Source organism: Centroberyx affinis, unplaced genomic scaffold (genome assembly GCF_046629955.1).
Source record: "Centroberyx affinis isolate AG114_WGS23_722 - 3 ecotype Tasmania unplaced genomic scaffold, CSIRO-AGI_Caff_v1 ptg000106l_1, whole genome shotgun sequence".
In the NCBI taxonomy this organism is placed as follows: Eukaryota; Metazoa; Chordata; class Actinopteri; order Beryciformes; family Berycidae; genus Centroberyx; species Centroberyx affinis.
This window is the reverse complement of record NW_027278808.1, coordinates 1-116,741: the sequence shown is the minus strand read 5'-3', so window position 1 is coordinate 116,741 and position 116,741 is coordinate 1. Positions and strand designations below refer to the sequence as shown.

The 116,741-nt window shown below is 40.3% G+C and overlaps 7 protein-coding genes across 11 annotated transcripts; 5 read left to right on the top strand and 2 right to left on the bottom strand.

Moving 5' to 3' along the window:
• Positions 1–602: 602 nt before the first annotated feature.
• tmem38a (transmembrane protein 38A) lies at positions 603–12,078 on the bottom strand. Its single transcript, XM_071524503.1, has 6 exons — positions 11,534–12,078; positions 6,495–6,651; positions 4,928–5,112; positions 3,946–4,033; positions 2,637–2,754; positions 603–1,348 (listed from the first exon to the last, which is right to left on the bottom strand). Exons 1-6 carry the CDS (start codon positions 11,655–11,657, stop codon positions 1,145–1,147), a joined length of 876 nt encoding a protein of 291 aa, XP_071380604.1. The 5' UTR covers positions 11,658–12,078; the 3' UTR covers positions 603–1,144.
• Positions 12,079–14,420: 2,342 nt separating this feature from the next.
• On the top strand, positions 14,421–17,652 carry smim7 (small integral membrane protein 7). Its single transcript, XM_071524426.1, has 5 exons — positions 14,421–14,505; positions 14,734–14,775; positions 14,946–14,998; positions 15,139–15,229; positions 16,614–17,652. The coding sequence occupies exons 1-5, from the start codon at positions 14,480–14,482 to the stop codon at positions 16,627–16,629; spliced, it is 228 nt and encodes a 75-aa protein (XP_071380527.1). The 5' UTR covers positions 14,421–14,479; the 3' UTR covers positions 16,630–17,652.
• A 919-nt stretch (positions 17,653–18,571) lies between these two features.
• On the top strand, positions 18,572–22,101 carry LOC139648415 (mediator of RNA polymerase II transcription subunit 26-like). 2 transcript variants are annotated; one of them, XM_071524540.1, is made up of 3 exons: positions 18,572–18,874; positions 20,161–20,235; positions 20,344–22,101. In XM_071524540.1, the coding sequence occupies exons 1-3, from the start codon at positions 18,803–18,805 to the stop codon at positions 21,973–21,975; spliced, it is 1,779 nt and encodes a 592-aa protein (XP_071380641.1). In that variant the 5' UTR covers positions 18,572–18,802; the 3' UTR covers positions 21,976–22,101. The 2 variants fall into 2 exon arrangements, with proteins under 2 accessions (XP_071380641.1, XP_071380635.1); XM_071524534.1 differs by having other exon boundaries at positions 20,158–20,235.
• Positions 22,102–27,130: 5,029 nt separating this feature from the next.
• On the top strand, positions 27,131–44,835 carry slc35e1 (solute carrier family 35 member E1). Its single transcript, XM_071524364.1, has 6 exons — positions 27,131–27,458; positions 28,884–28,954; positions 33,513–33,650; positions 36,149–36,274; positions 37,599–37,844; positions 39,645–44,835. Exons 1-6 carry the CDS (start codon positions 27,131–27,133, stop codon positions 39,846–39,848), a joined length of 1,113 nt encoding a protein of 370 aa, XP_071380465.1. The 3' UTR covers positions 39,849–44,835.
• A 3,481-nt stretch (positions 44,836–48,316) lies between these two features.
• LOC139648296 (prostaglandin E2 receptor EP4 subtype-like) lies at positions 48,317–50,419 on the bottom strand. The gene is made up of 2 exons (XM_071524375.1): positions 49,631–50,419; positions 48,317–48,652 (listed from the first exon to the last, which is right to left on the bottom strand). Exons 1-2 carry the CDS (start codon positions 50,417–50,419, stop codon positions 48,317–48,319), a joined length of 1,125 nt encoding a protein of 374 aa, XP_071380476.1.
• Positions 50,420–83,501: 33,082 nt separating this feature from the next.
• On the top strand, positions 83,502–106,620 carry LOC139648401 (FYN-binding protein 1). 2 transcript variants are annotated; one of them, XM_071524514.1, is made up of 16 exons: positions 83,502–83,627; positions 87,708–88,416; positions 89,417–89,600; positions 91,090–91,145; positions 91,552–91,589; positions 91,768–91,799; positions 92,137–92,281; positions 93,361–93,520; positions 95,052–95,214; positions 96,551–96,570; positions 98,473–98,533; positions 98,754–98,796; positions 99,799–99,961; positions 104,718–104,751; positions 105,692–105,729; positions 106,128–106,620. In XM_071524514.1, the coding sequence occupies exons 1-16, from the start codon at positions 83,625–83,627 to the stop codon at positions 106,154–106,156; spliced, it is 1,878 nt and encodes a 625-aa protein (XP_071380615.1). In that variant the 5' UTR covers positions 83,502–83,624; the 3' UTR covers positions 106,157–106,620. The 2 variants fall into 2 exon arrangements, with proteins under 2 accessions (XP_071380615.1, XP_071380623.1); XM_071524522.1 differs by lacking the exon at positions 96,551–96,570 and adding an exon at positions 96,448–96,452.
• Positions 106,621–107,648: 1,028 nt separating this feature from the next.
• pex11g (peroxisomal biogenesis factor 11 gamma) lies at positions 107,649–115,704 on the top strand. Of its 3 annotated transcripts, XM_071524568.1 has the most exons (6): positions 107,649–107,942; positions 109,246–109,446; positions 110,660–110,838; positions 112,062–112,130; positions 113,408–113,428; positions 113,770–115,704. In XM_071524568.1, exons 1-6 carry the CDS (start codon positions 107,880–107,882, stop codon positions 114,026–114,028), a joined length of 792 nt encoding a protein of 263 aa, XP_071380669.1. In that variant the 5' UTR covers positions 107,649–107,879; the 3' UTR covers positions 114,029–115,704. The 3 variants fall into 3 exon arrangements, with proteins under 3 accessions (XP_071380669.1, XP_071380660.1, XP_071380652.1); XM_071524559.1 differs by lacking the exon at positions 113,408–113,428; XM_071524551.1 differs by lacking the exon at positions 113,408–113,428 and having other exon boundaries at positions 112,062–112,144; positions 113,763–115,704.
• The last annotated feature ends 1,037 nt before the right edge of the window (positions 115,705–116,741 follow it).

Here is a 116,741-nt window from a genome sequence, read left to right as displayed (position 1 = left end):
GAACTTTGGTAGTACCTTGGGTTGTGTCTCTTCCTCCATGATAAAACCCCCAAATCAGTGATTCTGTGATCTGTTGCTCCAGTAAAGGAGACTGGGGAATTGTGTTTTTTTTTTTATCTCTCCATTCACTGCCATTGTATGGAGGAACAGTCTGAAAATCACACTTCTAGCACATAAAGGAACTCTGACAAAGCAGATTCTGATTCTATATAAAGAAAATTTGTCATATTGCTGAATTGTTTTTAAGTGAGTTGCTTTCTTTATTTCTTATAGTCTTATTTCTCTTATTTATTTTCTTTATTCAATCTTTCAGTTTGAACAAGTGTAACAGCAGTTTGGAGGAAACTTATGCAGATGCAGAGACAATAATAAGTTTACCAATAATTGTAAATAGGCGGAAAAAATTGAGAGACTCGTTTTTTATATATTGGCAGAATCTGCTTTGTCAAGTACTAAAACTTTCAAACTCAGAAAGCTACGATTTCAGCGAGGACACATCAGATGTGACGAGCTGAAAGTAGTGCAGCATTGCTGGAAATAGAAAGTAGAAGTTAATGTGGCATAACAAGAGGAATTTGAAAGTAAAGCCACCAGGACGCCTCTGTTCTCATGACTTTATTACAAGACATGAAGTTGTCTTCTTCAATCTCAGTGTAAAAAGCAGCAATGTTTCTTCACATATAATGCTTTATTCACATTTGAATTTCTGATTAAGAGTCAGACTGTGTTTGCATTTTCCAATTTCTTTTGGCACTGAACTAAGGTTCGATGGACTGACAGAAACCAAAAACCACTGATACTCGGTAATGGAAGCAGTAATTCAGAACGAAGGCCATCCTAAACCAATCGTGTGTCTCCTACAGCGCGGATCTCCACATACTGCTGCACACAGATGCGGATCTTCACGGATGAAAAACAAACACATAAATAAATAGGTCAAACTGTCCTGGCGGGGTTGATGTCTGAGGTGTGAAATGTGAGCTGTGGTATTTACAGAGTCCTCGTCCTATGTCAAATGCAGAAAGCACCGTTTTGCTCGAATAGAAAGGGCCTCATTTGGTTTAACATCAAACTGCCCCTTTCCCCAGCAAGGAATGGGAAAGCCCGTCATGTGGAAGCCATGAGGGGGAGGTCGATGCAGTCTCTACTCGGCTTTCTTGGACTTCCTCTTGCGAGTGCCTTCGCTCAGCTCCTCCTTGGTTTTGAGCGGTGAAGACGGGGCGGCGCCCGCGGCGGCGTGGTGATCCTCCTCGCCGCCGCCCAGAGCGGACCCGAACAGCAGGTGGCAGACCCAGGACTCGACGAGGGCGAAGGGAGAGCCGTGAGAGTGGCGGGCGGTCATCACCACCTGGAGGAGGGGAAGACACAGGCGGTTAGAGGGGTTAAAGGTGTTTTACCAGAAGAGTCTGTCAGGACCGGCTTTATTCCAGCCTGGTGTCAACAAATTTCATGAAACCAGCACCATGTCTTGAAATGCAAATAAGAAACTCTGTGCAGGGAAAGTGAGAGAAATGTGTTTCCCAGCAGGAGAGGATCAGGTGGAGGAGACACGACTAGAAAGCAGTTTGACAGAAGTAAGGGTGTGGAGGTCGGTTCCATTCATCATTCAGAGGTTCAACTCATTCATGAAGTGATGAATCTGGGTATAATTTGTGTATATAGGGCAAATCTATAGTGTCTCAGTTACTCAATTACTGGAGATGGGAAGCTCTTCTCTGTTGCAGCCATACATTCTGTTTAAGTCTGTTTAAGAATTAAATTTATTTAAAAAAAAATACTGATTACATTTATTACTGATGAGGCAAGGTGGCCTCAGTGGTGAGAGAGATCATCCTATACGTTGAAGTTCGCAGATTTGACTCTCTGTAATAACTAGTGTGTGTCCACCAAGCAAGACACTGGATGTGTCACTGCAAGTCATTCTGGATGGGGACATCTAGGCTTGGGCCATTCAATATTATCAAGTAACACTTTACAATAAGGGTCACTAAGTTAAAGGTTAGTTAATGCTTAATACGGGTTAGTTAATGCTTAATAAGCATTAACTAACCCTTAATTAACATTTAACTAATGTGTAATTTACTAATGGTGTTCATGTTAACTAAGGTATTAATTTATACATTATCTAATAGTTTATAAAGATGACTATTAAATAATGTATAAATTAATACCTTAGTTAACATGAACAACATTAGTAAATGATTACCAGACACATTAGTTAACTGTTAATTAAGGGTTAGTTAATGCTTATTGAGCATTAACTAACCCTTAACTTAGTGGCCCTTATTGTAAAGTGTTACCATTATGGAGTATCACAATATTTTACCGCAGTATAAAAAAAAGTCTTTTTAATTCAAGTGGGTTCCCTTTTCCCTTTTTTTTAAGATAACATTTCTAGGCTGTTATTATTATTATTATAGCAATATGGAAATTTGATGCAATTTGGAAGAAATAAAATAACCCCCCAAAAAACTCTGATACCATGATAATATCCCATATCCCGATATTTTGGCGGGACAGTATCACAATATTACATTTTTGATCAGCTAAATGTCTCAAATGTAAATGTACATCAAGACCCTTTGACCCACACTGCCACCCAGCAGCCGGCAGGTCATCATGGGTGCTGCGCTCACCTTGCAGGTGGCCATGAACAGGGTGAAGACCAGGATCAGGGTGCTCTTGGACACCGGCAGCCAGTGAGCCTCCTGCAGGGTGAAGAGGATCGCTCCGTACAGGCTGGCTTTGGTCGGGCTGCAGAGAACAAAACAGTCAGCAAAACAAAGCAGGGAGTAAAATCAGAGTAAACCCACATCAACTCAGATTACCGCCTTTTTATTTAGCGAATACAGTTTATCACCTTTTTACGGACATAAATCTTTATGACATAAATTCACAGTATGCATCCTTGTAAATACGATGAAGCTCTGAAGATTTGTATCTGCAAATCAGAACCTTGTTCTTTGTGGGTTTTTTATTTTTTTTAATTTTTTTGCATGAATGGATTTTCAAGCCTTCTATTGCAGACTCCAGCGCTAACATTTAACAAGCCTGCTGGGTGTTTCAAATAACTTGTGTCAAATTTCATGCATCTGTACTCTTGTAATCACGTTCACCTTTAAGTCCTCTTCTTCACTGTGTCTGCACTACTTGTCTTACTGTCCCGGTGTTTTGCCGAATTCAATCAATGTTTTATCAGACTCAGTAGAAGTAGCATTTTCTTGATACGATTGGTCTGAAATTTATCTGTCAATATTTCTGAGGGACGGAACTCGTTGGTGTTTTTAAATGCGGAAAAATGCCAAACTCTGCCAAACTATATTCACACTGTCGAGCCAAAATGGCACAAAAATATATGCTGATAAAACCATTTGGTTCATAGAGAAATAAAGTTGCGAGGTGGGGATGCAGAATTCGGCATAACACCGGGACAATCGGGGTATTTCAAACTAGGGTTCAGTCAAAGCAGGGTATTTGAGAGCAGATGCCAGTACTGATATTTTTGTACTGAAGCTGCTGATGGACGATATTTAATGCGGATATTCAATATCTTTAAATGTGACCACCGTGTCAAAAAATTGTCTCATTTAAAAAAATAAAAAGGGGTTTCTACCAGAATTGTATTTTTGCAGGGTGGAAAAGCCTCTGAAACAGCATTCAGAGCATCATGGGACACTAAAACTCTCCACTGAAACCAGACTGATGAAATTCTTTTAGTGTCAGCAGCTCTTTAAGGCAGAGTGAGATACTACAGTCTCCTTGAAACCAGACTGCAGGTTTTGGTTACACACAAATCTAAAAACTCCCACATGCTTGTCATGCTTGCAGTGACGAGTGTGTTCACCCATCAGCAGCCGGGAGCTGAAAACACACACACACACACACATACACACACACACACACACACACACACACACATACACACACATACACACACACACTTACAATGACATGTTGAGGACCTCGTTGGTCTCGGGCCTCCACACTCCGCGCAGCAGCTGCTCAAAATTGGAAATAAGAGCCACTCCAGAGCCTGGGAGGGTAAAAATAGAAAGTGGAAAAAATTGAGGACAAAAAGTCAGTGTCTCGCCTCACTGCTCCTATCTGGCTCCTGCCTTTCTCCCCCCTGTTCAACAACATGGACGCCTGCAGGCCGGGAGGCAGAGGGAAGATCATTTTCATTTTCTTTAAATCATTTCTTTGGCATTTCAGCTTCAGAAACATTTGGGGTAAGACTTAAGTCACTTTCAGGGACACACACCAGACTTAAGACCAGTTGATTGGGGACGGCTTGTGCAATTGGGGACAAAAGCCGTGTCCCCAATTGGTAAAAAGCTGATTTTTGGGTCAGTGGTTAAGGTTAGGGTAAGGGTTAGGTTTAGGCAAGTAGTGGTTATGGTTATGGTTAGGGTAAGTCTCCAGGAAATGAATGTAAGTCTATGTAAATACCCCAAAAGTGACTTAAGTAAGTGTGTGTGTGTGTGTGTGTGTGTGTGTGTGTGTGGTGTGTGTGTGTGTATGTGTGTGTGTTGGGTAGGTGGGTGTGATTAGTTATCCTGTAATTGTATGTTTTTAATTGTGCACTTTATTGTTCCTTATACTGTCTTTTATGTTTACCTGCTACAGATGGAAACTAGCTAAATCTGGTACAACACATCATCTCTCATTACTTTTGAGACTTATGTTCTGTTGTGCATTGTCTCTGTCTAAATAAACTTAATAATAATAATAACACAATATTTTAGGCTACCTCAGGTGACCTTACACACCAGGAGCACCAACAATCTGACACTTATCTCCAGGTGTTATTTAGTCTGTCAGGATCTTCATAAGCTGACAGAGGGTCATATAATTCAAGAAATCCCGACATTAACATCATAATAATTTCAGATTTTTGTCCGAATATGATCGATGCCGAGACACGGACCTTTGACGTATCCGACGATGACCATGATGAAGAAGCCGTGGTGGTAGGCGTGGTGGGCGTGGTGGACGCCGGCGGCGATCTTACGGGCGCGGACGACCTCCTTCAGGGCGACCAACACCAGCTTGACGGGCAGGAACGCCACGCACTTATAGAAGAGGTTGAGCGGGCAGTAAAACAGCAGGTACCTGAGATCGGGTTTGAGACAGAGAGACACATGGTGGTTGAAAAATCCTGTTTCATGTTGTCATTACTGTGATGGAGAAACAGTTTCTCTCAACTCTGATCCATGCAATGCAACTTGGCCAAATTTTCCATTAGCAATGTACAGTCTTGTCAATCTTTGTATCAGGAAGAGGGAAGGAAATGAACTGTTTCGTCTACTGGCCACAATGACAGGAGAATTCATGTAACTCAACAGTCACTTAAACTAATTTACCGGCCAAATTAAAAGCAGAAAGGGGACGTTCTAAAAGGCTTAATGTGAAAACGGCTTAACGAGGCAAAAAATATTTAACGTTGACAAAACATTTCGACTTTTTACCCAGGTATACAGCAACATGAGAACTAGCAGTGGTGAAAAGAATTTCTTTTTCTTTTCACCACTGCTAGTTCTCATTTACATTTTTTTTTGTGAATATAGTGAAAAATGCTCAAAAAAGAGGGCTTAACATGGCTTGATGAAATTAAAAACTCAGAAAAGTTAACCATGAATTAGAACTTCACTAGAGCCCCAAAAAAATGTCTAGAAAAAATGAGACATTTTTCAAACATCATCAATCATCATCATCATCGTCTGAATTGAGGGGCTTGATGTGGCTAAATGACCTAAAATCAAAATAGAAAAATTCATCTTTAATTCAGGCATCAGGGGGATACAAGGAGATACTGTGGTGACAATTTCAAGTTAAAGGTAAATCAGTAACATGGTAAAACTATGACAAGATCCCCAATTGAAAATGAATGGAAATGATTAAGCTTAATGTGGTTTAAGCAGTGATTCTCAACCTTTTTCATATCAAGAACCCCTAATTTAGTCCACATTGGGGCCACAGACCCCCATTTGAGAGTATTTCTATTGTTAGATATGATTTTGTCCAGAATTCCATGACTATCTGTATTGTAGGTAGAGCGATAACAGTGAAACGATGATTAAAATAGATTCTTATACCTTCTCTAGTTGTGTTAACTTCTGAAATAAATGAAATAATGCTAAAAATTTAACAATTCATCAATTTGCTGGGGACCCCCAGGAACCCCCTCAAGGACCACTGGTGGTCCCCGGACCCCACGTTGAGAACCACTGGTTTAATGTAATAATCTTAATTACCTAAAACTGATACAGAAAAGTCTGAAATAAATAAGGGAGGCTTCTTATCCTAATTATTCACTACCATCCAAAGGAAAACACTGGGTTGAAACCAGAATACTAATGATGTGGTAAATTGCCCTAAAACCATTAAATATGACTTCAAGCTTAATGTGATGCTTTGATGGCCAGGTTCCTCCCAGCACCAAACCGTCCGGCCAACTCTTCCATTAGCCGTGTCGGACTGAAACTTCATCTCACCAGACAGCGGAGGCCAGCAGGATGTGGCTGTTGTGTTGGAAGTAGTCGAGCGGGCTGCTGCCCAGCATCACGTCTGCCAGGATGTAGCTGCCGAAGCAGTAGAGCATGGCACAGAGCCAGGAGGCCACGGGACTCCTGCGAGAGACCTCCACCGCCCCTGCACCACACACACACACACACACACACACACACACACACACACACACACCTGTCAGGATCGTACTGTGACACACTGTGAAGCAAAGTATCAAGGGTGGAAGTAACTAATTGCATGTTCCACTTGTTCAAACTGAGAGGTTTAATAAACATAAAGAAAGAGATTCACTTAAAGAGTAACTAAACCCCAAAACCACTTTTTTCAGCTGAAAACTGCTTTATTTGGGTATTTAGTAGTGTTGTTGGTGGATTCAAGTTCAAATCCTGACATTTTAGTGCAAAGTATTTAGATTTTACATATTGTGTTATAAATATGCATAGCGTCTGCCCTCTACTGGTTGAAACCCGGCTACTATCAAGGGTGGAAGTAACTAATTACACGTTCCACTTGTTCAAACTGAGAGGTTTAATTAAGATAAAGAAAGAGATTCACTTAACCACAACTCAGCAGCATGACTAGTTTTTTTAATATATTGTCAGAATCTGCTTTGTCGGCGTTCCTTTATTACTAGAAGTGTGATCAAAGATGCTCTATACACACAAGATGACGCATTACAAGCTGTGCAAATGGTATGAAATGGTACACTTCCTGTCCTAAGTGGGCGTGGTCGCCTCCCCCCCCTCATCCCCAATATGTATTTATATTTTCTTTTGCTAACATTAGATATTTACACAGCTAACAGCCTTATTTAGCATTACGAAAAGCTAGGGCGTTCGCGAACGTTAGTTGACGTTAGCTTAAAATTTTAACACAGTTTGGGTAACGTTATCTCGCAAGATAACCAGATCTCAGATCCCAGATCTCGCGAGAGTGTGTTGCTGAGACAGATACAGGTCTCGAATAAAGTTAATTTTCTCCTGATTTGTCCGTCTGAAAAATGCCATTTTAGTGTCAGAATTTTCGGAAGATATGCGGCTTGTGAAAAATGGGTCCAGTATTTACTTCGGTGACTATGGGGCGAAAGAATCGGTCATAATCTGTGCTCACGTTCACTTCTCCCATTGGAGTGAATAGACTCAGGACCTGCCGCTAGTCTCCAAAAGGGGCGGGGCAGAGGAGAAACCCATGTGACACAGATACAGGAAATGACTCGCAGTTGTGACAGTTGCACCGTCTCGTTTCTAAACCGTCTCTGGTGTGATTTTCAGACTGTTCCTCCATACAATGGCAGTGAATGGAGAGAAAAAAAAACACAATTCTCCAGTCTCCTCTACCGGAGCAACAGATCACAGAATCACTAATTTTGGGGTTTTATCATGGAGGAAGAGACACAACCCAAGACTCTACCAAAGTTCAACATTAAGTAAATTTTGCTGAAGTATTGCACTTAGCTACATTTTAAATCACATCCATTACAGAGTGCAGATGTTGTAGTTTCTCCATCAGCAACAGAAACAGAGAGACAATCATAAACTGACAAAGTGTGGATCCATTCACAGTGAGAAGAGGAATCTGACTTTACTTTTGTTTCTGCACTTTATTTTGTCATTTCTAATGTTTCCAGTGAAAAGAATCCAGTCTGAACTCTGTCCTCTCTCCTTTTAGAATCACATGGAAAAGATCACAGCTGACAACGTTCTCTGTTCTGAAGAGGAACTCAGGAACTTGAACTCTGAGGACATTTTAAATCAGACACTTTTTACTTTTACTTCAGTACATTTTTACACCAGTACTTCTACTTTTACTTCAGTAAAATATCAGCAATGTAACAGTACTTCTACTTGAGAGGGACATCTAGTACTCTTTCCACCGCTGCAAAGTATTTGAAAATAAAAATATCGTGACATATGAACACAGAAAATAGGAATTTATTGCAGTGTGAATATTTAGGTAGGATAGGGGCGTTGGTGATGTGTATATATGTATGTGAGTGTGTGTGTGTGTGTGTTAGAGGGTGTTAGGCGATACTGGGATTTTACTAAATATCAGATATCAGCCAGTCAGTCCACTGTCAGTATGGAGGTTCCTCCTGACCACAGCTTCAGAAAAACAGTCTGTTAAACCAGCAACTAGTTTTTATTTCCTTTACACATTTATTAATTGAATTATATTTAGATTAATTCTTCATTTAAAGGCAGTATTGTATCCCAGAGTTTCTCTACCATTGAATAGGTGTGGTGGGTCACTCTGCCTTAAAGAGCTGCTGACTCTAAAATCCCCATCAGTCTGGTTTCAGTGGAGAGTTTTAGTGTCCCATGATGGTCTGAATGCTGTTTCAGAGGCTTTTCCACCCTCATGAATAGAAAACTCTGAGTCCAATTTAAAAATAGTGAATATCAGTTAAAAAAAAAGCTAGCTTCGATGTAAAAATACTGCTGCCGGCCTTCAAAAGCCCATATCAGCCGAGCCTGCTGTGTGTGCACATGCTTTGTTTAATCTTCTCCAGGCCCGGCCGAACATTTCAGCACACACCCTGATAATACAGCGTGTTATCATAACTCCATATTGACTCAGCATTTCTGCACTCATTTATGAACTGACAATTCGCCAGCTCAACAAACGGCCGGCTCAACAGCTTATCCTCTGTTTATTCAATATAAATAACATTTATTGCGGGGGTTACAGAACTGAGCGGACTTGCCAACGTTACTACGAACTTTACATCGAGGCTGTTGTTGGTGACATAAATCTAGATGTGAGAGTGACTGTAAAGATCTCCAACAACAGGTGGGTATCAGTGTTGCGGAGCGATTAGCGCGCGGTTTAAAAGAGCAATCCGATCCCGAGAAATGCCGCCCTATAAATACACGCCGCTCCATCGCTTCTCCTGCCTTGCAACTGTCGGGCCTGACTTAACCTCTGACCCCCCCCCCCCCCCCCCCGGCTCCTCCCACTGCCCCTTCTCAATGTCGACCCCCCAAAACTCATTCATGTGCTCTCCCACCATGTGGTGTGTGAACTAGGAAACTCCAGTCAGGTGTGTGTAAGGAATGGTGAATACGAGTTTCTCTTGCAGGACGAATGTTAGCGGCACAAGCTTAGTTTGACCGCCTGTACTCAGATATGAAGCCTTCAAACTATTTTCAGGCTACAATAAAAGTCATGAAGTCCGAAGTTTATGAAGTTGAAGTTTAGTAGCCACAACACATAGTTGCAATTAGAATGATTTCAATGCCTGAACCCTATGAAATTAAGGCTTTTTACGCCCCACATGAACGCCTCGGACTGTATTTTTTGTTTAAATACCAAGACAAGTACTTTATGTCTGTATGCATCCATGTGCATTTAATACAAAATACAATAACCCATGTAGAATCAAAGTGTGGTGAGATGAATGCTGGTCAGCCCCAACCTCTAAAGTTCCCACAGCTACAATTACATGAAGAGTTTTGAGTACCAGCACACTGTAACCTATTATGTTTTGATCCCTTCAAATGTTTGGGATACTAATGACTATATTTGTACATAGTTAAAGGAATAGTTCACCCCAAAATGAAAATCCAGTCATTATCTACTCACTTCCATATCAGTGGAAACTCCATTGAAGTTGGTGGGACCATCATCAGCCTTCTAACAAACTAACATCTTCTTCTAACATCTTTTTAACAGCTTAAAAAAAACATAAAATGTTCATCGAATTTCTCCAAACTAAGAAAGTGTTTTGTAGCCAAACGATTGTATTGTGGATCCAAAAGTCCAATACTTACTTCATTATCTCCTATATTTACCTCACTGACACTGGAGTTTTGCACCACAACGCAATCGTTTGGCTACAAAACACTTGGATCATGCTGCATGAGCTGTTTGGAGAAATCTGAGGGACATTTTCTGCTTTTTTTGTATCAGTAAAACGATGCCTCTGTTAACTTCAATAGTTTGCTATGAGCCTGAGCTGGAACTACAGGGCGAACTCATTGTGTGTTTGGTGGTCGTACAAACTTCAACGCAGTTTCCACTGACAACGAAGTGAGTAGATAATGACTGAATGTTCAATTTGGGATGAACTATTCCTTTAAGATGAAGTAATTGCGTTATTCAGGATATATATAGGATGTACACACTGAGGACTTTTAAAGGTCCGGACAGTCACAGTAACACAAGGCCATGCTTGCTCAACAGCTTATCCCATGCTAATTCAATGTAAATAACATAGTCCACCGAGCCGCAGTCTTTCATTCTCCTCTACAAGTGTCTGGTCAGAGGGGCTTCGGAGGCCCACTGACATCTATTTCAGGACCTGCTATTTATTACCTAAGCTGCTGGTATGCACAGGCTCTCTATCAGGTTTCTTACTCGCCCAGCTCTGTTGGTCAAAAGAGTTAAATCTTGGAAAATGTCAGGCATTAAACAAAGCTGAGTGCTTTAATCTGCTCCTGGCTGCTTCCCACTGATTTCCATAATGAAAATGAGGTCAGGTTGCTGCAAGAACAGACTTTCCCTTTTCAAAAAGAGCTGTAGTGACCCTGTAATACATTTTAAAAGGTTACTATACACATATCTGCAACAGCAAGTCTCTATAGGAATATTATAGGAATGTATAGTGATGCCATAAATACCATAAAGTAAAATAAGGTCACTATAAACTCACTATTGAGTACCACAGGCACACTGTGAGGCCCTTCAGGAATATTATATGAACACCGAAGTGACTTTTCATTTGGGTCATCACTACTAAGTTCTTATGGTTTAAAAAATGAACATTTAATTCTCTATTTTAGAAATATGTAGCTGCCAGATAGATAGATTTTAATTGCTGTGTTTTATGTATTAATTTATATTAACACATAGTGGGCCTAGTGAGTGTGAGGTAGTAGGCTATAATGCATTTAGAATACAGTCCCCATGACTTTACCTGCCAAATAACACACAGTATAGACAATAAGCCTCGTTGTCAAGTAATAAATCACATTATTAACCAGCAGAAGCCGGGGAAGCCACTCACCTGGCTCATACTTGAGGTAGAGTATGGACACGATGTAATACGCAAGATCAAACACTGGAAACATTCCCATTTTGGAGAAAACTTGGGCAACATCGCCCAAATTGAGAACCGCCAGCACGTCCATGTTGGATGTTTGATACCTGCGAGTTCCTATACTGCATGTATTTTATTCCAACTGCGCAGTTAGAATTGGAAAGCCCCCCCCCTGGTCCGGCGACTCTCCACCAAGCCCCCCAGTTCTGGACAGTAAAAGAGCCTGTGACACTCAAGCCTTCCTATTAATACTCCTCATCATCATCTGCTGTCTTCCCCCTCCGTGCCAACTGCTGTGTGCAGGAGGAGGTTTTGCATGCTGCAGCACAGAGGAGGAAAGGCTTTTGTCCTCAGATCAGCATCGTAAGAAGATGCGAGAAGCTTGTTATTATCCGAAGAAACCAAACACACCACGTGTGTCCATGTTTTTACGCACGGAGATCTGTTCCGCCTCTAATAAAGCATCCTAACATCCCAATAAAGCGTCTTAACATCATGCATGCCGCCGAGCTTCCTCGCGACCAAAATAATCGAGTCTAATAATCCTACATGCACTAATGAATCCATGTGTTGCCTAATAAGGCTATTTGGCGATCCAGGGTATTTTCCTCCAGATGATGTAAGAACGGCATCGTTAAAGGCGCAGTAATAACAGAATTACACCGCAACCAGGTTTTATTTATTTCTGTATTTTTGCTTTTACGTCTTGAAAAGAACAACTGTAAATTAAATGAAATCAAAATAAAATAAAATAGAAAAAAAGGATATTTTTTTACTTGTTTCATTGATTTTGTTAATAAAATATGATTTTAGTAGATTTACAATAGAAAAACACATTTCTTCAGCATCAGTGGATTGGACAATTGGCTGTGACCTAATTTTTATACAAATTCTTAAAAATGTGTTGTTTTTAAATCATAAGAATGATCCATCCATTGTCAAATAAGAAATAATTCAGGCATATACACATAATTTGCATAAATATATTCTAAATATAACAAATGTTTAATAATATAGCCTAGCAAAAAATATATATATATATAGTTAAACTAATTATGTAGGTCTATATCTGGTTTTTGACAGATTCTACTTATGTACTGTATTTTGGATGCAAAACAAAGTGAAGACTCTGTGTCACTTCAACTCCCAAGATCCACTTCACCACCCTCCAAAAGGAATGAACCATGGGAAATGTAGGCAGGGTCAATGACACCAATATTACTTTGTCCCAGCCTTCATGGAAATTTCTACAATATGTCCATAGTCCTGTTCTCCTGATTCAGCAATAAAATCACCAGTAGGCTACTATCAGTTTTAAAGCGGTGATCTGTGTGAGATCAAACAGTGTGTCAATCAAACAGTGTGGGCGGAGCTTGGATTTCCTGTTGATGCAGTTTGAGTTTCTCTTTTCTTTGTCTGTTCAGTTAATATAGAACCTCCTTGGTTCAGCCATGGTGGCTATCGCTGCTCATGCTAACTACCCAGTTCTTCTTCTTCTGTTTAGTCCAAAACGTAAAACGCATCACTTCCTGTTGCGCCAAAGGATTTTTCCCAGGAAAGAGCTACCAGACACCGGCTGTTTAGAACAGACAGTGGAAAAGCTTTCATCCCCTGGCTATAGGTTGAATGTTGTAGCCTATTACAGCAACCAGCAATAAAGTGTAGCAAAAGGTATATTTATTTATATGAAAATATTGCATATTATGACTTCCAATTAATTTGGGGTTGATTTCCCCTTTAACTTTGTCTAATAGTAGCTGTTGAAGAAAAGCTGTTGACTTTAATATGATGAATAGCTACTTATATTTTGTGGCCTCTGTGGCAGCCAGACAGTCATTTCTATTGACAGTTCACTTAAATATGAAACATCCTTTGAGGAAGATTTCTATACAGGGAGGTAGAACCTGGGCAGGATTCAACTATTGTTATAAATTCATGTATATCTTGTCTTGCTGCGCATATTTAGCCTACACTATAGCTTACAGTGTGTACACCCTGTTCTTTCTTTGGACTCAAGGACTAGGCTATATCTTATACTCTGTGCACTGTATACGGTTGAATGACAATAAATCTGCTTGACTTGACTTATATAGCCTAAAGTAGACAGTAACACAAAATGTCACCAGAATGGCTAGACATCAGATACCCTACAATCTTTTTTATATTATGTTACCACAAAATGTGCTTGTGTTTCAGGTCCAGGTTTATATTACGTAAACGTGCTTGGAAAGAGTTTAGAAACTACCTTAGACCCAGTGCGTGCTGTTCTCCTGTATGGCCAGAGCGTCGCGCCAAACACCGTTCAAAAATCCGACAATTACTTGTTTCCTTGCTTACCGGTAAAAGTACATAAGTGGCAGAATATGACTTAAGGACCTTTATGAATTAGTAGGGTCTAATTGTAAATTCGGTAGATAGATAATCCACAAAGCGGCAATTAATTTCAATAAAATCTCAACTTTTCTAATTCCTTCACACAGCTCGCTACCACCAGCCACTGTGTAATGTAATTTTGGTGGAAGAAGATTCTGGGAAAACTGGCGAAGCAATCGTAAAAGCTGAAATTTTATTAAAATACGAGCAACTTGGTGTATTGGGTGTACGCCGAATTGAAAAGTGTTGTCTAAAAGTTCGTGAAAGGTTTTTACAATGTCCTTGGATGTGTGTACTTTTGCCGCTAAACAGAAGCACATTAAAATATCAGATTTTGTAATGTAGTCTGGATGCAAAGTGGTTATAAATGACAATGCTTGCGCGGCGCGCCCCCTTCAGTATGATCCATGGTATGATCTTCTGTGAAAGGAGGTCCAGTTCTTCCGGTTATTCCAAGATACCAAACTCCTATTGGTTAGATTCCCCGGTTGCGTATGTGAATGCGGAAGTAAGGTGTTTGTGTGATGTGATGTGGACAAAATGATCGGAGATCTTTTGATATTCGGGTAAGTTGTTCGTTTTGTGACATACAGTCACATACCGAGACATTAAAATGAATTGATACTTTCTGTGTGTGTGTTAGTGACCACAGTGTTGTGAGTCTGATAACTTACCAGCTAGCTAAATAACTAGCTAGCTCCGTGCTAATGCCAGCTCACCAGCTAGCTTAGCAGGTAAGACTAACCTGTCAACAGACAGTCCTTTCCCCGGATTTACCTCTCTTTGTTTTGCAGGACCTTACTTGTGAATGCAGGAGCTGTACTGAATTTCAAGCTGTGAGTATTATAATCATAATGATAAACTTTGTCATTATAACACTTTTCAGATAAGAACTACAAAGTGCTCTGCAGATAGCAAAACAAAAGGGAAATGAGATGAACACTCATCATTTCAGTGTGATGCTCAGATATGAATCAACAGGAGGTTAACTGTAGATGTTTTGCAGCAAAAGGAAGGAGTCGCAAGGATTTGGAGATGAGTCCAGAGGACCGACAACAGGTGTGTGTGTGTGTGTGTGTGTGTGTGTGTGTGAGAGAGAGAGAGAGAGAATGAAAAATAAAGTAAGAATTAGTGAGTGACAGATGCCTGTACCTTCTCCACAGACTGCATTGCCAAGTTAAATCATCTTTGTCTTTTAGGGGACAACATCAGAGAGTTCCTGCTCAGCCTGCGGTACTTCCGGATCTTCATTGCGTTGTGGAACATCTTCATGATGTTCTGCATGATCTTGTGAGTAACACCAGGCCTGCTGCATTAAGGCTTGTGATGCTGCTGTGGGAAATGGATGTAATGGATAAATGTGATGGTGAATACACTTGGTCCTGTGTTTGTATGGGAGAGAATGTCACATCAGACTGCATGCTGGGATTTGTCAGTTTAATGTTTCCTTCATCAGCGGCGTGCACGGCTCATAGTACACAACTTAAAGGAGAAAATCCCCTCTGATCCTCTCACTCTGTTTAATATCTTCAGCCTGTGATGTTCAACACATTCCAGGAGTTATTTAGTGATGAAGTGTTTTGAACCCACTTCCCCTCAACCTGCCTCGTCTACTTCTACTGCAATTAGTAATTTCCTACATTTCCCAGAATGCCTTTTGACAGCCTCCAGAGAAGGGGCGATACCTTGTTGCTTTCAATCAAAGGTGGCTGTACGGGCGGATAAATATAGCAAGCTGACAAATTAGTTGGAGATAATTGGGGCGTGTTCCTCAAACCTCAACCGGTCTCTCTGCTGCATTGCATTCTGGTCTCTCTCCTGCTCCTGTGGGTGGAGAAATTGGTCTCTCTCCTCTTCTACGATGCATTTCTCCCTGTATGATTGTTGAACGTCTCTCGGTGCAAAATGGCAGCTTCAGAAAGAAGCCCTCGCTCTTTGATTCTAATCTTTACCGCTGATGTTTTACACCCTGAAACATTTTCTCATATCAAACTCCATTGTGGCTACACTGGAAATATCTTAAGGTACTTTAGGGTGGATTTTTTTTTTTTTTCCATGGGCTCACTCCTTATTTTGGCGCACGTTCAACCCACCAAGCAGCACGTCATTTCAACAAAATTGCAAGTATGCAGACTGGCTCGTTCTGCTCACCACTAGGCCTGAACAATTAATCAAAATTTTATCGAAATCGCAATATGGCCTACTGCAATTTTCAAATCACAGGAGGCGCAATATTTGTTAAAGGCCAAATGTGTGTCAAAATACCATTTTAAATTGAATATTGTGGTGCTGCAGAGATGTCCTGGCCTACACATCATATTCTACAGACTTAAGAAAACATCTTTGGTCTGGTATAGATATAGATTTGGTTTGGTATAGATCCCCGCAAAAATCAAACCATAATCATTTTAATACGTTTTTCAATGAAAATGAGAATAATGATGTAACAATTATCATTCCCTCTAATATCGCAAATCATATCGCAATTGCAACATCAGTCAAAATAATCGCAATTAGATATTTTTTCAAAATCGTTCAGCCCTACTCACCACGACTTCCCTCAGTGTCTTTCTGCGTGTTCTCTCCCATACAAAATAGAGAAAAGAGAAGAGAAGTATACTGTGTGTATCGGGGCTTCTGCTTGAAATTAATACGGTGTGTTTAATCTTCACAGATTGTTCGGTTCCTGATGGCCGGACAGACGCTTTTCAAGATGGACGCTCTCAACCTCGCTCTCGATCGGCCTTTGCTTTCCTTTAGCTCCTTTTTTAACTGTAACTCTGTTCGGTTCCTCTGCCGCCCGCCGCAGCACCTCACCTGCTCCCGACTGTTTAGAACTTTTTGAATCAATATATTTATTTTGTCTTACGTGTTCGTGAGACAGACTCGTAGAATTTGTTACATTTTGACTTCTTTGTTGTGTTTAAGCTGTAAATATTCCGTCATCCCTGCCTCCGCTGGATGTGTGTCGTCCTGTTCCCTTCTGGTTCTGTTTAGAACATGAACGGTTTCTTCACTACGTCAGTTCGCTTCCTGAAGAGATGCCGGGGGTTTGGAAGAGAAGTCAAATGCTGGTAAATGTTTGTCTGTGGCTTGTCAGTTGTCCAGTCTACCAGCCGCTCAGGCAGGTCACCAGCTTCATGTAAAGCTCCTGTTCTGTCTAAAAAAAAAACCCTGACATACTGCTAAAATAATCCAAGTGGCTGGTGAAGTCTGTGATTTCCTGCCCAGAAGGAAAACTTTACATTTTGAATATTCGTTTTTTTGTTTTTCTGTTTTTTCCTGTTTCTTGCAGTTAGCTGTTGCTTCCAGTAACAAATAACGACAATGCTAACATGCCATTTTTGGAAAAGCAAAGGACAAATGTGTTTTAAAATTTTTGCCAAAATGTGAAGTGAGTCTGATGCAGAAAGGCAACCTACTACAATTTAAATTGTTTAAGGATCCCTTCAAGTCATATGCAGCTCATTTAATCTCATCAGTTCCCATTGCTGTCAGACTTTTTCTGCATACAGGAAGGCTTTTACTGGAACTCATCAATGTCTTGTGGCTCTCATAAGAAGATTTGGGCTTACTTTTTCAACATCAACTACCACACACCATGTAAATCTGCATTTAAAATGAAATAACATCCAGGATATTGACCTTTATGTCTGGAACCATAATGTATATCTTTTATCCAGTTTTATAATAAAGGTTTACTCTGAAAACAAGCGCAACATTTTATTATTCAATGAACATAAGAGTTGATTATTTCCACGATCTGAACCATTTGGTGATCAATATACTATGGATTATAATTTAAATGGGCCTCCTGTCTGTCTCTGAACAGATCTCCACTTTAATTTCCATATAGGCAACACAGGATTTAGAGGCTTTGAAATTCTAGAGATAATGTCATCTCACCCACTGATTTTCTCCTCTGTTTAAGTACAAAAGTGTGAAGGATGACAGTTTCACACCTCAGTTAACAGGTGAAGTGATCAACTGTGAAACAATACAAGCAGAAAACAAATCAGAAAGTCTTTATAACTTAATTCTTGAGGAAGCTGCAGACCAAACACGGATTCCAGACTCCATGTAGCTGCTAATATGTATTTTGCAGCAGACTTCACATGCATCAAATCGTTCAATTGTTCAAATAATCATAAAATTTGCTGACAGTTTTTCTTGGAGCATTGTCAAACTGGCAGCTCAAAACTTGTTAAGATACCATTCACTTACAATTTGAAATTGTTTCTTTTTCACAGAACAAATAAACATCCATGCATCACATTACACAAAGCACAATGGGAAGAAAAACTTGACACAAAAGAAAAAAACTACCAGAGGTACATATGATATAACTATATATAATTAAATTATAGTTAGACAAACAGAAACATTATGACTTTTTTTCATCTAGATGTCACCAAAAAGACAATTTGAAGAAAACTGTTTTGCCTTGGACAAAATCTAAGATTCACAATATATATATTTTTTGCTTTCACAACACCCACCATGCCCCTGACAATCGCGTGCACAAGGGTGCTTCGTGGTCGCGCACGGAGGAGGAAACGCCGCTACGTAAAATTTCCCATCATGCCTTTTCCGAGCGCTTCAGAAAAGCCCGATGCGAAGGCCGGAGAGGAGGCTACCAACGGCGGGTAGCCGATCCCAAAGAGGATTTTCTGTTTACGACATTTGAATCGCCAAATACGTGTCGGCGGCGTCGAGAACAAAGAAATAAGCATCATAAAACATGATGCCCATCCTCATAGAACATCTGCTGTTAGGCCTGTGAGTGTCGGCAGGTTTCCCACCGCCGCCTCTTCGGGGGATTCTCCTGTCTGAGTCCGTCTAGACCCGCGACACCGCCAGGCAATGACAGCGGCTACCGCGACTCCGCAGCTAATGAGAGACCGGCTGCTCCAGGCCATCGACGGCCAAAGCAATGTGAGTAACCGTTAGCCTGCTACTCAAGGATAACCGGGAGGCTGGAAATAAGGCCGTGCTGACCCCAAGTCACCCCAGAAGGCTGACAAAGTGGCGGCAACAAGTGAATAAATATCATTTGCTAGCTGGTTAGCTCGCCAGTACAGTAGCTCTAGTTAGCATAAGTCATGTCAGACACTCCAGAATCTGGCTAACTAGCTTACTGTTGGCTAATTAGGTGGCTAAATTAGCTTATTTGCTGATGTTGAGATGTACAGTGCTGTGGGACTGGAGGCTAGCTAACGTGATCCAGCAGACAAGAAGTCAAAAGCTAAAGATTGTTAGATTTCAATGAAATGTTGGTTACAGCTAACTTCAGGTTGCTGACAGATTGCTGTCAAACTTTTGTCAGATGCTCTCCAGTTTGCTGCACCTTGGGTGTTATAGACAATCTTTGAAAACTGCTCTGCCAGTACAAACTCAAGCTTTATTAACTGGGGACGTTATTTGCCAACGTGAGTAAATGGTTAAACAAAGCAACAGACTGTCGAGCTGTGCTCACATTCCTAGCAAGCAAGCTAGCTAGTTGATGAGTTGGCTTCTAGCTGGACATCTTATGTGTCATGTTGGCCTTCAAGCCTTCAAGAAGAAAACCATCTCAGTCTCCAGTGTAGAGAAAGCTACAAGATACAGACCAAACTGAACACATGGTATTCACATCTCCTTTCTTTAGGGTTTAAGTCAGTAATGGTCTCATCCTGATGTAATACTCAGTATATTGAATGTTTTGTACAATCCTGTATGCTGTACTGGGTGAGAGATGATTGATGGGATACGCTTTTTCTCCTGTCACACTTGTAACGCAGAATCTAATTTAGTCTGCTTGAGGGTTAAAAGAGCACATTTGCATGTAATCTCAGTTCGTCATATTGAGCCTGAAACCAGCAGCGGAACAGTGCTTGTTGATGTACAGGTGCACATTTGAAAGTTCATTCAAATTATGCTTTAGCCCTTCTAGAAATCTCTCTCTTTTTCACTCTGGTGACAGAATTTGTGCGTCATAAGTCTGTAAGAATCAGAATGAAGATGTAGGTGGTCTCAGGCACAAACCATGTAAATGACACATCCTGCATTTGAATCCGGCCCCCTCTCTCCCTACTTTGATCTGTCCAATAAAGGCAAAAATGTAAAAAAAAAAAAAAAATACATGTAGAAATCACAAAATAGTTGTAGTCTCATTAGTATCTGGACAAAGACCTGAAAGGCCTCAGTAATTCTATGCATAACACCATGTGTCTTTTCAGCAGATATGCAACATGGTGGCAGTTATGGAGGTGATCTCTTTTTTGGAGAAATATCCTATCACCAAAGAGACGCTGGAGGTAAGTTATGCTACGAGTTACGTGCACTCGAAATATAATAAACTGTATCTCAGCTTTTCAAAAGTCAAGTCACGGCCGCTCTTAAACCCCTCCCTTATCTCCGTAAAGGAAACCCGTCTTGGCAAGCTGATCAATGACGTACGGAAGAAGACGAAGAACGAGGACCTTGCCAAGCGGGCCAAGAAGCTCCTGCGAAACTGGCAGAAGTTGATCGAGCCGGGGCAGAGTGAGGTTTTGTCCAAGGGGCTCACCGGCACATCAGGGTCTTCCAACGGCGGCGCTCATCCCTGCAGAGCCGACATCTCCGCTCCAGCTGCCACCACACCATCAGGTAAAACGGTTCCAGAGTTGAAGAGCAGAAATGACTTCAACAACTGCTACTCCCCCAGGGTGGAGAAAACGGGCAACCGAAAACGCAAAGGCGACCAGAAGGAAGGACAGCACTTGCCAGCTAAGATATCCAAAATGACTCCCTATGATAAAACGCAAAATTCCACACGGCCGCCAACAAATGGAATCGGCGGCGGCCCTGACGCTGTCACGGACGCGTTGGACTCTCGTGTGCATCAGCCTCCAGACAGGGAGGTTTCTGAGCATCCGGACAATGACAGGCTCAATAAAATCCCCGTCAACGCTGTAAAACCTCACCCAAGTTCCCCGGGATACAGCAAACCCCCTAGCACTTCTTCGTTGCTAAAAACATCGGTGTTGCAGCAGCATGCCAGACTGGAGCAGGCCGCCTCCGGAGGGCAGTATCAACCCAGAAGCCCCCGCTGCTCCTCGCACAGTCCTCGGACTCCAAAGCAGGAAGCGGCGGTTGTCAAACAAGCTGCGCCAAAAGCGTCGAGTGTCGCGAGCCCGGCCAGGAGCCCTCGGCCCGTGGACGGCTCCGGGCTGGGGCCGCCTCCTTTGCCTTGCCCACAGCCTTTAAATGTTTGTGTTCAGGGTTTGCACACCGCCGGCTCCTGGTCTGCAGATTTGGACTCTCAGAGCAGCTGGTTATCCAAGCCTGCCAACACTTCTCTACACAACTCAAACGCCGCCTCCTCCTTCAGCGAGGGGGTTAGTTTGGAAGATGACGGCGGCGTTAGCAATACAGGGAAAAAGAAAAGACAGAAATACAGGCCTAAGGACTATGTGGTAAATTTAGACGGACAGACCGTAGAGGACAGCACTAAACCGGTTAGGTTAAAAGACAGGAGATTGACCTTTGACCCGGTAACGGGGCAGATCAAACCCTCCTTCCACAAGGAGCCGTGCCAGGAGGGGGGGGATGTCAGGCCGGGCCGCGCACCAGAACAACAACGGACAGAACCGCCGAAGCAGACCCCCCCGGTCGCTCCCAGCCCCTTCCAGCAGACGAACTGGAAGGAGCTGTCGAGGAACGAGATCATCCAGTCTTACCTGAGCCAGCAGAGCAACGTGCTGACGTCGTCGGGGGCGCACACCTCCGGGGCGCACTTCTTCATGAGCGAGTACTTGAAACAGGAGGATCACCATATCAAAGAGGCGAGGAAAATGCACGTGCTGGCGGCAAATCCCCCCGCCGCGGACTTACCGGGCGTTAGCAGAGAGGTCACCAAGGACGACCTCGAGCGGTTACACACAAAGCACTGGCCCGGCGTTAACGGCTGCTACGACACCAAGGACAAGTGGTTTGATTGGACAGAGTGCATATCCTTAGACCCGCACGGGGACGAGAGCAAGCTGAACATACTGCCGTACGTCTGTCTGGACTGAGAACCGAGGTCCGGTTTCAAATTCGGAAGGCACAAGTCGCCCTCCACCTTGCATTTCTCCACGAGAGCGAGGCAGTTCATCAAAGCCCACTCTGCTGCTTTGCACAGTTGGTGAAAACGGCCTGAATCGACGTGCTGCCTGCTTAGGAAGGGGGGGAGGGGGGAGGGGGGAGGGGGGTGGGAGGGTTCAATGATCAGTGTTTGATGGGAGGAAAACTTAGCTGTACCATCACTGAATTTCTGGAACATTCTGCGAGGGGTGCGTGAAGGGAAAAGGCTATGCATAATCTGCCAGTTCAAGAGTTGGTGTCGGATAACTGTATGGAACGAGTTTACAGGAAGAGCACTGGCTCAGATACACGTCATTCTGGATTTGTATGGGAGAGAACATCACATCAAACTGTACGCTGGAATTTGGTATTTTACACTGCCTTGGTTATCAGTAAACACAGGCCTCATAAACTTCTCTGATTCGTCAGAGTCCGCTCACATACATCCAGTCCACCAAGCAGCATTTGTTAAATACGATTTCAACATTTAAAGGGGCATTAAGTAATCTGATGACTTTTATCGACTTCTATCAGCCATCAAGGAATTGCAGCAACACGGACAGATCTCCAGTGGCCTGTGATTGACACAAGACTAAGTCACATGTTTAACAATAGAATGATTAAGCTAGCAAAAGTGCAGTATCTACTTTCTCTGGGTTTTAAAAGTCAAAGGTAGGGTAGGGTTTAGATTTCATACCAACAAAAATGAAACCATTAAATACTAAACTATTCACTTCAGTATCAATATTACTTTTGTCAGCACAGGAGAAACTGAAGTCATTTTTTTTCAGTATCACTACTTGCACACTTACTGCTCTTTGCCTTTACAGGGTAGAATTATAGGCAAAATATCACCATGCAAAATACTGGGATAATGATGCTGCTTTGTCGTTTGCTTTTTAGCCTTCGTAGCTGAAATGAACGCTCGCTTCGAGCAACTGTCCTCCATTGTTGGAACAGTTGAAAATGCCAGTATGTTGGGGGGGGTTGGGAGTGCCTTGAAACTCCAGTGCGTGGGGAGTTTTTGTTTCAAAGTACAGGTCACCAAGTGAGTTTTGAAAGCCAGAGATCTCAGCACCTGGTGAAGTAATCATTGAGTCATTAGTATTGAACAAGAACCCTATCAACCCCCTCCGCAGATATATTATGGTCATTTTGTGCTATGAGGCAGTAGAAATCTTACTTATTGCTCCTTTAAAACCACTGTTCCCACTGTTCACTACCGCTTCTGCCCAGTGATGTTTGGTAGAAGGAATAACTGGCAAATCAGTTTTAAAAAGCTTGAATGTTATTGAAATCAGCACTGCATTGAATGCCGAAACGAGGAGCGGACCCTAAAGATTCAGGAAAATGTTCAGTGAGGTTTGGATGTTTGCCGGTGGGTAAAGTGACATTAAACTGCCAAATCTCACCGTGCGGTTTGAGGTGAGACTCTCTCACATGCAGAGACAGAAAGGCTTGTATCAGGCTGGAACAACACAAGCTGGCGATGATGAAGAGCTGCGGCTATCATGTATGAATTTATTTATCTTGACTTTGCATATTCTCTTCATTTTTGCGATTTTTACATACATGTTCAGACGACACTCAATCATTTCTGTCTGTTCCATTTCTTCAGCCTGTCATTTCTTCAGATTTGGTTCGAGGATACACACCAACCTATCTTACACAGGGAAACTGTCTCCAAAATGACACATTTTGATAATGTGAACTAACTGTTTTTGTTTTTTATTTTATACTTGCCTTTTCCTTTTCCTGTGTATTTAGGTTGTAAAATATGAATTGAAATGGCAAAGCAGATTATGCTACAACCTTGCATCTTTTTGTACTGTGAGGAAAAAAACTGAAAAATAAATTAACATGCTGGAAAATGTACTTAATACCATTCCTTTAGATATTGTTTGCCTTATGGAAACCTGTGTTTTCCCTAAAAACAGAGCCTTAGTGAATGTACAGAAATTAGCCTTTTGTGTTCAGGTGAATGCAGAAGAGAACATATTTGCTACTTAGTCCTTTTAAGTGGACATGTTGATATGTGTTAATAAAAAAATGCCGAAATTGTGATTGTTTTGTCTGCTTTCACTTTACATATGAATCCTCACACACGTCGGCTTGCTGCCTCTTTACATTTCCTCACGACAGATGAATTCCCTCTGCAGGATCTGTGCTTTTGGGCCGAACTCCTCTACATGCATGTGATGCTCAGCTGGATTAGTTTTCTTTTTTTATTCCCAATATATTCAGACTTCTTGGACACACTATTCCGGCTCTAATTAGTTTAGCTTGTAGCTTGTGTCTAGTCTTTTCAAACAAATGTTTTTCCTGCAGAAAGTCAGCTGATATGAAATCCTACGTATTTGAGAAGTTAAGAAAATTATTTCACATCAAAGCAGGGCTGGCTGTTATGGTTGAAATCAGTATCATGATAATCAAAAGGATTTTATTCAATATCTATATATATATATAATAATAAACTTTATTTATATAGCACCTTTCAAAACAATTGTTACAAAGTGATTTACAATAAATAAAAGCATGGAATAAAAACACTAGAAAAAAAACAAAGAATAGAAAGTAAACACAAATACATAAAATGAAATGAAAATCATTATAAAACATGGCTACAGCAACAAGATCAATGGAATAAAAGTAGAGCTAAGAGGATATGTTTCACCTATGCAAAATTACCTGTTAAATATCAAATTAATGTTCATCCCATTGAACTGAATGGTAATGTTAGGTGTGAACAAAACTGAAATTTTCAAATAATATTCCTTAAAATGTTTCATACCTCATTTTGTCAGAGTTTTTAGGCAAGGCAGCTTTATTTGTATAGCACATTTCATACACTGAGGCAAATCAAAGTGCTTTACAGAGTAATAAAAAATACAGTAAAGGTAAAAAAATGTACAATTAAAAAGTGCAAAAGTACAGATAAGTGATCCACAAGATAAAAGACTTAAAAAGTAAACTAGTGCAGTTCAAATGAAATGAAATCGAAAGATAAAAGAAAAGACAGTGCAAGAGGATTAGAAAAGTGAAAAGTGCATTAAAATCACATGTTAAAGAAAATAAAAAAGATATAAATAAATAAATATAACAGTGCAGAAGAGTGTTGCTGATGAGTGTTGTTGTTTTAAATAAAATTAGCTTCTTATCATCAGTTAAAACCGCAGCATTGTGCATCACGATATCCCAAAATCACCATATCATTACTATATGATTCCACTGAAAGACGATGAAAAATAATATTGAATAATCGCCCGGCCCTAAATCACAGATTGTGTAGGATTTGGCCAAAGTGTCTGAAATCAGCCGCTGTGCTGCCAGGTTTCCTGCTTGTCACTGAATTTGTGGAATATCGTCGAATTGTGAGCGGTGGATTTCAGACGAGGACGGTCAGGGAATATCAGGGAATCTTCACAGGAATATTTGAATGTATTTTCCAGCTTGTTCCACACATTTCACATAGAGAGTGTTGGGCTGAAAACCAACATTAACAATCCAAGAAAGAAAGAAAAGCTTTTAGCTCATAGGAGCGCTCCGACTTAGTTATGGAAAGTCGTGGAAAAGTCATGGGATTTTAAATCAGTGCCACAGTGGGAATCCTGAACTACTTTATCTCCATCTTTATCACATCACTGATTTGTAGCTGACCCACGCATATATGCAAATATACTGGGGAACAACAATTTTTTTATACATAATGGTAAAATTTGCATACTGTAGTGGAGAGCTGACCCACCCTGTTATTTGTGAACATGAGTTTACCCCTTTTTAGACTATAACAAAATTGTAAAACATACATTTAATAGTGCACATTATACTAAATATCAGACTGATACAAGTAAAATACAAATAGGATTCTAAGGGGGGAAATTTAAGCATAAATTAATGATTTTCGGAAAACGTAATTGTTTTTTATTAATGTAAATGGCCGACTGGAGGTTTACCGACTTTTTTATTTACCACTACATCGCTCAATGTATTAAATTAAATGTAGTTGTGATTAATATAGTTGTTGTTAATGGGCTGTTTATTAAAACCAGGATGTGACGACTGGAGTGCTGTAGCTGGATAGCGGAAGTGACGTACACCTGTTCTCCACGTCTCACTTTTTACAGCTGCGTCACGTTTGCTGGAGTTAGCTATAACGAGACCGGAAGTGGTTTGATACAGCCTTCAAAATAAAAGCGTAAAATTTGTTACTTGAAGAAAAATAAATGCCATCTATTAGGGTGTAAAGAGGAACAAGACTCGTGTTAGAATGCTCAGGTAATTTCCTGCAGGTTCTTCTTTAAATGCATTATTAGTTTTCACTTCTAACCTTGTATTCAGTGTTTTACAATAGCTACAACTACATTCAAATATGGACAGTGGAGTTTTAAGGTTATTATTCCTTTTGTCATTTGAGGCATAATTAAAAAAAGCAACTACCAACTATTTCACATATAAAGGAAAAGAAGGGAAATGCATTTGCTCCATTTTATTTATTTGCTTCTCAAAACTTCATTCAACCTTATATTTCCCTCCACTTTCATCTGTGAAGTACATAACATAACATTCCTTGTACTTCTTCATATGATGAAGCCAGATTGGGCCAGACATTTGGTTTGTGTTTACATCCAGACTATAGACCTTAAAAAAAGAGACAAAGATCCAGAATCTAGTTTCTGGCAGAGTATGGCCATTATAAATACAGTGAACATTCCTTCCTTTTTTTATTTTCTTTTTTTTAATAACAATAACACACTAAGTATTTTTCAGCTGTAATTTTCTGTTTTGTTACGCTGTTGATTGTAGATTATATATTTTTTTACAAAGTAGTTTCAACCACATTTTTCTGTGTGTCTTGAGGATAGCTGTGCTGTATTTAACTTCTCCCAATGTGAAGCAACTGGTAGCTTGTAAAACTAGACTTTCAAAGTAACTTCTTCAGGAGTGAATACTGAATGCATCATTCAATTTTGAAATACACATCCATACATGTTTTATTTTGAAAGTTATTACAGGAGGTTGTAAGTTTCATTGTAGCTAGCTTGACAGTTGCCACTTCAGCAGCGCTGCCCAGTGCCACCGCACACCGCCGGTGACTCGGAGCTGAAGATGGCTGCGGTGGACCGTCCCCCAGTCAGGGAAGGGATCCGGATCTTTTTCCTGTGTGTGTGCTGGTACACCGTCAGCTCGGGAGGCAACATCGTCAATAAAATAATCCTCAATGGATTCCCGTATCCGGTCACGGTCTCTCTTTTTCATATATTCTCAATCGTCGTCTTCCTCCCTCCGTTGTTGCGGGCATGGGGAGTCCCCAAAACAGAACTGCCCAGCAGATACTACCGCTGGTACATCCTCCCCTTAGCGTTCGGAAAATACTTTGCATCTGTATCGGCTCACTTCAGTATATGGAAAGTACCTGTTTCATATGCACACACCGGTAAGTAACGTGGGTTTGGGTTCATTTGAGTACAATTTGAGGCCAGCTGGAGCGCGTGAACCGGGGTAACTGATAGCTAATGTGTCTGTAATGCGCCAGCTGATGTTAGCTAGCTCGGCTAACGTTAACTAGCTAGCTTAGTTTTCCTGGTGAACTGCGTGTCAGCCACTATTTAATCTGATGGCATGTGCACATCGTAAACAGAGACATGCTTTGATGTGACTAATTCCCCTGGCGTGGACTTCAGTTAGCCTCCAGCTGGACAGCTTGTGACTCTTTTTAAGGATGAATTATAGTAACCGTTAGCTAGCTGCTAGCTTAACTAAGGCTAATGTTATGTCAGGGGGAGGGTCCGTGTCCCTAAACTTGTCCTTTAATGCTGCGGTTCCAAAACTTTTTCACGCTAAAGATTCAAAATAGATACACAGTACGGAGCCTCGTTTAATTTCCCCCAAGGAACCTCATGTGAGAAGATACTGGTTGCTGGATAGTAACGTTACTTGTTAAAGAATTTCATAACTTAATGCACGCAGTGGGTACAGGGAAACCTGTGAACAAAGTAGCCATCGTTCACATGTTGGGACCCCCTCAAGGCCCCCTGGTGGTCCCTGGACCCCAGTTTGGGAACCACTGCTAATGGTGCAAGCTGTCACATCAGTAAAACCATAACACATTAAAATCCTTACTAGACAAAACTTTGCGGCTTGTCCTCCTGTATGACAGGTTTTATCATCTTTTTTCACTAATTGCTATTTAACCTAAAGCCAGTCTGAGAATTTGAGCTTTGACTCATTGACTTGCTTTATAAGACATGAGAATGCCACTGTCAAGTAATGCTGTTGCATTGTTGCTGACACACACCCCGAGAAAAAAACCCAGTGGCATGCTGCTCAGCATTAAAGTGACGCAGTGCTTTACAGGTGTGTGTCGACCTGAGTGTTTGACAAGGGTGTGTGTCTGTCTCTGACGTGGATTACAACTGATTATTCCTTTATTCTATTTAAGCAGGAAGTTTCATTGAGATCAGACAATCAGCAAACAAAGACACATCAGAGGAAATGGTCATAGTCAACGTTAAGAAAATCACAGTTTAATTCCAATTTTTTCTAAAGAAACTGGATTCTAATTTTAAAGACTTTTGCAAATCGTTCCATTTATAAGGCGCACAGTATCGAAAACCATTTTTGCCACGCTCCGTGTTTACATGTGGAATATCTAAGTTTATGTAATCCTGAGACTTGGTTCCACAGTCCACTGGATTTAAACTTAAAACTACGGTTTCAGCTTCATTTTATACTTGGAACAAATTCAATCCCTTCACCCCTGCCCTCTGCTGTTCCTTGCCCATGGCATGCAGTCAAGAAAACAAACAGACTGTTGTACATTTCAAGCTGACGTTGTCCCTTTTCACCTCTCGTTCCACAGTCAAAGCCACAATGCCGATATGGGTTGTGCTGTTATCGAGAATTATCATGAGGGAGAAGCAAACGACGAAGGTGAGTAAGCTCAACGCAGCGAATAAGGCAGAAGACCTGCTGTGGTTTACCTGTTAGTGTTTGAGGCTGAGCGGCGGGGATGTGGCATAACGTGAGCCTGTGCTGCGTCTCGTGTTACTGCCGTCTGCAGGGCTTTTTGTTCTAAGGTGACCAGGTTCCCCTAGGGGAGGGCGATGGGCAGGGCAGGAAACTAGCTTTTATTTCCGCTGGCCGGCTACAATGGCTGGGAAACCCCCAAATTCACTTGCCTCTTCCAATATTTTACCAGCCAACTAGGTTTTTTGTTCATTTGTTCTGGTTCGAAGTAGGGATGCCGCGATCGATCGGCCAGCAATCGGAATCGGCCGATATTCAGTATAAATATGAGATCGGAGAATTACGATAATGCTTTATAGTCGCCGATTGCAAAAACCGATCGATGACGCAAAACACATGAGCCATTTCTCAGTGGACTTGGTGTCGTTGTCACATGCTAACTCACCTCAAAACACGTCGGCGGTGTGGATGTTAATTAAAAACCCAAATCTTCATGGACAACCAGTAACATCGCAGTCCGTCACGCCCGCTACTTCCCCTCATTTAATTCTCTGCTTATTTAATGCATCAATTCATCGCATGCCATGTGAACTGGACGACGGTCCAGACCCTAACAGCGGAGAGGCAACTGAGAAGTCTCATTTCTCTCTCTCTCTTAAGAACATTCACTCGTACAAAAACAAAGACTGAAACGGATATATATCTTCGGAGGGTGTCTCCATTTATTAAACTCGACTCAACAACACAGGCAAGTGGCAACAGTCTGAGTCTTGTGCTTCGGTTATCTCACTAAATCATGCTGCACTACCTAGAACGCACATGGTTTTGTTTACATAATGATCAAGTAAATATTGAGGTGGAAAAAAAGAAAATGTGGATACTTTTTAACCAGGACTCAATTTGATGGATGAAATGTATGTAGAATGGAAACTGTTAGACCTATAATACTGCTATACCAGCTGCTATAACAAAACAAAACAAATATCGGTATGGCCGATATGGCTCATAGACGATCAGCAGCAAAAAACGTTATCGGGGAATCTCTAGTTCGAAGCGCATTTTGCCATTCGCAGTGCATAGGGGAACTACGGTATGTGCGCTTTCAGCCACGTATAGCCCTGAGAGGGAAATCCAGTGTGCGCTCGTATACCAGGCAGTACGGTAGTCAAGTCAAACGAGCATCAGCTACCTGGAGGCTGCTGGCTGAACATCCACAGACCAGGAAGTATCTGCTGATTTTCTAACTGTCCTGGATAATTCAACGCAGGAATTACATATTTAGTTAGCCGATTCTCGTAGTTCCAACAATGCTGCTCCACCGCATCGCTTTGGGGTCAGCAGGTGGAGTTTTTAAAGTCAGCGTAGTTTCACTCACTCCAATAAACTCCTAGATAGTGTTAGTGTAATTGTTGGAATAGAAAAACACTCCACCTGTTAGCTGATTGACTGCCAATGTATCTCGTAGTGTAGGGAAATTCAGCAACCACAGCCAAAATGTGGCTGGCATTTATGCTGTGTTCCCTTCAAAGTTGGAAGTCGGAAAGTCACAGTTTTTAGGAATTGTTCGTTCCAGCAGTAGCAGCTCGGAAAAACCCAGGGGAGAAACATTAACAACTGCAATATTTTCTTTACCCGACGTAAAATCCTGTTCCCCATGCAGCAGCCAATGTCATGTCAATGATATTTTGCTCTAAAACGCTAGCGACTGTAACTGCAACTTTACATTTATATGTTTAATCATTTACCACACAGGCGTTTTGATAGATTTATGGTTATTCTGAAGTGTATTTTGAGGATTATAAACATGTTAAGAGTAATGCTGTGTAGCGTTTACAGTATATGCCGCCGTGTTGATGTTATGTCCGATAACTTTCTGGGAAAAGTGCTTGTTTCCTACTTGTAATTCCAACTTGTCCAGAATTTACATGAAACTGTTTCCACACACAAAAAGATGCCAGATGTCATAGATGCAAAAGTAATTTGAATTGCTAGAAGAAGAGAATCCATACAAGTGTGCTCTTCCTTTGCATTTTCCCTCGTTGGAAGTAGGGTTTTTCCGACATTCCGACATCTCTGGGTCACAGCATAATTTCCCGTCCTGGTGGGGCGACATTTTGAAGCCGAGGTTGGCTGAACATCGATCAGAAGCATATCTACTCTAACATCAACCCCAACTCTAACATCAGCCTGTCATGTTTAGTTAACAGTCTAGAGTTTACTGAGCAGCCGCGCTCGGCCAAGAGAGAGAGGAGAGAAGTTAGTCTGTTAGTGACGTGTCACTGTCTGTGTAGAGATCCTGTGTGAGGAGCAGCAGACAGAGAAATGTTGTCAGAAATCTATTGGAATATCTGATCGAATAACTAAATATGAAATGAACAGGGAATTTATCAGAAGGAGTAAGAAGTAAGTCAAGTTCATGTTTACTGCACTTTAGACTCAAATTGGTGCGCGCACATAGTCCAGAATTTACATGAAACTGTTTCCACACACAAAAAGATGCCAGATGTCATAAATGCAAAAGTAATGATTTGAATTGCTACACGAAGAGAATGCATACAAGTGTGCTCTACCCTCTTTTAATGTTTTTGCTAGTCTACAATTGCAGAAAGCCTTAGGACACCTGAAATGGGACAGAAATCTAGGACTATGCTAAAATAGGCAGGACTCCTCTTAAATGTGAGAGAATACAACCAGCCAGACAAAAGTATATTAGGTTGGTAAAGTAGTGCAAGTGTTTGTTGACTTTTGGGAGGCACCAGCCTGTATCAGCCGCTGGACGAAAGTCATTTTTTTTATCCTGCCTGTGTTGAACAAGTTACAATTACAATTTCCCATTCGGCAGACGCTTTTATCCAAAGCAACGTACACATGAGATTTTTATACAACACAAGCAAGGATCTATTTAGGAGAGAACAACAAGAGTAAGTCATAAAGCTAAGATCTGGTCCAACAGGACATAGGTGCTACGAGGCAGGTAAAGATTTTTTCTTGGATTACACAATCCATCAGGTGAGAAGTTGTTCACTAAAGATCTGGGTCTTTAGCCTGTTGTGGCCTGGAGCTGCTCAGCTTCCTCGTCTTACATCCTGTTAAGACTGTTTAATCATCAACCAACAAGTCGGCCCACAGGGATCTGCTTTAACTTTTCTACACTTGAAGAGAGTCTCATTCCAAAATGGGATATCTGCCATTTGAAAAACATGACATCTACTCTGATAAATTCATTTTATCAAAGTAGGTGGCTGGCATGAAAGTAAAACTCATTACTGCATATTATTAAAATTATTAACTATCTTAATCCCTTTACTTACAAAATGGTAACTTTTTGGCGAATGCAATCATTTCTGTTTTAAATATCAAGCAATAAACATCAGGTAACTGTTTTTCTTTCCAAAAGAGACAAATAAAAGCTTTCACTTTAACTGTGGCTGCACTCCACTGAGCCAAGCTTTACTGCACTTTTCTTATCCTGTAGTTGAAGAGACAGTTTCAAGACCTAATTTAGATGACTAATGACTTTTTGTTTCACATTGTTGTAAAAAGGAGGATGTAGTAATGGATGTGGTTTTTCTCCATGTACAAGAAATGCTCAACTGTAAAAACTCTCACTCTGTTGCCTCACTGGCATTGAGCCTAACCAAATATGCTTTGCTCACACCTCTATCTAAACAAGGCCAACACATTTTCTGGCTAAATCCACTGGTTCTTAACCTGTTTTTCTTCAGGCCTTAGCTCAAGTCTGATACCCCCCTTCTTGTTGTATTTTTATTTTATTACTGACTTCCATAACCTTCCATCAGTGCAATCAGTCACGTTTCCAACAGAGATCCATGTCCATATTCTACAAATAAGAGACCTATTTCTTAAATAAAAGAGACCTGTTCACTACATTTCTACTTTTAAATTTGATCTATACTACTTTGGGGTCTTTCCCCTCCTTCCACCATCTGCTGCCAGAAACTCTGAAAGCTTTAGCTCCGTTTGCTCCGGTTTGCTCTGGAAGAACAGAACCTCTTCCTGTTTTGTGCCGTAAAGCGATCCAGCAGATTTCCCTCCAGATCCACCAGGTGGAGAAACAATGGAGGATGCAGAGTAGAGACTGATGGAGGCTGACAGGCTGACCACTGATGGTCTCCTTTGTTTACAGAAATTATACATATGTCTCGAAATTAACATGGTATTAATTTATTGATGTTGAAATGACACATGTTGCACCTTAATTACTGGACTTGAGGTGGCACCAAAAAAATAGTGGATTGCAACAGGCGGCTCATTTTGTCCTGGGCTCATTTTAATATAATTACTTTGCCTCTGACATCCTCTGAGCGTCCTCACGGCGGTCCAGGACCACAGGTTGGAAGCTGCCTAAAGCAAGAAATTGGTATTCTGGTGCTTTGCTGCACCGGTGTGTGCACTAGATTTAAACTGCTTAACTTGGAGACGTTATTTGTCTTGTGGCTGCTGCTCCTGCTGCTCCTGCTGCTGACTTTGTCCTACTTTCCCTCTGCGCTCCTTGCTGTAGGTGTACATATCTCTCATCCCCATCATCGGAGGCGTGCTGCTGGCCACGGTGACCGAGCTGTCCTTCGACGTCCTGGGCCTGATCAGCGCTCTGGCCGCCACGCTCTGCTTCTCTCTGCAGAACATCTTCTCCAAAAAGGTAAGCACCGGTACGAGTCACATGATCTCAACACCAAAGATCTGTGTGGTAACTGTATGAGGGGCTGCTTATTGGTTTAATGTGTGGAATATGGCATTAACACTGCCAAGGTTAAGGGTGCAATTCCCACTGAGGCCATTGATCCTAAAAAACAGGGTTCCTACGCAGGTCTGGAAAGTCTGGAAAAGTATTAAAAATGAAGTTGATCATTTCCAGGTCTTGAATAGTTTGGGAATTTGAAAAAATGTCTGGAAAAGTATGGAAAATGTTGCGGTTCAGGTCCGATACACACATAATTCTAGCTTTTATGTTGTTGTAGAGCCACTTTGAGTCCACAGTTTTTGTTGATGTGCAGAATAATGTTCAGATAGAGGGACGCTCTTATTACCCAGCCGCTGTCAGCATGCATTATATCAAATACTGACCAAAATCAAATCCAGTCAAGAACATAGGGTCTGGGGAAAAATATGGAATTTTAAAATGGAAACCGTGTAGGAACCCTGCCAATCATCTCACATATTCTGATATTTGTCGCTGTGAAGAACAATCTTTATCTATACAGTGATGTGACCTAGTTAGCAGGGGCAAGATGTCTATCTGCGTAAATCATATTGAACACCAGACAAAATCTTCAAAACAAATCAAGGTCTGGAAAAAGTATGGAATTTTTTAATTGAAAATCTGTAGGAACCCTGGTAGAATTTGGCATTAACACTGCCAAGGTTAAAGGGTGCGATTCCCACTGAGGCCATTGATCCTAAAAAAGGTATTCACTTATGTTATTATAAGGCATTTTAGATAAAAGCATCCATGTGAAACTTAATTTAATATGGATATTACCTGTGAGAAACAGTAGGATCGCGCCTGATGGGAAGCTTTAGTGGGACTCGGCTCCAGACATGTTTCAAATGCACCTCGTCTGTTCCCATGGTAACATACCTGTACTGTTAATGGGTTTGTGTTGCGACCCCTGTCCTACTTTTCACTGATTATGAGATGCTTCCCTCCACTCCACTAATGTTTGTGCTGGGGATTTTTTTTTTTTTTGCTCTGAAATTAGTTTATTTGTGCAGCGAAAAAGCATGTGGGTGAAGTGGTGAAGCACGGGGATGAAATACAAATCTATAAAGAAGAGAAACCTGATCTGAAATTGACGTCCCAATTTGTGGGATTGTTTATGAAAACGCAAGAGAAGAAATTACTGATGTTATGAAGCGAGTTGGACTCTGTCATCTGTATATTATCTCCATTATATTTTCTGACACTGAGTTTAAAGTATCTCGTCTCAGAAAATGTCTCTCCTTTAAGATACAATCCTAAATTTATTCGACCATTCAAATTGTATATTCGTTGTATACGTGTATTTTCGCTCATGGTCTTTGAAGAATTTGACTTGTAGATGAAAAATACGTTTTGGAACTTTGTAATCCACCATAACTCAGGTGTATTATTACAGGTGTATTTTATAAACGCTTACAAATCTAAACACAGCCTCAAAATACCTGTAAAACTCATGTTTTACTGCCAGTCCATGTGTAGTAGAGGCCAGACAATATGTTTTGGAGTGGAAGAAATATCTTGAGTGTATTTAATCACCGTGTACACAAAGCCAAGTGGCGCTCTGGTATTTCAACAGAGGGCGCCACACTCTGTAATCAGAGAATGGGGCTTTAAGGGGCCTTGAAGTGACTTTTTAGGTTCATAGAGATGGATTGTTGCTATTTTTAAAGAGGCAGGGTGTAATGAAGCTGTGTACTCTGTCTCCAAAATTAACTTTTTGGCTCATCTGCCAAGAGCTGGCAAATTAAAAACAATTAACCTGCCAAGATTTTTACCTCTCAAAATAATCACTGTCTCGAATCAGGTTCTGTGCGTTCATTTAAAACTTGCTCACTCACTTGTACAATGCATCGAGTTTGTAATTCAGTCAGTAAGAGCAACAGAATACAAATTACAAGAGAGCATTTTTAAGTATTAACCATTCAAGTAAGAACATTTAATTTTGATATTAATCTTTAAAGTAATGTCAGGCTAGTTATCCATCCAGACCGCGGAGAAAGAGAAGGTCAGTAAGAGCAACAGAATACAAATTACAAGAGAGCATTTTTAAGTATTAACCATTCAAGTAAGAGCATTTCATTTTGATATTAATCTTCAAGTGATGTCAGGCTAGTTATCCATCCAGACCGCAGAGAAAGAAAAGGTTAGATGCCACCGCTTTGTGTAGATCCAGCATAACAGGCAGCCAATCAGAAGCCTGTTTGATACAGAACCATTGTTTTGCGTTGATTTGATTGGCTCACGTTTGGAGGGCGTGTTCGGTGGCCAGTGGGGACAAAGTTTGAAAACAGGCAAAGACCCAAGGACTGTTTTTGTCATAAAAAGTTAGCGGCCAGTGTGGCGAGCGGCCCTCATATTGATTTATCCACCGAAGACAAATGTTACCTGCATTTGGCGGTTGGCAGGTGTTAATTCCGGACCCTGCTTGTTCTTTAAAGGTGTTGCGGGACACGCGGGTTCACCACCTGAGGCTGCTCAACATCCTGGGCTTCAACGCTGTGATCTTCATGGTGCCCACCTGGGTTCTGGTGGATCTGTCGGTGTTTCTGGTGGACGGAGACCTGGTGAGTAGCAGGAAGAGAGATTTTTAAGGGAGCCAGACATTGGTGCAAACTGTTCATCATCAGGCTGTAAACAACCAATCACGCCAATTCACGCTTCCTTGTTTCCCCAGTGATGTGATTTTGTTTCATGAAAAATAGTTCCACCTGAAAAGTGCAAAATGGATGAGATGTTGTTTCCAGGCATGCAGAGCTTCCAAGTTCTCCAGAAACTTTTAGTTGAAACACTACAGGAGTAAGCAATGCTTGGACAATGGTTAAGCTCTGCAGTAAATTTATTCTGTGATTTATTCTGAGTTTTATTCTGTTTATTTTCTATTAATGACACGTAATTATTGCTTGCTAAAATAGATATAAATAATAAGACATTGTCAAAAAATCGAATTACGATTATCTGTCAGATTATTGTAATTGTGATTTAAACTGCGATTCATATCATGTCATACATTTTTTTAGAACTTTAAAATTGTCTAAAGAAAAGTAATTTTGTTTAAAAAAAAATAGATGTCAGTGTGCAGAATTTACTGAGTTTGAGTCTGATGAAAGGTTTTTACCAATGTTGTATTTGATTCATGGACCAAAGATTACCTGCAGCTCTAAAACACCTTGTTCAGAAATCCATTTTGGACGCTCCTCTCTCTCTTAAGCAATTAACTGCAGCCTCTGCAATTTGGAAATGGCAGAAGTTCATATTGCGATTTCAGTTTTTTAAATTTAGATTAATTGTTCAGCTCCACAAAGCAGTGAAAAACACATGATGTGCCTGTTCAAAGTAGGGCTGAACAATTAATCGAAATTGTATCGAAATCGCAATATGGCCTACTGCAATTTTCAAATCGCAGGAGGCGCAATATTTGTTAAAGGCCAAATGTGTGTCAAAATACCATTTTAAATTAAATATTGTGGTGCTGCAGAGATGTCCTGGCCTACACATCATATTCTACAGACTTAAGAAAACATCTTTGTTTGGTACAGATCCCCGCAAAAATCACACCATAATCATTTTAATACGTTTTTCAATGAAAATGATAATAATAATGTAAAAATGATCATTCCCTCTAATATCGCAAATCATATCGCAATTGCAATATCAGTCAAAATAATCGCAATTAGATATTTTTTCAAAATCGTTCAGCCCTACTTCAAAGCACTACATAGATGCAATCGGAGCTTCTGGCCCCGCCCACAGTCTGTCAGAATAGAGCGACACATCGACCAAGTTGTTCGCAGTGTGAATGTAGGATTTAGCAGACAAACTTTCCCGCCACGTTCAATATTTCTTGTGGCTGGTGGTGAACGTTTCCTCACTGTGTGTCCTTGCTGCCAGTCGGACGTGTCTAGCTGGAGCGGCACCTTCCTCCTGCTGCTGGTCAGCGGCTTCTGCAACTTCGCTCAGAACGTCATCGCCTTCAGCGTGCTCAACCTGGTCAGCCCGCTCAGCTACGCCGTGGCCAACGCCACCAAGAGGATCATGGTCATCAGCATCTCGCTGCTGATGCTGCGCAACCCCGTCACCTCCACCAACGTCCTGGGCATGATGACGGCCATCGTCGGGGTCTTCCTCTACAACAAGGTGAGTTATCCTGACCTGCTGGGTGTGAGGAGGGCAGGGAGGGAGGGAGGGAGGGATGGAGGGAGGAGTACAGGAGGGAAGGGCAGACAAAGATGGAGAATTTAGATGGAGAGAAGGGGAAATGTTGGAGGTGGAAGGTAAAAGAGATGAATGAAGAGCAAGGTTCCTACACAGGTCTGGAAAGTCTGGAAAAGTATTAAAAATGAATTTGATCATTTCCAGGTCTTGAATAGTTTGGGAATTTGAAAAAATGTCTGGAAAAGTATGGAAAATGTTGCGGTTCATGTCCGATACACACATAATTCTAGCTTTTATGTTGTTGTAGACCCAATTTGAGTCCACAGTTTTTGTTGATGTGAAGAATAATGTTCAGATAGAGGGACGCTCTTATTACCCAGCCGCTGTCAGCATGCATTATATCAAATACCCACCAAAATCAAATCCAGTCAAGAACATAGGGTCTGGGAAAAATATGGAATTTTAAAATGGAAACCGTGTAGGAACCCTGCCAATCATCTCACATATTCTGATATTTGTCACTGTGAAGAACAATCTTCATCTATACAGTGATATGACCTAGTTAGCAGGGGCAAGATGTCTATCTGCGTAAATCATATTGAACACCAGACAAAATCTTCAAAACAAATCAAGGTCTGGAAAAAGTATGGAATTTTTTTAATTGAAAATGTGTAGGAACCCTGGCAGAGAGACTTGTTCCTTTTAGCGGGAAACTCATCTTTTCAACGCTGCCCCTCGTTAGGGTTCATAGTTCAGGGTCGGTCAGAAGGATTCAGTGTCTTGCTTCACAACAGGTCTACAGGCCAGACAACGATAGACATGGAGGACTGAATTTGGGATGCTCAGGTTACAGGACAGTCTCCAAACACTAGGTCACCCTGCAGTTTATTCTATTAAATCAGACCGTTGTGGCCATCCATGTGTGTGTGTGTGTGTGTGTGTGTGTGTAAGGATGCACTCAGACTGTTCTGTTGTGCTGCCTCCCACATTTTGTGCTGATACTTTTAAAAAAAGCATGTCATGCAATATGCACTTTGTTTCCATAGCGACCAGCTGCCACTATCAGCAAATGGTACTGATGTCCAGTTGTCACACACTCCACAGCACAGCCACTGTGCCCCGTACTGAGTCTTTATGATCTCTGTCACAACTATGAACAACTTCTACTAGGACTTTCTTCATTTTAGGCCTGCAACTAACGATTATTTTCATCGTCGATTCATCTGTTGTTTATTTTCTCGATTAATCGATTAGTTGTTTGGTCTATAAAATATCAGAAAATGGTGAAAAATGTGGATCAGTGTTTCCCAAAGCCCAAGATGACGTCCTCAAATGTCTTGTTTTGTCCACAACCCAAAGATATTCAGTTTACTGTCATAGAGGAGTAAAGAAACCAGAAAATATTCACATTTAAGAAGCTGGAATCAGAGAATTTTGACTTACTGTTATTAAAAAATTACTCAAACCGATTAATCGATTATCAAAATAGTTGGCGATTAATTTAATAGTTGACAACTAATCGATTAATTGTTGCAGCTCTAGTCCATTTTGTTTCCCTTCATCCGGTTTCCTTGTTGTAAAGCTGCCTATGTACTGTGAAAGTTGAACTTTTCTCAGCTTTATAAAGCGATTCACTCCTTCATGCCTAAACAAAACACGGCTTCTCTCCATTGACTTTCGTGTAAAATAAGCGCTGGCGGTTTGAAAACCGTGAACCCACCCTAACGTGTTCAACTTCCACGCTGTCTTCTAAACGCATCCGCCCCTCTCCTCTGCCCACAGGCCAAGTACGACGCCAACAAGGAGAAGAAGCTGCTGCCCAGCACCAAGCAGGACCTGGTCTCCTTCGACGGCCCGGGGCTGGAGAAGCTCCAGGCCAACGGCTCAGTGCCTTTCTCCCACAACAACGTGCTGACCGACCACTTCCAGTACAGCCGGCAGGCCTACACGACGAACTACAACGCCAACCACCAGTATGTGGTCTAGGAGTCTCCGCCCACGCACCCCCCCCTCCCCTCCCCCCCTCCCCACCCGGGGGACCTGTCAGACATTACTGTATGTGGCCTCCCTCCCGGCAGCGGGTCTTTAGAGCCACGCTCCAAACCAGAGACTGAAGGCAAGTGCTGTTTGTTAAGGAGGGGAATGATGAGTCAGTCGTGAAAGAGCCGGTGTCTTCTCCCACGCCCCGCCTCCGCTAAACGTCGCTTTCTAACAGCTCTGCCGCATATCATTGTTTATTTATTACTTTGGTACTGACTGTATGGGACGGTCTGAGCCAAAACAAAACGTGCATCAGCCGTTTTCAGGCATCACGGTGATGGATTAAGCCATGTAATCTAAACGCAGCTATTGTCACATTTATGATGGGGGGGGGGATTTGGGGGGATTGAATGAAATGGCGTGCACCTTACCGTCTGGAAACGTCTGACTCACTTTTGTTTTCACAGCCAGCCAGAACTCTTTGGGGGTATTTTGTTTACGTTCAGAGGAAAGGATGTCAGCTGTAATTATTTACTGCGAGCGCTCACGTGTGGAGAGAGGAGTCGAGAGCAGTTCATTTTCTAATCAACAAAGCTTAGAGGGAAGCCTTGATATTTGGATTTTACTGAACACATATCAGTTTTAGGTAAGTCATATTTCTTCAATAGGCACTTGTCACAGTGTAGGGAGCAAGGTTGTACATTTATCCTCCACCTTTCCTGAAAACGGCTTGTTTAAATTGTTGCAATGTTGTCAAATGGGTAGCGCTAGTCACAAGCTAATGTGTTAGCAAATTGCTAACAATGCTGAAAGATTGCCGTTTCAGGCAGTCTTTAACATAACAGAAAAAAGGTCAACTTGGGAATTTGTTGTGTTGGTAAATTTGTTCTGGTGGCTTTTAAATTTGTTGATTCCATCAAATTTGTGTTATTCTAAATTTATTGATTTTTGACAGCTTTTTTTCAAAGTTTATGGAGGAATCTGAATACGAATTTAACTGCTAAAAATTCACTGCAACTCGTGAAATTTCTGCGTTCACTTGCCAATGTGGCCGCTCAAAACTTGATTTACCACCCTGATGCTGGTGCAGAAAGTTTCTCCATAAAGTGCCTGGTGAAGAAAAATGACACCAAAATTCAAAACGTCAGATCCGTTGGCGTTCATCGCGTCCCTCAAGAGGCCGCCGCTTGCATCTGATAAACTTACCGCTCTTACTGATTGGGGAAAGTATCCATTATATCAATTGACTGAATTTTCAGTCAGACTTGTTATCAGCGAGTGTCTTTAACTGCCGCATTCATGAAAATGCTTTTTAGAAACACTAACACAGGAAGGCTCCATGTGTTCGAGCCAAGGCAGTGAGACTCCTTCTGTTATCCAGAACAGTCAGTGACCTGCAGAAACCTCTGACTCTGAAGCTTTGAGCAAGGAAACAAAGAAAAGTTTGTTTTCTTTTACTATCATGGAGTCTAAATGTAAAAAAAAATGAAGTTCACCAAAATAAAGCAGAAACAACATCCTTGTAATATGCAACCGGACATCTGCATAGTGTAAGGACGCTCTTTGTTCCATTTCTTGTGGAGTCTAACAATGGAAAATGTGTGTGACAGTGAAGGGGAGAGATGTTAAAATGGATTAAGTTATGAGTTTGGAGTTGGAGTATTAACTTAAACAATTCTTAGATTTTTTTTTTGGCAATAATTGTCAGACTATTTCATGACTAACTGGTCTGCACAGCTTCAGCCTCCAGGACAGAGGGGGATATTCCTCCTGTCAGGTGACCTCAGGCCGTTACAGTGAGCCACAGCTGCTCCGCCGTCGACTCGACCCGCGACACGCCTGCACATCATGAAACGACTGAATTAGTTATGCAGATTACTGTGACTGTCTTTCACGTGGCTTTGTTCAGTCCTGGTGTTCAACTTAAAGTCTAGAGACGCGGTAAGGTTTGCGTTATTGTAACATTGGTATCAACTGGCATGTATGAAATCAGTGGTACGGTTTGTGCAATTAAAGATTCAATTGTAATTTCAGGAGGACTAGAGGCTTGATTATAATTGATTATAATGTTAACAAAATTGGTAATCATAAGAGTTACCACAGACTGCTGTATTGATCTCTTCCCTGTCCAAAATGTATTAATAACAAGCCTGTTACACTGCTTGAAGAATTACTATGATGCAAACTCAGCATCTCCATATCACACTGCAGCAATATCAAGTTCAATTCAGGTTTCAAACTACATTTTGTGCTATCTGTGTTTATATAAAATTGTTTTAACACGTTTCGTTTGTGTGATCCAAACTTACCTTTCTGGCTCACCTGCCAAGAGCTGATAAAGTAAAAAAATAATTAGCGGCCAAGAACGACAAATACACAGTTTTCATAGAAATATTTAATTTCACCCTGCCCGTTTTCACTGCTGTTTCATGCGAAACATTCAAGAGACGACAGCAGATTTTAGATGTTTAGATTCAAACTTACTAACTCCTACACTGTATATCGAGATTGTAATTTGACATGAAGTGCAATAGAATTCAACTTAATATATCAAAAACTGTATATTATCAAGGCATTCAAATGTCATCTCCACAGGTTAGTGTGGTGGGTGAACCTTATTGTTTTATCCAACAGAGACAATTTTTACTGACACTCGGCAGATGTTAATTTTGGGTCTGTTAGACATTTGAGAAGGTGTGGGTGAGCGAGAGAGAGGAGAGAGCGGTTATCCTCTACAAATTAGGCTTTTTATAGTCTACTAAATTATGTTCGCCTAGTCTGTCTGGCAAATTCAAACACTGTCATGGTGTTTGGTTCTGGAGACTCGCACCACAATAATCCAGTAAGGTGTCTGGTGTCGCTATGGGCCCGGCTTCTCAGAAAACCAAGAAAAACACGCACATCCAAACGATAAGTGCTGGATCAAAGAAAATATACAACAAAAAAACCCACACACAAAGATGCTCCTGTATGAAAATTTTTATAAAGGCGTAGTTTTCATCTGACTGAGGAAGAGCTGTAGAAGCATCTGGGATCTTCTGTTTACTCCGTTCTGAGGAAGTCAAACCTGCTCTGCTGTTCTCCGGCTGTAAGCAGGGAGGGAAACGACCAGCAGCCAGATCTGAAACTGTGGCTGCTCAGTCAGTCCACACTACCAGGCAGTTTGCCAGGTAACCAAACAGTAAGATCCTATTCCAAAAATGTAATTGGCTGGTAAAATTCTGCAAGCAGGTGGTGCGTTTTGCAGCCTGGCTTGAGGACATTTTATGAAATGAGCATCATTTCCTGACCTGGATGCATGCACGAAAAAAGGTTTTTCTTTAACCATGACCCAAAACCACAACCCTAACCTTAACCAAATTGTTTTACTTGCCTAAACTTAACTGTTAGCCGAATTTCACAACTGCAGAGTGATGTGATAAGAAACGGCAATCTGGTTTTCAGAGGTAACAGACCTCAGAATGCGTTCATTGGCCAATCAGAATTGAGTATTCATCCGTGTAAAAATGTCACATAAACCTCGTCGTGATATTCACATTATTCGTGACCACAACATGTAATCTGCGTGGGGCTGGGCGATAGGGTTGAAATCAATATCATGATAATCATAAGGATTTTTCTCGATATCAATATATATCACGATATGGTGCATGTATGCAAAATCACGTTAAATAGTCAAATGAATGTTCATCTCATTGAACTGAATGGTGATGTTAGGTGTGATGTCAAACTAAACAGAAATATTCAAATAATATTCCTACCATAACCTCATTTTATCAGAGTTTTTAAGTAAAGTTTGCTTGTCATCATCAATTCAGACAGCAGAAATGTGTGTCACGATATCAAAATATCTTCATATCATCACAATATGATTCCACTGAAAGACGATAAACGATAATATTGAATTATCACCCAGCCCTAAATCTGCGTTTCACAGTTCATGCTCATTTCACAAAATTTTGTGAGATTGTGTTGTAATTTTGGGACACAGCAGCAGCTGCCGGTGGCCTGAAGTTGATTTGCTCCCTGATAGCAGCGATTTCAGCTGCTGGTCCTGAACTGAAAGGATTTTTAATTTTTTTTATTTTATTGTATTCGGATTGGGATTATTTGGATGAATTTGATGATAATTTGGACAAATGATTTGGATAAATTTGGTTGTCAGGAATGCCAGATAGCCTGGCACCATTGTAATTGTCTTTCTTTGCTTTTCTTTGATTTTTTTGTTAACATATCTGGTCGATCTTATACGGCTGTGGAATTTCATCAAGAGAAATTTCAACTGTATTGTTTTATGAATGAACCTGGTCTTATGCAGGGAGATATTTTTTGACCTATATAAGGCTTTAATAGTACAAGGAAGTCACATTTTAGTTTGATTTATCACACTGGCCAGTACCGCCATTAGTATCTTTTTTCTTTTTTGTTCTTTTTTTTTTTTTTTTTTTTTTTCTTCCTGTCTGTCTGTTGTTCATGTCCTTCCTCATGTTGCCAAATGAAAAAAGAAGAGTTTAATCTTCCTGTCGCTAGTGCAACACAGGATGGAGGCCTTGTTTGCGGTAGCAGAGAGATGAAATCTGACACGAGTTGCATTTTTGTTTTCGATATCATGCTGGGTATTTGGTTTGTGTACAGTAAGCTAACTGGCTGCACTCTGAATTTAGAAACTCTCAAGTCTTGACAGATTTGGGATGTTGGCTTTCAGCTGTAAAGCCCTTGAATGGAAATACTGGAATGTAAATGTTGACGAGTGGGAAGGGGAGGGGGGGGGGTTACTTTGTAAAAGTTGTACAAATTCAATTATTTTGTGTGTGTTAAAAGGATCTTGAGAGACAGAATTTTTACTGAACCAATGTTTATAGATTTTTATTTATGGTGTCAAGGTACAAAAACGTTGTACAGAGGTGCAGCCATGCACAGTCTTGTCTGCTTATGTTTAGTAAACGCTATTTTTAAATGTCGGGAAAGAATAAATGCATTGTGGAATACTGAATATGTTGAGCTGCTTTTGTTTTGATGCTTCTAAAAAAAAAAGAAAACCATCTAAGAATAGACTAAGTAAAGGTTGTTTTGATTAGGCAATAATTAGAGGCAGATGGGATATTGGGAAATTTCACAAGCAAGTATTTTTAATCTCACTATTATTGTCCTAAGGGTAAAAAGTCTTCCACAGGGTTCCCACAGGCCTTGAAAATCCTTGAAAGTTTGTGGATTTGAGAAAAATTAAGTAAGGCCTTTTTAAAAGTTCTTGAAAATGAGCAATTGGCCTTTTAAATGAAAATATTGCACCCAAATTCATAATTCCTCACGCTGTCCTGGGATCAGTTCACATCAGTTCACATCTTGAGGAAAACCCTTCGATGGAGATCTGTGTTGATATAGCCGGAGTTTTAAAGTTCTCGACTTGACAAGATTTTGAGTCCTCACCAAACAATACCTTGAAAATCATTAAAAAGTCTTTTGAATTTGATGTACAAGTGAGTGTGGGATCCTGCTAACATCTTTTAGTGTTTAAGAAGATTTGATCAGGGATTAATGAACATGCAGCCTGTGAGGTTCACATTCAACTAGCAAGAAAAGTTTTGCTCATTTCTGTGTGGCTGCTACCATGTGTTCCAGTTTCAGCTGGATCTGCCCTCGAGGTGAAAATCCATCTGGATATCACATACAAAAAAAAAACAAACGGTAATTATCCTGCCTGGGGCTTTTCTTATCGGCTTCAGGTGTGGATCTTGTGAAATGCTGGGAACATTGTTTACTCAACTTGTTCAGTAACTACACGTCTTAAAAACTTGACTTTGGCAGTCGACCCGCCTTCTTCCACAACTACAGGTCTATTTTTTTTTTTTTTTTATTTTTTTTTTTTTATTTACCCCTCCACCACCCCCCACCCCCCCTTTGGAGGACATATAGCACTTTGTTTTTACATTATTTTTGATTTTACAGCAATTCTTTATACATATTTTGAGATGAGGTACATTTTGACATGATCTATAGATACACACATACATCTGCACATGCACAATCACACATAATCCCATATACGTATACATATATATATCTGTATGTACATATACACACATATTGCATGGCAGGGAAAAAAATACATCACCATTCACACATATCCAACTATCTACATACATACAAAGCATACTGGTCCTCTTAGTCACCAGCCCAACTCCCAGTCATATATAGTTAGGAACATAGCTCATATCCATCCTTCCCCAATTCTCTACTCTCTAATACTGTCCCACCTTTCATGAATAATTAGTCGTTCTGGGCTTACTTGGGTCATACATTCTTCCATCCTGCTGTAATGTTTGATATAGTTTCTGAATCTCTCCAAACACATTTCTTCTACGCCTCTACATGTAACAACTATAGGTCTTAACTTCAGTGCCTTTAGTTTCAGGAGAGCTTGGCTCCTGAGAACGGAGCAGCTGGGCATTTTGAAACGAACGGCCATTTTGAAGAGTCGCAGATAAGTTCCTGGACACTTCATCATGTTTGTTTTATAAGGAGTGTTTACATGGAGCAGAAACTTATCCTTAGTCAATAATTTATCCTCTCTCTCTAGTCCTCATCAACAGACACTTGCATTGCGAGATTCAGTTTCTAAACCCAAATAGCGCATCTTTCTTTGACCCTTTTTAAAGAAGAAATTCAAACAGTCAACTGCAGAGAGCCTGAGGTGAATTTAGATGAGAGCATCCAGGAAATGAGCTTCACAAACTGGAATAAGAGAAATTCCTGTAGATGGTGCTCAGTCACTGTCACTTCTCTACTTTGTGATGGGAGTATGGGAAGTAGAAATGTCCTGGTGAGACCCAAAAAAACTGTTTATTGGCTCGCTTTCACAGGCTGCTGGCAGGATTACATATTCCTCTCCAACACAAACAGGACCGGACCTGCTCAGTGTTTCAGTGGGAAACCAAAGACTGCTGATACTGAACTCTCAGGGGAAAAAAGGTACAGAGTTGTACCCTTTGTTGCTGGGGCTGTACCCTTTTCTTCTGACTTTTACCATAACCAAAGCAGGCATAAAAGACTTGGAATTTATTTATTTCAGCGTAAAACTCACCTGCACATCTCAAGGTGGAACAAGTACTACGAAACACACGCGGGTAGAGTCATTTAACATTTATTATTCATTTGAAAGAGATCCATCTTTACAGTCCAGAATTCTTGAATTCATAAAGTCTAAAGAGGGAGCGTGAGGTGGAGCTGCTCTCTCAGTGGAAAAAAAAAAATGTCTAAGCATTATTGGTTCATCAGAACTGTAGTTGAGACCACTTTAGTTAAGTTCAAATCAATCCCAAGCCAAATCCAGTTGAGTTCAAGTCAAGAACTGGGTCCATAGAGGGTTGAGACCAAGTCTGAACCAAAACCAGAGCAAATCAAGTCCTATTCAAGACCAAAATAGGCAATAAACAGTGTACATGTCTTTCCAAATGTAAAAATAAAGCTTAAGGAGTTTCTTAAGGGTAAACAGAGATGTAGATTTATCTTCAGGAGCTCTGGACTAAACCATTCAACAGCTGACCACTGTGTACAAGTTTGAGGAGGATTACATTCTACACACAGGTTGAAATCCCTTAAATAGTTTGTAGTGCTGACTGAGGAGAAAATAAATAAAGATTGACCAGATGAACGTATCTTAGGTGTGAAAAAGTCCAGTCAACATCCAGTAGCGGCCGAGACCAAGACGAGTCCAAGACGTCTTAAAAGAGTTCTGGAGACAGTGACCATGACCGACTCGAGAACATCGAAACATCATCTTTTGAATATGATTAACTCTTAACTCTTGGACAGTTTCTTCACTGGGAGAGTGTTGCACCTCGTCCTTCATCAGTCCAATTTCATTAAAAGTAGCACCTCTCCCTCTGGTTGCTTTAGCACAACTGTTTTCATAAAGTCAAACTGTGCTTCCTCACTGCGAGCAACACCATCAACAAGTCACCAGAAGTCCATTCATTTCCTATAGATCTGAGCAACCAGAGAGACTCGGCCAATGTGTGGACAGTCAACAGGCTCATTGGCTGAGAAAAGCCGTCAATAGCCATTCAGATTTCCATGCTTCCTTGTTCCCCTACTGGTGTGATTTCGTTCCATGAACAATATTTCTGTCTGACAAGTGCAAAATGGACGAGAAGTTGATTCCAGCCAGTCAAAGCTTCCCAGTTCTCTACAACTTTTATTTGAGAGCCCACAGGAATAAACGCCTCAAAAACGATACTTGAGTTGCAGCCATCATTGGGGTCAGTAACGGTCAAAATAATTGAATTGGAAGTCACATAGCTTATTTTTCTTGGTCAAAACTCAGTAGCTCCAGCAGACCTAGAAGACACAGATGCAGTCGGAGCCTCTGGTCCCGCCCACAGTCGGTCAGAAGAGAACGACTCATCGGCCGAGTTGCTCTCAGCGAGACCTTGGTGGCGTCGCGCAGGTCGGACATGTCTTCGGTCCTCAGCGCTTTACGTCTGGCGGAGGCTCTCTGCGTCGTAGGGGGTGAATTTGACGGTGGCAGGCAGCTGAGTGATGATGCTGGAGTTGCACAGCAGCTGGCCGAACACATGGTCGTCCCTCATGATGTCAGGATACAGCAGGTTCCTGTGAGGCGTGGGAGGGGAGTTCCTTTTGCGACTACTGCCGAATCTCTTGGACAAACTCAGTAGCCGCCGAAACAGAGACCTTCTGAGGAGGATGTAGATCCACGGGTCCAGGATGGGGTTGACGGAGGCTATCCGGATGGCTGCCAGATCGGCTTTGTAGTCGTTCTCCCGCATCATCTGGTTGGCAAACACACGCACCTTTAAACAGAAAAACAAGTTACAGCTGGGTCTCTACAGGTCAAAGAGTTTTAAGTCACATTTTGTTGTGCCATCCTCTTCAAATATACAGGATTTGTTTTTTGGTTTTTTGTTTGTTTTTGTCATGTATCTATATTGATATGTATTCTATTTTCCAAATCAAATCAGATCAAGGGGTTTCGTTCCAAAATGTCCCTTATGAAAAATAACTATAGTAATCCTATGATAAACCTAGAAGTAGACTATAAATGTCACAGCAAAACTATAAGTTCCTATAGCAATCTTATAGAGATACCATATTAGATTTTTTTTTTTTTTTAAAGTCACTTTTGAGCACCACAGACACATTTAGGAATATTTTTTATATTTTGTAAATAAATATAATGTAATATAAATGTTAATTAAGATAGAATACAATGACTTCAACAGAACTTCCTCATTCAATTTCCAGAGTGAGTTTTAGCTTCATGCTTTTTTTTTCTTCTTCTTTTCTTTACTGCTGTTTGATATTTCTGACGGTTTGAAACAGAATTAATTGACTACATATCGTTAATTTAACGATTAATTATATAGTCTAATGTTTAAATGCACACCTGTGACCACACAACAGTTCATTTAAACATTAATATAATATATAAATACACCTCTAACCACATAAGTTAATTTAGATATTTCAGATATAATATAATGACATTAGGTGACCACTGTCCTTAGCAAGCACTGGTGTTTGTTTAGCTACTGTTCAACAATTATATTGCTAGGCGGAAAAATAATTTAATCATAGCCTAGGCTAATTGATGACAAAATAAAAGCTCTCGTTTGAAGTTGAACATTTGTGTTCTTTTTGTTCCATGGTGTCGCTGCTGTTTTAAGCCAGCTGAGTGCTTTACTTTGATTTTCAGAACAGTTGAGAGGGTTTTAGACAACAACTGTAAACCAGTCACTGCTTCATTAAAACACCATGTGTACTTGACTCACCACTAACGGAGCGGAGCAGGCCAGCACCACCGAGGAGGTCATCACCAGCACCGCGATCATCTGCGTCTCCGCGGCCGAGGACAGCGCCCTCCACCGCTCTCGGACGCTGGCTCTGGTGACGGGCCGCTGCACGGTGCGCTGCCGCATCACCAGCAGCGTGCCGCACACCGCCAGGTTCAGCACGATGCTGCCCAGGATCAGCAGCAGGCTGACGGCGCCGTACAAGAAGGAGTAGGCGGCGGCCAGCGGCTCCTGCGTCCTCCAGTCGATGAAGCACCAGGTGAGAGACGGCTGCAGCTCGCTGTGCGCCATGCCCAGCATCGGCAGGCAGCAGAACAGAATGTGGCTGATGTAAATACCGAACAGGAACTTCTGCGCAAACCGCCGGTCCACCCCCCACCTCTGGTAGGTGTACGGACAGCAGATCGCCAGGTATCTCTCGGCGGACATGGCGCATATGATGCTCAGTCCCGTGACGCCGAAGAACAGCAGCAGAAACGAGAGGAACTCGCACAGGTGTTCGTCCTCCAGCACGTGCTGGTCCAGGTAGTTGGCGATAGTGAGCGGACTGGCGAGGCAAGTCCCGAGCAGGTCCGTGACCGCCAGGCCGCGCACCAGCGTGTAGAAGGCGGACGATTTGCGCTCCTGCCTCGATATTGAAAGAACGACTATTGCGATTAAATTTCCAACAGCGCCACCGGCAAACATAAAAATCGGTAGAGCGATTGCCTTCATCGTCCGCGTGTCGTTGATGGGAACAGATCCGTGCGTAAAGTTCGCGGTTTCCATCGCAAATACATCCACTGTCCGCTGTTTGTCACTGCGATATCTCCTTTGGTCTGTTGCGGACTTCAAAGTCTATTCCCTTTTGAATTTCCTGACAAAAGTAGGGAAACAAGAAAGGCATCTTCACTGACAGAGATTCATCTCTTCTGCTTTCCAGCAATCTGGCCGTTACGCACAGCTGTGCTCCCCGCAGTGTCTCGTAATATAGTGTGTGTCTGTCAGGATGGATGGATGCTCTGAGCGGAGGAGGAAGGAGGAACGAGAGGGTTTTTTTTAAATTTCCCCTTCGTGTCTCATCAGCAAGTGTTGGCGTCACCAAACACTTGCGTAATCTTTGTGCCCGCCGCTGTCAGGGAGGTCAGTTTTTACGAGGCCGATGAGAAAAGATAGATCAGACACACACACACACACACACACACACACACACACACACACATATACACGCAGAGGCAGACACGAGAGGCTTCAGTTGACCTTTTTTTATCCAAATGAAAGTGAGTCATATTTGCATGAAAATTTCCTCCTAAGCATCTTTCTGACAACAAACATTTTGATTCTATTTTAGTTTGATCAACTCAACTCACACTTTTTTATCCATGTATATACCAATATATATATACAGTATATAGTCTATATGAATTATATAAATGTTTAAAAATAAAATTATATAAGACACCGGCTGCAAACGAATTGGGGGAAATGTAAACCTGACGGATAGGAGTAAATGGCACCAGTGTTCAACTTTAATTTGACTCTTTAGATTTTAGTTTTGACCAGCTGCCTCAGATCAGCTCTTATCATCTCAAAATAATTGTCACTGAAAAATCAGCTCTTATTATCACTGTAAAATGTGCTGTGTGGAAGGAGATACAGATCACTAAATCAGAAAGTAACTACTGATACAGTATACTGCTGCTGTCATGTGAAAACCTCGTAACTCTACTTTTGGTGATTTTCATGTTGTAACTTCAGTTGAAGGAGTCCATGTTCCTCTCAGGTTGAGGGTAATTCTGCGCAACTTGGTGAAACCCTTTAATTCCCACATGATAAACTACTAAAGTCATGGTGATCAGGCTAATAACAAAGCTGTTTTTTGTTTTTAGCTAATGAAAAGTTGACATTTTGGAGATACAAGGTTTTCACCCAGCAGCAGCAGTGTGCCAGAACACCAGCAGCTGGAAAACATCTGTCTCTGCTCAGCTGTGCAGAAACTGATATCAAACCAGAGTCAGAGATCTGTTTTCAGATCTGGAGACAGTTTGTACAATTTATGGAGAACAAACCACTGAAAACAGTTCTGTGTACCTGATGACCTGATGATTAAATTCTACATACAGTATAGCCCACTGTTACACCTCTTTTATCAATTTTTATTATGTACTTTGACGACTTGAAAAGGTTTCTAAAGTCTTGACTTGAGATCTTGTGTTTGTGTAAATGACTCAGATTGAAAGTGATGAGATTTGTTCCAGCAGACGACTGAATTTAAATTCTGTTTTCTGAATTTGTATGGAATGATTGAATTTATTGAAGTTGAAACTGATTATAGAAATCAAACTCACGATGCTCTTGCCAAGTTTTTATCCTATTAAAACCATATTGCATTGAAAAGTCCTAGATATTTAGTTTTCTTTAAGATATTAAATTGATACTGGACTCTTGATTTGTTCTGACTTGACTTAGTAATCTACACTTAGACTTGGGACTTGACTTGAGACTTGTGCCAGAAGACTTGAGACTGACTTGGGACTCGAGCAGAGTTGACTTGGTCACACCTCTGTTAAATGATCGAACACAACACAGTCAGTGACGCGCCTCTGCAGGCTGTGTTGTTGTGGTCGGTATTTTCCCAGTGATCCGCAGCAGAGTGCAGAGCTCCGTCCCAAACAGAGATGACTGTAAATGGTTGTGAGGAACAGGAGCGGCTGATGGACGGAGAGAACACACTCAGCGCACTTAGCCGGCTCCGACTCTCTACCCGTCCCACATTCATTACAGCATGACTAATGTTTATAGTGAGCGGCAGCAGCGAGGGTCTCTGTCTGCAGGCAGCCTTAAAAGACAAAGCACAACACCTCAGTGAGAGGTAAACCACTGCTGCAGGCAGAGGGGAGATGGCAGATCCTATAAACATCAACAAACCACTTAAGTGATGCCGAGGCTCTGTAACTCCAACCCCGACCGGGTCGTTCTTCAGCTCAGAACTGAAGGTTCACAGTGAATCACGGCATGTACAAGTTGTTCCTGCCTGTTTTATTGTCTCTTCTTGAATGTCGTAAAGGTAATTCTCTTGTTGCAGATGCACTTAAACTGTTTCATCACAGTCTCTGATCTCTGTACTGGGCTGGAACTGTAAAGGAAAGATATTTTTGGCATGTGGTTGGTACTGTCTGAAGTTGCAAAACCGCACCTTGTCATAATTTGCCCCTAAAAGGTCAATATACAGTAGACCATCACCTTATCCTTAACCTTAAATGATCATTTTGATGATTTTGGACCTATATATTATTAGTCTCTTCCATCCCTGTAGTTCTTGGACCCACAGACAATATTGTCTCCAGTCAGCTGGCAGTTGAAGCAGTGAGCTCTGCTGCCTCTTGAGTCCAAACTGTTCGTCAAAATATCTCCAAAAAAGCCATTTGTGTCTCCACAGGGAGTCGAGAGGAAACAGAAAAGTTACAAATTACATAAATTAAAATCAGCTCTGATTTCACGACAATTACGCTCACTTTCACTAATCAGGAAATCACAGAACTATTTCACTATATCGCTGTGGGGTGAAAGGCGGAAAGGTGGAGAGAAATACGCCGGTCAGTCTCCAGATCGTTTTCACAGACTGGATTTTTTGGAGATATTTTGATAAACAGTTTGGACTCATTGTTGCAGCAAGAGGCAGCAGAGCTACAGGGGTGGAAGAGACAAATTACATGCAGGTCAAAAGTCACCAAACCTATCCTGTAACCTTACCAGAAACCATGCCCCCAAATGGACATAAAAAGGGATTCATTTTTTGTGATTCTTTATGGAAAATAATCATATAATAATGACTTGGCTGAGTTTATTGTTTATTTGTGATGCAGTGCCCGTTCGTGCCGCTGCTGCACAGAGCGCTGTTTGCTTGTTTATTCAAAGTTTATTAATATTGAACGTGTCGCGTGTCCAAATCGCACCAAATCTGACACTGCACTTCCTTGGATCCCCAGCAGTACACCCGCCAAGTGTGAAGTCAATCGGACGAACGGTTCTCAAGATATGCGACGGACACACACACACACACACACACACACACACAGACGGAGATTCCTTCCTTTATAGTATGATTTTTGGAAAATAATCAAATAATAATGACTTGGCTGAGTTTATTGTTTATTTATTTGAGAAACATAAACTGGCAAAAGATAGAAGGAAGAGAAGAAAATGGCCCAAAAGGGAGAAAACTCTGAACCCAGAAGAGAGGAAGAGCAGGGAAGATGAAGCTCCAGAGAGCTGAGAGAGAGTGAAGGAGCTGTGAAAGGAGGGAAACAGGAAGTGAGTCAGGAGGACTTCCCGGGTCTCCAGCAGCACCAGGGAGCCCAAGGTCAGCTCTCAACACCAGAGGGTCAGGAGTTATATCACCAGACATCAGTGACTCACAGCTATCAGAGTCCCAAGGGGAGTATATTGTCCCTGTCAAGTGAAAGCCTTGTATCTCCTTTTCAGGAACTAAGAAGCAGCATTTTTTAACTTGATGACAGGCATTTTTCAGTGTGTCAGGTTGATTTTTAAAAGGTTTCATAAAGCCCAGGCTGGTAGAATTTTCTCAGCCCACAGAAAGCCATGTCAGCTTTCAAATGAAGCCAAAACATCAAAATCACCAAAATTGGAGTAACAGGGTTTTCACATGAAAACAACGATCAGAAGAAACAAATTAAGAAGTTAAGTTAGACTGAAGCTCAGTGAAAAAGACAAGAGGTAAGAGAGGAGGAAGCTAATATATAAGTGAATATTATGAAGCCTAGCATTCTGCTACTGACTGAAAAAATACAATCTACCAATACTAAGTTATCTAGGTTAGCTAGTTAGCTAGCTGACATTAAAGTTCAAACTAGCCATACTAGCCTATAGCTATCTAGGTAAGCTAGTTAGCTAGCTGCTGACCTTCAACATCATGATGTCATGGTCAGGAATGAATGAATTTTTTATATTTTTTTTAATAAATATTTTAAATTTTTATTCATATTTTGACCAGAGTTTTTTCTTTGTTTTTCAAGTTTGCCAGTCAACTCTGAAAAACTGTGGTTCTTTGGCTCCGCCCACTGAGGTTTAACTCAACCAATCAGATTATTCCTCCAGAGTAGTTTTGTTTGAAAAGGCCAGATTTAAAGTATTGGATGATGTTTTCTCTTAAGTTTTTAAATCAATAATGCCAATTCATCATTGACCATTTGGCCTCATAATTACCATGTTTACTTTACTCCTCGATGTTAATACATCTCTTTGTACCACAGCACAGTGTGCAGTTTGGATTTACCAGTTTACTTTCACATGAAGACTTCTCTGCTGTGGGGGTTCATGCAATTTTACAATTTTATGCAATACAATCTCTTTCTGGAGAAACGGGAACGGTCCTGAGCGCTGCTGTACCTGTTGGGAAACCAGTAATAATAAAACGTTTTCTTAAGAATCACTCCCTATCTTCTGTAGAACCTGAAGTTTCATCACTCACAGAAATGTTCTCCTTGTCTCTCCCATATCTCCTTCCTCTCCTGGCTCTAATCTAAATCTCCTGTCCGGGAAAAAAAAAAAATCCTTTCTGATTTTTAAGCAGCTCGTATTTCTTTACCTGCTACTTCTCTACCAGCCACGGACATCCAGGGGTCAGAGGGATATTTTGTTCCATCTACTGTCTGGTTGCTGTGACCTCTGACCCTTAACTTCCATACTATCAGTTGCTTATAATGTTGGTGATCGAGGAATTGAAGCTTAGTCTACTCACTGTACATCTCTCTGGAGCATCTGCTAAATTCTAAAATAAAGTTATCTAATGACGTTCATACGTGTGATGAAGGCAAGAAACTGTAAAGTGACGTATTCATTGTTTCCCTTACTGGCAGACTGTGACCTGAACATGACCATGACCAGGCTTATTTTACTAAGTGTCGGTGGATGAGAGCATCAGGAAAATCCCTGAACAGTGAATGTAATGTAGGTCGCCCGTTCTTGCATGTTAAGATAATGTGTGTGTGTGTGTTTACAGACATATTTCACAGCAATTATTCACATAAGTCACATTCCTGCACTTACAGGAAGTTGTGGACGTTGAAGTGACGCACTTCATGGTACAGATGTACGTCCAAGAGGAGGGAGGAGGGAACTTCCCGCACCTCATCCCCCTGCTTTCTACTAATCCATTCATTTCCCAGCGATCACTACCTTCACTTTTTAAATATTTAGCCGGAGTTCATGTGATTAATGTGGTGATCTGCAAGTTTCTGTGTTTTGTTTTGTTATTTAGTCTCCATCTTTGTTTTGCTCAGCCTAATTTCTGTGGTGTTTCTGCACTGCACTTCCCAGAGATCACCTGTCAATCAAACAGTGTGGGCGGAGCTTGGATTTTCTGTCGATGCAGTTTGAGTTTCTCTTTTTTCTCTGTCTGTTCAGCCATGGTGGCTATCGCTGCTCATGCTAACTACCCAGCTCTTCTTCTTCTATTTATTCCAAACAAACCGGAAACCGCTTTCGTGAACTGGATATAGGTTGGATGGCTGTTGTGTTAGAGCAGAGAGAGAGGAGCAGAACAGACATTTATTGATATGAAAATGTCACAAATTATTATTTTAATAGGAATTCAGATGTAAGTGCGGTATATCTCTTCTGCTGATACTGTTTCAATATTTCATTGTTGTTGCTTCTCAGCTGAATCGAAGCAGTCTGACCCAGAGTTTAGAGAAACCCATCAACAGGAAGTCAGTTGGTGTGAAAGGGGCATAAGTGACATTTTGGGTCGAAAATTAGTTTGAGAATTAATTATATGTCATTGGAAAGTTCTTGTTGAGCTCTATCTGGTGGTCAAAAGAGCACAGCTGTATCCATAAAGACGACTGAAATAAAGGGGAAAATCCCAAAAACCCAAGGTTCAATTTGGTAAAAAAAAAAAAAAAAAAAAAGGGTGCAACTGCATAGAATATCAATTTTCTGAATTTTAATCTCTGTATGAGTATGAATGTTTCTTATGTTATGTTTTGACTAAAGAAGATGCAGTCAATCAGTTTTCAATCAGTTTTCAATAATTGCTATCAAATTAGGAAACAGTCATTTTCACTCTAAACCCTTGATAGGTTCGATCCCAGCAGCCATGTGAGCTGTTGAAGTGTCACTGAGCAAGGCACCTGCTCACTCACTGTAGGTGGATCTGGACAACAGTGTCAATGTTAAATGTCTAAAAACATAAATAAACATAAATACATATTGTTATTTTGTTCTTCTTCTGCAGAGAACACTTGGCTCTAACATTTGTCAGACGGAGAGTTTGCTTGCAGTGTTTGGAAGCTCACTGAGGATTATTATAAATATAATAAAAGAATAAATTGAGTGACATGACTTATGAAAACATGTACTGTTAGTGAAGTAACACAGCATCCTATTTGCTCTGTATGAGTTTGTTACTGTACTATGAATGTAAACTGTTCACTGTTTAAAACTCCAGAACATTAAATAAACTCTTCCTCTGTGTTTGTAAATCATAGCAGCGGCTTTGTTCAGCAGAAGGTTCATTTATATTTCAACTGTTTGGCTGAAGCTTCGATCCGGAGCCTCACAGTGAGCGAGGAGGCGGAGCTCAGAGTCTCGGCTGTTACGGGAATTGAACCTGCGACCTTCTGGTGACGAGAACCCAAACAGAAGAGCGAGGGCCCAAACTAAACACAGACCTCAGAATGATCCTAATGGATACTTATTGTTTGAAAATGTGACAAAAAACATCATTAAAGTAACACGGGTTGAGTAAAATAGCTTCTTATGGTTTTTTTTATATTATCAAGATTGTTAATAGCCTACTTAACTTAAAACTTAAAACTTGACCATGTTGTATGGATATTACACACCTCTGGACTAAATCCTTGGACTCAATCCTGCACAGACTCCATTTAATGCACAGAACTAGAATCATTTATAGTTTATATTTATTATATTACCTTTCTTATTACCTTTCCTGTATTATTTTTATTACCTTTCCTGTGCTTCCTTGGCATTGTTCCACCAGTTGCTGCTGTGGCACCCGAATTTCCCCCAGGGGATCAATAAAGTGCAATCTTATCTTATCTTATCTTATTAGGTGCCATTTACATGGGCAATAAGTCAGAGTTTTACTGCCATAGCAAAAAAATTACCATAATATATCTGATCATTACCGGTGACTCCACGATTTCTTCACCAGCTGCTGAACATTCTGGCAAAACTCACTTTCTGTCCTGTACTTTTGTTTGGGAACAAAAGCTCAAGACTGCTGTCGCAACACATTTCAGCTCCAGAAGTTAAGACAGCCTCGTTCTCAAGCCAAAAAAGCAAATGCCAAAGCATCATTATTATTATTCCAGTATTTCTACACGGCAGCTCTTCAGCAGACGTTTCTGTTGGATCTCTGCTCTGATTGGCTAGCTTCCTGCTCTCCATTGTGAAAATGTGACTTCATTGTTTCTGCCAGTTACAGGCCACTGTAGTTCAATTCTGTATTCTGTATCTATTCTGTATATACACCATACTGTTTACTATATATATTGTATAAATCTCGCATTTCATATCCACTGTTCATACTGTTTATACTGTTTATACTGTTCATACCGTTATTTATCTTAGCACACTCATACTATACTGTTCATGCTGTTATTTATCTGTTATTTATCTTAGCACACTCATACTACCCCTTACAGTTTATTCTATTTATATACTTAGCGTATTCATACCACTCTGTTCATACTGTTCATTCTTTTAATACTATTCATACTGTATATACACCATACTGCATATACGATATATATTATTAGATACATCTTACATATTCATATATCTTGCATGCTCATATCCACTGTTCATACTGTTAATACTGTTCATACTGTATATATCTTATATAGCACATTCATACTACCCTTACAGCTTATTCTATGTATATATTATACATATGCACATTACATTGCACTGAACTTTTACTGCTTCTTTTGCACTTCTGGTTAGATGCTAAACTGCATTTCGTTGTTTTAGTACTTGTACTCTGTGCATTGACAATAAAGTTGAATCTAATCTAATCTAAAATAATCTAATCAAAGGGACGATGGGTGACACTTTATTTGGATTGTCTAATGTTGATGCTCAACTATCTGTGAGGTGACAAAAAGTAGATGTTCAACAAAGTGTCACCTGCCTGTTTGGTGAATCTCCACAGACTGTGACTCTAAACCCTGAACTACACAACATGCGTAACATTTGTCTATCTGAACTTGTTGCGGCACTTTAAACTGCTACACCAGGTCTGTTCTTGTTCCATCCATAAACATAATTATCTAGTTTTGCTTATTTTTCCGTTTTATTTGTACGTCGAAGAACATTCCTGTACCTTATAGGAGTAATTGTGTCACTTTTTTGAGAGTGTAGGTGCACTGCAGCCAAACAGAAGCTTCTCAGCTCATCTCCAACATTTATTTAAGTGACACTGGTTTATGTATCCTCTATTTACTTTACTGACACGGTGATGAATGAGTATAATAAGCACAAACTTGGCATGTTGGCCCACAAACAGAACAGAAACGCACCCAGTGTGGCTGAGCCATTAGCCTAACGCTAACCCTATTACTAAACTTAACCCCAACCGCAAGATTAACCCGAGCCCACTGAATATATATAAACTACTTTTCACACAGTTATGAATCTCACTTGCAACTCAGTAGGCTGTTTAGAGACACATTGTGGTCACTTGATTGGAAGTTGAGTATCAACACTGCACTATCCAAATAACCAGACTGGACGATGCTGTTGAACTGAATGAAACTTTTGCAAACCCAGAAAATTTTACACTTCTACCAGTTTGTGGGGAAAGTTCGACCTGCGGCCTCCTGGTCTGCACAGTGTGATCTCTCCCATATAAGGCCGTGTTTCTGTTTGCGAGGACACAGTAATTTGGCGTCCGGCCACACTGTACACACCTTGCTGTTTTCATGATCGGTTTGACGTGTGAATCTGGAAATCCTTCACAGTTTGTTCCAGCTGTGGGAAGACTTTGTTCATGTCCATACAAACCGACTTGCTGGGATAAACAGCTTGTGTTTTAATCACAATCACAATCAGCAGCTACAATAAACGTGTACGAATCTGGAACTGGTGCAGAGACAGATCAACAACAAACTCAGTGACACAGAACATCCTGACAGATAGCAGGACAGCAGGAACTCAAACACAGTGCAGAGGAACACCGCAAGACATATTATGATCAGCAAACTATAGAAATCACTCTACAAATACACATCCAGCATCCAAAACCAGTTAGCAAAGCAAATATGATTTAAAGGTCTGTTGAACTTTGGTAGAATCTTGGGTTGTGTCTCTTCCTCCATGATAAAACTCCAAAATCAGTGATTCTGTGATCTGTTGCTCCGGTAGAGGAGACTGGAGAATTGTGTTGTTTTTTTTCTCTCTCCATTCACTGCCATTGTCTGGAGGAACAGTCTGAAAATCACTTCTAGCACATAAAGGAAAGCCGACAAAGCAGATTCTGACAATATATATAAAAAACTAGTCATGCTGCTGAATTGCAGATGGAATGAAGAAAATAATACGTTTATCACTTTAATGTCAAAAGGCAGTTTTAAATCATGAATGTCTTATTTTAAAGATAAAAATGTTGCGTCTAAAGTCTAGATTTCCTCACTGTCGGGTGAAAACCATGTATCTCCAAAACAGAATAAATAAAAACTGCCTCGTTTTCCGCTTGACCACAATGCATTTTTTCAGTTTATCCAACAGGCTTTGAAAAGGTTTCATAAGACCAAAGGGTCGTGTAACTTTCCCAACCCGCAGAGGAGCGTGTAATCCTTTAATTTAAGTGAAAACATGAAGATACTTAAGAGGTTTTCACACGTCAGCAGCAGATTTGCTTCCTGCGTTATTTTTTTTCGACAGCGGATGTGGGAAACACTTGACCGCACTCGTCACAGCGATCTGGCCGAGTCGTCTTCAGAGCCGCCTGCTATCCATCTGCGGTCATGTTCAGGTCAGATCCTGCTGGGAAGGAATTAAATAATGTGTCACTTTACGGATACAGATATGAACATCATTACTTAACACATTTTAGGCTTTTATCTGACGCTCCAGAGTGAACGCAACAGTAGAATGAGCTTCAATTCCTCGATGAGCAACATTACACAGCGGTGTGAACAGGTCAACTTTGCTCGAGTCCCAAGTCGGTCTCAAGGCTTGAGGCACAAGTCTCAAGTCAAGTCTCAAGTCTAAATGTAGAACAGCAAGTCAAGTCAGAACAAATCAAGAGTCCAGTATCAATTTAATATCTTAAAGAAAACTAAATATCTGGGACTTTTCAATGCAATATGGTTTTAATAGGATAAAAACTTGGTAAGAGCATCATGAGTTTGATTTCTATAATCAGTTTCAACTTCAATAAATTCAATCATTCCATACACATTCAGAAAACAGAATTTAATCTCATCACTTTCAATCTAAGTCATTTACACAAACACAAGATCTCAAGTCAAGAAAGAGAAACCTAGAAACCTTTTCAAGTCATCAAAGTACAAGTCAGAGTCAAGTCCCAAGTCACCAGAACCCAAGTCAAGTCAAGTCTCAAGTCTTCTCTTCATGCATCAAGTCAAGTCCCAAGCAATTAAAACTGTGACTCGACTCTGACTTCAGCCCAAGTCATGTGACTCGAGTCCCCACCTCTGCTCCACAGCGTTCCTTCACAGGTCTGGAAAGACTGGAGATATATGGAAAAAGAATTTGGTAGCTTCCAGGTCTTGATCAATATGGAAATCAAATCAAGAAATAAAGATCTGGAAAAAGTCTGGAATTTTGAAATTGAAACGCTGCACAAGCCCTTATCACATGAAACTTAATTTTAAGGAGGTGAAGGGTCAAAGGTCACAGCAGCCTGACAGTAGATGGAGCTAAATATTCCTGTGAGCCTTGATTGATCATGTTTGATAGAGAAGGAGGAGAAGACACAGAAAGGGTTTTTTAAACGTAATAAACAGGAGCATATTAGGGAAAATAGGCTAAGAATAGAAAAATAAACTCATTAAATTCCTGCATCACCAACATTACAAGTAACAAACTGGAAGGAGTGCAAAGCTCAGAGCGATAAGAAGCAACAGCTGAGGAGGAAAGATAGAAGGGATTTTTATAAGTTAGAAGTTCAAGACAGAAGCAGAGGAGGGAGGGAGATATGTGAGAAAGTGTGTGTGTGTGTGTGTGTGTGTGTGTGGAGGCGGGGGATGGGGGGGGTCTGACGTATCTCATGAAGAAGATGAGTTTTCAGTGTCACTGTTGGGAAATGTGACTTACCGATATCTGACACTTATTAAAAAGAAAACTTGAAACCCCCTCAGTTCCAGAAATGATGCCTTTAATCCTCGGGGTCTTTTCCAGTGTTTGGTGTTTTCCTGCAGATCGACCAACAAAGCGGATTAGCGTCTGGTATTTCATGTCCTCAGGTTACTAACTTCTCCACGGCTGACCTAAATATTCTGGGTTTTCCGCATTATTATAACTCTGACAGAATCCGTCTCATTTAGAGGAGACTTTGCAGGAAAGCTTCGGCTAATCTGAAATAAAACTCTCTTCCTGCTTCTGGGGGGGGGTTTAAACAAATTTGCTTCGCTTCCCTGAGAAAAATGTGTTTCGGCATGCAGAGGAGCCTCTCTCTCTCCCCTCCGCTCACCCAGATATTAGTCATCGTCTTGTGATCAGGCTTCCCGGGTCATAAATATTTATTCAGGAAAGTGCTGTGCGGGCGTTTTAATGCTTCCCACCAGGCGGGAGACAGGGGCCCAAACTGAACCTTCACAGGTTCGCCGCCCAAAAAACAAGACAGTGCATCTCCATTAACAGCCATGCAGCCTGTCTAACTGTCCCGGACCGAGACACTGGACTAAACAAAACTACAGTTGGATAAAAGCTTTGACTAAATGTGATATTATTTTAAAGGAGAAACCCCCCTCACATCCTCTGCCACTGTTAGAACTCATCACTCTTTTGTTCAATGCATTTCTGGACTTATTTAGTGATTTTTTTTTGTGAACCCACTTTCCCTCAACCTGCTTCGTCTACTTCTACTGCAGTTAGTGATTTACTACGTTTCCCAGAATGCCTCTCAACAAACCCCAAAGAAGGAGCCTGAACTTGTTCCATTCAGCTGTGGGTTGTGCGTGACCTGAGTAAAGATGTTGATATTGGATATTCGCTGGATTTTTCACCTTCAATAAATCATAAGGCAAATAAGTTAAAACACTGAATAGCCTACATTTGTGATTATTGGAAGGAATTGGAGGAAGAACAATTTATCACAATGTTTGAGAAAATATTTTCTGGGAAATTAGCTATTTCAATTTGTTCACTGTATACATAAAAAAATATTTTCTCAAATATTCAAACCGGTGGTTGTAAATGTTTTTTTTTCCTTTAAAGGTCCATATTCTCCTCTTTCCAGTGTTTTATTTTCTCTGTTGAGGTCCATTCAAAGCTGTGTGTGTGGTGTCATGTACCAAAAACACTCTCAATCCATTTTTAAACGTTCATTTTCCAGCATCTCTCTGAGCCTCACCAATAACAGGCTGTTTCTGTCACTGTGTCTTTAAGGCTCATTAATATTAATGACCCCTCTGTTCCGATTGGCTAACCGTTTCAAGAGTGAAACGTGAGACACCGCGGCCCGGCGGCTACAGGTAGAGAAAACTCTCCGGTAATAAACAATGACAACTGTTCAACCGCTTTGAAAAAAACACTTTGTTAGTCTATTATTTCTTACAAAAATGATAATGAGCGAACCTTTGTGACATCACAAAGTTACGGAAGTCCAAACGGCTCGTTTAGAGGCTCGCTTTTCTAATATGGATTGTGTGGATTTAGTTGCCGACTGTGCGTTTTGATACTTTCGCCATGTTTAGATAGACCATCCAACTCCTTTATTATCACAGAGGAGAGGGGAGTCCTGCTTTACACCATATGGGACCTTTAATGGCGGTCTACATGATGGAACAGTTAACAAGACTAAAATCCATGTGTGTGCTTGTTTGAGAAACATATCTTAAGATTTCTGCTCCAACAGCATGATGTATTTTTACTGTTATTGCCATTATTACATCGATATTTTAAATTTCCTCCTTTTTAATTTATTAAAGTGGTAATCTGTCACCTGTCAATCAAACAGTGTGGGCGGAGCTTAGATTTTTTGTTGATGCAGTTTTGAGTTTCTTCTTTTCTCTGCCTGTTCAGCCATGGTGGCTATCGCTGCTCGTGCTGACTACCCAGTTCTTCTTCTTCTGTTGATTCCAAACAAACCGGAAACGTAAAACGCATCAGACAATAGACAATGTAAAAGCTTCATGGACTGGAGACAGGTTGGATCTCTGTTGTGTTAGAGCAGGCAGAGAGAGAGAGCGTTAAAATGAACATGTAAATATTGAGGATTATCAGTGTAACAGTCTCGGTTCTTTATTGTTTTGTTCCTCTGTGTCTTTATTTGGAGCTGCGGTTCCTTATCGCCTCATCGCTCCCTGCCGGAAGTTTGCCCCCAAGCTCTCTGCAGTTTCCTTTCCTTCCCACACACACACACACACACACCCACACACACACTCCTCTTACTACTGTTCTCTCTCTGTCATATGCTAAACTATGGAAATGCTTTAGTCAACTACTTTTATATTCAAGATTAAAGATTAAAACCTTTATAGGCCACTAAAGTGAGTGGAAAATTGTATTTGTTTCTGCCTTGGTGCCCGACTCATTAAAAATGACGCACTACCAATCCATCATGAGAGCTGGAGTGGCACTTTAAAATAAAACTGCACATAAATTATATTTATAATTGCAGAATATAATCATAAGTGCAGTGCAAAGTGTTTCAGATCAGTGCTACATGATGGAAGAAATCTAGGGGTTTGAATACTTTATGGGGCAACTGTATAGTTAATGCCATGATATAAAATGTAATGTTATTTTCTGCTGTTTGTCTGATGATTATATTGTAGGAAAAGTTTATCTGTGCTTATAATTGCTCTACAGTCTGCTTGTATTTTAAATTTAATGTTATTTTCTGCTGTTTCTGATGATTATATTGTAGGAAAAGTTTATAATCTCTATTTTTTTGTAGAATTTACAGTCTATAATCTGCGTGTAATGCATCAAAATGCTCTTCAAGTAAAGTGCTACCTAAAGATATATTATGGTGAGGTGTGTTTGGATGAATAATCTTTCAAAGCGGCACTTTGCAGCGCTGGTCCTGGATCTTCTCAGCGGTCAGGCAGCTGCATGGTTTTGGCAGCATTTAGCAGTTATTTTAGGGAAATATCACCCTTAAGCACATGTAAGTTCATGTATTTCCTTGAGTGAAATACATGAACTCACACTCTCCACTTCACAGGGAAAGCACCATGCTGCCTAACATGTGCTAACCTTCCTATCAGAGCCACTCCAGCCCTCTGCATGTTCCCATGTCTCCGGCCTCCCGGCGGATGCTAATATATCACCAGTGAGTCCTTAGCTTGACCTTTGATGAGTCTCGTGCGGCTGTGAGTCGAGTCAGGCAGCTCCATGGTTTTGGCAGCCAGTCACATTTAAACCGGCGGTTATTTCAGGGTACCATTGAGTACCATTCTTTCCCAGGAACAAAAATGACCCTTCACCTTTAAGTCTCACCTTGACGCTGACCAAGACTAAGGGGGGACCTCCTCCACCAATCAGACAACTCTTCTGAAATTTACGTTTTTATCTAGTTTTATCTACAAGCCACATCAGACTGCAGACCAGGATCTCCCTCACACACACAGACTCACACAAATTAAAATAAGAATATTTATTTTTATCTGGACCAGAAGACTGAGTTCTATTGAACTGATGTTGGACAATTAGTCACATTAGATAATTAAATACATTTTGTATCATGTCACCAAAAGGATCAGGAATTGCTTTCTCCCTTCTCTTTTTAGTTCTGTAGGAAACCCCCACCTTTCTGGATAGAGCCATAAAAGTCGTAAATCCATAAATTATTTTCATTCTGGGTTTAGTCCTCTTCTCTACTTTGTATTTCCTAATGTCTCCAATGAGTTTTTAGAATAGTGTCAATTATATACTAAATTGGTTAATCATATATGCTTAAGTGTTTTAATTATCCTCCCAATAGTTGGACCCAGTTATCCCCGTGGGACCACACTGCTATCTAAGGTCTGATTATATTTACCCATTCTTGGCCCCCACATCGATAATTATGTGCTATTTCATTGTTTCTGTTTATTTTAAAGTTATTTTAAGAATGAGTTGTTGATCCAGAGAAGCTCCAGTCAACTCTCTCAGCTGACCACTGACCAGCCTGCCGAAGCCTCCTGCTCCATCCTGCCTGGAGTCCGGTCCACAGCGGAAAGCCGCAAGGTCGTAAAGGACATCCACCCGAAAGAGCGTCTTTTTCAAAAGACCCGCTCCGGCCTCCCGGCGGATGTTAATATTTCACCAGTGAGTCTTCAGCTTGACCTTTGACTCTGAGGAGTCTCGTGCGGCTGTGAGTCGAGCCGAGGAGAGGAGAGGAGAGCGCTCACAGTCCAGGAACCTTCCCCACAGGTGAGATGGATGAAACATTTTCTCCTGCGGTTTACAGACAGGAAACTACTCACAATTTGCTCTGTTTTACTAAGCGTGTGTGTGTGTGTGGTGTCATGTTCCTGACCAGGCCTCGTCAGGCGGTGCTTCATGATGCAGACGGAGCGAGAGGCGTCGCCTACAGCCGGGAGCCGTCCCGCCCCGGGTCCGGGTCCTGTCCCAGCCCCAGCCCTAGCCCCAGCCCCTGGTCCGGGTCAGGCCACCGTCAGGACCTGGCTGTCCTCCAGCAGAAGAGGTATGAGAGCCGGGCTGCTGCTGACTCTCAGAAAGAAAAGGTACAGAGTTTTGAACCTTTTGACCCTCGGTGCTCATGAAATCCTTTCAGAAATTATTGGATAAACTAAAATGCACAGTGGTCAAGACAAAACTCCTGTACCTTTTTTTCTGGCATTGTTGAGTCAGTTACTTTTAAATTCTATTGCAGCTATAGTTGCCTTATAAAAAACTGTTATCAGTAATGTAATCCAAGGAAACAGATTACTTTCAGTGAATAGGTATAAAGTTACAGATGAGAAAAAGTGAAAGGTCAGTGAAAAGTAACTATAAGGTTTTATCTGAACCTTATAATAGTTCTTATTCTTTCTTTGTTTAATCAAAATTGAGTTATTCATGATCTTTTCGGTTATGAAACATTTAATAAGATAGAAAGCACATAACCAGCCAGTTGGTATATTGTCAAATATTTGATGCTCAGTATCAGTAGTGAGAACTTTAGAATCCCAAAGTCACCAATTTATACTGTTCAGGAAATTTGTTTCAGGTTTGCATATAAACACAATTTTTCTTCTGCACCACATTTTATTTTAAGATGTAGCACAGCTGCCAGTCTTCTGAGTTTCTTTTACTTTAAATCTTTTCCCATAAGTTTTTCCTCTCATCTTTCACTAGTATCTGTAGTCAGGATACATTTGATCTTTGGTAATGTAATAGAATACAGTTAAAAAAAAATTGTATTTTGAGTATGTTATGACATTATAAGCATTCTGTTATGGCTCAAATGGATTGGTTTGATACTGTCAGTATGAAGAAGAATCCCTTTCCAAAACAATGCATGTCCATCTTGTAATAAATAGAAATAATTACCTGGAGTCCATTGTTCACTATTTCTAATATAGAGGAAAAGTTCTGCCATTTTGTCAACCAAGGACTTAAGCTGCCTGCTGTCCTTTAAAGAGAACCACAGCTTGTTTTAGTTTTGTGCTTTTATTTTGTAAGAGTAGGCATCACTTTTTCAAAACTCTTCTTCTATGGTGTGTTTCTAAACACTTGTGGTAAAATATTTCCTCTGCTGGGATCGGGGGTGAGCAGGTTGTTTTCAGGTCCGACCGTCAGACTGTTTAGTTCTGGTTCCTCCGTCTCCCACTGCTGAACACCGGCCAGCTTTTCTGACCTCGAAACACTTTGTTGATGTTCGCTGGTTTGATTATACAGCAGAGTCTTGCTGGAAAACCCTTAAGACACGTCCAGCCTCCTACGCTTTCATGCACAGAGGACTGATGTCTGTTTATATGTGTCGGATCTGCAGAAGAGCTCGCATCGCTCCAGAACCAACATCTCTTCTGGTATTTCCATTTTGCAAATTCAGTTGTTTTGTGAACAGAGTGACAGATAATCTGAGAAGCCGTCAAAATGTAAATCTTGCATAATCCTATTTACTAGCTTCTTTGACGTGTTAACCATTAGCCACCAAGACCAATGGTCTTTTATAGGAATTTGATTACTTTGGATGAGTCTGAATTCCAATTCTGTGCCTATAAAAACACCAGCAAGCCTGCAGTAGTCACGCTTTCAAGATAAAATAGGGGAAAGGATTGTCGAAGCTAATCTAATAAAGCTGTCCAGAATCTGTGTTCTCACCTTAGCTTGTTTAGTTAGTTTTGCAGTGATAAAAGACAAGAGCAGTGATAAAACATAGAATGAGGAGAGAGCAAATACAGATTTGTTCAAGTGGGATAAAAACCCCAAGGGGCGAATAAAAACTCACCTGAAAACAAACAGAAACAAACCGTCAACCAGGAAACAGATACTGTACAGGATAAACCCAGATACTCTAGACCAGGAGATTTCATTCCATACAAATACATTCATTTAACCCACATGTGAATTCAAAGCACATGTGCTTTTTGGACACATGTTGTTTTTTCATATGTGAACATGAGAAATTTCCCCTGTAACAAGACACTTTAACCTGTGAACTGTCTCTCTGCATGCAAAATTAAGTGAAAAAGTGAAAAAAAAAAAAGATTTGAAATTTTCACATTTGAAGTAAAAACTGGATATAGAGTACAGACGTGGAAAACAAATTCACATATGAAAACCAACATGAGGGTTTTCACATGTGACTTTTATGTTTGAGTTATGAAGTAAACTACTGCTAACTAAGCTACACATCAGCAGTTAGTATCACACTGATGTGAGTTACCTGAACAAAAACGCAGAAACTGATGTTTTTTCTGAAAATGTAAATGATTTTATTTTTATGTCAGTGGTTGCTTGCCTCAGGATGACCCTCCTTTTTATTGACAATATGTTGCAATGAAAAATAGCATAAATGTGTGTTGTGTGTTGAACCAAATAGCGGATGAAAGTCATGAAACTGTTACACAACCACAGTGATGCTGTTAAAGAGACAACCTTTGTCACAACACACACACACACACACATTTCCATAAACGCTAATTGTCAATTCCATTCCAGGAAGTGGGATGAAACATTGACTAGGGATCAGGCAAATGCTGGCTCAGCAATACACACACACACACACACATAAAACACATACTCTTACAAACACACCCATACTCACATGTCCATGTACACTCACACACCAACACACAAACACACATCAACACACAAACATACATCACATATACACACACACAAACATACACACAAAGATACACAAGTGCGCCCACACACATACCAATCCACATAAAACACACACACAGGCATACAAAGACACACACATTCAAGCACAAACACATACAAACACAAATGTACTTTACTCACATTAACACACACAAACACAAGACACATACACACACACGCACACACACACACACACACACACAGCAGTCCTCGCTGGCTGTGGGTCATAGTTGACCCTTCGTTGCGGCTCATTGGCCCTCTGTTCTGTTCTTGTTTCCCAGGAGCCGCCTCCGCCGCCGCCAAGACCCCCGGTGACACCGCCGCCCGTTTCCATGGAGACGGGGTTCGGTACAAGGCCAAGCTCATCGGCGTGGACCCGGTGCCCGACGCCCAGGGAGACAAGATGTGTTTGGACTCCATGATGAAACTCAAGGTATCCTGCCGGGAGGGGAAACGTCCAGAGTGACCTCACTGCCAAAACAAACCCCCTCCTCCTCCTCTGATGTTCTCATCTCCTTCAAACAGTCAGTTCTATCAGAGGGAATATTAAAAAATAACATTTCTGTCTGTTATCAAATGACATGTGAGATTATAATTTGTCATCGATGGTTGTTATGACTTGGAATTCTCTAGGATTAATTTCCAGAGGCTGAGACAACATGCAGAGTCCCACACTCAACCCATGATGCGAAATCCCCAAAAGTGTAGCATTCTAAACATTATTAATATTATGGATCCTACTTAGGAAAATAACAGCTTTATATGTAAGGGATAATGCCAGACGAGGTGTCCATTATCAGGAATTAATGGACGACGGGGAGGCCTGCCTGCGCGGAGTCCATTAATTCCTGATTACTGTATGTCCATAATCAGGAGGGCCTCGAAGGGCATTATCCTGCTCATACCATGGTCACTTGCCAAAGAAAAAAAATTAAGACCATTAATATATATTTTCATGCGTTTTGTAATCAAAATCTAAAGTTTTTCATAAGCCATAACTCAGTTTCCCTGGTAACACCTGAGGGTTTGACTAATACCTGGAACAATCATTACCGTCCCATAAGGTTCTTATGCAATGGAAACGTTGTTCACTACTCCAGTAAATAGGACGAACCTTAGATAGACTTGGCAGCAGGAGATATTTCTAGTCCGCTCAGCTCATAGAACCCTTTGGCTCAGCTATGAGCCAGAAAGCTAACGTTATGCTAGCAACATTCAAAGTCAATAACAAACAGTAAATATAATTTGACAGTATGTTTAACAACAAGACTAGCTAGCTATCCAGCCATGTCATTGTCCCCAAATCAATATCAAGAGTTTCACGAACATACAAATTGTAAACGGAGGCTTTGACTGCGTCCCTGTTGCTATGGTTACTCATTTTAGATACAGGCTGATGCTACGTAGCCAGCGCATTAATTTAGAACGGTGAACAGATAGTTTCACTGGAACTACTTAGTAGGTGTCCATTATCAGGAATTAATGGACACCCTGCAGCCAATCAGAATTGAGTATTCACCCAGACCATGGTATAATGGAAAATAACAGCTGTAAAATTAAAGAATTTGGTTCCACAATGACAAGCCACTATTTGAAAAAGTTACACTTACAAAATGATTGATGCTGCAGCACAAAATCAAAACAAACATTTTGCTTTATAAAGGATTGTAGGTAATTTAAAGCTAAGTGTATTGTTAGCCCCGCCCTCCCCCTCCCCAGCACCTGTCAGTCTTGATGATGTCATCTCTCCTGAGGCTGAGGTCACCGGCAGCGTAAAACCTCCACAGCCGATCTGACGCCGATGTTCATCGTGTTTCTGAACGTTTAGCTTCGCTCTTCTTTCTCTTCTTCCTGCTTTCCTCCATTGTTGTTGTTGCTGTGACTTACCTAGCCTCATCTTGATAGACACACCTCACCGCTGGCCCCGCCCACAAGACACTCCTACAGGACTCCCTACAGCCCAACATGCCCCAACATCATTGAAAAGCCAATTAGGCAAACAGGAGATTTAGGCCTGAACACACAGACTGATAATGTAGAACAGATCCTCTTTATTTAGTGGTTTCTTAATGCAGAAAAGTTGCTTATTGCATCCTTAAGTCCTTTGTGGACAAAATGATCGGTTTTACCCTCTGGATCCTTGATATTTTAGAAATATTTAACTATAGTCTTATTTAAGAAAATATTGAGGAATTGCACTTAAGTGCCTTCTTAAGAACTTCCTAAAATTTCCTCTTATGTCATTTCTTAAGATCTATCTTAAGAACACACTGGTGAATCCGGCCCCTGGTTAATTGATGATTTGGTTTGTCGCTTTTCTTATATAGAGAAACATGAAGCAGAGTGGTTTGGTGGTTAGAGAGACCGTCTGTAAAGTCCAGTTTGATCCCCTGTGACAAAAAAACATGCTGACTTTGTTTTCGTCCGGCAAATCTTTTTCCCAGTATGTCCCTTCAGGGCTTCCATACAACAAGAAACCGCAATGGACCGCAATGGTTTCACTTGACCTCCTATTACTGGAGACTGCAATGTGTGTGTGTGTGTGTGTGTGTGTGTGTGTGTGTGTGTGTGCATGCTCTCTAAGGGTCTGGAGGCAGCAGGCAGAAGTCAGGGGAAACACAAGCAGAGAGTGTGGCTGAAAGTTTCCTCCAGCGGCCTGAAGATCGTGGACGAGAGGAGGGGTGAGTCTCTCTCTCCCTCTCTCTCTCTCTCTCTCTCTCTCTCTCTCCTCTCTCTCTCTCTCTCTCTCTCTCTCTCTCTCTCTCTCTCTCTCTCTCTCTCACATGTCACACAGCATTGGAGAATTCCATAGAAGTAGATTTCACTTCCTGGGTTAATCAGTAACAGTTCGGTCACCTGGTTTTGACTTGATTATCTGTGATAAAAACATGCTGGAGGGGCTCACCTATGCTCAGAATGAGAGTTTCTTTACATGTTCATTACAGTAACTGAGGCAAGCAGAGAAAGAATCATGCTGGGGTCAATTTGACCCAAAACATGACAGGAGGGTTAGAGTCAAAAGATACACGTAAAATTACTGATTTAAAAATTAACTCAAGTACACAAAAAGCTACTCAGTTACAGTAATATGAGTAAATGTAAATTGTTGCTTCCATCCTTCACTGTAACCAATGTAACAGAAAGAGAGATTCCCTGTTTGTTAATCTGTGAAGCCCAGATGAGACGAGACACAACATGCTGACCATTTGTTCCCATTTTCCTCCTCTGGGAAGTTTCGCTCCCGCAGAGGATTTTAGAAGATATTCTGATGATATTCTGTAGTATTTCCACCAGAGTGTACACAGTATTACTACAGTACAACCTGCTGCTGGTTTGGCTGTGCCCGGGTCAGAAATGAACAGCGGGCTCGGGCCAAAAATGACTTTGAAAGTTTAGAAAAAGCCAGAGAAACTAATAATGAGGGCGATTTTTTTATCAGAGAACATCTGAGTTCGCAGTAGAAAATGTTGGCACCAGGCAGCCAGCGGGAGGAGAAAATGCCAAGCAAAACAAACCACTGAGTCAGCAAAAAACAGAACAACCAATATGGTAAAAGAAACAATGGAGGAAGATGCACTGATTGGGACAGAGAGTCTCGAAGGCCTGCCACCAGTTTCCAGCAATTAAAATAAAACTTAGTGGTACAAATTAGGCGTTTTTTTTTTTTTTTTTTGCCAATATGCAGTGCAAATGGATTATTTCATAGTCCAGAAAAATTGCTCTCGAAAATAACCAAAATGCCCCTAAGAATCAGATCAAGCGCGAAAAGAAAAGTTAATTGTGTCCCGTTCATTTCATACTGTCGTCTATTCTGAAAGTCACTGTGGCAACCAACCAAGCAGCCATGTTGAAGTCCTATTCCAGTCTCTATAGCAGGTGAATTTCGGGACATGCCAGCCGCTGTGGTTTTCCGGTGGACAGAAACAGTCGGTTACCACACTGATGTCAGACAGCTGAAAATACTAACTGTTTGCGTTCCTCTGATTTATGTAATCTTCCAAAAATATGACATTTGACATTTGACATTTGAAGGAGAGCAGAGTTTGTGCAAAACAGACCTGGAGCGCTGCCATAAAACTGCTCTCAGTTTCTTACAACGTTTTCTTTGGCCTTCGGTTTCTATTTTTCTGTTTTTTCATCTTTTTCTGATGAGAGAAAAAAGGTTGATCCCACTTTTATATTGCCTCTTTAAAGGTGGCAGTTACTTGCATAGTTGGATTAAAAACTTCAGTAACTCCAATTTTGGTGTTTTTCTTCCTTCAGTTTAAAGGTTACTTGGTCCTTGGTATGTTGAACAAGTGCCATGACTCTTGACATCATGAAAACCACTGAAAACATATTCTGCAATTTCAAAAACACAGAGGCCTTAATTAGAAAAACAGAGCTCTGTTTTCATTCCCTGAAACGCAGGATTTGTGGCGTCCACTACGAGATTTTCTTCCAGCAGCACAGCAGCGATAAGCTATTAAGCATAAAAAAAAATTCAACTGTCAATAATGACGCTTGCACAGTGGTTTTATACAGTTGTGGTTCTTTATGGGTTTTTGGGGGGCCATATAGGTTTTGGTTCCACATCTGTCCCTGTGTTGGTCCAGTTTCTGGTTCAAGCTCAGGTTGCAGTGACACCTAGAAGGAAACGCAAACCTCCACCAACACTGAACGATTCTCCAACTTGCTGTTAAACCCAAACAAATCATTCCTGTCACTTCAAATTAAAGAGTAACTGAGACCTAAGACCAAACCAAAATCTGTGTAAAGCTGGTTAGAGTTAGAGTTGAAATGTCCATCTGCTATTGGCTGATCTTTGGTGCCAGGTAATGTCACCACCTTTAGAGTACAACAGGTGGTGACATCACCTGCCACCAAAGATCAGCCAATAGCAGATGGACATTTCAGTAGCATGTAAACTCTCTTTGTAGATAAGCCTGTCAGATAAACTCCAGTGATGTAATGTGATGTTTCCCGGTCAGGCTGTGCAGCACGAGCATGAGAGCAGCAGCATCAGCTCACTGAGGAAAGACGAGTCTGATCCCCGAGCGCTGAGCTACATCCACCTGCACCAAGGCAGCTACCGCCTCTTCTACATCAAGATGGCCAACCTGGTAACAACAGATAGATAGATAGATAGATAGATAGATAGATAGATACCTTTATTGTCACTGTACGAGTACAATGAAATGTCGTTTGGAGCAAGCCTATAGATGCCTAATTAAGGATAAAAACTATAAGAAAATATAAACACTATAGAGTATAAGATACAAATATATAAAATAGATAAGAACGAAATAATACTGTATATGCACAGAATAAAAGAGTGAAATGTCCGGTACTGGGAGCAAGTGGAGCCAGTAATGCAGCATAGTTGGAGAGATATTGCATAGAACAGATTATTGCACTTGAAGGGGGGTAGCATTGGTGAGTTAAGGGGGGGGGGTGGGTGGGTTGAAATAAATAATAATAATAATAAATAATAATAATAATAATAAATAGAGGAACAGTCACAGCGATTGATAAATAATTCCCTTATTGCACTTGAAGAGAGATAGGATGACTAGTAAACAGTCACAGTGGTTGAGATATAATACAGTCAGTGTCAGTAGAAACGGTTGCACATAGATCACCATGTGTAAGTGTGTGTAATGTAGCTGAGGTCTAGATTCAGTTACAGTGGTGGTGCTGTTATATCTGAGATAAACCCGAGAAAACAATCAATCAATCAATTAGTCAACCAAAACTTCATTTATAGAGCAGTGTATAAGTGAATGCAATTCAAAGAGCTTTCCAGTGCAGCAGATAAGACAGGATATGGACAGGTTACAGCAATAGAGACCAATGTACAGAACAGTTAGAGGTAAAACAAAAGAATAAAATACAATTAAACTACAACAATACAATACAATTACAAACATTCCACACCTCGTTAAAAGCCAGAGCAAAAACAAGGTAGGTTTTGAGCTGGCGTTTAAAAATATTAATATTATCCACCTTCCTCAGATCCTCTGGGAGGCTGATAGGGCCACAGCTACCAAATGCTGCCTCTCCAAAGGTTTTTAGTCCTAGATGAAGACAAGGCAAGGCAACAAGGCAACGGTTAACATGTCGTCCCCCACGAATGATGCAGCTCCCTCGCGGCTAATCACAAATCTGTCACCTTGACCTGTAATTGAGGGAAGAAACTAAATATAAACCGTTAGAAGGCTGTTGTTGTACCTGGCAGCAGACAGGGGTGAATGTGTGTTTAAATGAAATGATTGTGAATGGAGGCGATGTGTATGCAGTGTGAGTTTTGCTCTCTGTCGGACAGGCGGATCCGGTCCTGGACGACATCAAGGAAGCCTGCCAAAGTCTAGACCAGGAGACGATACAGGAAACCACAGAGGAACCAGCACAGGTACCAGTCATTATCTTTCTCACTGTCTTTTGTTTTTTTGTTTTTTTTTATCAAGGCCTTCTTTTTCCATCACATTTCCTGTTTTTGATTTCCAGAACACCGGCTTACTGCTTCTGGATGAGAGTTCAGCCCCTCTGCCAACGGTAAGGAGAGAGAGAGAAGAGAAGAGAAGAGAAGAGAGGAGAAGAGAAGAGAAGAGAAGAGAGGAGAGGAGAATAAATAAACAGTAGAGAAGAGAAGAGGGAAAGCACAGAGGAAAGGCATGAGAAATCCTTTCAGCTTGGTCCAGCCAAAGATTCCCAGCAAACATTGTGACACTGAATAGATGTTGACACAATGACCTGCACCAACATAAAAACCCATGGAAATACAGCGGAGAAATGAAAGTGGAGACAATGTTAGTCATCGTCTGCAGCTGCTGTCTGCATCGTTTGGTGAAATCAGAACCTAAATATCTATCTGATATCAGTTCAAAACAGTTTCCAAAGCTGTTTTAATATACATTTTTAATAATAATAACACTAATAATAAAAAACATTATTTGTATAGCACCTTTCTTAACAGTGTTACACAAAAGTGCTTCACAAAGCAAGTACAAAATACAACAGTAAAATAGAACTAGAATACATTTCCTGAAGAAAATACGTGGGCTTGCTGTAGAGTACCGGTTGCTAGGGTATTTCTTGGTGGTTGCTAGGGTGTACTATATGGTTGCTAGGGTGTTTCTAGGTGGTTGCTAGGGTGTACTAAGAGGTTGCTAGGGCGCTTCTACATGGTTGCTAGGGTGTTTCAACTTGGATGTTAGGGAGTTCTAGGTGGTTGCTAGGATGTTCTAGGTGGTTGTCTCTGAAGTCTCGGAATCTCACCGGTGTCCATTTGTCGTTTCCAGACTCCAGGTGATCTGGATCTGTTCAGTCCGCGGCTGAGCTGCTCATCAGGACCAACAACACCGGTAATATTCACACTGTTAGTGGAGGCTTCTGTTGATATTCTCAGAGTGGGAATCAAACCTCTAACCCTGGCAGTGTTAGCGCCAGTGGTGGAAGAAGTACTGAGATCTTTTATTTAAGTAAAAGTAGCAATACAACAATGTAAAGATACTCCATTATAAGTAAAAGTCCTGCATTCAAAATCTTACTTAAGTAAAAGTACATAAGTATTGGCAGCAAAATGTACTTAGAGTATCAAAGTAAACATCATTATGCAAACTGTCCCCATTTAGAGAGTTATATTTTTCATAAATTATTGGAATATTAATACTGATTTATTGACATACATGTACATGTAAGCAGCATTTTAAAGTTGTCAACGTGAAGCTGATCTTAACAATTTAGCTATACTTTTGGGTAGTCTAATCTATAACAATGCTATTTTATAGTTATTTTATAAAGATGATCAAATGTTGTAAATATAAAATATTGATCTGAAAAGTAACTAGTAACTATAGCTGTGAAATAAATGTAATGGAGTAAAAAGTACAATATTTCCCTCTAAAATGTAGTGGAGTATAAGTACAAAGTAGGATAAAATGGAAATACTCAAGTAAAGTACAAGTACCTCAAAATTGTACTTAAGTACAGTACTTGAGTAAATGTACTTAGTTACTTTCCACCACTGGTTAGTGCCTCGCTCTACCTGATGAGTTACACAGGATCACCAATCAGTTGATATTTCTGATTGTGTTGTATACAACCCAAGTCATGGTGGACAGTTTCGTCCCCAGGAAAATTGTGATATTACCAATAGATCAATATTCTTTACTGATGAATGTTTTGATTAAAAAATATATTGGCAATTAGTAGCCATGATCATGAATCAGTGAAAAAAACAAGTCATTGCCATTTATATTTTTATTTATTGACTAGAGTCCCTTCTTTACCATTCAACTTTGCCAGTCAGCTAACTTGTGCTTTCGTAAAACTGAGGTTCTTTGGCTCCACCCACTGAGTTTCAACTCAACCAATCAGATTATTTCTGCCTCTGAGCATCAGTTTGTGTAGCTGAAACTCCTGCTTGTGATGTAGGTGATCTAGGATTTGTTTATTTGACTGTTTCACTCATTGTAGGTCGCTCCCTGGGTACTAGGTGTCAGATAAATACATACTACTATACTTAAGGTTATAAAAATAGGTGATGAGTCAACAGAGGTAGTTTTACAATTTGTTATCTGACTTAAAGTAGAATTATTCAAGGGAAGATTTTTTATTGTACAAGTTTGACCCATGCCCTTGTCTTTAAACCACTTACTAGTTAAAAAAAGACAAAAAAAAAAAGCTGAAGTGTTTTTCCGTTGCTGTGTCTGCAGGCGTCACCCAGCGATGAGCTGATGGAAATCTTCTCCATCCGACTGGAGGAGCCGCTGATGAGCAGCCAGACAGCTGAACCCAGTCAGCCACCAGGTCAGTCCGCACAGAGGAGCAGAGAGTAACATATCCTGCTTCAATAGAGGTTCTGTTATTTGGCTCATATTTTACTTTAGTATAAGTAAAAGTCTACTTAAAGCTCTGTGTAACTCTGGTAGTATCTTGGGTTGTGTCTCTTCCTCCATGATAAAACCCCCCAAATCAGTGATTCTGTGATCTGTTGCTCAGGTAGAGGAGACTGGAGAATTGTGTTTTTTTTTCTCTCTCCATTCACTGCCATTGTATGGAGGAAAAGTCTGAAAATCACTTCTAGCACATAAAGGAACGCCGACAAAGCAGATTCTGACAATATATAAAAAAAACTAAACTGCTAAATTGTTTTTAAGTAAATCACTTTCTTTCTTTTTATCTTTTTATTGAAATCTTTTTATTGAGATTTTCAACAAAAGTTCCCAGGGTTGGGCAGGCATATTCCACATTGTTACAAAATATACATCAATGTAGTATCATATAAAAATAAAAAGTGATAATAGTGACAGCAATAAAGTGAGACGTCCCTACCCCCCCACCCTCCCACCCTCTTGATTAGTAAATCACTTTCTTTATGTTTATTAAACCTTTCAGTTTGAGTGGAACACTGAAATCCAGGCGGAGGAAACTTATGCTGATGGAACAAAGAAAATAAAACGTTTACCAATAATTGTAAATAGGTGAAAAAAAGTAGGAGACAGGACTTTGATAAAGCAGATTCTGCCAATATATAAACTAGAAATAACTGCCTCCCGGTTGTGTGCCTCCGCCAATAAACTTTGTTTTATCATTGCAAGGACAGTCTTTATTTATTGAACATATATAATTAATGTGATTATCAGGTCAACTTAAAGGATTTTGGTGTCTGCAAAAGTAAGTGGCAGCACTTCCACCGTTTTTGTAGAATGACCCAAGATCGTTTTCTCAGCTACAGTGGTAAGCAAAACATTATGATGTCACAGTGAAGTTGACCTTTGAACTTTTGGATATAAAATGCCATCATTTTATCCTATTAGACATTTGTGTGAAAACGATAAAAACGAGTCTCTCACTTTTTTTCACCTATTTACAATTACAAATGGGACGAAGTGGTCAGACTTGACACTGACACTGACCTCTGACCTCTGACCTCTCTGTGGAGGGGGGAAGAGAAAAGAGAATTTCCCTATGGGGGATCAATAACGCTTCATATTATTGTACACATAACTATATTCCCATGATGACACTCACTGGATAAGAACCAAGTCTCCATCAAGCTTCAACATTATTTACGTTCATGACGTGAGTCTTATGTTCCCTGTGATGTATACTATGTTCCCATGGTAACGCTGGCCAAGAACCAAATTTTTAATCAGGTTTTAACATTATAAGTGGGAGGAATGCGCAGTGTTTACTGGGCATCAACATCGGAAGAAATAATCTCACAGTTTATCTCTGTCTCTTATAACACGCGCTCCGTTCCCACGTTGGAAGATTCACTTTTCCCAACCTCAGGGAAGAGCAAGCCTGCCACTGCTGCTAGAAATAGATGGAAAAATAAAAAAACAAAAAGATAAAATGTTGATGTCTGGAGCTACAAGAAGAAACAGAGAAGTAGGAATTTACATTTTTGCATTCTAAACATTTTGGTGATGAGAGCCGGAAGGACGCTGTATAAGGAAACATGGCCGCTGGATGCAAATCAGCTGCTGTGGGACTGAGGAGAGTCCGACCGGTCAACACAGCCTCAGAAAATACTGTGAAATGAGAATCTGAAACGCAGATTATGTGTTGTGGACACAAATTATGTGAAGATTATGTTCTCCACCAGGAAAGGATTACATGACGACAACAACAACAAATAAACAAACAAATAAAACAATTCAGTTAAAGCTGGGGTTAAGGTTAGGCAACTAAGACAATTGGATTAAAGACTAAATAAGAAAAACTTTGGCTGAAGATTAAAATTTCACCCGGGGAAGAAAACTTGTGCAGGATTCCCACACTCACTTGGATATCAGAGTCTCGTTTGGTCAAATTCAAGGACTCAGAATCAGTAAGTTTCAGGGGAAGACATGACATTTGACAAAATGAGGCATCATAGAGGCTTTAGTTTGTACTAATCATCTTGTCAAGTTAAGAAATCCTGGTGAGAGTCTTCATTTTCAATCTGCTGCTAGGATGGAGAGCGGTCCACAGGTAAACTTTTTATGAAAAAAATGAAATAAAATAAAAAATACTTTCAAGGCCATCCATTCATTTTCAAAAACTTTCAAAGCCTTATTTTTTTTTTCAAATCCACAAAATTTCAAAGATTTTCAAGGCCCATGGGAACCCTGCCTGTGGTTCTCAGTGGGGTCTGGGGCCCCCTAGTGGCCACTGAGGGGGCTCCAGGGGTCCCCACTGAAATGAGGAATATATGCATAGATTTCCCTATAATTTACATACAGGGATTGTTTATCAGGTTATCAGAGGAGGCATACAGGCTGAAAACTATCAGTATTTCACAAGAAGAAAATTATAATTGTATATATGTTGTTATATAAATATGTTGTTTCCTATCCCATAAATCATCTCCCCCAATTTTTCTTTCATTTAGCAAGGGTGAAAACCTAAAAATTTGAATGGGTTAGGGTTAGTGAAGCATCTGTCATCTGCCTCTGCACTCTATTTCAGAATCAGAGTCAGAATCAGTTTTACTGGCCCAGTTAGTTTGCACATAAATTGAATTAGTGTGGGTGGTTTGCTCCTGTAGGTCACATTCAGCATGAAAACAACACACAATTAAGACAAAGAGAACTAGAATAAAACATTAGAAGAAGAAGTTAGGGAATAAGTCTCTTAATGAGGCAGCACATAATTCAATTCAATTCACTTTGCACTCATCAGACAGACACACACATTGCTAAGAACAGCATATATAATACCACCACAAAGGGCACAGTGTAAAGAAATAATGAGTATAAGTGGTATATCAAATCGTATTTTTGTTTTACTGCTTACTCTCTACATGTGTCCATAGCCAGGTCATTTATTGCACATTCCTATGCACTTTTTACTATGGTTCATGTGTTGTAATATTCTTGGAAGTGAAAATAAAATATTACGAAACAAATACAAAAGAAAATTTAAATGTAAGAAATGTAAGAAACAGGATTCTTATCTGTACAGTAAGAACATGTTTCTCTGTTGGAACTGGACTGATTGAACTGGTGGGGAGCTGTGGGAGACAGTATAGAGAGATTAATAATAAAACTAATACTAATAAGCAGGAATATATAGAGAATATTGCAGTGGGTTCCAGAGTTTAAACAGGTATTAATATGTAATTATGCAGCCAGAACAGAGGACTCACTTTACCTCTCTTCTGATTTCTGTAGGATCTCCACATCAAGCCCTGCCTCCCCTTCAGATCCTCTCCTGTTTCCCCGGGCAGCCAGCAGGGGGCTCTCCATACTCCCCTCCTCCCAGCATGCCGTGGGGCCAGCAGGGGCCTGTGGGGGGCGTCCAGTGGGCGGGTCCGGCCCTGGCGCCCTGGCCCCCCCGGCCGAGCGGCCCGGCGGCGTGGGCCCCGGCCCCGGCCCCGGCGGGCGGCGGGCGGTTTCCGGCGTACGGTGTGAACCCTCAGCCTGGGGTCATGTGGGGTCAGATCCCAGCAGGACGTCCCACTGGAGCCCCCGCTGTCACATGCCCCGCCCCTTTAAACGCCCCCTACGCCCCCTCTGGAGGGACAGGAGCGCTGCAGCCCGTGTCCCCCACCACGGACCATCAGCCCTCACTGATATGAACTGGGCGGACTGGGAAATGGCTGCTGTGGTTTGGTTGGTGGATAAAAGTGAAGACGGCTTGATGCCTTTGCTGTGTTTTTGTTTTATTGTGCTGATATGAATCTCTGAATGGGCACAGTTCTGTTTTTTGGGGTCAAAGGGGATTTTTTTTCATGCTTATGCTTGTATTTTCGTTTTCCTTTCTGCACATGAATCAAAATCATTTACAGCAACTTCTTAAAGTCATGATGAGGCCAAATCTAATTCAGCTGCTCTGTGTTTTTTTTGTTTTTTTTCTAGGAATATCAACGTCTAACATGTTTACAAATCCAAGTTTGCACTCTTTCATTTACAAAGTCTGATTTTGTGAAACTACTCAGGTAAACTGGAAAATTAAAACACTGAAACAAGTTGTTCAGTGAGTTATTAAGTGTCCAGCAGCAAACCAGTTTTCATTGAAACATTTTTCCTCCATTTTGTTGTCTGCGTGTTGAAGATCTACAGATATATTTAAAATTTTAAACTAGAATACTGATACTGTAGTTCTGATCCAAAATGAAAACTTCACTGATCTTGTTTCTCATAATAAGAACAGATTGCTTGGTATTGTTTTGTCGATGTTCAGCAATATTAACATTAACGTCAGCACTTGATCCAAATAAATAGTCATGGATTCCTTCAAAGCCTCTGGCTCTTTTATAAATTCACATCCTCATTTCTTCTGCATACGCAATTCTGACTTCCTTGACTTGAAATGACTTTGGTTTACTTCACAGAGAGAAAATGAGAGAAAATGAGAAGGATGACACATTGCATCAGTGAGACAAAGAAACCCCAAACTGCCTTTCTTTACTTTTCTTTACATTTCCTTTCTTTACTTTTCTTGAAATGACATCACTTTGTTTTGCTTCCTTTGCTTGGAATGGTTTTGCTTTGCTTTGCTTTACTTTACTTTACTTTACAGGGCTTAGATTTACACTGACTTACTTTACTTGAAATTACTTCACTTTTCTTCCTTTGCTTGAAATTATTTTGCTTTGCTTCACTTTGCTGTACTCACACATATAAATGATAAAACACAGAAAGAACAAAGAAAATGAAAAAAAATGTGTGCCATTGAAACAAAGAAACCCCAAGTTACATTGCCTTTACTATACAGTTCTCGCTATTAAACAAACTGAAACAGTTCAACAGGATCTGGCATCTCCTTCTCCAATACATTGATAACTCAAACTGATCAGTTGTACAATATTGATGGCCCCCTTCGGTGTGACAAGATGTAAAGTCCCGGGAAGGTGGGAGGGAGGTGGGTTAAGGGGATAGTTGTATACATGTCTTTGTTTTTATTTTGTTTTTTCTTTTCTCTTCTTTTCTCTGTATTTTACGACTGCTTCCTCAATAACAAAGATTTAAACACATTGCCTTTTACTTTTCTTGAAATGACATGGCTTTGCTTTGCTTTACTTCACGTTGCTGTACTCACACATATAAATGATAAAACACAGAGAGAAAATGAAAAAAAAAAAAAAAAAAAAAACACAAATTGCGCCACTGAGACAAAGAAACCCCAAGTTACTTTGCTTCACTTTATTTGAGATGACATCACTTTGCTTCCCTTTGCTTTACTCACACATATAAATGATAAAACACAGAGAGAACAAAGAAAATAATAATAAAAAAAATATATAAGGTGAGACGAATGGCCTTAAAAGAAAGAAAAGAACAAAATAAAATGAAGAAGCCAAAAAGTAGGACAGTGATGTCGTTCATGTCGTGACGCTGGAGTCCCTCTGCTGCCCATACTGAACCGCCCAGCATTTCCTCATCTGCAGTTAAGTTTAGTTAGACTGCAGGGCAAGCAGCTGGATGTACAGGAGCATCAGCCAGGTGGGACACTGACTCAGACACTGCTGGACATGGAGCGCTTCGGATTCAGCTGAACAGTCACCCTCTCTAAGGCAAATATGGTAAGAAATCTGACATGAATTCTTGTTTTTTTTTGTGTTTTTTTCCCCCCACAAATATTCAACCGTTGGAGCGTTCAGTTGCTCCATGCCACCTCTCACACTCTGGCTCTTGTTTCACACATGTATCCTCTCTTTACAGCATTGTCTCGCCTGTGTTATCAGCTCATTTCCTTCTGACAGTCAAGGTGTCTATGAATAACCTCGCTGAGATGTGAGGCTCTTCTGCTGCTTTTTTTTTTTTTTGTCTTACTCTGGGGTTTACCGCTCAGTCTGCTTCCCTCGTGAGACAAATAACTCTGAAAACTGCTCTTAAACCTGACAGACATTAGGTTAGTATATTAGGTTTCAGATACAAACATTTGTGGTGTATGTAAATCGATGTAAAAATACCAAAACCTGCTCTCCTGGTTGGTGTTGGAGTGTTTGGTCATGGTTGAACTCCACAGTAAAACTCGTCATGTTTGCAGTAAAAGGGAACTCGGCTCTTATTAACTGTTGAAAGATGTGCTGCCTGATGAAAGGAAGCATTATATCACACTGTTATCACTAGTTAATCATTGACATACTCCATGATACTAACAGTGTGTTCATTATCCCGGCTGTGTTTCAGTGTTTCAGTATCTATCTACCTTCTCCATCTCCTTCTCCAGAGTTAACTGACATTCATTACTCTCTACTTAAAATACACATGGCTTCTAAAAATGTTACTGTTTTATTGCCAAAGGTCTTAAAAGGTCTTAATTTGGGGATTTGAAGATCAGTATCAATAACTGCTGTTTTTAAACTGAAGGCGCCAATAGCCGATATTTTGTGGCAAAACTCAATAACATTTATTTTGATAATTTTCAGAAAATTCCAAGTATTCAGTGTTTTTTTTCCCAGAGTTTTCTTCTCATCAGGGTGGAAATCATGGGACACTAAAACTCTCCACTGAAACCAGACTGATGAAATTCTTTGAGTGTCAGCAGCTCTTTAAGGCAGTGTGACCCACCACACCTGTTCAATGGTAGAGAAACTCTGGGAGACATTACTGCCTTTAAATGAAGAATCGATTTAGAAAAAAAAACATAACTATAGAATTAAATGGAAAATAAGCAAAGAAAATCAAATGTCATGTCAGGTTTTCCAGTCTGTTTTCAGAGATGGATGATATCTGATATGTAATAAAAAGTATATATCGGCCTGATTTTTTTTACTTTTAGAATATTCCAGAATGAGTTTTAATTTCATACCAGCAAGCATTTTAAAGAACAAGTGCCATATTTTTCAAATAATTAAGTAATATCTCATTCTGTGTCTGTAAATATGTAATTCTGATGACAGAGTTTGATCTTCAGCCCACCTGCTGAGAGACCGTTTAAACATCTGAGAGTGTGACAAATGTCAAAGGAGGCAACACACACACACATACACACACACACACACACACACACACACACACACACACGCACACACGGTTCCACTTTCAGTCAGCGAGCGGCTGCAGAACAAAGGCAGTGTGTGTGTGTGTGTGTGTGTGTGTGTGTGTGTTGTGGTGTAGACCCGAGCTTTTTGACTGTTTCCTTTGTTTCTCATGTTACTGTATGAGAAACTAGCGCTATAGCAGAGCTTGCAGCTTATTGGTGCAAAGTTGACGGTGAGGGTCGTTGCCGTGGCAACGGGTGCAGGATGCTGGTGAGGTGCTGAGGAGTGTGGTCGCACTGCGCTTCCTGCTCAGCATCACTGCCTCGCTTTGGCTTCACAAAGGTTACAGCTTCAGGTGTTCAGATGGTTTCACTATCAATATGTTTCTGTTTTCGTCAGTAACAGAGTCAAACACGCTTCATTCACACTGTGTAATACAAGCCTCCACAGGTTTGTTCTTATTTTGACCGAGAGTTCCTTCTTTGCCAATCCAGTTTGCCAGTTAGCTAACTTAAATAAATGTGTGAAAAGCTGAGGTTCTTTGGCTCCGCCCACTGAGGTTTAACTCCAATCAGATTATTTCTGCTTCCAGAGCAGCTCGGCCTCATGGTATAACTTTTGGCACATTCACACCACATTATTTAAACCCTCATCCTACCAACATATTTCTAACATAACCATAACATAACAAGGACTACCGACTGGGGGTCCCTGGGGACCCCAAGAATAAACTACTGTAAGAAACAACCATCATAGCAAAATGTTAACTTATTTCTTCTCAAAACATTATTAGTTATGTAATTAATGGCATCTGAAAAAACCCCAAAACATATTATTATTATTTTAGGAAAGTTACAGTTAAAAAAGATGTAAAGTTAAATTATGTATTGTATGTCTGTCTCCTTCACAATGACTGACAGAGTGCCCCTACCCCGCCCTGATAGTGTGTGATACTTTAAATTAGGACCCATGGCAAACATGAACTCAATAAATAGTTCCATCTATTAAAACTACATAGGCGGAATTGGGTGCTTTTGACTGAGGTCCCCCAGGACCCCAATACATTGGTATTTTTAAAAAGCACTAATTAAACCAGAAACAGAAAACAAGTATATGAAGTCATTAGGAACAAATTGATTGACAAATTCATGAAAAATTGGAATGATAGAATAAAGCACCTGTGAGATATGACAAAAAGTATAGCTCTATATAGAGGTAGGATGAGGGTTAAAGCGGTTTATTCAAATTCCTCCCTTAGTTCAATTACCTCTGGTTTGAACTCTGGTGGCATCAAATAACAGCATCCAGAGTCTCAGTCCTTTAGGAGTGAGAACATAACCCAACCGACTACAGGAAACCACCCCAAAACACACGGGATTATGGGTAGAAGGAGACGGATGTTGACATCTGACATTCAGCAGTTCTTCATGCTTGGAAAACCGAGCAGAACAAAATGAAGCGAAGGGCCAACTGAGAGTCAAGAAGAGGTGAAATGCCTCCTCGCTATCTGGGCCGAGGAGCGCTTGTTTTGAGGATTTGTTTTGACTTCCTCGCCGCCAAAACCTCTAACCTGCATAACGACAGGTTACCAAAGCTCTGTCCAATAAGAGAGATACGTGTGAGTCATGTGACTTTTGTTTAGAAGCCCTGGTTGGCTTGTAATTGGGCAGTTTGAACCTAAACTAATCAAATACAAAAATGCGACAAAGTGAACTTTTCCTCTCTGGTTCAGACCAAAGAAAACAAACTGTAGGTGTCGCACCCAATTTCTAAAACCCTAAAACTCGCTTTGGGCTCTACAACAACACAACGTTCACTCTTGACACAAAAGACATTCAAAACAGACTCCCATTCACTGACTACAGTGGAGCTTCAGGCTGATCATTGACAAAGATCTCTGTTCTCTTGCAAAAACTGTCCGTCTTAGGAAGTCATGTTATCAAGTATTGAGTCTTACAAGCTTACTTTTCTTTAAACAAGAGTGAAAAACTGCTTTTGAAGTGAGATGATTTGGTTTTGTCCCAGCAGAGCTCAGGTATTCTCTCCAATAAACTGACATTATCTTGGAATGATCTGCCTCATTTCGAGACTTTGTCATTTGTTGCAGGGAAACTCTTGAAGTAAGTGAAACTACGTTGGAAACAAGTGAAACTTTCTCACCCTGTTGGCAGATTTATCTGCTTTGAACAAAAATATTTTAAGCCTCAAGACATTTAACACCAGATTTACCAGATTTACGTTTACAGGACGTTCATGTTCACAAATGTAAGAATGATTCATCACTATATTCCTGGCAGGCTGTTGCTCCTCACACTTCACAATTAGATTGTTAGCTGCTTCTCAAAATATACTGACTCTGGATGAAATAACTAGCATATAACTTTTTGTTTTTTTCCAAAGTGTACTGCCTTTACTACCTTAGAAGTTTTAGAGTCAACCAGTTCCTGTAATGATCAAAACACCCAGGAAACTGCGATGTGTATTCTGGCTTTGCAAAGATAGCTGCAGCGTAGGGGTTGGAGGTTTGTAGTGTGTGTGTGTGTGTGTGTGTATGTGTGTATGTGTGTGTGTGTGTGTGAGAAAGAGAGTGTAGGAGGGATGTCTTGCTGTGTGCTGTGCTGCTAACTTCCTGCTTCAGAAGCAGAGCGGCTGCAGTAGCTTCTCCTCTGTGTTCAGGAGGAGAGTGTTGACGTCAAGGCGCTGAGGGCCAAGTTCCACAGCAGGACCAACACGTCCGACAGCAGCAGCCGGGACAGCGGCTCCCCAAAATCCCCCCGGCCCGGGTTCGGGAGAGGAGTCCTCCCTGGGACGGAGAACGGCCTGGTCCGACACAAACTGTCTCCCACGGTTCCTCCGCCTCTCTTCGGACCGGGCGCGGTGAGGTTCCCCGGGCCGAGGGCTCCCTCCGCCCCCCGGCCGCCCGCCGCTCCGCTGCCGCAGGCCGCCGGCCCTCGACCGCCTCCCTCTCCCGGCCTCAGAGCCGCCGCCCCGCCGCCAGACTCCAGCAGGGTCAAGCAGACAGGAGAGATGCTACAGAACATGATGCTGAGGCACCCGGGACCGCAAAGCGCCAGGCCGGGCCCCAGCACTCCCAGCACTCCCAGCACTCCCAGCACTCCCGGCAAACCCATCATCCCCGGCACTCCCACCAAACCCATCACCCCCGGCACTCCCAGCAAACCAAGCATCCCGGCCCCGGGCCCGGGTCCGGCCCGGCAGCTGCCCAGCCAGAGGGCGGTGGGGGATGTGACCCCGCTGAGGAGGCCCCTGCCCCATGAGGGGCCCCGGCCCATGAAGCCCAGACGGCCTCCCACCGTCAACCTGGAGCCGTACCAGAGGAGCGGCCGGCCTCGAGCAGCGCCGCCTGCTCCGAGGAGGAGCGAAGGTGAGAGGCTTTCTCTGGAGGTTAACGCTCAGAAACAAGTGGGTAAGATCACAGATAAAGACCCGTGTTCATCCTGGGAAAATTTGATTGTGGCCAAAAAAATGGCAGGTAAACAGCCGACAAATGGAGGTTATTTTCTGTTGTAAAGGTTATTTGGGCTGGCAGAACGTTTAAACTGGCTGGTAAATTTGGAAGCAACACCCAGTGTAGCTGGAGGATTAAAAACTGTAGTTTCCTGTCATCGACTGTCACCAGTTGTGACACGTTACCATTTTATTTGTCTTACTGCTTCACTGGATGATGGCAAAACCTCACAATAAACCTTACAATCTAGTAAGTAAGTAACTTTATTTATATAGCACCTTTCGAGAGCAGAGACGTCACAAAGTGCTTCACAGAGGAAATAAAGCATAAACATACATACAGACATAAAGCGCAATAAAAACAGACAAAAAACAAAAAAAAAACACAGTAAAAAAAAAAAAAAAAAAAATTACACAAAGGCAAGTCTAAACAAATGGGTTTTGAGCTGCTTTTTAAAGGTGTCCACATCTATTTTCCAAGATGAAAATGTTTCAGTAACGTCTGCTGTCTTCAGAGACAGTGAGGACTTCTTTTGCACTTTTACTATTGGTTGCTTATTGTAATGTTGCACTCACTGAAAATCATCCTGATGAAAAGAGTCAGTAAATGGATACAAAAGAATCAAAGGATCAAAGAAAAGAAGGGTTTGATTCTATATTCTATAAATCCATTTCTTAACAAGTCTGCAACCTGTAATGCATCAGTCAATATTTCCAAAACACAGATGCCTCTATCCTCAATAAGTATTTCATAAGCAGAGGTTTTAAGATGGCTCATAACTCTATGTCTCTTGATTAGAGAACAACAAAATAGAACAAATAGAGCATATTGGAGATAAAGTTACAGAGTAGGTGCCATTTATCTCATTTGGGAATAAAACTCTTAAGATAGAAAGATCTGTCTGGTTCCTCCTCAGGTTCTTCAGGCTCTGGAGGCAGCAGACTGTCTTTTCCTGGACTAGTCAGTCCTCCAGGACCTGGACTAATGAATCTTCCGAGACCCGGGTTAGCCAGCCCTCTCGGACCTGGACTAATGAATCCTCCAGGTCTGCCACAACGTCCCAACAAACCCAGCATCCTGCCGCACCAGCCCGCCTCTGTGTGAGTATTAACCAGTCCACAGGATCTGATAGAACCAGAGACGAGACCAAGTCAGTTTCCCTCAAGTCCCAAGTCAGGCTCAAATCTGGGGGCTCAAGTCTCAAATCAAGTCCCAAGTCTAAATGTAGATTATCAAGTCAAGTCCAAGTCAAGCCCATGTCATTAATGTCAAGTCTCAAGTCTAAATGTAGAACAGCAAGTCAAGTCAGAACAAATCAAGAGTCCAGTATCAATTTAATATCTTAAAAAAAACTAAATATCTAGGACTTTTCATTGCAATATGGTTTTAATAGGATAAAAACTTGGTAAGAGCATCATGAGTTTGATTTCTATAGTTTCAACTTCAATAAATTCAATCATTCCATACAAATTCAGAAAACAGAATTTAAATTCAGTCGTCTGCTGGAACAAATCTCATCACTTTCAATCTAAGTCATTTACACAAACACAAGATCTCAAGTCAAGACTTTAGAAACCTTTTCAAGTCATCAGAGTACAAGTCAGAGTCAAGTCCCAAGTCACCAGAACCCAAGTCAACTAACTACAGGATAAGGACAGAATCTGTCTTGGATGTTAGAGGAAAGGAAATGCTGATTTGATTTGATTTATTATGTAACTTCAAAGACACATTCAGCATAAATAAAAGCATTCAGCATGCCACAGGAAAGTCAGAAATGTATTTTCATTGCAGTTCTCATGATGTAAAGACAGCAGGCAGGCAGAAATGTGTGAAATTACATTTGAAAAATCAACTACAACCATTGTCATAGTACATAAACTTAAGGCACTTAGAGTAGAGAGAGTAGATCTTGATAGACACAGTAATTGGCAACATTTATTTTATTTATTACACTTATGTGTCATCACACGGGCCCACTGTCCAGGAGACACTGTTAAAATCCTTATTTTTGCATAAATATAGCCAATTACTGCGTTATTGTCAAGATTTACTCAGATTACAATACTATACTATACTAGACTAGAGTTACATCTGCAAATCCATACTGTTCATCACTCAACATTTCAGAAATACAGACGATTACACTTTCTAAAATGTCACAATTCTGCAAGTTAATACCTGAAGATACCTTAAAAAAATAAATCACACTCCTTAGTCAGTTTTATTTTCATGTTCAGAGTCATTTGATGTCTTTTTTTCATTTTGGAACAAAACTCTTCATTTGGTCGTGAGTGAAAACACAGAAGGTTTTATGGTGAAGAAATCATCAGGATAATAGATTGGTATTTCAAAGTAAATGATGTTGAAATAGTATTAAATCAATGCTTTTTTTGTTAGTTGGTTGTCTCTTTCTTTCTTTCTTTCTTTCTTTCTTTCTTTCTTTCTTTCTTTCTTTCTTTTGTTGAAGCATTTCCTATTTTCAGAGCAGATATAAGGAAACACTTACTGGGAAAATACACTCATTGCTGAATAACAAATGGGAAAAATGTGTTTAATTTGTTTAATTTTCTTGATTTTCTGCATCTGCAGGCAAATTGAAGACAACCAAGACACGTACGACGACATCGGCAGCTTTGAGCAGCACGGTGAGAGCGACGGCACCGTGCTGCTGCTTTGCTTCTTACAAATCCACCAAATTCTGTGTTTTGCCATGTTGTTTTCACACTTTCATCTCCAGTATCTCTACCAGTTCCTGTTTGAGCTGCTTCTTGACTGACATAATTAGTTAGGAGTTAGTTACCAAAATGCCAGAAAAGCATTACCTCAAGTTAATCATTCAATATCCTTCAAATATATAGAGGATCCTGTCTGTTTTATTATCCAAAGATTCCTTTAAAAGTACAATCATCTCCTTAAATTTTGTGCTATCAATCATTTTGCATGAGAACGTGTCCCTTTTTTTAAATTTTAGGAAATCTCATGTTGTTGTGAATCTCTTTCTTTCCTGTTTCAATCTTCCTGTGACTTGACTTATCTCTAATTCATCCACAGACTCCTGGAGCGACAACAGTTCACAGTGTATGGAGGCGGTGAGGAGAGAATACTACTACTACTAATAATAATAATAATAATAATAATAATAATAATAATAACACATATGACCCATCAGGAGAAACTAAACCTGAACTTAACCCAAGAATCCTATCAGTGAACATTTTTCATTTTGTTCAGTGTAAATTAACCCTCTCTGTCGCCTTTCTCTTGCAGGGCAGCGATGAAGTTTATGACTGTATTGATGAGTAAGTATAGACATTTCTGCCTTTACCCTTTAGCCAAGGGTTGCCAAACCTTCCCAGCATGCAGCCCACTGCAGTATCTGTATTTAAGGGACATGTTTGTCGATTTTGGACCTATAATGAGGCTCTTCATACGTACTTCATACTTGGACCCACAGACAATATTGGCTCCAGACTCAGCTGTCAGTTGAAACAGCGAGCTCTGTTGCCTCTTGCTGCTAACAATGAGTCCAAACAGTGTATGTTTTTGCTGTTTATTGGTAAACAGGTGTATGTTATGATATGGAGAATTGGTTTACTAGGTGAAAAAGTCATTTTTTATTTCATTGTGACTTTAAAGGGACCAAGTGGACTTGAACCGGAGTCACAATGAAAAGAAAACCCAGAAGGAAGTGAAGAGACAGCAGGAGCAGGAGAAGAAAGATCAGAAGGAACGTCAGAAGGAACGTCAGAAAAGAGAGAACGAGCTGAGGAAGAACTTCCAGGTAGAGAACCGCAACATCCGTCCAACCGGAAACACTCTGAGGTCCGGCTCCTTCAGAGGAAACATACAAAATACATACAAAATACCACTGTTACTGTTTAGATGCAGTGGTAGTTAAGGGAAACACACCAGCTCACACAACAGGAGTCTCATTTGCAGATCGGAGTTTTAGTTATGGAAATATTTCTTGGAGGTGGAGCTGCTCTGGAGGCAGAAATAATCTGATTGGTTGAGTTAAACCTCAGTGGGCGGAGCCAAAGTGTCACAGTTTTTCTAGCTAAGTAACAAGAGACAAAAGACAAGAGGTAAGAGAGGAGGAAGCTAATATTATGAAGCCTAGCGCTCTGCTGCTAACTGAAAAAATACAATCTACCATACTAAGTTATCTAGGTTAGCTAGTTAGCTAGCTGCTGACCTTCCAACATCAAGAATACCGTGGTCATGAAGGAATGAAAAAAAAAAGTCATTGCCATTTATATTTTAATTTATATTTTCACCAGAGTTCCTTCTTTGCCACTCAAGTTTGCCAGTTAGCTAACTTGATAAACTGAGGTTCTTTGGCTCCGCCCACTGAGGTTTAACTCAACCAGTCAGATTATTTCTGCCTCCAGAGCAGCTCTGCCTCTGAGAAATGTTTGGAAACTAAAGCTCCAATCTGCATCTCATTCATTTGTGTAAATTGTCCAGTTAGCTCACAGCTTACACCAGTGATTCTCAACCTTTTTCATATCAAGGACCCCTAATTTAGTCCACATTAGAGCCACGGACCCCCCATTTGATGAGATTTTGCCTCTCAGACTCAAATCTGAGAATATTTTTATTGTTAGATATGATTTTGTCCAGAATCCCATGACTATCTGTATTGTAGGTAGAGAGATAACAGTGAAACTATGATCAAAACAGTCATTCTTCTACATTCTCTAATTGTGTTAACTTCTTGTAAATGAAATAATGCTGAAGTTTAACAATTCATCAATTTGCTGGGGACCCCCTGGAACCCCCTCAAGGACCCCTGCTGGTCCCCGGACCCCATGTTGAGAAACACCTGGCTTACACAGCTTGTTTCCTGCCGTTCTGCAGCTGCAGGGGGAGGTGGAGGTTCTTCACACGGCGAAGGTCCGACACGACTGGCAGGGAGGGAAGCTGGACCTCAGCGTGCGGCAGGGAGAGAGCGTGGAGATCCTCCGGGTGAAGAACAACCCCGGGGGCAGGTGGCTCGCCCGCTCGCTGACTGGCACCTGTGAGTCTCACTGTCCAGTTAAATTCAGCATGTGTAAAGAATATGCCACTTCTAACTCTCTCCCTAATGAGAAACCCGTAATGAAGCTCGGAGCCACCATGGCCAGTGGTGGAAGAAGTATTCAGATCTTTGACTTAAGTAAAAGTAGCAATAACACAGTGTAAAAATACTTTGTGAATGTTCTGCAGTCAAATTCTTATTTAAGTCAAAGTACAAAAGTATTAGCATCAAAATATACTTAAAGTAGCAAAAGTAAAAGTAGTCATTATGCAGAATGGCCCATTTCAGAATCATATACAGTACTGTGCAAAAGTCTTAGGCATATGTCAAAGAAATCCATAAAGCAAAGATGCTTTCAAAACTAATGAAATGAAAAGTTTCTGAATATCAAAAAATTACAATAAACAGCAGTCTACTGACACACTAATGCAGAAAACAAATAAACATCTAAGACCTCTAAGAAATGTATATGAAAAATCTAGGGTGCCTAAGACTTTTGCACAGTACTGTATATCATATCAAGTATAAAGTAGCATGAAATGAAAATACTCAAGTAAAGTACAAGTACCTCTAAATTATACTTAAGTACAGTACTTGAGTAAATGCACTTAGTTACATTCCACCACTGACCTTGGCAAAACAGGTTCTGACAGGCCTAGGTCTAACTGAACACCAGAGAAGAAGAGACAAACAAGTCCATCATGCTAAGTTACAGGAACTGGAGTCAACTCCCCCTGCCTCCACAGTCTCTAACCTGGCCGGATGACAGGTTACTAAAACTCTGTTCAATAAACAAGCTACTTGTGACTTTTGTTTCCAAGCCCAACTTTGGTTGTAGTTGGTCAGTGTGAACCTAAACGGACCAAATACAAAAATACAAACAAAGTGAACTTTTGCACTCTGGTTCAGATCAATGACGATGAACTGTAGGTGTGATCACACCCTCAGCTTCATCACAATGACAATGAACTGTAGGTGTGATCACACCCTCAGCTTCATCACAAAGTGCTTTACAGATATTAGCAGACATAAAGAGAGATAAAAACAAGAAAGAACAAAAACACCACAGGTTTTAAGATATGGGGCCAGACATGCATGTTTTTTTGTGTTTAATATATATTTTGGTGCAGTACTGCAGCATCCTTGACCGTGTCACACAGACAAAAATCTGCCTAAAAATATTGCACATCATATTGACTTCTTCTTCTTCTTCTTGTTTTACGGCGGTTGGCATTCAGCTTATTGGTGCATTACCGCCACCTTCTTCTCCGGAGTGTGGATCAGACAATAGACTTACAATCTAAATCCCTTCAAAACACACACACACACACACACACACACACACACACCCTAAACTACATTTTATCCTCCATGCTTTACAACCTAGTCCTACTATAAAATCCCTATCCATGTCAGCCACCCTAGCACCCTATCCCTGCTTATCCATCATATCCTATAAAAAAACAAAACTCTGTATCCCACATCATATTGAAGCCACAGTGTGTCTCCTTGTCCTTGCGTTGCCATGCAGACGGCTACATCAGCAACACCTGTGTGGACATCGACTATGAGGCGGTGAAGCGCAAAGTGCTGCAGGCCAGAGGAATCGACCCGTCGCCGTTACCCCCGCCGCCGCCCGACCCGCCGCTGGCCAGAAACATCACCTACATGGATTCCTCCGATCGCACAGACAGGTAGAACATGTATACCTCGAAACACACACAAACACACACCAGGTTATACACACACACATCCACACACACACACACACACATGTTTGTATTGCTATACTTCCATCAACTACATTCATCCCTCAACTCCTTACCGAAACCTAATCCTCCTTCTAACCCTAAACCCAACACTAAACTAAACTTAACCTTAAAGAGTAACCACATCCTAAACCTAAATCTGTGTATAGTCTAACACCTGAAATTGCCATCTGCTATTGGCTGATCTTTGGTGATGTAAAAAGTGTCTGATTTAAAATATCCTCAGAGTGAAAGTTCCTGAGTTCCTCTATAGAACAGAGAACGTTGTCAGCTGTGATCTTTTCTGTGTTTTTCTAAAAGGAGAGAGGACAGAGTTCAGACTGGATTCTTTTCACTGGAAACATTAGAAATGACAAAATAAAGTGCAGAAACAAAGTAAAGTCAGATTCCTCTTCTCACTGTGAATGGATCCACAGTTTGTCAGTTTACAGTTGATCCAGTTTCTGCTGCTGATGGAGAGACACACAATCTGTTCTGTGATGGGTGGGAGTTAAAATGTAGTGAAGTACAATACTGCAGTAAAAATGTATTTAAGTAAAAGTAACATTACTGACTTTAAAAGATAGATAGATAGATAGATAGATAGATAGATAGATAGATAGATAGATAGATAGATAGATAGATAGATAGATACTTTATTCATCCCCTTGGGGAAATTCTCAAAACAAAATACTCAAAAAAAATACTCAAAAAAGAACAAGTACACCAAAAAGCAAGTCATTTACAGAAACATGAGTTAAATGTAATTAGTTGTCTCCACCCTTGCTCTTCAGGTAAAGTGTTACCAAAGCGTTTAAAGTCGTATTCAGTATATCAGCTCACTTATGATGAGCTACACCAGTGGTTCTCAACATGGGTTCCAGGGACCACCAGGGGTCCTTGAGCAAATTGATAAATTGTTAAACTTCACCATTATTTCATTTACAAGAAGAATACCATCAGAGAATGTAGAAGAATGACTGTTTTGATCATAGTTTCTCTGTTATCTCTCTGCCTACCATACAGACAGTCATGGGATTCTGGACAAAATCATATCTGACAATAAATATATTCTCAGATTTGGGTCCAAGAGACAAAATCAGATCATGTGGGGGTCCGTGGCTCTAATGTGGACTAAATTAGGGGTCCTTGATATGAAAAAGGTTGAGAATCACTGAGCGACAGTCCGCCTGTAAACTGTATTTATTGCCTGGTTGCATTGCTTCTCTTGGTTTCCTCCATGTTGACTGATGTGTTGGTTTGTGTTTCCTCTTTTCTGCAGTTTGGCTCAGGAGGAAGAAGGTGAGTGACACCGCAGCTTCAACACCTCTGTCGCTTCGATTTAGGAAGATCTCAGTATTTACTTCACTGCATCTCTGCAGTGTGCAGTGCAATACGGACAAAGCTGCTTATACTATATTATATCGAGGGCTTGGAGCCAAAGGGGCGTAAGTGCGATTTTGGGGCGAATATGAGTATTATAGTGTATCAATTGAAAGGTCTCAGAGAGATCTTTTCAGTGCCAAAAGGACACAACTGAAATCATGACCCATAAGTTTTAATTAAACAAAAACTGAAAGCTGTAACAGTAAAAGTAGGGTTTTGTTTGCTGCCAAAAGTTCGTAACTGCACTTATGCCCTTTTGACACCAAGCAAAACCCCACTTTTGACACTGAACAAGCATTGTGGGTAGAGGATGCTAACAGCACTTAGGTCAGCTCAAAATGCATGCTGGCATGGCTAGCATGGCAGCATGATCACATCATTTTTAGTATCCTATTCATATCCTAATTCATATTCTAGGTCAATATTAGATGAATGTAAATATGTTAATATTCCCATTAAATACTTAGGCCTATAGATTCAAAATGTTATTTTATTAGGAGTGTGAACTGGTCAAGATGAGCTCTGATAGTCAGACTGCTGGTAGCTGAAGTTCTCCCTCAGTGTTATGAGGAGTTTTACAGGTCTTTGAAAAGTAGTAGTTTAGAATCAAAAGTAGTTTATTATGTCTTTATTTAGGTTTATTAAAAAGGTTTATTAAAAGTTTTTAACAGAAAAAAATTATCAATCAATTTGATATGTTCCATGTAGCCTACAGTTTTAAAGGCCTTGGTTGGCCTTGGTTGCTGAGCATTACTTCAAGATAAAGATATTCATTCTGATCTTGTTTTATATTTCAGTGTTGATTGAAGTGTAATTGCTAGATTTGTATTAATATTAATGTGTTTTACAATTGTTTACTTACATACACCCATATTCTGCATGGCTGTATTGGGACAATGTTTGTGCCAAAAAGGCGTATTTCACTCTTTTGCCATTTAAAAAAAAAGTTAACAAATATAATTCAACTTAAACTGTAGCAGTATTGTTTTGTTTTTACAGTAATGCTCAATCTGATAACACAAAAAGTTAAAATATTGTGCTTAGTATGTGTTAACGGCAGCTGATCCAAGTTTGATCAAAATTTGTTTTGGCTCCCCTGTAAACGCACTTACGCCCCTTTGGCTCCAAGCCCTCAATATAACAGTTTATAAATTCAAATCAGGGTTGTTATAGTTTGGGATTTTAGATTTTTGTAAGGTTTCCAATCTTTATTTAAGTTTCAGTTTAGTTTTAGTTTGTTTTCAGCGTGGGTTTGGCTGTTTTAGTTCAGTTTTTATTTTTTAGTTTAGTTTTTCTTTAGTTTCAGTTCTAGATTTACTATTTTTGGTGGGGCTGGTAATTTTTATAAGTGTATATATTGGTATAGTGATAGAATTTTAGATCAGGTATTACACAATACCTGTCTAATACAAACAGTGAATTATACATAATTTTTCCATTTTATTTACATCAATTTTTCATTACATGCTCCACTAACTTAAAGTTGGGACCACTTTAAAATTCTTCACCAAAGATTCACTTTATTTTGTACCCTCCATATAAACAAAGAGACTAAAACTAAAAACATTTCAGCATTTTTTTTTAATTTTTTTTTAGTTTTACAAGTACACAAAACAGTTTCAGTTCAGTTTCATTTTTTTTCAGAAAGTCTCTTTTTTCCAGTTTGTGACAATGTTTTTTAACACTTACCTTTCATCTTAGCTTTAATTTTATCTTATCATAATAACTTTGATAATAACCAAAGCATAATGGTTACACATAATTACACAATCATTTCAAGTTGAAAATATGTAATATGCAACTTTTTTCTCCTCTCAGATGATTATGATGATGTTCAGCCAATATCTGACGATTTTCCCCCTCCGCCTCCTGAAATCAGGTATCTGTCCAGATCTGCTTCACTGAAAAGGAGCGGGAACCGGAAATTATTGATTGATATTGTAGGCTAGGGATAGAATTTATTTACTTTTACTTACTTTGTTAATTCTCTGGGAGGAAACTGGGGAAAGTGTGTGTTGTTGATAGATGGATTAGCTTTAAGCTGCTTTGTGGTTTTGCTTTTGCCAATAAATGAATAAATCATCGCCATTTTGTTCCAGCATAGATCCAAAACTGGAGAAGGAGCTGAAAAAGAAGTTTAAGGTAAATATTTCTCATGCAAAGTGTTTAGCAGCTCCTTTCTAAAACCCTTTGATTGATTTTGTTAACAGAACTTAGAGAGACATGAAGTAAAACTGAAACTTATTGACGATGGCTCTTTACCAGTGGAGGTTTTACCAGTAAGGCTAAAAACAAATGTTTCTTTCTATAACGGTTCCACTTCTCTATACACTACTGTGCAAAACTCTCAGAAAAAAACATGAAGCGAAGATGCTTCCAAAAATAATAAAATGAAAAGTTTCTAATTATCATTCTACTGACACACTAATGCAGAAGACAAAATGTATATAAAAAATCTAGGGTGCCTAAGACTTTTGCACTGTACTGTATATCCATTATTAGAAAGACTTTTATTGATTTTTATTGATGAATTTTGATTTTTATTGATCAGTATTCCAGAAATGCAGACAGTTTAGTTGGCAAAAATGTTACTATTTATTATAACAATGTACTTGGTAATACTATGTAAGTACTGAATGAAAATCTGCCCAATACATCATGTACTTACAAGAGTGTAACAACACAGTCTAAATACAAAGTGTACAATTACTTACATACTTACATTATTGTGTACTTAATCTTATGACTTCCCATATGGGACATAATTCAAACCTTGCACATACACACATTTTACCTCTCACACACATATATAATTAAATATTCACATATCCACTACTGAAACCTCTGACAACATGAGTTTTATAAATGTTACCGCATTTTGTTAGGTGCAAAGATTTAAAATAACTTTAATGATATAGAATAATGATTTTTACTGTCATTTTGTGCGAGTAGTTATGATTTTCTTCAAGTACCGAAACTCTGGGCTTGGTCAGACAGACTGTCCTGTGATGTCAAAGTCACAGGACTGATCCCCCTAACAGCCAGCATGTGTCCATCAACACTGAACTCCTCCCTGTTCACTGACTGTAAGTCTCTCCAGATAAGACTCTTCTTTAAATAATTTAATGTCCCGGTTGTCTCCAGTTCGAAGGGCCGCTGGCCGTCCTGTACACCATGATGGTCGATCCCAACGGCGTCATCAAGAAGCTGGGGGGGAAGGACCTGTCCGTGGCTCAGGGAGAAATCCTGGACGTCATCCAGCTCACCAGTGACAAGAAAGCTCTCTGCCGCAACCAGTATGGGAAATGTAGGTTAACTTCTGTCTGCAGCCTCATGTTCCTTTAACCAGTTTATACATGAGCAGCTTTTTAGGATGAGTGAGCTGGGCAATACTGCCTGTCTGAGAGATGAGGATTGACTAATGGAGGTGTAAAGTTTTGCCTGGTTTTCATGTAAGCAGAAGCTCACAGGTTTGATTCCAGCAGCAGCCATGTGTCCGGTCAAGACACTGAGCTCCAGACACACTAAGATTGTGTTGTGAGGGCGATCATTTCTTGCACCTCAGTTGCTTGAGATAAGAACAAAGTTTTCGTCTTACTCACTAGGAAATTTGTACGATACGATACAACTTTATTGTCAATTTACACTGAAATTCGTTTTGCATCCTTAGGCAATTCCGTTCAAGAGATTAACACACAGATTAAACATACAGTTACACATATGACACTTTTCATAGACGTACAAAACACATGAAACAATCATGATAATCATACATATCACATTAGTTGGTTCAGCAACAGGATAGACTGATGTATAAAAGAATTCTTCAGTCTGTTGCGTTTAAATTGAGGGACTCTAAATCGCCTATTGGAAGGCAGAAGTTGGTATTCTCTGTTTAAAACATGCGAGGAGTCAGAAGAGACACTGTTAGCAAGTCTGAGCACGCTCTTGTTGTGAGCTGCTTGAAAGGAGTGTGCCACAGGTTGGCCAATAATCCTCGCACAAATCTGGGTTTGATTATATAGTTTAGTTTTAAGTTTCACAGATAGACAGCTGAACCAGGCCGTGCTACAGTACAGCATGACACAGAACAGGAAAATAATCTGGCTACTGGCTCCGAAAGATCTGAGTCTACGAAGAAAGTAAATGCGCTGCTGTATCTTCTTACAAGTAAATTCTGTATGAGGAGTCCATGATAGGGTGGCATCTGTCATAACACCCAGGTATTTGTATGAAGAGACGTTTAATTTCTACATTGTGAATTGTCACTGGAGGCAGCTGACAATCAGGAGGAAGACCAAGAATAATCCCCTCTGTCTTATTAGTATTGATAATAAGAGCATTTGTACAAGTCAAGTTGTGGCACAAACAAGCCCTGGAAAAGAGTTCTGAGCAAGCAAACAGTCCCTCCATCACCGCAGCTGCTTCAGCCGTGATCCACCAGGCTGCAACCTCTGATCTGATCTGAGGCTGTAGGCTGGAAACCCTCCGCCTGCTGTCTGACCTGCTGCGTCTCCTCAGCAGCCGGTCTGAACGGACAAACTCAAAGTCTTTGCTCCTCCTGTAAAGGATCTTAGATGAGCTGCAACAATTTGGGAGGGTTTGTGTTGGAAGTGTCAGTGAATTGGGTGCAATCTCAACTTGCATGGACTCACCTACAAGTTCAAGTTGATTTATTTCTACTGCCCTTTATCAGTGCTGGAAAGTAACTAAGTACATTTACTCAAGTACTGTACTTAAGTACAATTTTGAGGTACTTGTACTTTACTTGAGTATTTCCATTTTATGCTACTTTGTACTTATACTCCACTACATTTTAGAGGGAAATATTATATTATTTATATTTATATTTATTTCACAGCTATAGTTACTAGTTACTTTTCAGATCAATATTTTATATTTAAAACATTTGATCATCTTTATTAAATAACTACAAAATAGCATTGTTATAAATTAGACTATCCACTACTAAGATTAGCTTCACGTTGACAACTTTAAAATGCTGCTTACATGTACATGTATGTCAATAAATCAGTATTAATATTTCAGTAATTTATGAAAAATATAACTCTCTAAATGGGGACAGTTTGCATAATGAGTACGTTTACTTTGATACTCTAAGTACATTTTGCTGCCAATACTTATGACTTTTTAAGTAAGATTTTGAATGCAGGACTTTTACTTGTAATGGAGTATCTTTACATTGTTGTATTGCTATTTTTACTTAAGTAAAAGATCTCAGTACTTCTTCCACCACTGCCCTTTATCACATGCATGTCTCAAAGGACTTTACAGAGAATAAGCCTAACTAGACCTAACTCTAACAATCGACCATAGAACAGAATGATGTAACACAAACTCAAGGAAGCAAAACAAAGCACAAGACACACAATAGCAACTCATCAACACATAACAGTCTACCTATCCTATACATATCCTAACCTACCTGACAAAATGAGGTTTACATACAATTTGCAAATGTATGACACGCACCAAGAGGCTTTAGTTTTTGACCAGTGCTGTCAGGCAGATTTCCATTCATTGCACACAGTTAGTGAAGAGGATTCATGCTCTGTCCTGACCTGAACCCTTCCTGCTCTCTGTAAGACATTCTGGATAACAAAGAGGGTTTTCTAAATCTAAATATAAATGACATCTAATGTAAGAGATGAAAATCTAACTGGAACACCTAGTGGGCTGTAAGTCCATGTGTCTTTTACAGTAAAACACACCGTCAACATCCAGTATGAAGACATCGCCCTCTTGTGTCAGAGATCAGCTGTTGGCAGATTGATACAGATCATGAAGAGAAACACAACTACTAAACATCAAAAAGACAGAAAGTGGCAGAAAATCCTTTCATGGCATTTATGACTGTAATCCATGCTCTTGCAAAGCGCAAACAGCAGCAGAGCAACGTTTTAATGTCACACCTTCATCAGTGTCTCACGGGCTCCTGTACAGATTTCTACAGAATTTTGCTTGTTTTTTAAGTGTGTGTTCAGGTTTGGGGCGATTGCTTGACTCCCAGACGTTTTAAGATTCACGTTTCCCTTCACACTCTCATGTTCCTGTGAAAAGGCCACAGTGACCTTGCTGCAGAAACTACTTTCAGCAGGTTTGTACAGACAAAAGAAAACGTTAGCGGCACGCTGGTTTCAGACCCGGCAGTGTGAACCGGTTCGCTGGCTGGACTAGTTGAGTTCTTCACACACCAGCTGCCACTGTGTGACCGTCTGTTATTGGTCTGAAATATCACATGATCGGTTGTGTTGCCTTGTGGAAAAGCATCTCCATTTCCTTTTCTGGTTACTTGCTGTCGTCTCCTCTGAGAGGAAACTGAACTGTTTTTACGAGATCAAACCGTTACTAAATCCTCATATTCCCTTCCTCTCTGAGTTTTTGTCTCCGATATTTCCGGTTTGCCCAGGTTATAGTTACCTCTTTAGTGTTTTAAATAAACAAACAACACCAAGTTGCAGCAAGTATACGCAAATTTATATGTCTCTGTATTTCTGTTCTGGAGATGATGAACTTTGTTGCAGTGGTGGAAGAAGTACTGAGATCTTTTACTTCAGTAAAAGTAACAATACAACAATGTAAAGATACTCCATTACAAGTAAAAGTCCTGCATTCAAAATCTTACTTAAGTAAAAGTACAAAAGTGTTGGCAGCAAAATGTACTTAGAGTATCAAAGTAAACGTACTCATTATGCAAACTGTCCCCATTTAGAGAGTTATATTTTTCATAAATTATTGGAATATTAATACTGATTTATTGACATACATGTAAGCAGCATTTTAAAGTTGTCAACATATGCATTGCATCTTAGTTAGCTCTCCAGAAACTCTTCCTTCTTAGGTAGATAGATAGATAGATAGATAGATAGATAGATAGATAGATAGATAGATAGATAGATAGATAGATAGATTGTTTATTAGCCACATGACCAAGGCCGGTGGAATTTGTTTTCGGTACAGTATATTAAACTCTGCAACTAAATACATACATGGACAGCAGCAGACACTCCACATATTATCGTGAAACAATACAGTGATACAATAGCAGAAACATATTACACACAGCCACATACATTAGGTGAATGGTATGCATGCCAGTAGTGTGAGGTGATGAGCAGGATGTGAGGGGTCGGAGATGATCTTCTTTGCTCGCTTTATAATCCAACTGAGCGGAGTGGGTTGCCTATGACTTTGGATGCCTTGTTAACAATCCGCTGTAGGTTTTTTCCCTGTTTGACTCTCCGTGCTGCCGTACCATACTGTAATAGAAGATGTGATGATGGACTCAGTGATGGCTGAGTAGAACAGAATGAGAAGTCGATGTTTGATCCGGTATTTTTTAAGCTGCCTAAGGGAGTAAAGTCGTCGTTGAGCTTTTGCAATGATGTGTTCAGTGTTAGTTTTCCACTTCAGGTTATTGCTAATGTATGTTCCGAGGAATTTGAAAGAGTCAGTGGTGGTGATGGGGTTTCCGTTTATGTGTATGGGTATTTTGGGATTCGGCATGCTTCGGAAGTCGATAGTGAGTTTTCTTCTTGTTTTAAATACAGTTACAGGACAGAGGCTTGTTATGTGTGGGTGTGAGAGAGAAAAAGGAAAAGAATGAAAACCATGATGAGAAGTAGTGTCCAGTTTAAACCTGATACAACACTCTACAAACAACAAACAACAAAATACATCAACTGACACTGAAAACCTCAACAGTAAATAACACTGGAGTTCATCAAACAGTGGATTCAGCTGATAAACGCTTGTCAACATGAGACATTTACTGATGAAAATTATTATCTTCCATTATTTTAAGACATCAGAGCAACTAATGAACTTTGACTGAACTGTTCACTGCTGTTTGTGTCAACACAGCATAGAAACTTCTGGTTTTAAGTGGAAGTTCCTCAAAAGCCTCAAAACCAACTGCTTCATGTTCTCAGATCTCAGATGAGATCATTCATAAAACATTTAATAACAGCTGGATTATTTTAGCACTATAAATGGATTGTTTTACAGTGTTTTAAGTGTGTATCTTGTCTCACTCCTCACAGTTGGATATGTGTCCAGATCTCTGCTGCTTCAGATGTAAGTAAATATATAATGTAATGTAATGATGTAAGTAAATATATAATGTAATGTAATGATGTAAGTGAATATATAATGTCATGTAATATATGATGTGAATCCTCATCAGTTGGTTTCCAAGGTTCATATTTGACTTTTTAATGTCAGATGTTTAATTTTGTCTCTTTATCCAGTAAATTAAACGAAATATCTTGTTTAATACTGTTTTATTGTCATCATAAGAATTTATGTTTAGTATATTATTTGTATAATGATGTAACGATGTAATAATGTAGTAATGAAGTGAGTCACCCAGTGATACAACACAAAATAAATAAGTAAATAAATAGTATACACATACAAACACATACACAAACTCCTAAATATAGTACAGACATAGGCTGCTAATATACAGTATACACCAATGTCGTACACATATACACACTCTGTATATACACCCATTCACATATACACATATCTACACAGATACACAACCACCTGTATCTACATGTGTATCTATACACACAGTCTTAAATGTAATTTATAATACACTTTGTTGTCATCCATAACTACACTATAGTGGTAAATTCCATGGTAACACTTTACAATAAGGGTCACTAAGTTAAGGTAATTAACAGTTAATTAATGTGTAATTTCCTAATGGTGTTCATGTTAAGTAAGGTATTAATTTATACATTATTTAATCGTTTATAAAGATGACTATTACATAATGTATAAATCAACATCTTAGTTAACATGAACACGATTAGTAAATGATTACCAGACACATTAGTTAACTGTTAATTAAGGGTTAGTTAATGCTTATTAAGCATTAACTAACCCTTAACTTAGTGACCCTTATTGTAAAGTGTTACCAATTCCATTTTCACTTCATGCTGACTCACTTTTTGTAACAGATTTTTAATAGAAACAGTTGAACAGCCTCAGTGTTTCTTTACAGGGAAGGAGACATTTACGACGATGTCGACCATTTTGATGGTGCGTAATCTTTGGCTACATACCTTTTTTTTTTTTCTTTCTTTTATAATGTAATTTTTACTAGACAAATTCTTGCATTTGCTTATATTTTTGCTTATATTTTTGTTTTAATCCTATGTATGAATGGTGCTTTAAAAAATAATAGTAATAAGTTACTAGTAATATAGTAATAAGTTAAAGTTGTGTTGGGAAACCAGTGTGAGTTCATGTAATTATTGCTGCTGTTCTTTTTTATGAGGAGTAATTGTTGACACTCAACTCTCAGTTTGAATTTTAAATCCACATCTGAAAATCAGTCTTAGAATTCATGTTTAATGTCTTTATTTCTTTATTTGGTGTTTTATGAAGAATGAACGAATGATGCGTTCCCTCTGATCTGTTGTTTCTTCTCCTTCCAGACATTTACGACAACGACTCAGTCCAGTGAAACCTGAAGACTGAAGATTAAACCTGTCAAACTACACACACACACACACACACACACACACACACACACACACACACACGCAGAGAGAGAGAGAGGGAGAGAGAAAAGAAATAAAGAAAGAATGAACAGAGAGAGTGAAGAAAGAAAAAGAAAGAGAATGAAACAAATTAACTAAGAAAGAGGTAGAGAGACAAAAACAAACAGAAACAAATAAAGAGAGAGAGAGAAGAAAGAAAGAAATGAACAGAGAGAGTGTGAGAGAGAGAAAGAAAGAAAAAGAGAGAATGAAACAAACTAACTAACTAAAAAAGTGGTAGAGACAAAAACAAACAGAAACAAATAAAGAGAGAGAGGTAGAGAGGAAGAGAGAGGAAAATTGGCATAGACATACAGACACACACATACACACAAATAGAGAAACAAACAAACTAACTAACAGAGAGAGAGTGAAAGAGTGAAACAAACAAACAAACAAACAAACTAACTAACAGAGAGAGAGAGTGAAAGAGAGAAAGAAACAAACAAACTAACAGAGAGAGAGTGTGAAAGAAAGAAAGAAAGAAAGAAAGAAAGAAAGAAAGAAAGAAAGAAAGAATGAAACAATGAAAGACAGAAATTAAAGAAATGAAAAAGAGAGTATGAAAGAAAGCTAGAGACAAAAACAGACAGAAACAAATAGAGAGAAAGAGAGAGAGAGAGAGAACTGGCATAGACATACAGAAACACAGAGAGAGAGAGAGAAGAAAGAAAGAAATGAACAGAGAGAGTGAGAGAGAGAGAAAGAAAGAAAAGAAAGAGAGAATGAAACAAACTAATGAAGAAAGAGGTAGAGACAAAAACAAAGAAATAAAGAGAGAGAGGAAGAGAGATAAAGATTGGCATAGACATACAGACATGCACATACACACAAATAGAGAAAAAACAAACAAACTAACAAACAAACTAACTGAGAGTGAAAGAGAGAAAGAAAGAAAGAAAGAAAGAGTAAGAGAAAGAATGAAACAAAGAAAGACTGAAATTAAAGAAAGGAAAAAGAGAGTATGAATGAAAGCTAGAGACAAAAATAGACAGAAACAAATAAAAAGAAAGAAGAGAGAGAGAGAGAACACACACACAGAGACACACACACACACACACACACACAGACACACACACACACACACTGATCCGTGCTGAGAATAACAAACTTGTATGCTATAGAATAAGAATCGTTTGACAAACTGCTTGTATAAAACATGAATACACTATCAGCTTTGTTCATTGCTTGGTCTGTTTTGAGATAATTTAAAGAAATAAAATCACTTTTTCTGGTATTTGTGTCCCGGTTTGAATCTGAATCCAGTTGAAGGGCTGAATCCGAGCCGCTCGGTTTAATCGGTGATCGACTGGTTCTGCCTGTTTGGCTTACTTCCTGTTTCCAAAGTCCAGCAGCAGCGGCAGACTGCAGTGTGTGTTGTAGTGTGTGTGTGTGTGTGTGTGTGTGTGTGTGTGTGTGTTGTTGCACAGAACTGGATGATCTGCAGGATGAGGCTTGTTACAGACGCTTATACAACATTTTACACTTATTCTACTGTGTGTTAAAGATTCATTTATATACATTTGGAGGCAGTGAGACAGTGAGACAGGCTGGTTTTCAGTTAAACCTGCAGACAGACAGAGTGACTGACTGACTGACTGACTGACTGACTGACTGGTTAACTGACAGGTCAACAGACAGACAGACATGCAGGAGTCTGTGGAGTCCCTGGTCAGTCTGCTGGAGTCCTACAGAGGAAGAGACAAAGTGGTGAGTTTCACTACATTAGTCTTTATTAGTCAATAGTCTACATTTATCCAGCAATAACCAGGGAGCAGTGGTGGAAAGTAACTAAGTACATTTACTCAAGTACTGTACTTAAGTACAATTTTGAGGTACTTGTGCAAGTATTTCCATTTTATGCTACTTTGTACTTATACTCCGCTACATTTTAGAGGGAAATATTGTACTTTTTACTCCATTACATTTATTTCACAGCTGTAGTTAATAGTTACTTTTCAGATCAACATTTTATATTTAAAACATTTGATCATCTTTATAAAATAACTATAAAATAGCATTGTTATAGATTAGACTACCCAAAAGTATAGCTAAATTGTTAAGATTAGCTTCACGTTGACAACTTTAAAATGCTGCTTACATGTACATGTGTGTCAATAAATCAGTATTAATATTCCAATAATTTATGAAAAATATAACTCTAAATGGGGACAGTTTGCATAATGAGTACGTTTACTTTGATACTCTTTAGTACATTTTGCTGCCAATACTTATGTACTTTTACTTAAGTAAGATTTTGAATGCAGGACTTTTACTTGTAATGGAGTATCTTTACATTGTTGTATTGCTACTTTTACTGAAGTAAAAGATCTCAGTACTTCTTCCACCACTGCCAGGGAGCCTGTGGTGTGGTAAATAAAAAGAAGGGTGAACTCTGACCTCTAGTTGTTGGTTAAGGCAAACAACCATCATGAACACATATCAGTAACATTTTCAGATAAAAAGTTACTGATATACTGATATGTGATCGATTTTTCACCATAAAAGACCTTATCTTTATATGACTTGCTAGTTTGTAGTTACTGTGATGCATTACTGCCTTTAAATGAAGAATTAAAATCCAACAAAAAACAAGTTGAACAATTAATTGAAGATAAATAAAATGACTGGCCGATACCCGATATTTAATAAGAGGCCAGTATATATCTGTCTGTCCCTACTGTGAATACACATCATAACGATTTATGTCGGCCTAAAAATGTGAGTAAACTCCAAGCAACATTCAAAGATCACGAATATGTGGATAACTCAATTTTGATTAAAGAAACAAAAAGTCAGATAGAACCGTATAATTCCAAGCTCACAAAATGTTTTTAGTACTTGTAGTTTTTATTTAGTTTAAGATTTCTGTCAGCCTAAAAATGTGGATGAACTGGATTCCACAAACAGAAAAGGACAGTTTCCCCTGAACATCCCACAACAGAAGAGTCAAATTAAAACCTCTCCTCTCCCCTCAGTCCTCATGGTCTCCTCTCTGCTCTCTCTGTTGCAGATCCGGACGGTGTGTTACGGGTCCCAGCTGGTGGGGGGGGTTTTGTCCCGGGGCGGGGGTGCGGGGGCGGAGGGGGCGTCCCGGCTGGGGAACAGCCTGCTGCTGCTGTCCGCTCAGCTCAGCCGCTGCAGGACGGTGCTGCGGCTGTTCGACGACCTCGCCATGCTGGCCTACTCCTCCAGCTACGGCCTGGGAGCGGGGGTGAGCTGTTGATCAATCGATTAGTCGATCGGCAGAAAATCAGTCGATTGATCGTTTTAGTCGTTTATCAAGTAAAAATACCAAACATTTGCTGGTTAGAGCTTCACAGATGGTAAGATTTGCTTGTTTTTCTGCACATGGCAACCTAAGTAAGACATTTGATGAATCACTTTGGGCTCTGATAACTTGAGATGGCCATTTGTCTTTATTTTTGACATTTTATAGACTAAATGATTAATCGATTAATAGAAAAAAATAATCGATAATGAAAATAATCATTAGTCGCAGTCCTATCTGGTCTACACCAGTCTGTCTCCTCTTTTTGTCTCCCATGATGAAATCGGGGGATTTGTTCTTTAGAGCGGTGGTTCTCAACGTGGGGTCCGGGGACCACCAGGGGTCCTTGAGGGGGTTCCAGGGGGTACCCAGCAAATTGATGATTTGTTAAAGTTGAAGTTAACACAATTGGAGAATGTAGAAGAATGACTATTTTGATCATAGTTTCACTGTTATCTCTCTGCCTGTAACACAGAGAGTCATGGAATTCTGGACAAAATCAAAAAAATATTCTCAGATTTGGGTCCGAGAGACAAAATCTTTTTAAATGGGGGTCCATGGCTCTAATGTGGACTAAATTAGGGTCCTTGATATGAAAAAGGTTGAGAATCACTGCTTTAGAGTTCCAAAAAGGGCAAAAGATTATCCTTAAAATGACTCCAAACTCCCTTTAAGGGAACAAAGCGTCTCATTGCTCCATTGTGGCATTTTTAATATGACACTGACTGGCCTAAGGGGGGCGCTGCAATGTTTCTTTACATGTTTCTCTCTGTGTCACATGACATCTCACACACTGCAGGTCAGATGTTTTTTTTTGGCTGCATGATGCATCTCACTGCTGTGTTTCAGCAGTTTCAAACACTGATTGGTCCAAAGGGGGTGCTGCTGTTACAGGCCAGAACAAGGAGACATGCTGGTTCCTGATTGGCCCAGATGGAGACTGCATCACTCATGGGGGGGACGATATGTTTACTGTAGTCTGGTTCTGTTTCTTTTCCCGGCACTTTGCAAACTACGTGACTGACGATCTCTGCCCCGCTCACATTAAACATCCTGCTGTCCTGTAGTTTGTTGTCGGTGTGCTCACTAAACCAGCTGTCGGTCTGTCCCGGACTGTTTCATTAACAGATACAAATTCTTTCCCCTCTGGCCCCAGGAGGAGGACTCGGGCCTGCGCTGCATATCGGTGCTGACCAACATGGCCGACCAGCTGTACTATCCCTGTGAACACGTGGCCTGGGCCGCCGACGCACAGCTCATCAGAGTCAAGTCTGATAAGTGGTGGCTGGTCAGCACGGTGCTGTGGGGAGCCTCCCTGCTGCTGGGGATACTCAGGTGAGAAAATCAAACGCATTGGTCCCAAATCCCTCACCAATGCCACTCAAAACTTCTGCCTCACCATCGATAACTCCACTCTGTCTCCCTCCCCACACATCCGCGACCTCAGAGTCTTTTTCGACAGAAACCTCTCCTTCGAACACCACATCAAACAAATCACCAGAACTGCATTTTTCCACCTAAAAAACATAGCTCGTCTCCGCCCATCACTCTCCTTCTCTGCTGCCGAAACTCTGATCCACGCTTTCATCACATCCAGAATTGACTACTGCAACAGCATTCTTTATGGCACATCATCCAAAGTCCTAAATAAACTCCAGTACATCCAGAATTCTGCTGCTCGCCTGCTCACCCACTCCCGTTCCCGTGACCACATCACCCCTGTCCTCCAGAACCTCCACTGGCTCCCTGTCCCACAACGGATCCAATTCAAAGTCCTTCTCCTCACTCACAAAGCCCCTCCATAACCAGGCCCCCTCCTACCTCACCGACCTGCTCCACCACCACACACTCCTTCCCGCAGCCTCCGCTCCTCTGATGCCAACCTCCTGTCTCCACCTCTCAGGACCAAGCACCGGACCCGGGGCGACAGAGCCTTCTCCATAGCTGCCCCCCCTCCCTCTGGAACTCTCTCCCCACACACATCCGAGACTGTACCGATCTGTTCATGTTCAAATCACTAATCAAAACTCACCTTTTCAGAACTGCTTTTAATGTGTGATTAATGTTGTGTGTTATATGTTTTTATTGTGTTGTTTTCTATGATCATTTTAACTTATGTAAAGTGTCTTTGAGTACCCTGAAAAGCGCTCTATAAAATAAATGTACTATTATTATTGTTATTAATACCTTTCTCAACTTTGACTGACTGCTCTGCCTCAAACCAGTCACTGTCAAACTTGGGGTGCAGGTGTGGAGGGGTGCAGGTGTGGAGGGGTGGAGGTGTGGAGGGGTGGAGGGGTGGGGCGGGGGTGTGTGTGCATGACTTGACTGTGTGAAACTATGTTGACTTTAACAACTCCACCTGTTAACACCAAGTACACACAACTGCATTAAGAAGAAGCTCAGTAGATACAGACCTGAGTCTTTTTCTACAGTCATTTGCATGCTGAGGATGAGGAAACCAGTTTTCCCCTGTAGTCCAGAACGTGGAGCAAATGACCATGAAAGAACTCTCAGTTTAAAAAAGTTAAGATGTTTTGTGACTCCTCCCTCCTCAGGTCAGTCAGAGTCCTGATGCTGCTGAGGAGGAAACTGAGGAGAAGTGAGCAGGACAGAGGAGGCAGCAGGTATTTTCCTTCAAACATTCACTTTCTATATAAACAGTTGTCTTGTGGTCATAAATGTGCAGAGGTGGAAAGTAGTTCTAACTAAGTACATTTACTCGAATACTGTACTGAAGTACAATTTTGAGGTACTTGCACTTTACTTGAGTATTTCCATGTTATGCTACTTTATACTTCTACTCCACTACATTTCAGAGGGAAATATTGTACTTTTTACTCCACTACCTTTATTTGATAACTTAAGTTACTAGTTACTTTGCAGATTTAGATTATTAATACAAAATATACTCAACTAATAAATTGTGATGTATTATTATAGATTACTGTAAGCTACCCAGCAGTATATAAAGTAGTGGAAATCAGCCCCACCTTTTCCAGCTGCAACATTAAAGTGATGCTTACACATTAATGCATCAATAATTATAATTCAATAATATAATATATACTGTATTATTCTGAAATGGGCCATTCTGCATAATGAGTACTTTTACTTTTGTTGCTTTAAATACATTTTGATGCTAATACTTTTGTACTTTTACTTAAGTAACATTTTGAATGCAGGACTTTTACTTGTAACAGAGTATTTTTATACTGTGGTATTTCCACTTTTACTTAAGTAAAAGATAAGAAGAAGAAGAGAGTACTTCTTCCACCACTGTAAATGTGTTATGACGGCCTTACAAGAGGTTTAGGAGAGCTTTTATAAGATTTTAATGTATTGAGTGTTGTACAAATTCAGCAGAGCCCAATACCTGCAGTCAGGGTCGGTCCATTCATGATCTGAATAGAGAATTCATCACCCAGCTGTGAGGGAACAGAACTGAATTGGAATGACAGGAATCAGAATTGAGTTCCATTCAATTCCGTTCAATTCCACTTCTAAATCAAACTTTATGAATCAAATAAAAGACAGTTCAGCAAATGAAATACATTCACTTTCAATTCAAATGAGCTTTATTGGCATTAAATACAACAGTATCTGTTGCCAGAGCAAAACAGTGATAATCAAGAAAATGTAGCAATAATAACAACAAAGATAATTGAACAATAGAAAGTTGCAATTATTCAATCACACACAAAGGAAAAAATTGAAAATATTTAGCTCAGTTCCCCTGTCTCAGGTTTTCACAGCATGTTATATAAACAGCAGCTAGAGGCACGCTCACGTGTTTCTCCAAGGATATAAAGGAGTTTTTTTGTCAAGAGGACGTTTTTCAAAATTACACATATTTTGGAGTTTGGTGAAATATTTCTGTCTCACATTTCCATACCTGGTGCAGTTCAGAAGGAAGGTCAGCTCTGTCTCCACCTCTGCCTGTGAGAGTGAACATTCATACATTCAATCATAATGTATGGATTATGATGACATGTTCTGCATCAAATACCAGCTGAAAGGTTCCTTCAACATTTTATGATATTCAGTATTGATAACATAAAACACTGTATAATCTGGTAAGAAAAAACTAAAAAAAACATGATGGAATTTCACAGAATTTCATTTCATTAAATTCAACTTCCTGAAATTACAATTCAATTCCAATTCTGTTTCCTGTAGGTTTTTTTCAAATTCAAGTGAGGAATTGGAATTGATGAGTTCATTCATGAACTGACACTAAGCCTGATGGGTGTGTTTGTTTCCCAGCGGCTCTCAGCTCAGCCGGCAGGTGCGGGCGGAGCTGCTGTCCGTCCTCAGCAGCATGGCCGACCTCAGCAACGCCGTCCACTGGATGCCGCCCGGCTTCCTGTGGGCGGGGCGATTCCCCGATTGGCTGGTGGGGCTGATGGGCACCGTCTCGTCTGTGATTGGTTTGATCCAGATGAATGATGGCGGCGGCGGCAGCAGCGGCGGCGGCGGTGACCAATCAGACGCCGCCTCGCCTCAGCCTCACAGCGAGGGCTGACTGGGACTTTCTGATCAGAGATGTGGATTGGTGGAAAATATCAAGACTGCTGGGAAATGATGTGGAGCTGATCATCACACAGTGGGAGATTGATTTGAAGATTTAAACACGAGATCAATCAAACTGAATTTGAATGTCGACCTCAGACTGAACTGACTCGTCTGCCTAAACAACATAATCAGCAAAAAATGCACAAATGTGAAATTTATGTGCAAATTTCACAAATTCCTTGGTTTTTTTTATGCAGCTAAAAGCATTTAAGTTGCATATAGAGTTATGTAGAGCTGTGGTTCTCAACCTGGGGGTCAGGACCCCCCAGCGGGTCACAAGATAATTTCAAAATATGATTTATGGGATAGGAAAAAACACATTTCTACTATACAGATTTATTATCATGTCTGTTTTTTCAGATTTTTCTCTAATTTTTAGGTTTTTTCTTGTGAAATACTGAATAGTTTCCAGCCTCTCGGCCTCCTCTGATAATGAATCAGATGAAACAGCTTGGCACAATCACTTGAACTGTTGAACTGTTGGACACTTTGCAGATGCAGCCTGTGTTGGGTGAGGAGGCAGCGCTTTGCTTTAAAGGGTCAGGAGCCGAAAAGGTTTTAGAACCGCTGCTGTGGAGGATCTCAGGACGCGTTTTGATCTGGAACACAGCGGTTTTTCTCCTGCTGATGTTTCCTGGTGGGATGGAAAAGACTGAAACAGCATTTAGACTCTCCTTCACAACTTCAGCTGATGATGGTCTTGCTAGTTGTTTGACAGATCAGTCATCATGTCTCAGACAGTTCACTCTGCTGGACCACCTCTGTTCCTGAAGGCTTCAGATGAACAGGTTTCTGCTGTATTTAGAATTAGAGCTGAAACGATTAATCGATTAGTTGTCAACTATTAAATTAATCTCCAACTATTTCGATAATCGATTAATCGGTTTGAGTAATTTTTTAAGAAAAATAAGTCATAATTCTCTGATCCCAGCTTCTTAAATGTGAATATTTTCTGGTTTCTTTACTCCTCTATGACAGTAAACTGAATATCTTTGGGTTGTGGACAAAACAAGACATTTGAGGACGTCATCTTGGGCTTTGGGAAACACTGATCCACATTTTTCACCATTTTCTGACATTTTATAGACCGAACAACTAATCGATTAATCGAGAAAATAATCAACAGATTAATCGACAATGAAAATAATCGTTAGTTGGAGTGAGGGTGGAAAACTACCACCAGACAGAGAGTGAAGCCTCATCACTTCTGATAAAAGTGGATAATATTGTTCTGGTAAATTGTTGCCTCAGATACACACAGATTTTAAGTGTTACATCGATTCACAAACTGTGAAATATTATATCTTGTAATTTATTTGAATGAGTTGTTTTAATGCTGGGATCTCTCTCAGGTTAAAATTACATTTCTGAGTGAGTCTGTGTGGCTATCTGCATCTACCAGATAATGATTAAACGTTATATGATTATATGATAGATACCCTACAGCTGAAAACCTGAATAAAACCACTATGTGTTAAAGCCATTTGGTAACACTGAAGAAGTTTTGTATGGAAAACTGAACAGTCACTGCATCATCCCGAAATAGAAGCTGCTTGAAATGTAAAATAAAAGTAAAGAATGTAAAGTAATCTAATATGAAAGAAACTGTTTTTTAATAAATTCAGTTTTTCATTCGTCTTCTCTTGGGTCCGTTTATTGACGTTCGATTGAGCGAGACTTGGACAAGATTGACGCATGCGCACAATAGTCACTTTTTTTTTTTTTTTATTTGTAAGGGAATGTTGCCTTCAGGTGTTGTCGGAAATATTTCTATTACGATTATTGGTACTTGGGTGTGCGCAAACCCAAACCGACAAAGTGGTAAATAAGCCTGGGAAAGTCTACATTTTTCTGTGGCGACCGAGTTGCTAAGGTGTGAGGCGTTTAGGGAGCGGGGAGCATGGAAACCGTCTTAATAACTGAGGGTAAAAGTGATGTATACAATGACCAATAAATGAATAAATAACATTTTCTCGTCCCCGTTCTTCCACTGGAGCACAACGTAGCTCACCAAACAACGAACAAAAAAACGACTTTTCTTGGACAATAATGAACATCCATAGCCTACACATCACCGTACAATAGGCACAAAGGGAAGAAAAAACATAAAAACGAAATAAAATTTAAAAAAAAAAAAACGCTAGAATGATGCCATGACTGGAATGATTCACTTGTTAATTTAGGGATGTTACAGAGTCCATTTTGTTATTATTTCCGACCAAATGCACTTGACAACTCGTTTGGGAGTGGGAGTTTACGGGAGCACCTGAAGGCAGCACAAGCACAGACTCAGCGAATAAACCTGACGGCAACAGCAGCAACAATGGCAGGAAAACTGTATTAGATTACTTTTTTTTGGACACAGGAATTATGTGAGATTCCCACAGAGTCGTATAGCAAAATGTTACTGTGGTTGTTAGCATGAAGAACAAAACACAGCCGAGGTTTTGGAAAAGGTTCAAAACCACGTCAACTTGTCTATCGTGTCAGCAGAGGAGTTTCTGTCTGAGCCACAAAGAAAGCTAGCGACCTAAAATACCAGGTGAGAGCAGCTAATTACTCTGTTAATGAGGAGATACAGGCTTTCATCTGTCATACAAAACACAGTTGTTCTCTCCGAGCTCTTTCCATAGGGCGCTGAATGGGTAATTAGCTAACGTTAA

Coding starts and splice junctions, on each gene's coding strand:
- smim7 (XM_071524426.1), top strand. CDS start 14,480: ATGATCGGAGATCTTTTGATATTCGG. Junction 14,506..14,733: donor GGAGATCTTTTGATATTCGG/GTAAGTTGTTCG, acceptor TTTGTTTTGCAG/GACCTTACTTGTGAATGCAG. Junction 14,776..14,945: donor GCTGTACTGAATTTCAAGCT/GTGAGTATTATA, acceptor GATGTTTTGCAG/CAAAAGGAAGGAGTCGCAAG.
- LOC139648401 (XM_071524514.1), top strand. Junction 95,215..96,550: donor TCCTCCGATCGCACAGACAG/GTAGAACATGTA, acceptor TCTTTTCTGCAG/TTTGGCTCAGGAGGAAGAAG. Junction 105,730..106,127: donor CGATGTCGACCATTTTGATG/GTGCGTAATCTT, acceptor TTCTCCTTCCAG/ACATTTACGACAACGACTCA.
- tmem38a (XM_071524503.1), bottom strand. CDS start 11,657: ATGGACGTGCTGGCGGTTCTCAATTTGGGCGATGTTGCCCAAGTTTTC. Junction 4,034..4,927: donor CATCGTCGGATACGTCAAAG/GTCCGTGTCTCG, acceptor TTACCCTCCCAG/GCTCTGGAGTGGCTCTTATT. Junction 2,755..3,945: donor GAGGTCCTCAACATGTCATT/GTAAGTGTGTGT, acceptor TGTTCTCTGCAG/CCCGACCAAAGCCAGCCTGT.
- LOC139648296 (XM_071524375.1), bottom strand. CDS start 50,419: ATGGAAACCGCGAACTTTACGCACGGATCTGTTCCCATCAACGACACG. Junction 48,653..49,630: donor CCTGCTCCGCTCCGTTAGTG/GTGAGTCAAGTA, acceptor TTCTGTTTAAAG/GTGCGTGTGTTTGCCAACCA.
- pex11g (XM_071524568.1), top strand. CDS start 107,880: ATGCAGGAGTCTGTGGAGTCCCTGGTCAGTCTGCTGGAGTCCTACAGA. Junction 112,131..113,407: donor CAGGACAGAGGAGGCAGCAG/GTATTTTCCTTC, acceptor TACCTGGTGCAG/TTCAGAAGGAAGGTCAGCTC. Junction 113,429..113,769: donor TCAGAAGGAAGGTCAGCTCT/GTCTCCACCTCT, acceptor TTTGTTTCCCAG/CGGCTCTCAGCTCAGCCGGC.
- LOC139648415 (XM_071524534.1), top strand. CDS start 18,803: ATGACAGCGGCTACCGCGACTCCGCAGCTAATGAGAGACCGGCTGCTC. Junction 18,875..20,157: donor CCATCGACGGCCAAAGCAAT/GTGAGTAACCGT, acceptor GTGTCTTTTCAG/CAGATATGCAACATGGTGGC. Junction 20,236..20,343: donor TCACCAAAGAGACGCTGGAG/GTAAGTTATGCT, acceptor ATCTCCGTAAAG/GAAACCCGTCTTGGCAAGCT.
- slc35e1 (XM_071524364.1), top strand. CDS start 27,131: ATGGCTGCGGTGGACCGTCCCCCAGTCAGGGAAGGGATCCGGATCTTT. Junction 33,651..36,148: donor AGAACATCTTCTCCAAAAAG/GTAAGCACCGGT, acceptor TGTTCTTTAAAG/GTGTTGCGGGACACGCGGGT. Junction 37,845..39,644: donor GGGTCTTCCTCTACAACAAG/GTGAGTTATCCT, acceptor CTCTGCCCACAG/GCCAAGTACGACGCCAACAA.